Genomic DNA, 144,179 nt, shown 5'->3' with positions numbered 1-144,179 from the left:
TTAAAATTGATGCATAATAGATGTACTTTTTTTGGGCAACATGTGGCAATTTAATACATTCATATAATTTGTAAAGATCAAATCAATATACTTGGGATATCCATCACCTTAAATATTTGTCTTTTCTTTATGCTAGAACAATTCCAATCCTTCTCTTCTAGCTGTTTTGAAATATACAATGGATTACTATAAACTATAGTCACTCCGCTGATCTAACACTAGGTCTTACTTCTTCTATCAAGCTGTATATTTGTACCCATTAACTAACTTCTGTTCATCCTCCTTCCCCCTTACCCCTGTCAGCCTCTGGTAACCACCAATCTATTCTCCATTTTCATGAGATCCACTTTTTAAGCTATTACATATGGATGAGATATTTGTCTTTCTGTGCTTGGGTTATTTCACTGAACATAATGGCCTTCAATTCCATCCATGTTGCTGCAAATGACATCATTTCATTCTTTTTTTATAGCTGAATAGTAGTCCATTATGTATATGTACCACATTTTCTTTATCCATTCATCCATTGATGGGCCCTTAGGTTCATTCCATATTTTGGCTACTGTGAATAGTGCTGCAAACATGGGAGTGCAGATGTCTTTTGGACACACTGATTTCTTATTTATTTATTTATTTTTGGCTATATAGCAAGTAGTGGTATTGCTGGATCATATGGTAGTTGTATTTTCAGTTTTTTGAGGCACCTCTATAGTGTTCTCCATAGCTGTGGTACTGATTTACATTCCCACCAACAGTGTATGAGGGTTCCCCTTTCTCCAGATCCTTGCTTTTTAGATATTGCCTGTCTTTTAGATAAAAGCCATTTTAACTGGGGTGAGCTATCTCCTTATAGTTTTAATTTGCATTTCTCTAAGATTAGTGATGTTGAGCATGTTTTCATATACCTGTTAGCCATTTATAGGTCTTCTTTTGAGTAGTCTACTCAGATCTTTTGCCTTTGTTTTTTTTTTTTTTTTGCTGAGTTGTTTGAGCTCCTTATATAATCTGATTACTAATCCCTTGTCAGATGGGTAGTTTGCAAAAATTTTTTCCTATTCTGTGGATTGTCTCTTCACTTTGTTAATTGTTTTTTTGTTTTTGTTTTTGTTTTGCTCTGTGGAAGCTTTTCAGCTTGATGTAATCCCATTAATCTATTTTTGCTTTGGCTGTCTGTGATTTTGAGGTCTTACCCCAAAAATCTTTGCCAAGACCAATTTTCTGGAGCATTTCTCCAATGTTTTCTTCTAGTATTTTCATAGTTTGAGGTCTTAAGTTTATGTCTTTAATCCATTTTTATATTTTTGTGGTATGGTGAGAAATTAGGTGTCTAATTTCTTTCTTCTGCATCTGTTATCCAGTTTTCCCAGCACCATATATTGATGAGACTGCCCTTTTCCAATTGTATGTTCTTGGTGTCTTTGTTGAAAATGAGCTACTGTAAATGCATAGATTTATATCTGGATTCTCTATTCTGTTCTATTGGTCTACATGTCTGTTTTTACGTCAGTACTGATGACAGTGGTGGCCTGTCTAGAGTGACCACTGCCATGACACTGGCTGCAGTGAGGGAGGCACGGCTGGGGCTGCATGCTCCATGGAGCTGCAGGAGCTGGGAATAGGCAGAAGCCCCACCCACTCCTGAGTTGACAGGGCAGGAGCTTCATGCTCCCAGGGTGCAGCTGCAGCTGCCCAGCTGTAGCTATGGACCCAGGCATCCCTGTGCTTTTGGGGGCTAGAAGCAGGCAGGAACCCTGCCCTCCCAGGTGCAGCTGCAGCCACCCAAACTGCAGCTGTGCACCTGGGCATCCCTGTGCTCTTGGGGGCCCAGGAAAGTCCCCCTGTCCCTGAAAGCTCAGAAATCCTGCTTCTGCTGCCTGGCCTCTCCCTGCTCCTGGTGCCTGCTCAAATTTTGGAGCAAAGTTAAAGCTAAGCCCAGGGGCTGTCATAACCCAGCTGGGTATTTGCATACTTGGGGCAGTGCCGACCTGCTAGCTCCCTGCCACCTTGGCCCCCTCTGGACTTTGGGCACCAATGAGCATGGGAGGGAGGCTGAGGGGGAGCTGAGGGCAGCTCAGCACTGATTTGCAGGTGCCCCCTGGCCTGAACAGCCTGGGTGCCATGAACAGTGGCAGGAGGCAGACAGGGCCTGGGGCAGAAAGGGATGGGTCCCCAGTGAAGCCTCACTTTCGAGCTGGGGAAGGCCTGAAGCCTGGGGGTCAGGCTGCCAGTCCCACAGACCAAAGTGGGAACTTACGGTGCTTTTTCCAGACCTTCCCATGGCCGCCTATGGACTATTCAGCATGCACTTTCTCCTCTCTGAAGTCCATAAAATCCCTGTAGTCAGCAGCCTCAGGGAGATGACAGGATGACTAGTCACAGAGAGGAGCTACCCACCCCGGGGGCTCCTCTCTGCTGACAGCTGAAGACACGTCAGGACAACCAGCTGTAGAGAGGAGCTATGATAAGGTTTGGTTGTGTCCCCACCCAAATCTCATCTTGAATTGTAGCTCTCATACTGTGGGAAGGACCCAGTGGGAGATTAGTGAATCATACTGTTTTTGTGGCAACATACTGTTTTTGTGGCAGTGAATACGTCTCATGAGATCTGATGGTTTTATAAGGGGAAACCCCTTTCACTTGGCTCTCATTCTGTCTTGCCACCACCATCTTCCCACCATGATTGTGAGGCCTCCCCAGCCACGTGGAACTGTGAGTCCATTAAACCTATTTTTTCTTTATAAATTACTTTATAAATTACTCAGTCTGGGGTATGTCTTTATCAGTAATGTGAGAACAGATGAATACAGTAAGTTGGTACTGGGAGTGGGGTGCTGCTGTAAAGATATCCCAAAATGTGGAAGCGACTTTGGAACTGGGTAACAGGCAGAGGTTGGAACAGTTTGGAGGGCTCAGAAGAAGACAGGAAAATGTGGGAAAGTTTGGAACCTCCTAGAGACTTGTTGAATGGCTTTGTCCAAAATGCTGATAATGATATAGACAATGAAATCCAGGCTGGGGTGGTCTCAGACAGAGATGAGGAACTTTTTGGGAACTGGAGTAGAGGTGACTCTTGCTATGTTTTAGCAAAGAGACTGGCAGCATTTTGCCCCTGCCCTAGAGATTTGTGGAACTTTGAACTTGAGAGAGATGATTTAGGGTATCTGGAAGAATAAATTTCTAAGCAGCAAAGCACTCAAGTGGTGATTTGGGTGTTGTTAAAAGCATTCAGTTTTAAAAGAGAAACAAAGCATAAAAGTTCAGAAAATTTGCAGCCTGACAATGCGATAGAAAAGAAAAACCCATTTTCTGAGGATAAAGTCAAGCTGGCTCCAGAAATTTGCAAAATTAACAAGGAGCCAAATGTTAATCCCCAAGACAACGGGAAAAATATCTCTAAGGCATGTCCGAGGTCTTCACGGCAGCCCCTCCCATCACAGAATCGGAGGCCTAGGAGGGAAAAAATAGTTTTGTGGACAGTGCCCTGTGTTACAGCTACTCTAGCCATGGCTAAAAGTGATGAAGGTACAGCTTGGGCCATGGCTTCAGACAGTGCAAACCCCAAGCCTTGGCAGCTTCCATGTGGTGTTGAGCCTGTGGGTGCACAGAAGTCATAATCGTGGTTTGAGAACTTCCACTTAAATTTCAGAGGATGTATGGAAACGCTTGGATGTCCAGGCCAGAGGTGTGCTGCAGGGTGGAGCCCTCATGGGGAACCTCTGCTACGGCAGTGCAGAAGGGAAATGTGGGGTTGAAGTCCCCACACAGAGTCCTCACTGGGGCACTTCCTAGTGGAGCTGTGAGAAGAGGGCTACCATCCTCCAGACCCCAGAATTTTGGATCCACCAATAGCTTGCACTGTGTGCCTGGAAGGGTCACAGACACTCAGCACAAGCCTGTGAAAGCAGCCAGGAGGCCTGCTGTACCCTGAAAAGCCACAGGGGTGGAGCTGCTCAACACCATGGAACCCATCTCTTGCATTAGCATGACCTGAATGTGAGACATGGAGTCAAAGGCGATCATTTCAGAGCTTTAAGATTTGACTGCCCCATTGAATTTTGAACTTGCATGGGGCCTGTAGCCCTTTGTTTTTGCCAATTTCTCCCATTTGGAATGGCTGTATTTACCCAATGCCTGTACTCTCATTGTATCTAGGAAGTAACATGCTTTGGGATTTTATAGGCTCATAGGTGGAAGGAACTTGCCTTGTCTCAGATCAAACTTTGGACTATGGACTTTTAGATTAATGCTGAAATGAGTTAAGACTTTGGGGTACTGTTGGGAAGGTATGATTGGTTTCGAAATGTGATAACATGAGATTTGGAAAGGGCCAGGTACGGAATGATATGGTTTGGGTGTGTCCCCACCCAAATGTCATCTTTAATTGTATCTCCCAGAATTCCCACATATTGTGGGAGGGACTTGGTGGGAGATAATTGAATAACGGGGGCAGTTTCCCCCATACTGTTCTCTCATGGTTTTATAAGGGAAAACCCCTTTCATCTGACTCTCATTCTGTCTTGCTGCTGCCATGTAAGACATGTCTTTAGCCTTCCACCATGATTGTGAGGCCTCCCCAGCCATGTGGAACTGTGATTCCATTAAATCTCTTTTTCTGTATAAATTACACAGTCTTGGGTATGCCTTTATCAGCAGTGTGAGAACAGACTAATATAGCTACCCACTCCAGGATCTCCTCTCTGCTGAGAGCTGAGCAGACGTTGGGGCAACCAACTGCAGAGGGGAACTACCCATTCCAGGGTCTCCTCTCTGCTGAGAGCCGAACACTCATCAGGACACCATGGCTGTGGAGAGAAGCTATCTACTGTGAGTCTCTTCTGGGCTGTTCTATCACTCAGTAAAGCTCCTATTCACCTTGCCCACCCTCCACTTGTCTGTGTACCTTGTTATTCCTGGGCGCAGGACAAGATCTCAGGACCCACCAAATGGCGGGGATGAAAGAGCTCTAACACAAACAGGGCTGATACATGCCCTTTGCTCAGCATATTGCAGGCATCAAAAAGGAAAGAAAAGCTGCAGCCCTTTGGGGATCCTAGACTTAGTAGCTCCTTCAGCCAGGGCTGTGACATCCTCTTTGGGGCTCTGCGGTTCCTGGCATCTCCAAGCTTCTGGGCCCCACCACATTCCCCAATGTCAGCTGTGGAAGTAGCTTGTGGGATGCCTGGTCCAGCCACAGCCTTGCAGGGAGATGGTGCTTTTGCTGGTTCCTGGAGCTGCCCATCCTGCTGCAGTTAGCATGCCTGGCTGTGCGCAGTGGCTGGACCTCATGCTCACTCGCTCACTCACACAGCCCCTGCTGCTCCTTTCACCCTTGACAGGCATGGGATCCAGGCTGGGTAGCGTGAACCAAGTGCAGTCTGCCAAGCTGAGTGGGCCCAGTGGGCCTGAGAAAAACTCTGGTAAAGGCACCATTGGCCACAGAGGTTTCTGGTTGGTGAAGCAACACCCCAAGGACCCCATAAGAGTACCATGCTGATTTGGTTACTATAGCTTTGCAGTAAATTTTGAAGTCAGGAAGTGTGATAAGCTGAAAAGTTTTTTTTTTTTTTTTTGGTTCAGTATTGCTTTGGCTATTTGGGGTCTTCCACGGTTCCATATAAATTTTAGGATTTTTTTTCTATTTCTTTGAAGAATGTCGTTGGTATTTTGATAGGGATTGCATTGAATCTGTAAATTGCATTGGGCAGTATTGTCAGTTTAACAACATTAATTCTTCCAACCCATGAGCATGGAATATCTTTCCTTTTTTTTGTGGTCTCTTCAATTTTTTTCATCAATGTTTTATAGTTTTCCTTGTATGGATTGTTAGCTTCTTTGTTTAAATTGATTCCTAGGTATTTTCTATTCCTTGTAGCTACTGTAAAAGGGATTGCTTTCTTGATTTCTATTTCAGATTGTTTGCTCTTGACATACATAAATCCTATTGATTTTTGTATATTGATTTTGTATCCTGCAACTTTACTGAATGTTTATCAGCTTGAATAGTTGTTGTTTTTTTTTTTTTTTTTTTTTTTTAAGTTTTTTGGTTTTTTTTTTTTTTTTTTTTTTTTTTTTTTGGTAAGTCTTTAGGTTTTATTTCTTTCTCTTGCCTTAGTGTTGTGGTCAGGACTTCCAGTACTATGTTGAGTGAAAATGGTGAAAATTGGCATCCTCTTCTTGTTATAGACTTTAGAGGAAAGGCCTTTATTTTTCCCCCTTTTAGTACAATGTTAGCTGTGGGTTTGTCATATGTGGCCTTTATTTTGAGGTATGTTCCTTCTATACTCAGTTTGATGAGGATTTTTTTTTATCATAAAGGACATGAATTTTATCAAATGCTTTTTGACATCTATTGAAATAATCATGGTTTTTGTTCTTGGTTCTATTAATGTGATGTGTTATGTTTATTGATTTGTGTATATTGAGCCATACATAAATCCCTGTGATAAATTCTACTTGAATGGTGAATGATCTTTCAAATGTGGTGAATGATCTTTCAAATGTATTCTTAAATTAGGTTTGCTAGTATTTTGTTGAGGAGTTTTGCATCTATGTTCATCAGTGATATTGGCCTGGAGTTTTATCTTTGTGTCCTTATCTGGTTTGGTATTGGGGTAACACTGGCCTTGTAGAATGACTTTGGAAGTATTTCCTTTTCTTCAATCTTTATTTTTTTTGAAGAGTTTGAGTAGAATTTGTATTTGTTCTTTTTAAAATGCTTGGTAGAATTCAGCAATGAAGCTCTTGGTTCTGGGCTTTTCTTTGATGGTAGACTTTTTATTACAGCTTTGATCTCATTACTTTTTATTGGTTTGTTGAGGTTTTCTATTTTTTCATGACTCAGTCTTGGTAGGTTATATATGTCCAGGAATTTACCCATTTCTTCTTGGTTTTTCAGTTTGTTAGTGTGTAGTTGTTCATAATAGTCTGATCCTCTGTATTTCTGTGGTCTCCGTTGTCTTCTGTTTCTAATATTATTTGTCTGGTTCTTCTTTCTCTCTCTTTTTTGTTGTTAGTGATATGATATGGATCCATGTCCCACCAAATCTCATGTTGAATTGTAATCTCCAGTATTGGAGATAGGGACTGCTGGAAGGTGATTGGATCATGGGGGTGGATCCTTCATGAGTGGTTTACCACCATCCGCTTGGTGCTGTTCTCATGCTAGTGAGTTACCATGAGATCTGGTTGTTTAAAAATGTGTAGCACTCCTGCCCCCTACTCTTGCTCCTGCTTCCACCATGTCTGCCTTCTGCCATAAGCAAAAGCTCCCTGAGGCCTCCCTAGAAGCAGATGCTGCCATGCTTCCTGTAAAGTCTGAGAACCATGAGCCAATTAAGCCTCTTTTCTTACAAATTACCCAGGCTCAGGTATTTCTTTACAGCAGTGTAAGAACGGACTAATACAATTAGTCTAGCTAAAGGTTTGTCAGTTTTGTTTCTTTTCAACAAACCAATTTTTTTTCATTGATCTTTTGGGCTTTCTTTAAGTCTCAATTTCATTTATTTCTGCTCTGATCTTTATTATTTCTTTCTTCTACTAATTTCGGGTTTGTTCTTGCTTTCCTAGTTCCTTGAGGTACATCATTAGGTCATTTATTTGAAGTCTTTTGACTTTTTTTTTATACAGGTGTTTATTGCTATAAACTTTTTAGTACTGCTTTTGCTATGTCCCATAGATTTTCATATATTGTATACCCACTTCCATTTGTTTAAAAAAATTTTTAAGTTTCTTTCGGCCGGGCGCGGTGGCTCACGCCTGTAATCCCAGCACTTTGGGAGGCCGAGGCGGGCGGATCACGAGGTCAGGAGATCGAGACCATCCTGGCTAACACGGTGAAACCCCGTCTCTACTAAAAATGCAAAAAATTAGCCGGGCGAGGCGGCGGGCGCCTGTAGTCCCAGCTACTCGGGAGGCTGAGGCAGGAGAATGGCGTGAACCCGGGAGGCGGAGCTTGCAGTGAGCCGAGATCGCGCCACTGCACTCCAGCCTGGGCGACTAAGCGAGACTCTGCCTCAAAAAAAAAAAAAAAAAAAAAAAAAAGGTTTTTTTTTCTTTTTTTTTTTTTTTTTGAGACAGAGTCTTACTCTATTGCCCAGGATGGAGTGCAATGGCATGATCTTGGCTCGCTGCAACCTCTGCCTCCCGGGTCCAAGCAATTCTCCTGCCTCAGCCTCCTGAGTAGCTGGGATTACAGGCATGTGCCACCACACCTGGCTAATTTTTGTATTTTTAGTAGAGACAACGTTTCACCGTGTTGGCCAGGCTGGTCTTGAACTCCTGACCTCGTGATCTGCCCACCTTGGTCTCCCAAAGTGCTGGGAAATTACAGGCATGAGCCACCATGCCTGGCCTAAAGCTTCTTTCTTAATTTCTTTATTGACCTGTTGGCTGTTCAGGAGAATGTTTAATTTCCATGGAAATTAATTTTGTAAAGTTTCTGAGGTTCCTCTGATACTGGTTTCTTGTTTTATTCCATAGTGGTGAGAAAAGATACTTAATATGGTTTTTACCTTCTTTTGAATTTGTTCAGACTTGTTTTGTGGCTTAAGATATGGTCTGTTCTTGAAAATGTTTTATGTGATGTTGAAAAGTATGTGTATTCTGCAGCACCTGGGTGAAATGTTCAGTATGTGTCAGATAGGCCTTATTAGGTGTTTTCTGTCTAGATGATCTGTTCATTCCTGAGAATGGGGCATTAAAGTCCTCTACTATTATTATTTTTAGAGACAGGGTTTCACTCTGTTGCCCAGGCTGGAGTGCAGCGGTGTGGTAGCTCACAGTAACCGTGAACTCCAGTGGTAGCTCATTGTAACCATGAACTCCTGGGCTCAAGTGATCCTCCCACCTTATCCTACAGGTGCACACCACCATGCCCAGCTAACGTTTACAATTTTTTTGTGGAGATGGGGTCTTCTTATGTTGACCAGGCTGGTCATGAACTCCTGGCTTCAGGTGATCCTCTACTTCAGCCTCCCAAAGCACTGAGATTGTAGGCATAAGCCACTGTGCCCAGCCCCCTACTATTATTGCATTACAGTTTATCTTTCCTTTAGCTGTATTAGTGTTTGCTTTATATACTTGAAAGTTCTGGTGTTGGGTGCATACATATTTTTAAAGGTTATATCCTCTGGCTGAATTGACCTATTCAGTGTTATATAGTGACTTTTTTGGGTCTCTTTTCACATTCCTTGATTTGTATTCTATTTTATCTGATGTAAATACAGCTACTCTTGTTCTTTTTTTGGCTTTCAGTTGCATGGAATATCTTTTTCCACCCATTCACTTTTAATCTACATATGTCTTTATAGGTGAAGTGGGTTTCCTGTAGTTAGCCCTTGTTTCTCTATCCATTCACTCTATAAGAGGCACCATCATTGGACTGGGCATGGCAGCTCGGCCCTCTAATCCTGGCATGTTGGGAGGTTGCGGTGGGAGGCTTACTTGAGCCCAGGAGTTCGAGAGCAGCCTAGACAACATAGGGAGACCCTGGCTCCAACAAAATATTTTTAAAATTGGCCAGGAACGGTGGCTCATGCCTGTAATCTCAGCACTTTGGGTGGCCGAGGCGGGGAGATCACTTGAGCTCAGGAGTTTGAGACCAGCCTGGGCAATACAGTGAGACTCTGTCTCTACAAATAATAAAAAAAAATTAGTTGGGTATGGTGGTGCACGCTTGTAGTCCCAGCTACTCAAGAGGCTGAGGTGGGAGGATTGCTTGAGCCGGGGAGGTGGAGGTTGCAGTAAGCCAGGACCGCACCACTGCACTCCAGCCTGGGTAACAGAGTGAGATCCTGCCTAAAAAAAAAGAGGCACTATTTTTTTAAAACAGGCAAATAAGGAGGCACAAAAGGACAATAAGGAGGGATGATAAGAAAGTACCTCTGAGGCCTGGGTGAGTGGGGATCCTGTCATAGCCCCTACGCTTCAGGGAGACTAAGGCTTTGGAATGCCTCCCTCAAGGTTCCTTCTAAATGCTTTAGCGCCTGGTAGAGGTGCACCCTGAGCCTGGACCTGGTCCCATGTGGGAGCTAGTTGCCAGAAGTGCCTCCCTTGAAATTTTCTAAGTCTCACTTTTGTGCTTGTGACAGTGCCATTTAACCAACCCTCTACATCGTGTTTGGTGTGTACCAAATGTCCTGAGGAGCTTGGGACTTGCACCTATGAAATCAAACCTGGGTCTTAAGAGAATGGGTCATTCCCATTGGCTGAGGCAATAGTGCTTTCATAAGATAGTACAAGATTGGGTTGCCAGAATGGTGCTGACATATTTTTAGGTGACTCTCATATTCATTTAGGTGACTCTCACAAGTTCAGGGTTGTGGCTACCAAAGGTCACCACTGGTCCTCGGGACTGAGTTGTGTGTGTAGGCCTATGAAGTGGGTCTCCCTGGTCTGCGAGGGTAGTGGCAGCTGTTATTTACCCTGCCTGCCTCCAGCCACTGACACCAGGAAGGTTACCTTTCCCACTTCTGCAGGCCATGCCTATCTCCTCTGAGGCCTTTAAGACTGTTGGTCCCCAATGCCAGTGGGCAATTCCAATCAATGTCCTCTCATTTCCAATTGATAGTTACACTGTGCTTTCCAGATTAGGCATTAAACCATACTGATGGAGGAATAGACATTCTTTGCACAAATGGAACCGCTCTTCTTGCTCCAACCACGGAGCAAGGATAGGCTCTTGCCTATCCTTCCAGGGTGCAGCCAACATTGAAAGAGATCACAGTATAGGAATGCAGTAACTGCAGCCTAAAATGTTCAAAAGACTGCATGGTTGTAAAGCAATATTTAGTCCAAATGGTAAATAGGACCAAAAAATGGATTGTTATTTATTTTCCTGTACACTCTGGGTAGGATTTGCTTGCTTTTCGGTAATCGCCAGTGAAGTACGGTAACAACCTTTGAGAGATCATTGGAAACCAGTATTCACAGTAGTACAACGAATGCTGCATCATAAAGGAGGAAGTAGCATTAAACAAATGACATTAGGGAACTGCTGAGGCAAGATCTATACAGCTCAACACAAAACAGTTTCTGAAGTCATGACATTGTAAATCCTAACAGCATCATTACTCTTTTATCACAGAGGGAGATAAGAAATTAGCCAGGAATAGCACATCTGACAAAAAGAACACAGACTATTTCCTAGTCCCAAAGACTAGGGAAGAGTCTAGAAAGAATTAAGAATCTTTGTATGAACTGATTGGACAATAAATATGCACCAGTTTTTTTGAGACAGGGTCACCCAGGCTGGAATGCAGTGGCACAATCTCAGTTCACTGCAAGCTGCACCTCCTGGGTGCACCTTAGCCTCCCAAGTAGCTGGGACTACAGGCTGTGCCACTACACTTGGCTACTTTTTTGTAGAGGTGAGATTTTGCCATGTTGCCCAGGCTGGTCTTGAATTCCTAGACTCAAGCAAGCCTTCTGCCTTGGCCTCCCAAAGTGCTGGGATTACAGGCACAAGCTACTGGGTTTGGCTGATTGTTCTTTTCATAGGAAAAATAAACATTCTTGAGTCTGTAGTGATAGAAGGAAAAGCAAACTCATTTACCATCACTGACTCTTTATTCTTAAAAATGAAAAATAGGCCGGGCGCGGTGGCTCAAGCTTGTAATTCCAGCACTTTGGGAGGCTGAGACGGGAGGATCACGAGGTCAGGAGATCGAGACCATCCTGGCTAACACGGTGAAACCCCGTCTCTACTAAAAAAAATACAAGGAACTAGCTGGGCGAGGTGGCGGGCGCCTGTAGTCCCAGCTACTCGGGAAGCTGAGGCAGGAGAATGGCGTAAACCCGGGAGGCGGAGCTTGCAGTGAGCTGAGATCCTGCCACTGCACTCCAGCCTGGGCGACAGAGCGAGACTCCGTCTCCAAAAAAAAAAAAAAAAAAAGAAAAAAAAGAAAAATAAAGTATATTTAACATCGAGATCTGGTGGGCAACATTTTAACCAAGCAATCTAACTTAGCATTACTAGTAGTGGAATAACTTGATATTGTGTCTCCTTGTGTTACAACATAAAGTACACAACATGAGCCATGAAATATCCCTGCCAAAACCTGAATCGCATCTAGTCTTTAGGCCTAATTTTCAGGAAATGTGGGGACTGGGGTGGGGTAGAGGAACAAGGTACTGATAGTATAAGGAAGCAAACATACCAGTCAAGAATGTGGGACATTCTACGGAACACTGGTTTGATTTTTTTTCTCATAAAGTTACTATTATGTGAAATAAGAGGTGAGGTTCTAGAAAAAGAGACAAGCAAACACTGTGGATGAACCATGATGAAATTCTGGTTAAATAACAATTATAATTTGGGGACAAGTAGAAAAATTTGATTATGGGCTGAATATTAGATGATATTGGGGAATTACTGTTATTTTTCCTTGGTGTGATGACACTGTGGCTATGTAGAAAGAAGCTTTTAAGAAAATTTACACTGAAGAGTTTAGGGGTGAAATGTCCTGTCTGCAGCTTTTAAAATGGTTTAGCAAAGCAAAGCAAAACTGTATCTATATAGACACACAGAAACCAAACACACACACACAAGGCAAAATCTTTAAAATGACTGAATCTAAATGGTATGTACAGATACCGTATCATTGTGCTATTCTTTCAACTTTTTTTTTTTTTGAGACAGAGCCTTGATCTGTCGCCCAGGCTGGAGTGGAGTGGCGCAATCTTGACTCACTGCAACTTCCGCCTCCAGGGTTCAAGTGATTCTCGTGTCTCAGCTTCCTGGGTAGCTGGGATTACAGGCATGCACCACCATGCCTGGCTAATTTTTGTATTTTTAGTAGAGACAGAATTTCACCATGTTGGCCAGGTTGGTCTTGAACTACTGACCTTAGGTAATTTGCCCACCTCGGCCTCCCAAAGTGTTGGGATTACAGGCGTGAGACACCACGTCTGGCTGCTTTCAACTTTTCTGTTTGCAAATTTTCAAAATAAAAAATTGGAGAGAGGGGAAGACAGGTAAAAATATAGGGGGAATATTTGGTATAAGACTTCAAAGATGGGTGTAATAGATCAATAGTCTAAATGGAAAGATTAGCACTTAGATGGTGTGTATCATTTTCTGAGACTAGAGGAGTACAGGTAGTCATGTGGGTAGGTATGGGTGTGGGAATTTGAGAAAATATCAAGTGATCTCAATATTCTTCAAGAGACAGGAGGCAAGGAGAGTAGCAGTTGCTTTGTGGCATGAAGAAAGTATTGTTTTGGAATGGTTGCTGTGGGGAATGGCAAAGGAAGCTGACCAGGGATATGCGAAAGATTTCACAGGGTGCAGCAGAGCTGCTGCTAAGACTTGAGTGTCTGAAAATTGCTTCTCATTTTTGTTCCTATTAGCATCCCAAGCTTAGCGCCTATCATAGAACCCACCAGATTCTAATTGCCTGATTACTCCAATAGATCATGAGTTTGAGGGAAGGAGCTTGATTTTTATCTTCAGTTTCCAGCACTAAGCACAGCCCTTGGCATGTAGAGTAGGCATTCAGTGTATACGTATTAAATAAAATAGCAACAGTTTCACACATAACTTGTAAATCTTTTTTTTTTTTTTTTTGTTTCTTCTTACCCTCAGCTCACTGATGGGTTAGCTGCTTTTCTTCCATGCTCCCACAGCAACATAAATGTTTGTCATGCCCATTACAAACCCATATCATTGCATTTTCTGCACTGTATGAAATTACCTGTTTATCTGTCTGTCTTTTCCAGCAGACTAAAATATTTTGAGATCAGTGATCTTGTAGCTTTCTATCCCAAACTCAGCACACTTATTGGCCTATAATATAACAGGCATTTTCTGGTCTGAGCTGAACAATTAAAAAAGATTAAGTTTTGGTTTGCAAAGGCTTTATTTCTGGATGTATAGGTGATTTTAACAAATATTAATACTTTCAAAAACAATCTTAACAATATTATTAAAGTAAAATAAACAGTATAAGATAAAGTGCTCAATTACCTAATCATAGTATTCTAGATAAAACCTGGGGAAAACAATGGCTTTATATTTTAAAAGGCACAGTAGCACCCAGCACAGTCCTCTTTTTCAATTTGCTTCTCTCCAAGTGTTCAAAATGTAAGGAATGCTTTCCATACCCCTGAAGGCAAACATTTCCAAACAGATTTAAAAGTTCAGGAATTGGGTTCAGGTGACTTTTTGTTAAAACAATTCAGGTGACCAAGCACTTTGAGTATCACACACTGAAGGTGGGCCTTTTTCTGAAAATGGAAGGCAACATTCTAAACAAGAATCAGGTCCAAGAATAGGGTGCAGCTGAGGTGCTGCTAAGACTTGAATGTCTGGACATTTGGAAATCCAGCCTGAACTTTTACAGTTATATTTAGGAGTTTTCTCTTTCATAACAACTGCTGTAAGCACATTCTTTAATTTCTTCTTAATTAAACCTTTATTGGTTCCTTGTCTAATATGTTTCAGTTTCTTTCTTGGTAACTCTTGATCAGGGAAATGATGGGCAGCAAGGCATTTCCCTAGACCTATGACTTGGAATCCAAGCATATCTGAAGGAAATATTTTTTGTGTGGTAGGAGGGACCCATTCATCACTATCAGTTTCATGGCACTCAGCAAAAGGAGAGGGATTGAAAACTTCTGGTTGTGAAATACCAGATACAATAGGGCTTCTGATTTTCTGGCTAGGTGTTTTTATATTTTTTGGACAGCTTGGGCTGGCTTGCTGTTTGTCATTTTCCGGGAAAATCCTTATTTTTTCATAGTTAGCATCAAGATCTGAATAAAATACAGGTTTTTTAAAAGCTCTGTTTATCCCATGAATTCTTGTTTGGTGGAATCCTGAAATTGGAGTTGACTGTGAACATGGAACAAAGTCTTGACTATTTTCAACATTATATTCTGAATCTGATTGAAATTGAGGTGTTGGAGAGCAGGTTCTTGAACGCCTAGAGCCAGAAATGCTTTGCAAGGATAATTTTTGTGAAGGCTGGATGAAGTCTTCAGAAAGTGATCTCAGTGAAAAATCAGACTCTGAAGGATGACTTTCTGCCAAAGACGTTCCCTGTTGTAACAAAATTTCCTGTGATTTTTTGGTAATCTCTGTTGCAATGTCCATTTCTTTAGCAATATCATCAAAGAGATCAGCAGAGGCATCATAGCTACCTTCATAACCAATAGAATAGCTCTGCGTTAAGTTGTTATTGATATGTCCCCAAGGCATTTCTTTCAATGTATTTGTACTTCTATTTGGACTACTGCAAAGAGTTTCTAAAGGATATGTAAGTTTCCTGCAAATTGTAAAACTGTCATCTTGGTTCTTGGACCACCTATAATATTGTTTATTTTCTAATTTGCAAAGATCAGAGACATCATTGTACTTCCTAGAACATAGAGTTGTCAACTTTTCATTCATTACTGAAAGTGATTTTTCTCCACATCCATTCAAATATTTGTTATTTAGACTAAAATGGTCACTCTCTGAAGTACTGGGCCTAAACAGAATTTCATCCCTGGGTGGTGAGATTCTGATAGTCTTCTTAAGAGTAACTATTGTTTCTGAATCTTTTGAAGATGAAAACAGAGCTGACAGGTAAGGATTTGGTAGAAAATACTCTGACATACCTCTTCCACTATGATTTACAGAGACAGCCTCTACTTTGTTATCTGGTTGTGACTCCTTTTCAACACTAGGACTTAGATTTACTTTACAGTTGAAAAGGAAGTCATCTTTGCTACAGTTTGCTTTGACTATTGCTTGTGATGATCTTAAAGCTATAGGTGGTGTATGCAGGGCTCCAGTAGTTCTCTGGGGAGTCACAGATAACCTGCTGTGGTCTGCATGAAATGTATCAATGTCGTTATCTACATGATGCTTCCTACTACTGACATCTGCCTGGGTTATAGCAATCTCACTTTCAAGAACTGCCAGAAACTTGTTCAAGCTTTCAGAGAATGGCAGATCATCCCAAATTTGAGGGTCACCATCTTGGGAATTGCTGGCTGTCACTTCAAGTCTGACTAACGAAGGTGGACAACATGTAGACCTCTTTTGAAGGCTAGTGGGGGTATCTATACCATGATGCTGGAAACATGGTGGCTCATGCTGGGACCTATTTTTAATTTCCACTGCACTGTGGAAGGATTTTGTATTACTTGACTCAAGGGGCTCTCGCATTTCCAAAGAGAATAAATTAGAGTCATTAACTCCAATTTCATGATGACTGCTGTGAACTGCACTCAGCTCCTTAGCTTGTAAGCCAAGTTCTTTACCCAACTTTTCTGCTGTACTCTTTTTATCCATATATGAAACAAGGCTCCATGAATGCTGAATGGGATCATGGCAGCTACTGGAACCAGTGGCCTCTACAATGGAGATGGAATTTCTGTTCTGCTGAAGAGTACCAAAGGCCTTACTTTGTTCTGAAGCTGAAAAATCATCATTATCTGTTAGCTTTGAAACAATGGAAGTGAACTCAAGTGATGGCTGCCAGAATTTTGAAAAAGTATCCTTGCTGCAGGACTTGAAAAAATAAGAAGTGCTGTCAGAAGTATATATGCTGCTGAGATCACTATTTGAGTGATCTAAAGAAAGTAAGTGATTGTTAGGTGCGTGAGAGTCACACTGAAGTTTCCTGAAATTAAAAGTCTGCAGAAGTTGACAGAAGTAGTCAATGACAGTAAAGCCTGCAACACCTGGGTCCGGTAGAACAATCTGGCAAGCCACTAGTGATCTGGCTTTTCTTTTGTGGTCAGAGCATTGCTGTAAGAAGTTACTGGCATCTGCACCTTGTTCAGGGTGGCTTTCAAAATTCTGTGAAAGAAGTAAAGAAATTTAAGTAAGAATAAAATTGTCTTCCTTTTACTTAAAACATGAAACAGAGATTTAGCCAGGCACAGTGGCTCATGCCTGTAATCCCAGCACTTTGAGAGGCTGAGGCAGGCAGATCACTTGAGCCTTAGGAATTTGAGACCAGACTGGGCAACATGGTAAAACCCAGTCTCCACAAAAAAATACCCCCACAAAAATTAGCTGGGCATGGTGGTGTATGCCATGCTACTCAGGAGGCGGAGGTGGCAGGATCTCCAGAGCCTAAGGAGGTCAAGGCTGCAGTGAGCCATGATCTTGCTACTGCACTCCACCCTGGGTGACAGAGTGCAACCCTGTCTCAAAAATAAAATAAACAAACAGATTTAAAAGGTTAAAACAGACACAACTATTACCCCCACCCCCCAATTCCAATTCTGATTCTGTTAGAGTTATAGGCAAAGTAGCGTATGTAAAAGAATATAAACCTTAGAGTAAAGAGCTTGTTTAAACTGATTTGAAGAAATCCTAGTTCCAGCATTTACTAATAGTGTTGAGACTGGACAATTTATTTAACCTCTCGGGGTCTTAGTTTTCTCATTTATAAAATAAAAATAAAGATTACTGTTTAGTAATAAAATGGAAAACTGCACAGTGCCTAGAAAATAGTAGTGGCTCAATAAATGGCAACGATCATAGTTCTCATTAAATAAGGAAAGAGAGGAAGGGAGAGGAGGGGAAAAAAGGGGAGGGGGAAGAAGAGAGGAGAGAAAAGGATTGTCTATGATTTTCACAAAGTAAAGCTCTGTAGCCGCTGATTCTACTTTCCTTTTGGATTTTTCTCACTCTTCTGTTGTGGAGTGCTCTATTTCCTCTTTTAAAACCCTGATTTCAGTGTGGAAAAAAATGTCTCTTTGTTCCCTTTAGCATAGATGAGACAGAAAACTATTACTCCTTCAAAGTCAATACATTTTTTAACTTCTTCTACAGTCACTTTTATAATTATTTAAGACCATATTTCTTAATCTAGTTTTAGTATTCCTATCAATACTCAGATAGTTTGCCTTCAGTGTTCCATTATTCTCTTTTTATAGATGACAGAATTAAAAAGCTAGAGAATCGATGGAAGTTTTACTATATAATTTGAACAAAATCTGGAGGGCAAAATAAATACTAACAACCAAAAACAAATATCTAACATTTCTTTTTTTTTTTTTTTTGAGACGGAGTCTTGCTCTGCCGCCCAGGCTGGAGCGCAGTGGCCGGATCTCAGCTCACTGCAAGCTCCGCCTCCCGGGTTTACGCCATTCTCCTGCCTCAGCCTCCCGAGTAGCTGGGACTACAGGCGCCCGCCACCTCGCCCAGCTAGTTTTTTTTTGTACTATTTAGTAGAGACGGGGTTTCACCGTGTTAGCCAGGATGGTCTTGATCTCCTGACCTCGTGATCCGCCCGTCTCGGCCTCCCAAAGTGCTGGGATTACAGGCTTGAGCCACCGCGCCCGGCCATATCTAACATTTCTAAATATATAATAAATGTATATTTTTAAGCTCTGAAAGCATTTGAAGTAGGCTCCCCTGACTTTTGAAAGAGGAAGTTGTTACACATGGTGTTTTAACAGACCACCTATAGGCTATTTTTAAGTAGTTTAAAGTGTTTCCACAGGCCTTCACATTTATAGAACTCCTAACAACTATTTAGAAAATTCACAGCCGGGCGCGGTGGCTCAAGCCTGTAATCCCAGCACTTTGGGAGGCTGAGACGGGCGGATCACAAGGTCAGGAGATCCAGACCATCCTGGCTAACATGGTGAAACCCCGTCTCTACTAAAAATACAAAAAAATAGCCGGGCGAGGTGGCGGGCGCCTGTAGTCCCAGCTACTCGGGAGGCTGAGGCAGGAGAATGGCATAAACCCGGGAGGCAGAGCTTGCAGTGAGCTGAGATCCGGCCACTGCACTCCAGCCTGGGCGACAGAGCAAGACTCCGTCTCAAAAAAAAAAAAAAAAAAAAAAAGAAAATTCACATAATTCATTATAATGGAAATGTTAACAGATTATTAAAAAGAAAGTTAGTCTCAATTACCGTCACTCCAAAAATAAAGCTTTGTCCAACAAAGCAAGTTTCAACTGCTTTAGTTAATAGATTCTGAGTTGTATCATTGTCGAGTGTTTCTGGAATTTTATTAGGATCCTGAATGTACCTTGATTGGGAAAAAAAAAAAAAAAGTGAAGAAATAAACTTTGAAATTTTAACTTGCCATAAAGTCAGAGACACGATTAATTTGAAAATGCAGCATGAATCTTTTATAGAGGAAAAAAAAGTGACTTTAAGAGCCAGGCAGTTTGTTCTCTCTAGTTTCTCACAGCACAGAAAAACCAAGAAAACCAATTGATCAAGTGTGAGTAAAGTAGTTACCTGACTAACCATCAGGCCCAGCAATAATTATAGGGAAAAATAAAAGTGGCAGTGCAAATAGTGGTGGGATCTCTAGTCCTTCACTTCAAAGCAGGAAAAAGTCTTCCCTTTTCTCTGATAATCCTGGTTGTGGTCCCTTTATTGTCTCAAGCACAAAAACGTGGACATAGATTTCTTGTAAGTGATTAGGGGAGGAGGGCAGAAGATTGAAGGGGAAGAAAAGCTTTAATTGTTTATCTTTATATTCTCAGGACAATGTCATAAAGGGTCAAACTATGCAAATAAAGTTGCAATACAGATAAAAAAATAACAAAACTTCAATTTCTGATATGCAAATATTCCCTCAAATAGATTCTCCTGCCTTAGGGGGAACTTAACTGTTTGAATGCTAACCTCAATTTGGATAATCCTTCAATCTGAAATTATGTTACTTTCTTAGCCTCTATTTCTGTAACTTGGATTAGAGATTTATAATTTAATATTCTAATTACAGATTAATTACCCTAAATAAAAGGAGACTGTTTTAACATCATCATAATATGTATTCAGGGAATAAACATCTTTCTTAGTTGCTTGTCCTTTAAAGGAATTGACGATCTGGGGTTGAATGATCATCTTTTTACAAAAATGCATATTGCCGTATAAACTTGTATCTTCAAATTCTAAGGGCAGTCAGGAAAAAAGGATGTTTTAAGTATTCTTACCTGTGCAAACCAGAGGCAGTAATACCAAAAAATGTATCTAAGCAACTTCCAAATACAGTAATAACAAACAATTTGTTTGATTCTGCAACTTTTAAGGAAAGTTTGTATCTGTAATTGGCATTTCCAGATTCACCAGTACAGCCACATTTCGGACACTTAGACCTAGAAAAGTGGTGGAAAAAAGTGTGGGGATGTTCATTAAATGTTTTTCATATGATGAAAACTCCAGAAGAGTAAAAATTTAAAATAACATTTTGTGTATAAACGCTCCTACACAACTCAAATTCTTCTTAAACTCTTTCAGATCAACTTCTTTTAAATTTCTCTATTCAGAATAGTCAGCTTTACTGATTTAAATAGCCCCAAGTTGATAGAAATACATACCAAATTGATAGAAAACTAAAGGAGAACTGTGCATGAAAGAGAGGACAAAAAGGCCGGGCGCGGTGGCTCATGCCTGTAATTCCAGCACTTTGGGAGGCCGAGGTGGGTGGATCATGAGGTCAGGAGATTTAGACTATCCTGGCTAACACGGTAAAACCCTGTCTCTACTAAAAATACAAAAAAATTAGCCAGGCGTGGTGGTGGGCGCCTGTAATCCCAGCTACTCAGAAGGCTGAGGCAGAAGAATGATGTGAACCTGGGAGGCGGATCTTGCAGTGAGCCAAGATCGCACCACTGCACTCCAGCCTGGGGAACAGTTACACTCCATCTCAAAAAAAAAAAAAAAAAAAAAAAGAGAGGACAAACAATAAATAATCTCAAAATACTTAATACCTATTTATACACAAAGCACTTAATTGCATTTTTCTCACCATAATGAAAATTACTTTCTTTAATTCATTAGAATATGTTGATAACTTACCAGATTATAAAACTGTATATGAAAACCACGCAATTTAACTTGTTTTTTTTAAGACAATATGTAATGGTGGCTAAAGGCTTTCTAGTAGAAAAAGTACACATCTACATGGCAGTGTAACTCTATTGCCATGTACTCATTGTCTGACAGTTACTAAATTCTTGAGTTCCTCATCTATAAAGTCCAGGGCTGAAGAAGGATTAAAATAGACAAATAAAGGGTCTAGTGCAAATACTGTGAAATTAGTGTTAGTCTGCTTCGCCCTCATAATTATATTAAGTATTGTGATAATTACTGTCACTTGTACTGTTTCCTTCTTTTCTAGTTTGCAATGTATTATAACTCTGCTTTCTATCTTTCATGTTAATTTCCACCCCCTCAGTTATGTTAACTTTATTTAATAGACAGAATAGTCTAAAAATTTTTTTGAAATACAACAAGCACCTAAAAACATTTTACGGTAATGGCTAATACTAGAATTTTGTTTTTTCTTCAGGTTGCTAAAGATCTTAAAGAGTGGCAAAAGGCAAACAGAAAGCAAGGTGAAAGATAGTTGTATAAATTTGATTGTTGCCAGATAGCCACTAGGGGGAGTCTAAAATCTGTAGCTCTCAAAGTGACTCACCTTTATTAGATCTGTGCTATGATTCTTCTGCCATACTGAGGATGGATCTATACCAACCCATTCATATAATCCTACACAAATCTGCTGGAGTTTGTGCTGTAGGTTAGCCATAGAATGAATTAAAGGTAATTGACTCACTAGGGGAAAAAACTCCATTAGTACCAAACTCTAGTGAAATGAACTGTTTAAAATATTTATTGGAATTTCTTTAAAGGCTATGCAATAATAACGCATACATGTCTAATGTAAAATTCCTAGCAAAACTTAGACTAATTAATATGCATTAGCATTAAGTTTACAAATGTTTTCAACATACATTATTTCATTTTTATACGTAAAATTTACAAATAGAGAAATTAGTTTGAATTTTTATCTGAGATGACAAAGTTGGTAAATATATGACCCAAACCCAAGGCTGCGAACTCATATCATGAAGTTCTGATATTATGATATGATAACAGTGGGACCAAATGGTTAAAATAAAGAATTGCTTGCAATGACAATATCAATAATAGCCTCAAAAGACTATGTCTATTAGTGTTAATGCATTTACATATTAAACTATATATGTTTTTATAAAGTACATATGTATAATGAAGATATTTATTTATATAGTTTCCTTTCATCCTTTTAGGAACGATGCTGGATTGAAATAAATGTTAGTGGGATGTAATATAGATTAGAGCTTCTCAAACATTAATATGTATACAAATCATCCAGAGATCTTGTTAAAATGAAGATTCTGATTCAGGAAGTCTGGGATGAGGCCCAAGATCCTGCATTTTTAATAAGCTCCCAGGTTATGCTGATGCAGATGTACCTTAGGCCATACTTCGAGAAACAAGGACATAGACAACATATTCACATCACTGTCCCCTAACTTCTAGAGGCACCCCTATTTCTAAAATGTCATTTGATACAGAATAGCAGTTTTCAAACTTTCTGATTTCGCACTCCTTTATACTCTTAAAAAATTATAGAGAATATCAAAGAGCTTTTGTTTATGTGAATAATAGCTATCTTTTTTTATTCAAAAATATTTACTTGGGCCAGGTGTGATGGCTCACACCTGTAATCCCAGCACTTTGGGAGGCTGTGGCGGGCAGACTGCTCAAGCTCAGGAGCTCGAGTCCAGTCTGGGAAACATGGCAAAACTGCGTCTCTACCAAAAATACAAAAATTAACGAGCGTGGTGGCATGCGCCTGTAGCCCCAGCTACTTGGGATTGCTTGAGCTAAGGAGGCAGAGGTTGTGGTGAGCTGAGATTGTGCCACTGAACTCCAGTCTGGAGGTGAGAGTGTCAGACCTTGTCTCAAAAAAATAAAATAAAATAAAATAAAATAAAATAAAATAAAATAATTTACTTGCCAAAGATTGAATATATTCAAGGTATACAACATGATGATTTGAAATATGTATACACTGTATAATGATTACCATAGTCAATTTTTTTTTTTTTTTTTTTTCTGAGACAGAGTCTTGCTATTGGGCAGGCTGGAGTGCAGTGGTGCGATCTCGGCTCACTGCAGCCTCCACCTCTTGGGTTCAAGTGATTCTCCTGCCTCAGCCTCCCGAGTAGCTGAGACTACAGGCGCCCGCCACCACACCCAGCTAATTTTTTGTATTTTTAGTAGAGACAGGGTTTCACCGTGTTAGCCAGGATGGTCTCACTCTCCTGACCTCATGATCCGCCTGCCTCAGCCTCCCAAAGTGCTGGGATTTTGGGAGTGAGCCACTGCACCCGGCTACTATAGTCAAATTATTTAACACATCATACATTACCACTCATGCTGTACATTAGATCCACAGAACTTGTTCATCTTGTATCTGTCTATATTTCTTTTTTGGTTTGTTTTGAGACAGGGTCTCACTCTGCTGCCCAGGCTGGAGTGCAGTGGTACTATCATGGCTTACTGTAACCTCAAACTCCTGGGCTCAAGAGACCCTCCTGCCTCAGTCTTCTGAGTAGCTGGGACCACAGGCACATGCCACCATGTGTGGCTAATTTAAAATTTTTTTTAGAGATGGGGGGGTCTCACTGTGTTGCCCAGACTACTCTTGAACTCCTAGGCTTAAGTGATTCTCTTGTCTCAGCCTCCCAGAGTGTTGGGATTACAGGCGTGAGCCATCACACCTGGCCTCTATTTATATTTCTCATGAAATGAGAAATTAAATGAAAGTGAGAAATTAAAACTGAGAAATCAAAAAAATATTAATTCATTAAAAACAGACCCATTACATGGTTAACACAGAAAACATACTTTTATGAAAAAGTTACATTTTTCAAATTTTAAAAATTAGTAAGAAGAGACCAGCATTTTTTCACATTTTGCAAATCTCTTTAATGTCTGGTTTCATAAAAAGACAGCTGGATTCTCATATCTGCTTCTCTGCTCAATCTGTTGTGATAGTACATGTTATGTAGCCTCTGGGAAACTCCATTATGCACTCATGAGAGACTGAGAGTGAAAAGGCAAATAATGCCTTAGAATTACGAAAACAGATTTGAGTTCAAGGAGCCTCTGAAAGGATCTATCTGAAATAATGGCTGTAATTTGCTATCTTTTTTGTTTGATCCCAGTTAAAACACTGAGTTTCATTTGTTTATTTTTTATTTTTATTCATTTTTGAGACAGGGTCTTGCTTTGTTGCCCAGGCTGGAGTGCAATGGTATGATCTCAGCTCACTGCAGCCTTGACCCCTTAGGCTCAAGTGATCCTCCCACCTCAGAATCCTGAGCAGCTGGGACTACAGGCACATGCCATGATGTCTGGCTAATTTTGTTTATTTTTGGTAGAGGATAGGTCTCACTATGTTGACTAGGCTGGTCTCAAAATCCTGGACTCAAGCCTATCTTGGCCTCCCAAAGTGCTGGGATTACAGTTGTGAGACACTGAGCCCAGCCTAATTTTAATTTTTTTTTTTTTTTTTGTAGAGATGGGGTCTCACTACATTGCCCAGACTGGTCTCAAACTCCTGGACTCAAGCAATCCTCCCATCTTGGCCTCCCAAATGCTGGGATTACAGGCATGAGCTACTACGCCCAGCCTGATTTATTTTTCTAGTGTCCTGATATTTAGCCCAGATGTAGAAGAACTGGATTAATGTTTTCTTAGTCTTGAAAACCTTAAAAAATCAGATGAAAGCAATGGACTCACTCTCTCCCCCCAAAAAACATATATGAACACAATATTCTACATATTTTAGGGACTGGAGGAGTCATACACACCTATAATGTATCCACAGATTCCAGTTTAAGAATATCCTGACTATATGATTATATAATATCCTTTTCCAAGTTTATAGACCCAGATTAAATATACACAAAGTAATGAGACATATTTTAAAAAACATATCTCTTAATGCTTCCACATATCACTTCCCCCACAAAATAAGAAAACTATGATCTATATGTGTGAAATTAAATTTGACTTGCTTAAGTAAATGATATAAGCTCTTTGGGTACTTGGGAATGGGGGAGAGGATAGTAGTCTCTGAGCGATGAGTCCTATTTTAAGACAGGAAAAAAAAGTTATTAGTGTTAGAGACGGATTTCTAGGCTAAAAGGGATTATGAGTCCCATTAGTCACCCAGAAGGGCAATTTCTCTCTGTTTGGGCTGGATGGATAGCTTGTCTGGATAAACAAATCCCTTCTCCAGCTTATAATTTTGGGGAGAGTACAGACATACACTATTGTGTGTGTATGTGTAGTTACTGCTTCTCATGACGGACCGAACTAACTTTGTACACTTTTTTTTATAGATGTATGTCTATGTTTGTATATTTATATAATGACATCCCCTTTTGAATGAAATTTAACTTGGAACACTAATATAAGGATGAGAATACAGATCTTGTTGAAACTAACCTGGGGGCCTGGAGTCCTTCCTACTACTCAGCACTACGCACTATTACTACTCTAATCCCATCTCCCTCCAGAAGCACTTCCATGGAGCGCCAAGGCTCTGCAGAATACCTATAGATTGAAAACTACTTTCAATCTACTGATCTTATCTTGGAGGTTAAGAAAAGAAAAAAGTTAATTCCATAAAGCACAAAATACTTATTATGATTACAGTCACTAAAAATTTCAGGTTCAAAGAAAATATTTAGGGAGGCCTCTCTGTTCTTCAGCATCTCTAAGATCTTCTGCAAAGGCAAGAGCATGGAAATCCTCTGTCATAAACTTGCTGTGCTATAGCAATGGGGAAATGAACATGAAGAATTTCTATTTCCTATGTTGGCGTACAACTGATTTCAAGTAAGAAAAGGGGAAAGCAAAAACAACAGTAGAAAAGATAAGTACCAGGATTTAGATCATCATGGCGAATGGGAGGCAGGATTAGATTGCAGCCCAACTCGGACGGACAGAGCAGCATGTAGGGGCTCGCGTCATGAATTTTAGCTCCAGAACAACTGCAAGAACAAACAGGAATCCCAAGAGGACCCACAGACCCTCTGAAGGAAGTGGACTGCTCCTGCAGGACCTGGGAGACACCCCAAATACTGTGTGGTATTCGTGGCTGAGAGACCCATAGACAATTCACATCACAGGACTCTGTGCAGACAAATCCTGAGTCCCACCCTGGAGCCAGATAGACTTGCTGGATGGCTAGACCCAGAAAAGAGACAATCACTGCAGCTCGGCTCACAGGAAGCCACATCCATAGGAAAAGGCGGAGAGTATTACATCAAGGAAACATCCTGTGGGACAAAAGAATCTGAACAACAGCCTTCAGCCCTAGACCTTGCCTCTGACAGAGCCTACCCAAATGAGAAGGAACCAGAAAATCAACTCTGGTAATATGACAAAACAAGGCTCTTTAACACCTCCAAAAAAAAAAAATCACACTAGCTCACCGGCAATGGATCCAAACCAATAAGAAATCCATGATTTACCTGAAAAAGAATTCAGCGAGGCACCAGAGAAAAGCGAAGCCCAATGGAAGGAAATCCAAAAAACAATACAAGAATCGAAGGGAGAAACATTCAAGGAAATAGAGAGCATAAAGAAAAACAATAAAAACTTGAGGAAACATTGGACACACTTACAGAAATGCAAAATGCTCTGGAAAGTCTCAGCAATAGAATTGAACAAGCAGAAGAAAGAAATTCAGAGCTTGGGGCTGGTCGTGGTGGCTCAAGCCTGTAATCCCAGCACTTTGAGAGGCCGAGACGGGCGGATCACAAGGTCATGAGATCGAGACCATCCTGGCTAACACGGTGAAACCCCGTCTCTACTAAAAAGTACAAAAAACTAGCCGGGCGAGGTGGTGGGTGCCTGTAGTCCCAGCTACTCGGGAGGCTGAGGCAGGAGAATGGCATAAACCCGGGAGGCGGAGCTTGCAGTGAGCTGAGATCCGGCCACTGCACTCCAGCCTGGGCGACAGAGCGAGACTCCGTCTCAAAAAAAAAAAAAAAAAAAAAGAAATTCAGAGCTTGAAGACAAAGTCTTCGAATTAACCCAATCCAACAAACACAAAGACAAAGGAATAAGAAATTACGAACTAAGCCTCCAAGAAGTCTGGGATTATGTTAAACAGCCAAACGTAAGAATAATCAGTGTTCCTGAGGAAGGAGAGAAATCTAAAAGTTTAGAAAACATATTTGGGTGAATAATTGAGGAAAACTTCCCTGGCTTTGCTAGAGACCTAGGCATCTAAATATAAGAAGCACAAGAGCATCTGGGAAATTCATCACAAAAAGATCATCACCTAGGCACACTGTCATCAGGTTATCTAAAGTAAAGACAAAGGAAAGAATCTTTAAGAGTTGTGAGACAGAAGCACCAGGTAATCTGTAAAGGAAAACCTATCAGATTAATAGCAGATTTCTCAGCAGAAACCCTGCAAGCTAGAAGGGATAAGGGTCCTATCTTAAGCCTCCTCAAACAAAGCAATTATCAGCCAAGAATTTTGTACCCAGTGAAACTAAACATCATATGCGAAGGAAACATAACAATCTTTCTCAGACAAACAAATGCTGAGAGAATTTGCTACTACCAAGCCACCATCACAAGAACTACTAGGCCGGGCACAGTGGCTCACGCCTGTAATCCTAGCCCTTTCGAAAGCCGAGGTGGGTGGATCATCTGAGGTCAGGAGTTTGAGACCAGCCTGGCCAACATGGCAAAACCTCATCTCTACTAAAAATATAAAAATTAGCCAGATGTTGTGGCGGGTGCCTGTAATCCCAGCTACTCGGGAGGTTGAGATAGGAGAATTGCCTGAACCCGGGGGACGGAGGGTGCAATGAGCCGAGATTGCGTCACTTCACTCCAGCCCAGGCAAAGAGCGAAACTCTGTCTCAAAAAAAAAAAAAAAGAAAAAGAAAAACTGTGAAAAGGAGCTCTAAATCTTGAAACAAATCCTGAAAACACATCAAAAACAGAATCTCTTTAAAGCATAAATCATGAAGGGCCTATAAAACAAAAATACAATTTAAAAAGCAAAAACAAAAAAAACCCAAGATACACAGGCAACAAATACCACGATGAATGCAATGCTACCTCAAATCTTAATACTAACATGGAATGTAAATGGCATAAATGTTCCACTTAAAAGATAAAGAATAGCAGAATGGATAAGAACTCACCAACCAACTATCTGCTGCCTTCAGAAGACTCACCTAACACATAAGGACTCACATAAACTTCAAGTAAAGGAGTGGAAAAAGGCAGTTCATGCAAATGGACACCAAAAGCAAGCAGGGATAGCTATTTTTATATCAGACAAAAACAAACTTTAAAGCAACAGCAGTTAAAAGAGACAAAGGACATTATATAATGATAAAAGGCATTGTCAAACAGAAAAATATCACAATCCTAAACATTTATGCACCTAACACTGGAGCTCCCAAATTTATAAAACAATTACTAATAGACTTAAGAAATGAGATAGACAGCAACACAATAATAGTGGAGGACTTAAATACTACACTGATAGCACTAGACAGGTCATCAAGATAGAAAGTCAACAAAGAAAAAATGGATTTAAACTATGCCTTGGAACAAATGAACTTAACAGATATATGCAGAACATTTCATCCAACAACTGCAGATTACACATTCTATTCAACAGCACATGGAACTTTCTCCAAGATAGACCATATGATAGGCCACAAAATGAGCCTCAATAAATTTAAGAAAATTGAAATCATATCAAGTACTCTCTCAGGCCACAGTGGAATAAACTGGAAATCAACTCCAAAAGGAACCTTTCAAAACCATGCCAATACACAGAAATTAAATAACCTGCTCCTGAATGATCATTGGATCAAAAATGAAATCAAGATGGAAATTAAAAAATTCTTCGAACTGAATGGCAATAATGACACAACCTATCAAAACCTCTGGGATACAGCAAAGGCAATGCTAAAAGGAAGTTTATAGTCCCAAATGCCTACATCAAATAGACTGAAAGAACACAAACTGACATTCTAAGGTCACACCTCAAGGAACTAGAGAAACAAGAACAAACCAAACTGAAACCCAGCAGAAGAAAGGAAATAACCAAGATTAAAGCAGAACTAAATGAAATTGAAACAAAAACAAATACAAAAGATATATGAAACCAAAAGCTGGCTCTTTGAAAAGATAAATAAAGTTGATAGACAATTAGCAAGATTAACCAAGAAGAGAGAAAATCCAAATAACCTCATTAAGAAACAAAACGGGAGATATTACAACTGACACCACTGAGATACAAAAGATCATTCAAGACTACTGTAAACACCTTTACACAAGCTAGAAAACCTAGAAGAGATGGATAAATTCCTGGAAAAATACAACCCTTCTAGCTTAAATCAGGAAGAATCAGATACCCTGAACAGACCAATAATAAGCAGCAAGACTGAAATGGCAATTAAAAAATTACCAACAAAAGGCTGGGCGTGGTGCCTCATGCCTGTAATCCCAGCACTTTGGGAGGCTGAGGTGGGTGGATCACGAGGTCAGGAGATCGAGACCATCCTGGCTGACACCGTGAAATCCTGTCTCTACTAAAAATACAAAAACAAAATTAGCCGGGCGTGGTGGCGGGCACCTGTAGTACCAGCTACTCAGGAGGCTGAGGCGGGAGAATGGCAAGGGAGGTGGAGCTTGCAGTGAGCCGAGATCATGCCACTGCACTCCAGCCTGGGCGACAGAGTGAGACTCCGTCTCAAAAAAAAAAAAAAAAAAAAATTACCATCAAAAAAAAGTCCAGGACCAGATGGATTCACAGCAGAATTCTACCAGACATTCAAAGAATTGGTACCAATCCTTTTGACGCTATTCCACGAGATAAAGAGGGAATCCTCCCTAATTCATTCTATGAAGGCAGCATCACCCTAATACCCAAATCAGGAAAGGACATAAGCAAAAAAGAAAACTACTGCCCGATATCCTTGATGAACACAGACGCTAAAATCCTTAACAAAATACTAGTTAACTGAATCAAACAACATATCAAAAAGATAATCCACCATGATTAAGTGGGTTTCATACCAGGGATGCAGGGACAGTTTAGCATACATAAGTCAATAAATTTGATATACCACATAAACAGAATTTTAAAAACGAAAATCACATGATCATCTAAATAGATGCAGAAAAAGCATTCAACAAAAGCCAGCATCCCTTTATGATTAAACCTCTTAGCAAAAGTGGCATACAAGGGACATACCTCAATGTAATAAAAGCCATCTATAACAAACCCACAGCCAACATAACAATGAACGGGGAAAAATGGAAAGCATTCCCTCTGAGAACTGGAACGAGACAAGGATGCTCACTCTCACCATTCTTCTTCAACATACTACTGGAAGTCCTAGCCAATGCAATCAGACAAGAGAAAGAAAGAAAGGGCATCTAAATCAGTAAAGAGGAAGTCAAACTGTCACTGTTTGCTGACGATATGATTGTTTACCTTGAAAACCCTGAAGACTCCTCCAGAAAGCTGCTAGAACTGATAAAAGAATTCAGCAAAGTTTCTGGATACAAGATTAATGTACACAAATCAGCAGCTCTTCTATACACCAACAGCGACCAAGCAGAGAGTCAAATCAAGAATTTAACTCCTTTTACAATAGCTGCAAAAAAACAAAAACAAAGACAAAAAACCAGACAAATAAACAAATTTAGGAATATACCTAACCAAGGAGGCAAAAGACCTCTACAAGAAAAACTGCAAAACACTGCTGAAAGAAATCATGGACAGCACAAACGAATGGAAACACATCCCAGCTTGTGGATAGGTAGAATCAATATTGTGAAAATGACCATGCTGCCAAAAGCAATCTACAAATTCAATGCAATTCCTACCACCACTATTCTTCAAAGAATTAGAAAAAAACAATTTTAAAATGCATATGGAACCAAGACATAGCCGGCATAGCCAAAGAAAGACTAAGCAAAAAGAACAAACCTGGAGGCATCACATTACCTGATTTCAAACTATACTATAAGGCCATAGTCACCAAAACACCATGGTACTGGTATAAAAATAGGCACACAGGCCAATGGAACAGAATAGAGAACCCAGAAATAAACTCAAATACTTACAGCCAACTGATCTTTGACAAAGCAAACAATAGTGGGGAAAGGACACCCTTTTCAACAAATGGTGCTGGGATCATTGGTTAGCCACATGTAGGAGAATGAACCTTATACAAAAGCAACTCAAGATGGATTAAGGACTTAAATCTAAGACCTGAAACTATAAAAATTCCAGAAGATAACATTGTAAAAACCCTTCTAGACACTGGCATATCCAAAAGCAAACGCAATAAAAACAAAGATAAATAGCTGGGACTTAATTAAACTAAAGAGCTTTTGCATGGCCAAAGAACAGTCAGCAGAGTAAACAGACAACCCACAGAGTGGGAGAAAATCTTCACAATCTATACGTCTGACAAAGGATTAATATCCAGAATCTACAATGAACTCAAACAAATCAGTAAGAAAAAAACAAACAATCCCATCAAACAGTGGGCTAAGGACATAAATAGACAATTCTCAAATGGCCAACAAAACATGAAAAAAAGCTCAACATCACTAATGACCAGGGAAATGCAAATCAAAATCACAGTGCAATACCGCCTATTCCTGCAAGAATGGCCATAATCAAAAAATCAAAAAACAGTAGATGCTGGTGTGGATGCAGCAATCAGGGAACACTTCTACATTGCTGGCAGAAATGTAAACTAGTACAGCCACTATGGAAAACACTGTGGAGATTCCTTAAAGAACTAAAAGTAGAACTATCATTTGATCCAGCAATCCCATTACTGGGTATCTACCCAGAGGAAAATAAGTCATTATGTGAAGAAGATACTTGCACATGCATGTTTATAGCAGCACAGTTCAGAATTGCAAAATCGTGGAACCAACCCAAATGTCCATCAATCAATGAGTGGATAAAGAAATTGTGGGTGTGTGTGTGTGTGTGTGTGTGTGTGTGTGTGTATGATGAACTACTACTCAGTCATAAAAAGGAATGAATTAATGGCATTTGCAGTGACCTGGATGAGACTAGAGACTATTATTCTAAATGAAGTAACTCAGGAATGGAAAACCAAACACCATATGTTCTCACTGATATGTGGGAGCTACGCTATGAGGACACAAAAGCATAAGAATGATACAATGGACTTTGGGGACTTGGGGGAAAGGGTGGGAGGGGGTGAGGGATAAAAGACTACAAATAGGGTGCAGTGTATACTGCTCGGGTGATGGGTGCACCAAAATCTCACAAAGCACCACTGAAGAACTTACTCATGTAGCCAAATACCACCTGTACCCCAATAACCTATGGGGAAAAAAAGATAAGCACCAGAAATTATGGATATAGTTTAAAAAATTTTTGTGTCAATGTAGTATATGCAGAAAACAGGTTATATTTCCATGGACTATGTTTCCACAGGCAAGGACTATGTGCCATGGGTTTTATATTCCAAAAGAGTCCCGTCACAAGTCCTTTCCCAGGGCATTTTAAGCTCTAAGAAAGAGAGAGGAAGATGTCATTCTGAATACAAATTTCGCTGCCAATTTGGAAGTAATATGGTGATTATGAAGGTAGACAGAATTCAGATTGTGTAGGCTTGAATATGTTTCTGCCCCTAACTAGATGGCTGTGTGATGATTTGCGGTAGGTTACTTATCTTTTCCAAGCTTCAGTTGTCTCCTTTAAAGGCTGGCATTAACAACAGCATTCACTTCATAGGGCTGTTGTATTAAAAGATATAATGCCCACAAAGCTCCTAGCACAGTGCCTACTGTACAGTAAACACTCACTAATGTTATCTATTGGTATTACCAGTCTAAATAAGTAACAATGGCATTATTGTTCAACCTAAATTTTTGTTGCAGATTATCTTTAAAATAAATGACTGGAAAGAGTTTTAAAAATATTTTATATCTATATATTACTGATAATGTATCAGACAATGTTCTAGGCATGTTATGTATATTAACCTATTTGATCCTTACAAGAACCTTATGAGGCAGATATCACTTTCCCCATTTTGAGGCTCAGATAATTACAGTGACTTGCCCAAGGCCACACAGCTGTAACGGCAGGGTTGTGATTTGAATCCAGGCAGTCAGCTCCAGAGAATTATGCTTTTAATCATGATAACATACTGCAATAAGGTAAAGTATACTTATAATAGATTATAATAATAATAGCTACCACTTTGGAAATTCTAATATGTTATGTATTCTACTAGAACATTTCTGTGCATTATCTCTAATTTACAATGATCCCATATTGTGGGTACCATGATCCCACCTTACAAATGAGTAATTAGACTCACAGAAGTTAAATATCTTGCCCTAGGTCACATAGTTAATGAGAGCCAGAGCCTACATGCAACTCTGTTGTGTTCTCTGAAGCTTGAAATTGTTCCATTACAGTAAGTCCTCATTTAACGTTAGTGATAGGTTCTTGGATACTGTGACTTTAAGCAAAACTACTTATAGCAGGTTCTCAAATAACATCATTATAATGTTGATGAGAAAAAAATGTGTTTCACTATACATCATTTTGCTTACAGTTGCGGTGTCTTAGAATCCGACAACATTAAGTAAGGACTGTATACCACACTGCTTCTAAGTATAGATTCTGATGAAAGGCAAATAGCCCATGGGTTTTAGTTGTTTCAAATGACAGGCAGGAACCTGAAAATGGGTGAACCTAAGACAATCTAAACACTATCATGCTATCACTTATTCATTCATCTAACGAACACTTGTTGAACATTTTCTATGAACTAAGCCTGAAGATGGATGCCAAGGATTTAATGATGAATAACACAAACAGGGTCTTTCTCTCAGAGCTTACAAACGAGTACTTGAGAGACTGGCTTAATAAAGGAACAGTGTGATAACTACTTCAAGGATTACTTAGAGTCTAGATATGAGTTAGAACTGCCCATCTCCCTTTGTGCCTCCCCATTCAATGCTAACTAGACAAAAAGACTAGTTAAGAATATTGCTGGCACACTACTCTTTCTTACATAGTTCTAGCTACTTACTAGTTATTCTTATCCTCTCTTCCATGCAGAGAGACAGTGTTCTGGAGAAACTTCAAACCTAACCTCTCATTTCTACTCTATAAAGATCAGAGGAAGACCTTAGGCTCTCAGGTATAGTTGGCTTGCATCTGAGCACATAATAAAGAATTATATGCCAAACACCTTTCTAGTTGCTAAAAGATAGAAATTACTATAACATAGTCCCTGGTCTCAAGGAGTTTATTTATTTACATTATAAACTATTCTAAGGATCATGCAAAAATAAACAAACAATAAACAAAAGCGTCCTGTATTATTCCCAGGGATATCCCAGAAATGGGTTAAGTGTTGTACCCAGTATTGGGACTTACTGAGAAGTTATTTTTCTTCAATGAGGCAAGCATTTAGCAAAGGACTTGACAGTAACTTAAAACTTTTCTCTAGTAATAGATGATTAGCAGTGAAATCTGTTCTGGGATTTACAGAAGAACCAACTCCTGAGAGTTGTCCTGGTTTAGTAAATCTGGTCCTTGCCCTTGAGCCATAGGAAATCTACAGTGTGCACTTGTATTTCCTCTCTCACCCGTACAGACTTTACTTTTACCTTTTGGAGACCAGGATTATCCTAGAGAAGCACTTCTGACATGATGGATATATAAAACTCGAATTCTGGAGAGCAAGTACTGAGGCTAGAAGAAATTTTCTTCTTCTATTCATGTGTTCACACCGTGGCCTGCAAAACAAAATAGCCATTGGGATGACTGGCAAATCTTTCATTACAGTGCAAATTCATTTCTTAGGAAAATCACAACCTCTATTGCAAAGCTAATAGATGTCATGTGTTTCACTTTCAAAGTGAAGGTAGTGTCAATGTATTGGAAAATTAATTCTTTTTCTACTTAAAATATTAACAGGAAGAAAATCAGATTTAAAACAGTGTGGTTTAAGCAAATTCTTGTATCCTGTTTCTTAATAAATGCTCTATCCCAGTAATTCAGGAAAGATATCATTTAGCTTCTTCACACCTTTACAAGAAGATACAAAACTTGTGTCTGCCATCAATACAAAGGAAACTACAGGTTGAGCATCTTGAATCTGAAAGTCCAAAACCCAAAATCTGAAATGTTTTGAGTGCCACCATGATGGCACAAATCAAAATTCCACACGTAAGTACTTAACACAAACTTTGTTTCTTGCACTAAATTATTAAAATAATTGTGGCTGCGCGGTGGCTCATGCCTATAATCCCAGCACTTTGGGAGGCCGAGGCGGGTGGATCACCGGAGGTCAGGAGTTCGAGACCAGCCTGGCCAACATGTTTTCTCTACGAAAAATACAAAAATTAGCCGGGCATGGTGGTGAGTGCCTGTAATCCCAGCTACTCAGGAGGTTGCAGCAGGAGAATTGCTTGAACCTAGGAGGCGGAGGTTGCAGTGAGCCGAGATTGCATCATGGCACTCCAGCTTGTGCGACAAGAGCAAAACTCCATCTTTAAAAAAAAAAAAAAAAAAGTATTGTATAAAATTACCTTCAGGCTATGTGTAAAAGATGTATATAAAACATAAACAAATTTTATGTTTAGACTTGGGTCTCATTCCTGTATCTCATTAATTGTATGCAAATATTAAAAAATGCAAAATTCACAAGACTTCTGGACCCAAACATTTCAGATAAGGTATATTCAATCTGTACACGAACTTACATGAATCTTTTAAAGAACCTAAATTGGTGGAAATGGTTCTTTTTTAGCTGAAATATCGTTTTATTAGATTCCAGTGTGCTCATTTTATACATCTTGAAGAGAAAAGAAGACTTCAGATTTTGTAAACAGAAAAAGTAAAATGTTACATGTGAAACGATAGCTCAAAGTGTTTTAATATCCTTGTATAAAACACACCAGGAAGGCCAAGGGTGGTGTCTCATGTCTGCAATCTCAGCACTTTGGGAGATTGAGGTGGGGGGATCACTTGAGCCCAGGAGTTTGAGACCAGCCTGGGAAACATAGGGAGACACTGTCTCTACAAAAAATACATGAGAATTAGCTGAGTGTGGTGGCACATACCTGTAGTACCAGCTGCTTGGGAGGCTAAGGCAGGAGGATCAAGGCCATAGTGAGCTATGATGATGCCATGGCACTCCAGCCTGGGTGACAGAGCAAGACCCTATCTCCAAATAAACAAACAAAAAAATCAGAGGAGTAAAATAATAAAATACAGACATACCTCATTTTATTATGCTTCACTTTATTAAGCTTCACAGATATTGCATTTTTTTTTTTTTTTTTTTTTAAACAAATTGAAGGTTTATGGTAACTCTATCTCAAGCAAGTCAATTTTTCCAGTGGCATGTGCTCACTTTCCACCTGTCACATTTTGGTAATTCTCACAATATTTCAAAAGTTTTCATTTTTATTGTATCTGATGGTGACTTGTGATCAGTGATCTTTGATGCTACTACTGTAATTGTTTTGGGGCACCACAAACTGCACCTGTATAAGACGAATTTAATCTATAAATGTGTATCCGACTGCCCCACCGTCTCTCTCCCTCTTGTTGGGTCTCCCTATTCTGAGATACAATAATATTGAAATTAGGCCAATTATTAACCCTACAATGACCTCTAAGTGTTCAGGTGAAAGGAAGAGTCACATGTCTCTCACTTTAAAACAAAAGACAGAAATAAAAATTAAGGTTAGTGAGGAAAGCATGTTGATAGCCGAGATAGACCAAAAGTTAGGTTTCTTGTGCCAAACAGCCAAGTTGGGAATGCAAAGGAAATGTTACTGAAGGAAATTAAAAGTGCTACTCCAGTGAACACATAAGTAAGAATGTAAAACAGCCTTTTTGTTGATATGGAGAAAATTTTAGTGGTCTGGATAGAAGATCAAACGAGCCACAACATTCCCTTAAATGAAAGCCTAATCCAGAGTAATACTCTAATGCTCTTCAATTCTATGAAGGCTGAGAGAGGTGAGGAAGCTGCAGAAAAAAATGCTTGAAGCTAGCAGAGGCTGGCTCTTGAAGTTTAGGAAAAGAAGCCATCTCCAAAACATAAAACATAACTTGCTGCAAGGTAAAGCAGCAAGCGCTGATGTAGAAGCTGCAGAAAGTTATCCAAAAGATCTAGCTAAGATAACTAGATCTTAACTAGTTGATGATGGCGGCTACACTAAACAACAGATTTTAAATGTAGACACAACAGCCTTATATGGGAGGAAAATGACATCTAGGACTTTCATAGCTAGAGAAGTCAGCGCCTGGCTTCAAGGCTTGTCAGCACCTGGCTGCAAGGCTTCAAAGAACAGGCTAACTCTCTTGTTAGGGGCAAATGCAGCTGGTGACCTGATATTGATGCCAGTGCTCATTTGCCATTCCAAAAATCCTGCAGCCCTTAAGGATTATGCTGAATCTACTCTGCTTGTGCTCTAGAAATGGAAGAATAAAGCCTGGATGACAGCACATCTGTTTATAGCATGATTTACTGAATATTTTAAGCCCACTGTTGAGACCTATTGCTCAGAAAAAAAGATTTCTTTCAAAATATTAATGCTCATTGACAACGCACCTGGTCACCCAAGAGCTCTGATGGAGATGCACAAGGAGACTGATATTATTTTCATGCCTATTAACACATCCATTCTTTACCCATGGATCAAGGAGTCATTTTGACTTTCAAGTCTTATTATTTCAGAAACACATTTCCTAAGGCCATAGCTGCCATAGATAATGCTTCTTCTGATGGATCTGGGCAAAGTAAGTTGAAAATCTTCTGGAAAGGTTTCACTACGCTAGACGCTAATAAGAACATTCATGATTTATGGGAGGAAGTCAAAATATCAACACTAATTGGAGTTTGGAAGAAGCCGATTCCAGTCCTCATGGATGACTTTGAGGGGTTCAAGCTTTCAATGGAGGAAGTGACTACAGATGTGGTGGAACAGCAAGAAATCTAGAATTAAAAAGTGGAGCCTGAAGAGGTGACTTAATTGCTGCAATCTCATGATAAGGCATGAACTTATGAGGAGTTGCTTTTTATGGATAAACAAGAGAGTAGTTTCTTGATATGGAACCTACTCCTGGTGAGGGTGCTGTGAACATTGTTGAAATGACAACAAAGGATTTAGAATATTCCATAAGCTTAGTTGATAAGCAGTGGCAGGGTTTGAGAAGACTGACTCTAATTCTGAAAGAAGTTCTACTGTGGGTAAAACGCTATCAAACAGCACTACATGGTATAGAAAAATCTTTTGTGAAAGGAAGAGTCAATGCAGCAAACTTCAATGTTGTCTTATTTTAAGAAATTGCCTCTGCAACCCCAACCTTCAGCAACCACCACCCCAAGCAGTCAGCAACCATCAACACTGAGGCACGACCCTCCACCACAAAAAATTATGACTCATTGAAGGCTCAGATGATCATTAACATTTTTCAATAATAAAGTGTTTTTAAATTAAGATATGTATTTTTTAGACATAATGCTATCGCATACTTAGACTATAGTATAGTGTAAACATAACTTTTATTAATATATGCACTGGGAAACCAAAAAATTTGTGACTCACTTTACTGCAATATTTGCTTTATTGCAGGGGTCGGAAACCCAACCCACAATATCTCCGAGGTATGCCTGTAGCGATGTTCTCTTTATACTTTCTTTTTAAAAATTCAGCCTGGGCAACATGGTGAGACCTCATCTCTCCAAAAAACAAAAAAAAAGGTTAGTCGGGCATGGTGGTATGAGCTTGTGGTCCCTGCTACTTGGGAGGCTGAGCTGGGAGGATCGCTTGAGCCCAGGAGGTGAAGACTGCAGTGAGCTGTATTCATGGCATTGCACTCCAGTCTGGGTGACATAGTGAGACTTTTCCTCAAAAAAAAGAAAAAGAAAAAAAGAAAAAAAAATTAAAGGTTGATATGTGGCAGAGTGTGGTGGCTCACGCTTATAATCCCAGCACTTTGGGAGGCCAAGGTGGGCACATCAACTGAGGTCAAGAGTTTGAGCCAGCCTCGCCAAAATGGTGAAACCCCGTTTCTACCAAAAATATAAAAAATTAGCCCGGTGTGGTGGTGTGCACCTGTAATCCCAGCTACTCAGGAGGCTGAGGCAGAATTGCTTGAACCTGGGAGGCAGAGGTTGTAGTGAGCCAAGATCATGCCACTGCACTCCAGCCTGGGCGATAGATCTCTTTGAGGCTCTGTCTCAAAAAAAAAAAAAAAAAAGGTTGCTTGGTTTACTAATTTTTTAAATGGATTAGCTTATTTATAACATAAAATACATGCCTTACAACAAAGGTCTTTGTAACTGTTTGAGATAAAGCTGTATTAAGAAACTTTCATTTTTAAGCACATGGCAAAAACTTTCAATTCTGAAATGGGTGATACTGTTTTTGACACTGGCATCAGCAAACTGACAAAGTGGAGGTCACTCGTTTTAAAAGAGTAGAATCTTTTTGGTATAGTACTCCATAAAGATGATCACAAACATAGAAATGTGGTGACTATGTAAGGGAGATGTTAAAGTGATACTAATCCTGTTAGTCAATCAAAATAACATGTCTATAAAAATAAAATCTTGCCACCTAAGATAATAAGATGGAAATTTGCAAAGATGAAAGATAAATAATTTACATAAGTCACTGATCTGTATAAATTAAAGCGAGCATAGAAAAGAGAAGGCTAATCCTAATTTTTTGCTATCCTTGTTGGGATTCTTAGGTATACATTAATAAGGTTCTGCCAAAAGCCGATTATGTATTCCTAGATTTGGTTATCACCTTAGGCTACATGGCAATCTCAAAGGACACGGTAGGGTAGGGAATATAGGATACAAATGAAAGGCAGAAAGAAAGGTCAAAGAAAAGTGCCATTATGAATGCTAAAATCTCAAATTCCTTGCCATTGCAACTGTCAAAAGACAAAATTACAACAATTTTGCGAAAGATCTTAATTGGCTTTATTTATGATTCTGTCAGAGGTGTTTGAACAAAAGCAACTCCATCTTGTCTAGAGGGCAGGTAAAATGAAGCTGAGACATACTGGGCTGAATTCCCAGACGCTTAAGGCATTCTAAGTCATAGGATGAGATATGAGGTCAACACAAAATACAGGTTATAAGGACCTTGCCGATAAAACAGGTTGCAGTAAAGAAGCCAGCTAAAACCCACCAAAACCAAGATGGTGACGAGGGTGACCTCTGGTTGTCCTCATTGCTACACAGCCACCAGCGCCATGACAGTTCACAAACACCATGGCAACATCAGGAAGTTACCATATATGGTCTAAAAGGAGGAGGCACAAATAATCCCATCTTGTTTAGCATACCATCAAGAAATAACCATAAAAATGGGCAGCCAGCAGCCCTCGGGACTGTTCTATGTCTTTTATTCCTTTACTTTCCTAGTAAACTTGCTCTCACTTTATGGACTCGCCCTGAATTCTTTCTGGCGCGAGATTGAAGAACCCTCTCTGGGGGTCTGGATTGGGACCTCTTTCTGTAACAGTTCTAGAATCGGGAAATACTTTATTCCATAAAATACAGTAAGTGTCCCAAGGGGCAGAACAGAGAAGTTTGGTTTTATAGACAGAGAAGGGCTGAAGAAAGTAGAAACAAAGAACAAAAAGCAGCTTAGTCATTTCAGAGGTACTTTCCTCCTAAAGTGGGAACAGAGGGACAGAAAAATACAGGAATAATTGGTTGACATAAGCCTACTTTTTGTTGTAAGCATCAAAGGCAGAGAGAACTTCATTGTCATGACAACTGAAACTGGCATGTGTGGGAAATTTGGTTATTTCTCTCTACTGAGTTCTAGGAAGATCAGATAACAATGTAGTTTTGATTTGGTGAGGTGGAATTTTAAGTATAAATGTCTCTATTTTGATTTTTAGTCAGGTCTACTGGGGCCTAGTGCACGAGCTTAGTCCAAAACAAAGGCCTCCTATAACTTTTAGTTAACACAACAATGGTGTAATGTCAACAAGGGCATCATCCCTCCACATTCTAAAATCCAATTTAGCATAGGGTTTGGTATAGAGGTATACCTACCTGTGAGTTAGAGGAGCTAAAATAGCATAAAGCTCACTCCTGAACATGCTGTCTCTTACCTGCTTAAAATCCTGTTATTTAGAATGAAGCCTCAATATCTCACAATGGTCTGTGCAGCCCTGGGTTAGCTAGATCTTGCCAATCCCTGACCTCACTTAATACCACTCTCCTTCTTAATCACTGTATTTCAAGCCATGCTGGCCTTCTTTCTGCTCTTCAAGCATACCAAACAATTCCCTTCTCAGGCTTTTGTGCTTACTGTTCTCTTTGGCTAGGATATTCTTCCCTTAGGTCTTGGAATAGTCGGTTCTTTATCATCCTTCAATCTGTAACTCTGTTATCCCCTCAGAGAGCCCCACTTTAGCTCAAGTAGAATCCTCCTTCCTCTTAGTTTCTATGGCATCACCTGTTTTATCCTTCATGGTACTGATCGTGCTGGATAGTCATCCTGTATATGTCTTTGCTTACTTATTTTTGTTCATTCTACCCATCACTAGCCTAAGTTTCATAAAGATGGGGACCTAGTCTACCCTGTTCTCTACTGTAACCCCAGTGCTTAGAACAGTGCTCAGCACACAGTAAGTTCACAATAAATATTTATTGAATAGGGCCAGGTGTGGTGGATCAGGCCTATAATCCCAGCACTTTGGGAGGCCAAGCTGGGAGGATTGCTTGAGCCCACCAGTTTGAGACCAGCCTGGGCAACACGGTAAGAACTCTGCAAGTAATAAAAAATATTAGCTGGGCATGGTGGTGCACTCTTGTATTCCAGCTACTCAGGAGGCGGAGGTGGGAGGGTCACTTGAGCCTGGGAGATTGAGGCTGCAGTGCACAGTGATTGTGCCACTGCACTCCAGCCTGAGCAACAGAGACTAGTCTTAAAACAAAATTTATTGCATGAATGAAGAACTATAAGCAGAATTTTGCAATTCAAGAAAATTTTTATAACAGAGTAGGCATATGCCATATGATACCATAATTTTCTTCCTATTTCATTTGAAGTTCCCCTAAAAAATCTTTATTAACAAAGAGAATGGCTTTTCTTTTTTTCTACACCATATACTATTGTACCTCTGTAGTCCTACCATTTGTTTTGTCTATTGTAGTGTATTGTCTATTTGGTTTTATTCTCCCTAATGCCTATTCTCTTAACTTTCTTTTTGCTCTTTATGTGCTAGTAATTTATGCCAAGGGAAACAATCTGAGTTGTGTTCCTTGCTTCCCCACTCCCACAGTATGTTTCACATTTCTATGCCTTTGTTTTTTTCCATTCTTCTCTTTAAAATGCTCTTTCATTCTCCTGGTAATGCTTATTCTTCTTTAAGATCCTTCTTAGAAGTCTTCTTTTCTAGAACATTTTCCCAGAAGTTAAATTACTCTTTAATTCATCACATGCCACATTATATTAAATTTATCTGTTCAATATGGTTTGTTTTTCCTGGACCCAGAGTAAGATCTTAGAAGGACTATCTGTTTATATCTTCAGTGCCAAGCTCAGAAATTGTTAATGTGAACTTCAGATATTAATCTTCTTCATGAGTTGCAGTTCCTCTTCCTAAGCCACAATTTTGTCACTTAGCGTTAAAAACACAATTTTACCAAATCATAAAATTATCTTATATTTGTATACGAAGTACACAGACTAGTTTCATATATAGTACCTTATTTAATACTTATTTTAATCATTACTTATGTCTTCTCCTCACTTCTAATATTTTTACTTGTGTTCATATTGTGAGCAAAGACTATTTTCTTTAGGGCTCTAAAACAGAATTTTATATTGTACCACAACAATATGGGCATTCATCAAATCATATTCTTTACACAATTGCTATTCAAACTTTAGGAAATGGAATAAACTTGTAATATGACTCGTACACTGGGCTAAGTGAAAATAACATACTGTCTGTCCTAAAAAAATTGTTAATTGGGCAGACAACTCATCAATAAGTGAAAAACTTAAATAAGCAGGAAATTTTGGATTCATTTCTAAATTAATTGTGCCAGCACTTATTACTATACTTTTAAAGGAAGGTTGGTTACATTGTTTTTACTTAAGGGTTTATTGCCCTCTAGTGGATCAAATGAGTAAGTCTAAAAATCTATAAAAACAGCAAATTTGAGAACTGTAATGAAAGGGGTCATTAGTATTTTTACTATTTGTATTTCACCTGGTGAACCCCAGAAATTGGCGAAAAGGCTTCCCATTTATTGTCTGTTGGACAATAACAGAATAAGATGCTTTCAGACAGTTAATATTAATTAATTTCCTTTGGTGTTTTCATAGTATTTCCTTCATACTTGCCACCTAGTTTATTATTGTATTTATTTATTTATTTATTTGCCTAGGCTCTGGGGTGTTTTTAGAGTTTATTTTTCTGTCTCTCTCTACTGCATGACTTGCAGTATAGTGGATGCATGTCTGACGAATAATTGAATGAAACACCAGGAATAAGTAAACACTAAAATTAGGAAGACAGGATGACACACTTGGGAACAATTTCATATGTGGTATCTTTTGGAGTTTATCTTTCTTCTAACATTTATTGGGAAGGATGGTGATATCGTATTACATTTCAGCTCCATCACAGCAAACCATATCCCAATTTAATATGCTAACATATTTATTTATTCATCAGTTATTAATTGTGCAGCTGCTAAATGCTGGGGGGAAGAGCGTGATTGATGGACAAACAGACAAGGTCCCTACCTAGTCAGTAGACTAACTGTCTAGTGTAAGAGACAGACATTAAATAATCACACAAAAAATTTACCTGCAATTCTGGCAAATTCTATTTTGGAAATGCATAGTGCCATGAGAAGATATAACAGGGGGACTAATTTAGTTTTTGATGGGAGGAATGGGGAAAGAGAAGAGGATACTTAGGAAAATACATAATCTTATTTTTAAAAAGTATTTTCTCAGGGTAGTAGTGTTAAGAGCGATTTTTATTTCCTTTATATATTTAAGATATTTTCTAAGTGTATGGCTTTCATAATTAGAAAAAATCAATAAATACAATAAAAATACTGGAGAGGGACATTAGCAATAATATACAAAGAAAAGCTTGCTTTCTTTAAATCTCTCACACATAAAAGTAGAAATAAGGAGGGTAGAAAGGGATAAAAGTATAAGTGTTGGGGCAGAACTAATTAAGGCCTCAGTTGGCCTTTGTTTTGACAGCCCAGGGATAACCCAGGTCAATGTCCAGGAATGAAGGCTCTGATAGACTTATGCTTATTAAAATATGTGGGGTCCATGCGGACACACTATAGTACATATCTAATTTACCATGGAATATTCTGGAATACTTTCTCTCCTTTTAGACAAGCCATTATGGGGAGCTGAACCGTAATCCAAAGATGTTTTACTAATTTACCATGAAAAATTACCATCACAGGGAAGGGACATATCAGAAGCCTGTATTTAAATATTTGGTATAACTACATATTATACTCAAATTACAAACAGAAACTTGCTTGAAGAAGAGCTGTGTGGTGAATCGACTATTTAATGGAATCAAGCTAATGCCTGATGCATCTTTCATTCTAGAGATGATTTTTTCAGTGGTACCAGATATATAAACTCACTGATTACAACCTCTGCATCCCATTTTCATACTAGACAAGTATTTCTCAACCTTTATCATACATCAAAATCACCCAGAAGGCTTGATAAAACAGATTGCTGGACTCCAACTCCAGAGTTTGATTCAGTAAGTCTGGGATAAGTGTCTGAGAATCTGCATTTTCATAAGTTCCCAGTAATGGCCAAATTGTCCACACTGGAAAATCAGTAGCTTAGTCATTGAGACTATCTCATGGTGAATAACACTTGTGATAAATATGGTTATAGTTAAATTCCCAAGGCCTGACAGCATCTCAGTCTCATTTAAATTATTTTGCAATTCTTTGCTCTAATCCAGTATTTGGTGACCTTTCAGCTTAGCTACTTCATAATCAAGTTCTCAGAAGGCATCTTAATCATTTATGGAAAACTGTGCCCATACATGCACATACCAACACAACTTTTTTTCTTCTTTGGGCTAGACTAGAAGATCTAGAATAACTGGGTTAGATTAGAAAATCTAAACTAATTCTTATTCTATGTTAGATCCTAGAGAAAAAGTTCAGTGAAGTATTTAGTGTAAATTGGCATCTGGGGATGGGGCTGAAGAGAACATAAAAGTATAAGATATGAATCGTATCTTAAAGTTCATAATCCAGTTTGAGTTCATTTGACTGCTTTACAGTTTGCAAAGTGCTTTTGCATCATTATCTGATCCACTTAGATAAGTTAAATAACTAATTAAAGAATAGGAATTAGGAGAAATCAGGTCTGGAACTCATGCCTTCTGATGAGTAGCTTACTAGTCTTTCTAGTACATCACTCTCTTTGTTCAAGCTTCACACTTGAAAGAAACTATGTGTATTTGCTTCAAGACTGTGCCCAAAGGATGAAATTACTCCTTTAAAAAACTAGTCTTAGTTCTAATGGCATAAAGAAAAGAAAGTATGACTAACTTTTCTCCCTTTCTTCATTCCTCTCCAAACTGTTCTTGCCTTGCATGAAAATCTTTGTCACCTTGTAATTATCCAATTTTCTATTTCATAATTTACAGGCCAAGAGGCCTCAGTTATGGGAAGGGTGGCTATTTTGAACTGTTTTCTTAACACTATCTAATGGTTTCCTCCAAGGGCACATACTTGTTTAATTTTTCTAAAGGCAGTCATAATTAGTCTCTAAAACATAATTTAGTGACATTAACACGAAAACTCTAGAAAAGTAAGAGAGGCAGGCAGGACAGTGAAAATTAAGTAAGCAAAAAAACAAAGAGACAAAACCCAGTGAAAGGAGAAATACTGATGAAAAATACTTTAAAAACATGAACCAGGAAAATTTTAGTACAATACGGTTTTTCCGTTGACTGTCATTTATGGGATATTTATTACAGGGATGGAGAAGGTAATAGGGTTAAAGAGAGAAAAAACAGGCTCTTGTGTTCAAGGAATTTATAATCTATTGGCTAAGACAGACAATATATAACTATCAACAAAATAATATATGCAAGCTCCAGACTTCTGTACCTTAACTGCTTACCTGAGAGCCAACTGTATTTGATGTCTCATAGGGATCTCACGGTTTAATAGTTAAAAAACCTGAATTCTTAGTTTCCTCTCAAACCTCTTTTTTTGCAATTTTGCTCCATCTCAGTAAATGGTACCACTCACTAACCAGTAACTCAGGCCAGTACCTGGGAGTCATTTGTCATTCCTCCCTTTCTTTCACATCCCACATCACACTCATCAGAAGGTACTTGAATTTACTTCCATACTTAGAAACCATCATTCACCTTTCCCTTATATATTCTGCCATCATCTTAATCCAAACCACCATTACCTCCTGTTTATGGTGCTGGATTAACCTCCTTATCATGATTCAGTCTCTGCCCATCTTTCCAGATTCATCTCATACAACTGTCCTTTCTGAATATATTCCAGCAATACTGGTCTTTCCTTAGATTCTTGAACATTAACATGTCAAGCTCTTTCCTGCCTCAGGACCTTTGCACAACCTGTTCACTCTGTTTAGAATGTTGTTCTTTTCCTCTCTTGCACAGTTGGATCATGCTCATCTTTTAGGCATCAATATCAACTCCTCGGAAAGTTCCTCTTAGGCCAGTCTAATTCACATAGTTTCCTTGTAAATTCTCCTTAATTCTATCCATACAAGGTAAGTTCCATTAGAACAGGAATCTACCTTGTTCATCATCGGATCTCAGTACCTAGCAGTTCTTGGCACAGACCAAAGCAGCACTTAACTATCTGCAGAATAAACAAATAATTACTTGTTGCTCTGTGATCCAGTCTTGTGGGGTCAGGAAAGGGTTTCTGATTTAAAAGGCTTTGCAAACTGGGTAAGAATTAGCCAGGTCACGGACAGGGTCAGAAGACGGTTTGGGGTGAGAAAGAGGATAGTACACTTCAGGAACACAGAAGACATTCTATATGGCTGGAGCGGTGGAAAACCACTGGGGCTGAAGAGGCAGGCAAAAGTCAGACAGGAAAGAGCCTGTAAGTCATGTTAAAGAGTTTGGGCTTAAACCTGAGGGCAAATAGGAGCGACTGAAAGGTTTTCAGAAAGGTTTTCAATGGGGAGTGCCTCGGGCAATTATCTTTATCAGCCCAGCAATGTGGAGACTGGACTGGAATGTGGCAAGATTGAAAGCAGGAGAACCAGCTGGGGCAGGTGGGGGTACTGCCACAGCTATGTAGCAGTCATAGGGTCGAACCAAAATAATGTCAGTAAAAAACGGAGAGACGTGAACAGATCTGAGATATTCAAGAGGCTGTTAGGGACTGGCTGGATGCGAAAAGGAAGAAAACTTTCAAGTTCTGGTTTAAGCACCTGGCTCAGTTAAAGTATGTTCCCTCTAAGCCATGATACCAGTTTGGCAGATCCCCTTTCAGCACGTACTACTCTGCACAGTGGCCCGCTGAATACGTATTTGCACATCACAGAAGCAAGAGTCGCGCCTTTTCCACTCTATCTCTGATTCTAAAAGCTCACTCGGAGTCTAGCTCGATGCCACTGTAAGCGTTCAATAAACGTTCGTTAGGTGATTGCAACTGCACTGAGTCTAAAATAAAATAACTGACGTTTATATCTTTTACCCTCATGTCCGCCCGTTTACAGAGAATAACTCGTGAAAAAACAAGTGCCGGGCTCTGGGTGGGTCTCATTCATAATGAAGTTAAGAGCCTCCTTGGGAGTCTCCGGCCCTTAGGCTTCCCGAGAACCCCTTTACCCAGCTCACCTGAGGGAGAAGACCAGTAGCGGGCCCAGGCGACACACAGTAACTCAGACCGGCCGGATCAGTAGTTCGCCGGGAGCCTTCCAATCGAATCTCCCGCGTCCTTTTCCGCCGGAAGTAGCGCTTTGGCTGGGTTCACTCAGAGCCAGTCAGAAGAAAGCGCCGCAGAGGGTGGCGCTTAGCCAAGAAATCCTACAAGCTTGTGGGAACGACCATTTTCGTCAAACTGCGGGTAGAGTCGGTGGATCAGTAGTACAGTCCGTAAAGTTGGTTTTGGCTGCGCTGAGCCTCCTGGGCGTAGGGATCCCCGGAAAGTGTGGAGCAGGCCTGGGCGACCTGGGGTCTGGCGGGGTGACTGAAAGAGGGAATGGAAGCCGGATGAAGAGGGTTGAGGGAGCTTTGGAAGCCAGACCCGGCGCTGTCCTAGGGGCTAGCACTACCCAGGGGCGGAGAGGGGAAGGGGGCTTTGGCAGGATGCAGGAGGGAGGTGGAGCGCGGAGTGGGTTTTCGGGTGCCGAAGAAGAAAGGGGGCGTTACTTGAAAGAAGGGACCGGGACCTGGCGGGATTTAGGGACGATGTGGACCCGGGGCGACCTCTGTAATGGATGGGTTGTGCAAGCAACACAGTTTTGGGCTTACCAAAGAACGGAGTATCATAGGGAGTGGTTAGGCTCCATGATGGAGGTGGGTGCAAGGAGCACAGTCTTTGGAGCTGGACCCAGCGGTCTGCGACGACGTGCTCCGCTTACTGCTGAGTGATCTAGTGCAAGTTCCCGCACCTCTCTGAGCCTCCGTTTCCACATCTGTAGATGGGAATAACAATCGAATACGACGCACAAGATTGCTGTGACGATTGAGTTAGAGGAGATGATGCCTGTGCCTCCCTGCCTCCTGATATACTGGCCTGTAGTGAACCTTCAATAAATTGTCATGGAAGCTGTTATTGCCTTTATGTGGGATTTGCGGAGGGCAGGAGGTGTAGCAATGGAATTGAGGCAGCCAGGGCAGAGTTTGGCGGTGATTATAATGGTGGGGATATAGGGTGACCTGAAGGACAGGTGGGCTTCGGGGGTGCTATAGATAAAGCATGGGCTACAGCGATGAGGTAGGAAGAGGCCCTAGCATGATAAAGGCAGACTTGGGATGTGACCGCAATGAAGGTGAGTGCTAAGAAGCAGATGGCACGAGAGTAAAGTGGAGTGGAGGCGGTGCCCTCGGGGATGGGGGCGGAGTGGCTGTGGTGACCTGGTTTGGGCGGTGTCTGAGGAGCTGACTGGCTTTGGGTTTCCCCCGGGAGGAGCCGTTTTGCGGCGGGCGGAGCTGCAGACTGGGCAGGGCTTAGCCCGTGCACTGCTGCTGGCCTCCTTTTCGCCCTCCCACCCGCACTGCAGCCGCCAGCCTGAGCCATGGGTCGCCGAGCCCTCCTGCTCCTGCTTCTGTCTTTTCTGGCGCCCTGGGCCACCAAGGCCCTCCGGCCGGCCTTAAGGGCCCTCGGCAGCCTACACTTGCCAACAAACCCCACATCCCTCCCGGCTGTAGCCAAGAACTATTCGGTTCTCTACTTCCAACAGAAGGTAAGGGGGAGTGGGGGCTTCGCCGTCCCCGGCCCAACCGCCGGGAACCCTCAGAGCCCGGGCAACGGAGCCCACCTCGAAATTCACACCCCTTGATGCCTGGGATCTCTTCGGTCTTGGGCTCATGTCTTCCAGAAGGTGGTCTCAAATCCCAGTTTTGTTTAATTTTTCTCCTCCCATTACCAATAATTTGGTAGTAGTTCTGGCTCCGTACTCTTGATTCAGGCTGTTCTGCAATTGGACACGGCAGTCACTTCAACTCCGCCTGCTCCCATAGGGTGCCCCAATCCGAACTCCCTTGACCTTCCCTCAAATTCAAATTATTAAATACCAGCTCTGCTACCTAGTCTGCGGTGATAGTCATCCTTTGCCCCAAGGCAGCCCTAAATACAAATTCTAGTATCTTTACCTGTTAGATAAAATTGGATAGTTATCCATCCTAAAAACCAGCCTCTCATAAGGGGTCAGCTCAGAGCTGATTTTGTAGCCCTATTATTAAGAATTATTGAAATCCCTATTCCCCATAAGACTGAACGTGTGTAGCCTATGGTTGTAAAAGGAGTTGTAGGAGCTTGTGGTGGGGTTGGGGATTGGCCTTTCTATGGTTTGTAACATGATTTTAGAGCTTTTTAGGCTTGATGCCTTTGTGCTTGGCTGCAGCATGAGGCATTCCCCCACAGGTCTTGATGGAAAAGTACATCCTCTGTGAAACGACGAGGAATCCTTACAGTTCAGCATTTCTGAAAGCCTGTGTAAAAATAGGAAAAGATTTGGAAAGGGTTGGGATTAGAAAGAGTGCAAGGGTCTGAAGCTTGGCTTTAGGAGTCAGGTAGAACCAGATTCTACCCTGCTAGCTCTATGACCTTGGGCAGGTTACAGTACTTCTCTGAGCCTAGTTCCTTGATCTCTTGGGGTTTGTGGTGATGGTTAAGTGAGAGCAGATAACGTGTTCCTAGCAGAGTATCTGGCCTCAAGTAGGCACTCATATAATATGTGGTTATAGACCTACGTGAAATTTTGTTGTTGTTGATTGTATAGAGACAAGGCTCACTATGTTGCCCAGGCTAGTCTTAAACTTGTGGACTCAATAATCCTTCTGCATTAGCCTCCCAAAGTGTTGGGATTACAGGCTTGAGCCACTGAGCCCAGCCCTTATATGAATTTTGAATGGGAATTTGTGGTAGAGGGATGTCATAGACTTCCAGAATAACTTAGAAATAATTTAAAAATTTTTTTTTTATTTTTAAAAATAGAGATGGGGTTTTGCCATGTTGCCTAGGCTGGTCTTGAACTCCTGGGCTCAAGCGATGTCCCAAAGGGCTGGGATTGCAGGCGTGTGCCACTGTGTGCAGCCAAGAAACAATTTTTAACTCAGACATTTGAGTTCAAGTTTATGAGGAAGATAAAACATTTTAATTTTACCAGGGATACCAGGAAATAGTCTTTTTTCTCAGGCAACTCCCTTAAATTAAGTCTCTAGGCATAATTCCCTCATTTGTAAATTGGGAGGGTTGGGACAAAGACCAATGTGTTTCACACTTTACTGAGGAAAATTAAGGGCTCTTTGGGGAGCTGTTTCAGAGGGAAAGTGGGTGAAGGCTGAAGTGGAGGCCAAATTAGGTGCTCCAATACCCCCCTCTTGGATCTCTTTCAGCTTTTATCTGTTTTATATGCTGGGATTTTATATACAACTATTTGCAGAGCTCAACTGCTAAAGTAAAATGGGGAGAGGACTATTGGAATGGAAGATCTCTAAAATCCCATTGGGATCGATGAAAAAGAGAACTATCAGCAGAAAAGGAGAGAGTGAAAGAGTGAAAGGGTGGAAGGGAACAAATTATTTGTTAGTACCTTAGTTCCTACTTTATGTTCCTTTATTGTAGATTCCTTTCTTGGCCACTACACTCCTTAGAAATACAATTCAAACACCTTGGCATGGGAATCCATTGTTCCTTACTATGAAACCCTAGCTGGTCGTTCCAACTTTACATTCTGCCATAATCCCCCATCCCAGCTCCCACTTTTAGCAACCTAACAGACTCAGATGACTTTTACTGTGTCAGAAATTCTGTCTGGAATAACATCCCTCTTCTCCACTATTTAAACTCATACTTCTATTCCTGCAGAAATGTCACCTCTTCTGTGAATCTGACTTTTTTAAGGCAATTTAGTTGGTCTTTTTTCATCCTGCTCATTTCTATATTGTACGTGTCCCTCTAGCTAGTTAGTACTCTACAATACCTAGAAGAGCCTATAAAAAAGTATAAAACACAAAATAGCTGTTGAGAGAGTGAATGCATGATTATCCAAAAAGAACCTAAACAAAGGCTACCATCATTTAATTGTCACAAATCATTTTTTATTTTTCTTTTTATCTTTTACTTTAGTTCTTTATTAATTATTTTTTCCTCCTTTTTCAAAGCCTTCAAATATTGATTTAGGTAGGAATATTTGATTTCTTTTACCTGAAATAACTGAATTAGGAGACCAGAGAAAGGATAGTACATCACTTGGGCACATCAAGGCTCTGGGTACATGTGTAGTATGTGTGGTATCAGTGTCATAAAGGGCTCTCTGGAATGTGTGGCTTGGTGGTTACAGTGTTGCATGCTTATTACCGTGTACCTCCCACCTGAGTCCCTCAGGCTAGAATGTGAGTCCCGAATCACACATTTTAGTGTGTGATATAGTCAAGAGGGAGAATGGGTCCTTGTCAGGCCATCATTTTTCACAGTGGTAAAATTGGGAGCAATATCTATTATATTGTCAGGGTGTGTGTCTGTGTGTTTCTCGCTCTACAAGAGAGATTTTTATTAAGGAATTGGCTCATGCAGTTGTGGAGGCTTAGTGAGTCCAAAATCTTCAGGGAAGGTTGGTAGGCTGGAAACCCAGGGGAGAGTTTGCAGTTTGGATGCACAGGCATTCTGCTGGCAGAATTTCTTGTTGCTTAGGAGAAGTCAGTCTTTTTTTTTTTTGAGTTGGAGTTTTGCTCTGTTGCCCAGGCTGGGGTGCAGTGGCGAGATCTCGGCTCACTGCAGCCTCTGCCTCCCGGGTTCAAGCAATTCTCCTGCCTTAGCCTCCCGAGTAGCTAGGATTACAGGTGCTTGCCACCACGGCTGGCTAATTTTTGCAGTTTTAAAAATACAGACAGGGTTTTACCATGTTGGCCAGGCTGGTCTTGACCCCCTGACCTCAAGTGATCCACCTGCCTCAGCCTCCCAAAGTCAGGGGAAGTCAAACTTTGTTCTATTAAAGCCTTAAACTGATTAGATAAGGCCCACTCAAATTATGGAGGGTAAAGTCCATTGATTTAAAGTCCGCTGATTTAAATGTTAATCTCATCCTCATACCTTCACTAAAACATCTAGAATGATGGTTGACCAAATAGCCGGGCACCATGGCCTATAAAGTTGGCATGTAAAATTAATCATCACATCCACCAAGGCTGTTGTCAGAGTTCAGTGTGATAACACATGAAAGCCACATGGATGGTGCATAGAACATGATAGAAATTTAAACAACTTAATGGAACAAATGCTAGTTCCTTTACAACTCTGTCCTGAAAATTCACTCTCATCCAAATGCATGGCGATAGTGGTAAAGGCTCTTCTGAAAACTTAGTACCCCACCATTCCTATTTAACTGCTGATCATTGTTTCTGTTAGAAGTCTGTGTTTTGGCCCAGCATTGAGCTCATGGTCACTGGCTCCTGCAGCTCCTTCCTCATCTGCTATGAGGGAATCACATCAGTGGGCTAAGCTATTTAAATTTACATACGTCCTTTATAGTTCTGCTTTCAATTCCTGTTCTAGGTTCCCCTTTCCCACTTTTGTCACAGTGGTCCTGATGTCTAGTAAAATGTTATGTCTAGCTATGTTAGGCACCTTGGAAGGCCATGTTGATAAAGATCTTGTTCCTCCTTCTTTAAATTTTTCTTCCCGTTTCTCCTCTTCGTATCTGTTCATCTACTGATGGCCTTCCCCTTAGGCCTGGAGTATCCTGTCAGAAATATTATGTGAATTCAGAACCGATTTATGTGTTTGGTGATACAGAATCATTTTTAGAAGGGGCCTTGGTGATCATGTAGCCTCCCCCTTAGATATGATGGATTGACCTTGATCTAAATTATAGAGCATCAGAAACTTGATAGAGCTTGAATAGGAGGGTGGTTCAAAGCACAGCTTTTAGTGTTGGGTGTGGTGGCTCACCCCTGAAATCCTAGCATTTTGAGAGGCTGGGAGGATCACATGAGGCCAGGAGCTAGCGACCAGGTTGGGCAACATAGTGAGACCCTATCTCTACAAAAAAATAAACAACAACAACAAAATCCAAAGCATATCACTTAGAGGCAAACAGGTTTGAGAACAAGTTCTGTTTCTGCTACTACCTGAGTAAGTTACTCAGAGGCAGCTCCTATTTTCATAATCAGCAAAATGGAGATAATTATATTACCTATCCCATAAGTTTGTTGTAAAAAGAGGTGGTATGTGTAAAGTGCTTATTTAGCACAGTGCATAACACTTAGTAAACTATAAATGATAAACATTTTTATCTTGCTGTTTCCTAATGTACATGGTTTTAATTAACCCCTTCACTTTTTTTAAATCAATAGGATTAAAATAATCAATACTTTAACAGACTTGTGGCCTAGGAATTAACCTTTTTTCTTGCTTGAAATCATTCTTTTCACACAAAATTCTGTACATAAAAAGAAGCACATGAAACTATTTCAATCTTTCTTTCTATGCTATTTTAAGTGTTGATAAAGTGTTGGGGGGAAATGTGGTAATGAATTTACCCTTTCAGGTTTTTGGAAGTAGCTTCTTCTCTTGATAATAATAGTAAATCTAACACTGTCTTTCCGATAGCTGAGTTTTAAATTTCTTACTAACTAATGCTAAAATCTAAGTTCAGTAAAAATTAACTTTAAGTTTTTCACTGTCTTGTTTATATTCCTCTGTCAGCACATGGCAAGGACTTTGTGCTTTAGAGAATTTAGACTTTTAAAACATTTTCAAAGTTTGGGTTCTAGGATCAGCCCTGCCAGTAATTCACATCATACTCTTGGGCAAGTTGCTTAACCCTCTAGATCTCATTGTACTAATTTGTAAGATAAATGGATTGGATCTGCTAATCTCTGATATACCTAGTATTCTGTTCACTGAGTGCCTCCTGTTTATTGGGCACTGCATTAGGAGCAGTGGCAATGCGGGTACAAGTTTTGTTTTTTGCCAGAACATTAATTGTCTTTGGTGAATTGGACCTAAACAACTTTACTATCTTGACTTTGAATAGGACACAGACCCATAACATATAAAGTATTTTTAAATTAAAAAGTAGTCACCTCTTAAATTGCTGCAATATTTATAACACTGCATAGTTGATCTATTTTATAATATAATAGAACATTGTGTTTATGATTTTGAAGTTTGCTTGGTTGTGGGTCTATTGGAGAAGAAAGGAGCATCACAGGTAAGGAGAATACCTTGATGGTAGATATTGTTTGTCTTCGTTCCTAGTGCCTTGGATGGTACTTCTTTTTACTTTTTTTTATGTGGTTCTGACAGAATATGGTACTTCTTAATAAAGATATTATGAATTGAAAAAATTGACTGTAAATTAAAATGAATAAGGAGTAAGAGATGAAAGTAAAATGACATATGTAGTGTAAATGTGTCTAATGCATTATTAATGATAATAATTTACTACAATTTATTGAAAGCTTCAAATACCCTAAATATTATCCTAAGTACCTAATAGACATTCACTTATTTAATCCCTATTACTGTTCTGTGAGGTAGATGCTATTATTCCATTTTATAGGCAAGAGAACTATCCTTTTTGTTTATTTGTTTTTAGACAGGATCTTGCTCTGTCACTCAGGATGGAGTGCAGCCATGCGATCATAGCTCACTACAGCCTTGAACCTCTGGGCTCAAGTGATCCTTCCACTTCAGCATCCTGGGTAGCTGGGACTACAGGTGTACACCACAATGCCTGGCTAATTTTTGAATCTTTTTGTAGAGATGGGATCTCGTTATGTTGCCCAGGCTGGTCTTGAACTCTTGTTCTCAAGCTGTCCTCCTAGCTTGGTGTCCCAAAGTGCTAGGATTACAGGCATGTGCCATCAAATTCAGTGAGCAAGAGAACTATCATATAGAGAGGTTAAATTATTTTACTGAGCTATACTGCTTATCTGTACCATTTTGTTTTTCTGAAATTAAACTCTGATGAATTTCTAGTTCTGAAATGAATGTCATTACCTTGCTTGCATTATCCAGGATAGGTTAGGTTTTGCTGCTATAGTAAAATGTATGAATTTTGGTCACTTAACCTAACAAAGTATATGACCCTTACTGTCATAAACTTCCAATTGAATGAGCAGGGGCTGTGCTCCTGCTTTCACTCAGGGACTAAGTGGTTGTTCAGGGTTTCCTTTTTAGCAGATGCTTTCATGAACATTTAACAGTGGAAAAAGAACATGGAAGATCTCATATAAATGCTCCAAAATGGAAATTAAATTACTTATGTCACTTCTCACAATTCCTTGGCTAGAACTGGTTAAATGACTGTACCCAATCACAGGATAAGGAGACAAAAAGTCTTGGCTTTGTAGTGCCTAGACAGACAGGACTAATGACTACCATACTCAATCAGTCACTTACCCACCCACCTACCTACTCAGTGCTGATCCGGTATCTTTTATATGTCAGGCACTGGGCTAGGTCCTGGCCAGGCAGAGATGACTATATCCTGAAGGAGCTCAAATTGTACCTGTTGACCATTCCAATTGCATATACTCCAACTTATATCTAGCACTGAAGATTTTGTAATGTCTTAGCATTCATCTGACTCCAACACACAGATTGCTTCAAGAAATAGCCCTGAAGTGAGGTGAATTTTTAAAATGTTTTCTTGCTTAACTTATCATCATTATAATAGTTTACTGACCTGTTGTGTATATACATTAAAGCACATGATAAAAAGGAACTTATTTATTAATACCATCATTCAGTAATTAAAAATAATTATTTTGCCTATCTTTATTATAATAAAAGAAACAAAATTGATTTAGAGATTTTTGTAATCTTAAGTGTGCTTTGGTAAGTGTGCCAATCCAGCATCTTTTATATGTCAGGCACTGGGCTAGGTCCTGGCCAGGCAGAGATGACTATATCCTGAAGGAGCTCAAATTGTACTTGTTGACCATTCCAGTTGCATATACTCAAACTTATATCTAGCACTGAAAATTTTGGTAAGGGTTGAGTAATTGTTAATTGAAAAGAATAATTCTATGTTGAAAATTTTTATTATGTATTTAAAATCTGTTTAAAAATATGTATGTAATTGGATAATTTATAATTATAATTTTGTAAAAATATTTTTTCTTTCTGGTTCATAATTTAAAAAATCCTAGGTATTGTTTATGAGAAGTGAATGAATGAGCATTTATTGATTATCTACTCTGAGCTCAATATTATGCTAAACTCTTTTACATCTTTTTAAAATTATGATTAATATAATTGCTTTTTGAAATAGATGGTTTAATTGAAGCTCATAGAGGTTAAGTGTCTTAATTAAGCTATTAAACAACCAATATTGTGAGTCACGTTTTTGTCTGTTTCTTTCAAGATCTATGATCTTCATTGACATCATGATGCCTCTGTAATCTAAGCAGTAGTAACAAAACTGATGTCTCTGTGTCCACTTATTAGTTCATATTCAGCCTTTACAGCAATCCTGTGAGGTGTCTATCCTTACAGAAATATCAAAGGAAGAAACATCCAAAAATACCCATTTGTAAATATCCTGGTTTTTCAGTCCCAAACTGTAAATAACTTGTGGTATGTCTGTAAAATGGAATATTGTTAGTCCAAAAAATTATGGTCTTAAAGTATTTTGACAATGTGATAAAATGTTTATGCATTAATAATAAATGAAAAAAGCAAAATAGAAAAATGAATGTTCAATGTGTGTCTAAATTCATTTACCAAATTTTTTATTAGGTGCCTACTATATTCGAGGCATTGGGGAAAGAGCATTCTAGGCATGGGGAAAAACATTCTAGGCACAGGAAATGTCTAGGCAGGGAAGATCAAGTGCAAAAACCCTGAGGTAGGTGTGCGCCCAGTGGGAGGAACTGTAGGGAGGACGGTATGTCTGGAGGGACATGCCCAAGGGAGAAAGTAATAGAGGAGCACAGAAAGGAGGTTCAGGGAGCCAGATAATGCGAGGACATCTGGGCCATTGTAAGGAATTTGGCCACAAATCAGAATGAGATGAGAAGCCTTTGGAGCTTTAGGGGCAGAAGAATGACATACTCTGATTAATAAGTCTTAAGAAACTTATGAAACTTTGGCTATTGTGTTGAGACTAGACTATGGAGGAGAAAGGGGGAAAACAGAAAGACCAGGTTGTTGGAAAAGTTCAGATTAGAGACGATGGTGGTTTGGATTAGTGTGGTAGCGGTGGAGGTTGAGAAGTGCTCAGATTCTGGATATTTTTGAAGGTGTAGCTGAGGTGTAGTTGATGAAGTAGATGTAGGGTGTGAGATAAAGAGTCGAAGATGACTCCAAGGTTTTTGTCCTGAGCAGTTAGAAGGTTGGAGTTGTCATTTACTAAGATGGGGAAGGCTGCAGAAGGAGTAGGTTTGGGGAAGCAAGGAGAAGAGGAACTTGGTTTCAGAAATGATATTGAATGAAGAATTTAAAAAAAAGGTGGGGCAAGTAATATAAATTTGAAGCTGTCAGTATACAGATGATATGTAAAACCATGAGATTGAAGAGAGCAACAAAGGAGTTAATGAAGATGGTCTTTTCTTTTAAAGGTGATCTTCTCAACACTGCATATTTAGAAGTCAGGGAAATGGGGAACCAGTTAAGGAGACTGAGAAGGAACAGTTGGAGGAGGAAAACCAGGAGGCTATGATACCCTGATTACTTAATGAAGAAAGCATTTCAATAAGAAGGTAACCAATAGTGCCTAAATAAATGACTGGGAATTGGCCACTTGATTTAGCAATGTGGAGGTTATGGTGACCTTGACAGCAATTTCCTTGGAGGGTGGGTGGAGGCGAAAGCCTCATTGGAGTGCATGCAAGAGAGAGTGGGAGAAGCTGTATTGAGACCACGGGTGTGGTAATCTTTTGAGGAATTTTGCTGCGAAGGGGAGCAGAAATATGGTGTGGTAGATGGAGGGGAAGAGGGTTCCCATTTTTAAGATGGGAGAAATAATGGAATGTATGCTAAGGGAAATGAGCCGAGAGAGTGAGAAAGTGATGGAACAAGAAAGAAATAGAATTGCTAGTGGGAGATCTTAGGCAAGAGGAAATGGGATCTAGTTGAAAAAACAAGAGCATGAACAGTTTGACCATAGTCAAACTGGGTTAGGCACATCATATATATGCACAGATGAAGGTAAGAAAGTGGTATGGTAGTGAGAGCTTGTGTGCTGTTTTTCAGAATGCTTCTGTTTTCCCAGTGAAATAAGATGGAAGGTCATCAGCCGAGAATGAGAAAGGGAGAGAACAAAAATGCTCCTCTAGCAGAGAAGGAAAGTAAATGCACTAGGGACATACGGTTTGATTGCAGGGCAACTTTTGTAACTTTGTAAGGCCATTTGATGTAACTGTCATGTAAGTTAGTAAGGCCATTTGATGTGGCTGTATGTTTCTCTAGCTACATTCAGTTTCTTGGGTATGGTTGTGGAGTTGGTGAATTTCACTTTTGCCAAGTGGAGAACAAGGTGAGAGAGGCCTGGATAGTGAGAATTGCATGCAAGGGAGTGATTAAAGCCCCTTGTTGTAGCCCCTGTTACTGCCTTCCCTGACAGCTAGAAGAGTAAACCAGTTGGTCCTCCTAGCTTCCTGCAGTTCCCCCTCCAGTACAGCTCCCATGGGTTGTCACATAAATCACCTCTCCTCCAGTTGAATCACTGTTCTGTTCAGAAACTGCAACAACTTTTTATTGTTTGCTTTATTAAGAACAAAATCCTGTAGCATTTAAGGCCTTTCAATCTATGGCCCTAACTGCCTTTCCATTTTGCTAATCTATTCACCACATATGCCCATTTCTTTCCTGTCTATGAGTTAATCCACATTGTTCCCTTTGCCTGGAATCTCTCTCTCTCCCATGGGTCTTACCTCTTTTATCAACCCCATTCCATTTTTTAACCCCTGCCTCTAACACTGCCTCCTTCAGGAGCTGTTTTTTTTTTTTTTTTCTTCTGCTTCTGCTGCTCCTGCTGCTGCGTTGTCTTTGGCTGCTTCTGCAGCTTCCTCTGCTGCTTCTGCCTCTGCTTATGCCTCTGCCTCCTCCAGGAGCTGGCGTCATTCTCCTTCTCCTTCTCCTCCTCCTCCTCCTCCTTCTTCTCACTTCCTCTTCTTTCTTTCTCTTCCTCTCCGTCCTTCCTCCTTCCCTCCTCCTCCCTCTCCTTCTTCCTCTTTTTTTTTTTTTTTTTGAGACAGAGTCTTGCTCTGTCACCCAGGCTGCAGTGCAGTGGTGTGATCATAGCTCATTGCAGACTTGGCCTGAAACTCCTGGGCTCAGGTGAACCTTCTGCCTCGGGCTCTTGAGTAGCTGAGACTAAAGGCATGTGCCACCATGCCTGGCAATTTTTTTTTTTTTTTTTTAAGAAATGGGGTCTTGCTATGTTGCCCAGGCTGGTCTTGAACTTCCAGCCTCAAGTGATCTTTCCACCTCTACCTCACAAAGTGTTGGGATTACAGGTGGGAGCCACTGCATCCAGCCCGTTTTTAAATCTCCTGGACAGTGTATGATAGGTCAAATCTTTTTTTTATACTTTTATGGCACAGGTCTTATTCTAGCCTTGTGTTATATATCATCTTTTATACTCCTCTCTTATTCTACATTTAAAGCAGGAATCCTGTCTTGTAAACATCCATACTTCTCCATAGCACATGTGACATTGTTTTTCCTAGAGTATTGTTTTCACAAATCTGATTAATCTCTATCTTTCCCCCTCCTTCTCTCCCACTTTTCTACGCACTGAGGTAAGGAAGGTATGTGTATATGGAGGAGGGGAAGGGTAAGGAAACTTGAATCCTAGCTGTCTCACATCCTTTGGAGAACACGATAGAATGTCAGATAAAGACAGACCTACCTGTTTTAATTTTCTTATTTTGGTGGTCTGGAAGCTGTGGCTAGAAGTTTGTGCTTTTCCTTCTTCCAACATATATACAGAGACAGGATTAAGGGAGGGAATGCTGCCTATCTTGCTTTTTCTTTGTTTTGTGTATGGGTGAGGGCTGGGATGAAGAATGAACACAATGAGAAAAATGTTCCTTACAGGCCACTTTTGTGGTAATTGTGTACCACCTGTATTTATTATTAGAGTATTACAGTAAGCTTTTTATGATTTCGGTTTTTCATTTGCAAATGGAAGCCACTTAACTGTGTATATTTGTAAATCCTTACTTTTATGGCATACATGTTAGTTCAAGTTGCCCTGTGGTGCTGCGGCTGGAGAGAAGCAGCAGCTGTGTCTCTGTCAAGCCCACGATGCTATCTTCCCTGCTGCTCATGTTGTGCAGATTGCCCATATGGGTTAGGAGAAAACAGATTTGTTAAAGGCAGATTTCCTTGGAAGCTTTCTCTGAGCAGCCCTGCAATTTGGTTGTATGATATGTATGGGCAGAAAGGTGCAATACTTTTTCTCACCCATCATAAGGGTCATAGTCAACATTCCTATAATAAAATACAGGTTAACAAGAGAAAAGCATAACAAGTTTATTTAAGCACAATTTTATGTGACATGGGAGTCTTCAGAAATGAAGACCCAAAAAACTCAGAGAAAAATCTTCATTTTTAGGCTTACGTTTGATGAAGAATGGACAGTCCTGTAGAAATGTGATGGAACAAAAAGGGAATGATCCTAGTGGTAATAGTCTGAATGGGGAAACTCAGCAAGGTCTATCTGTTCTGATTCTTCTTGGTCTGTCTGTGTGGCATTCTTTCTCCCTGGATGTAGTGTCAGACCCCTTTTGGAATGAAGGTCTTAAGATCAACTATGAGACAAGGTAGGTCAGATAATTTCTTTTTAGCCAGCTCCTACACAGAAAGGAAGGGGAAGGTTAAATTTAATATTTCTAGGCTTCATGACTGGCTTTCGGGAAGAAGGGTCCTAGTTTCTATTACCTGCCTTGGTGGAGAAAGAGGAGCAGGAGAGAGAAAGACAGAAGAGGGCCAGAAGAAGACTGCTTCTGAGACTCTTCCAGTGTTCTTCAGTTCAAAGTACTCCCAAGGAACAATACTTTGATAACAATGAAGTATCACCCTATGATAGGTGACATAATATCAATACTTTGGGGTATTGTTTTCTGAGCCCCAACACATAACAATGAAGTATTACTCTATGATAGTTGATATAACAGTTGCACAGTGAAACAGCACAGTCATACATTCATTTAAAAATATTTGTTGAACTCTTCCTTTGTGCCATACTCCGAGTTAATAGCTAGGGATAAATGGAAAGCAAACATAGGCCTCATGCAGCTTACAGTTTATTGAGAAAGAAGATAGTCATAAGTAATTATAAGTGTGATGTATGCTTTAAGTAATTATAAGTGAGATGTCTATAATGAGGTCCTGAGTCTGGAGTATTAGGGAATCCTGTAGATGGCAATGATGTTAAAAGAGACCAGAAAGATGATTAGGAGTGAACTAGAAGAAGGGAGATGATAAAGATTTCTGTCAAGGTAGAAGGTATATCATGTACAAGATCCTAAGGTAGGAAAGACCAGGCTGTGTTGGAGGAACTGAAAAGAGATCGGTAAGACCGAGATGGGGGCGTCAAAGATGATGACCTTGGAGGTGGGCTTCCAACACTGTGAGGTCAGTATTGTCATTATGTCCATTTACATACACGCGGTGTGGATATTCCTTCTCTGCAGCTTTCATTGACTTTAAGAGCATAGCTTGGGAGATGGTGTGGGATAGAACACAGTTGATCAGAGTATGGTTGTTTTGATCATCTTGTGATGGCACTGAATAAATGCACGTTTATCTTTTACCCTGTAGGGAGTTACTACAATTTTATAGAGGAAAAAGGGCTCAGAGGCTGAAGTGATTTATGCATGATTGCATAGCTGATAAGTGATAGAGCCAGGATTTAAACCTGTCTCTGTCAACATCACAGCCCTTGTACCATGTTGCCTCTATATTTCAGAAATAGAAGGTTTTACAGTTCATGGCTTATATTTAATTCATGTAGTTCAACCAAGCGTGATGGTTCACACCTATAATTACAGCACTTTGAGAGGCTGAACTAGGAGGATAACTTGAGACCAGGAGTTTGAGACTAGCATGAGGAAGAAAGCAAGACCCTGTCTTTAAAAAAAATACAAAAATTAGCCAGGCATGGTGGTGTGCACCTGTGGTCTCAGCTACTTGGGAGGCTGGGGCAGGAGGATCACTTGAGCTTTGGAGGTCAAGGCTGCAGTGAGCTGATTGCACCACTATACTCCAGCATGGGCGACAGAAGGAGACCCTGTCAAAAAATTTAAGAATTAAAAAAATTCAGGTAGTTCATGGCTGATTTAGAGATATTAACCCATATTAGACAGTAATAAAGTTGAAGAATAAGCAGAATTTTAATTCTCCTAATACCGGGTTGGGTAATTTTGGACAGCAAAAATATAATGGAGATTTCAATTATACAGAACTTTCTTCTGACTTTGACTTTGTGTTACAGAAAGAAGAGGTTTAAATTAATGGGAACTATGTTAGCATCAGAAGGGGACTATGAAAACTTCTAAAATAACACTATGAGTTATTTTGGGTAGCTCTATAAATTCATTGAGTAAAGGATGTTAAGAGACCTCCATTGACTATCACAAAAAGGTCCTATTCAAGGGAATAAAGGAGGATGCATCATTGGTGAGGCAGGAGTGAGGTCACTACTATCGAACTTTGTCTCCTGAAGCTTGGTGCTCAGTCCATGAGCAAATTATCCATTTTAAGCTTTCCCAACAGTTTGTGTATAAAATTTGGTTTGGAATAAGTTGTAGAGTTTGTGTAAAAGTCTCTAATTCAAGCTGCTGGACTGGTCACTGACATGTATTCATCTTTCACTCTTGGAAGAGTGGAAGGTCCTTGCATGTCCCTCTCTTGCATTCTGCTTTTGAAAGTCTACCAGCTCTTAGATTAGGGAGTCAAATCTAGTAAACTGTACCTAAGCATTTTATTTTCTTTAAAAGCCTGGAGACTGGTCTTATTTTTAGCATGTTGTTTAGAATAAAAATACATTATTCTATTTAATAAAGTATATAATTTAAAGGGATATTAGACTGAAAATTTAAGCTAGTCTCCTTAACCACATTTATGAGAAGACTGGCTGTTTGGACCATGATTGTAGTTGTATTATTCTGCCATCTAAGGGGAAATAAATAGTCCCTTGAGAAGTGGATTTATAATCTTCAGTAATATGGAACAATGAAAGTGATGTCACACATTATTTAAAAAATAAAATATCCAAAGCACTCATGTTATATTTCTGCAATATGTACCATTCCTCATAGCTCAGTTATTTATACAATGATAAATGTATATATGAAGGGGTGGCCTGCCCCTCCACACCTGTGGGCGTTTCTCATCAGGTGTGAAATGAGAAACTTGAGAAAAGAAAGAGACACAGAGACAAAGTATAGAGAAAGAAAAGTGGGCCCCGGGGACTGGCGCTCAGCGTACGGAGGACCTGCGTCAGCACCGGTCACTGAGTTCCCTCAGTATTTATTGATCATTGTGTTTACCATCTCAGAGACGGGGAAGTGGCAGGACAATAGGGTCATAGTAGGGAGAAGGTCAGCAAGAAGACATATGAATAAAGATCTCTGTGTCATGAATAAGTTTAAGGAAAAGTGCTGTGCTTTGATGTACATATATGCAAACATCTCCATAAACATTTTCAGTGCATAAAGAGCTGAATTGCCGCTAGCATGTCCCACCTCCCTTTCCTATCTCAGTAAATAGAACATACAATCGGGTTTTACACCAAGACATTCCATTGCCCAGGGATGGGCAGGAGACAGATGCCTTCCCCTATCTCAACTGCAAAGAAGCCTTCCTTCCTCTTTTACTAATCCTCCTCAGCACAGACCCTTTACGGGTGTCGGGCTAGGGGATGATCAGGTCTTTCCCTTCCCACGAGGCCATATTTCAGACTATCACATGGGGAGAAACCTTGGACAATACCTAGCTTTCCTAGGCAGAGGTCTCTGCGGCCTTCCGCAGTGTTTGTGTCCCTGGATACTTGAGATTAGAGAATGGTGATGACTTTTAACAAGCATACTGCCTTCAGGCACTTGTTTAACAAAGCACATGCTGCACAGCCCTGAATCCATTAAACCTTGAGTAGACACAGCACATGTCTCTTCAAGGACAGGGTTGGGGGTAGGGTTACAGATTAACAGCATGTCAAGGCAGAGGAATTCTTAGTACAGAATGAAATGGAGTCTCTTATGTCTACTTCTTTCAACATAGACAAAGTAACAGTCTGATCTCTCTTTTCCCCACAGTATTAAATATATATTACACATGTCACAGCATTGGTGACTGTAACTGAACAGAAAGGAAAAAGAAAAGCATGTCATTTACCAGGCTACATCATATTTGGTGTATAAGAGGTTCTTACTGTCACCAAGACACTACCCTGTTTCTGTTATCTGTTCTAAGATAGCTGCCATTAAAAAAGTAACTTTACTTTGCAAGTCATAGTTTCTTAAGTGACCACTCAGAACAAATTGCTGAAGTTTTATATCATATTTTTTCTTTCACATGACAATATTGGGCACTGATGACATACATTGTTTGAACTGGGAGGTGTGTGCTAGTAATACCTTGCAAAATATATTAGTAATAAATCAAGCCCTTACTTCTTGCAGGCCCTTGCTGGGCACTTGCACATATGTATTTTCCAACTAAATCATTACAAGACTCCTCTGGTAGGTGTTATTTTTTTCATTCTGCATTTGAGAAAGGAAGCCCAAAGCCATGAGCTTGGTTAAGTAGCTAATAAATGGCCAAGATGGCACCGAAAGTTAGATCTGTCTGCAAATTCCCTTCTCTTCCCACTACATCAGAACATTTGTGATCTTCAGAAGGAGGAAAAACAGGGTTTTAAAAGGTGTCCTTGGTACAGATTAAATTTTATTAGTGCAAAAGTTTGTGTGTTTATGTGCTTAAGACTTGATACAACTGGATTTTTTGTAGTTGGTGTTGAGAGAGGGTCTCACTGTGTCTCCCAGGTGGGAGTGCAGTGGTGTGATCATGGCCCACTGCAGCCTCGATGTCCCGGGCTCAATCGATTCTCCCATCTCAGCTTCCTGAGTAGTTTCACTCCAGGTATGCCCATCATGCCTGGCTAATTTTTGTATTTTTTTTCTAGAGATGGGGTTTCTACAGGTTGCCCAGTTGGTCTCAAATTTCTGGGCTCAAGTGATCCTCCTATCTCAGCTTTCCAAAGTTCTGGGATTACAGGCCTGAGCCACCGTTCCCAGCACGAATGACATTTTTGATAAGTTTTCCTGATGGCATATGAGCAGCATGTTTGGCCAGCATCATTGTGATTGAATAACCTAATTTAAACCAGGAACTACAACCCAAACAATGGCTGTGATTCAGCAGATAGGAAAGTAAGGAAGTACTTGTTATCATTTGTCAGTGAATTTATATTTTTATGCAGTTTGAACTGTGGGTCACGCTGCAGACACTGTCCTTTAAAACTGTCGGAAATCTCTGCCTCTTCCTGAGCACTGATGGCCTCTTCCTTTGAGGGAGCAGCTCATACAACAATTTTGGAAAGCAGCGGTGATGACTCCCTTCTCCTTGGCGTTGAGTGGTTCCTTCCTCTTGAACAATTGGCTCTAGATGACAGTGACCAGTGCAGACTAAAACAGGCTGTTGGTTTGCCTTTTTATGTAGTCTAATTTCTAAAAAACAACAATCCTTTAAAAGAGGTGGGAATTTATACTTACCAACCGCCTTTCTGTGATTTCATTAAGCAACCTTGGGTCACACTTATCTGTGCATCTGAGAGGCCTGCAGCAGCACCAAGTCTCATCTTTGCTTACGCACATCTAACAAGTGCAGTCAACACTGATGTTGTGAATTTATTTTTACGTGCTTTAGTTTTAAATTCCAAACTGACTGACCCCTGCCTCCCAGGATATCTTGAATACCCATCCCTTGCTTAGCTAGTGTAGGCTTAGACAATGCAAATATATTTTAGGATCAACCTTTAAAAACATCATCAGATAAATAAATCTGCCAGAAAAACTCTAATATTTATTATTTATTGTGATTTATTATTGACACTGTGTGTCAGACATTATACATTCGTCATCTCATTATTTTGTACACAGTATATTGAGTTGTGGCTTACATAGTGCTGCTATCTGTCAACTTGGAATGGTTTGTCTTCCTCCTTTCTCTCCCTAGCAAACTCCTGTTCATCTTTCACTGCTCAGGTCTTGTATCACCTTTTCTTCTTAGGAACTGCTTTGCCTCCCTTCCATGGGCTAGGTAACTGACTACTTTCCTCTTTGTGCCTCTTACTGCACTTTATAGCTACTTCGATGCTGCTACTCTGGATTGCATTGCTTTATTTATATGTTGGTATCCTGTTGGGACTGTGAGCAGCCTGAGTGCTGGGACTACACCCATCAGTGTATCTCAGTGTGTGCTTTCGTCAGCTCTTCAGACAAATAACTGGCTCAAGCTCAAGTTATTCTTCTATCATTAGTACTTGGTTTTGTCAATAGTCTGCCAGTATTGTACTACCAATATGGCATAGACACTGGCTAGTCAGAACAGAAGCTAGTCATGGAGTTGAGGCCTTTTGAAGTACCATGGTTCTTTAGGTCTGGAGATCTAAAAAAGGGTCTGGGGCAGTAGGGCAGAGTGTGTGTGTGTGTGTGTGTGTGTGTGTGTGTTTGTATGTATGGGGGTGTTGCACAGGTAGTTTTTCTCCAACTCGTATGAAATATTTCAGTATTTTAATAACTGGCTCAATATCAGCTTTGGTCCTCCCAGGTAGTGAGTGCCTAAAGAATGGAATTCGGCCTGTACTGCTTAGTGTCCCTAATATGGATATCTCAATGCAACTCAGGTGTCCAAAACAGGTTAAACTTCTACAGCAAATGTTAATGTTATTACATAACACTTCTTTTTAAAATTTCTCCAAATTTTTCCCATTACTGTTAATGGTACAACAGTTGACCCTGGAACAATGTGGGTTTGAACTGCACGTGTCCACTTATACACATTTTTATTTTTAATACATCTCTTCTGTCTCCCCTTTAATCTCCTTCACTTCATCTGCCTCTGCCACCCCTGAGACAGCAAGACCAACCCCTCCTCTTTCTCCTCCTCCTGTTCAGCCTTCTCAAAGTGAAGATGAGGATAAAGACCTTTATGATGATCCACTTCCACTTTAATGAATAATAAATATATTTTCTCTGCCTTAAGATTTTCTTAATAACATTTTTACCTAGCTTATTTTATTGTAAGAGTACAGAATATAATACATATACAAAATATGTGTTAATTGACTTTATGTTATCTGTAAGGCTTCTGGTCAATAGTATGCTCTACTAAGTTTTTGGAAGTCAAAGGATATAGGCAGGTTTTTGACTGTTTGTAGGTTGTGGAGGGTGGGTCAGTGCCCCTAATCACCCCGTTGTTCAAGGGTCAGTTGTACTCTCCTGTTCACATGGGATAGAAAACTTTGGAATTTTCTGGTTCTCTCACCTTCACATTCAAACCAAAATCCAGTCAGTAGCCAAGACCTTTCCAAGATTCCTTCCTAGTTTCTGCCCCCTCTTTGCTTTCCCAGGGTTACCAGTTTGTACCATATAATTCCAGGCTAACTTATTATAATACCCCCTTCAGTCCCTCTGTTCTTTTAGCTTCAGTCCAGGCCAGCTGGCACCATGGTTTTTTTCTCCTCTCCTTTTGTCCAATCCAGGCTTTACAGGGCCCTGCGTAAACCCCACATCTTCAGAGAAACCTTCCTCTGCTGACTCAGCCCAGCAGGGGCTGTCCTACCCCCAGGTGCCCTAGTACTTACTGTCTGTAGCACACATTTCGATGTTAACTGTGCTCTACTTTGTGAGACTGCCTGAACTGTAATTACATCTTCAAATGACATTGAATAGGTGGTTGTCCCTCAAGTAGAGAACACACACTGCCGTTAAGTGAGAATTAAGACACTCACCGGGGCATAATGGTTCAGGCCACTTAGATTTTTAAGATTTCTTAATAGAAATAATTTCAAATTCTGTAGCTTGGTTGCTGAATAGCATGAAATTTTGTTAAAAGAAAAATACTATGACCCACTAAATGAATTCGTAACCTACAAATGGATCACAACCTCCATTTTATAAAACCCTGATCTAGACCACAAAGGCCTTAAAAAGAAGAATGTTTCTCTCATAATGGAAAGGTAAGACCTGGAAGCAAAAGCCTTTACTATGAGTATAAAGTATTGCAAGAGAGGCATAAAGTATGCAGGTTTAGAGGAGGCAAAATTGCATGGTGAAAATGACTTCCTATTGTAGGAAGATGATTCTGTTTGTGGGAGAAGGGACTTGGCAGTGACTTAGCAGTTTATAGATTTTCCCTTGAAAATTAAGTCATTCATTGCAGAGGGTTTTTTTTTTGTTGGTTTTTTTTTTTTTTTTGCTTCCATAAGGGCAGATGGGAAAAACACGCATTTCCTCCTCTCTAGTTTTCCTTAGGCTTTTATTTATTCACCATTTTGTTTTCCTTCTCAATATTTTTGCTCTTGCCTAATAGCAGGGCTTGGTAAGATTTTCTGATTTGGACTGTGTTTCTAAACACTAAAATGAGCAAAGTGAGGAGGTTCCAAGATGGCCAAATAGGAACAACTCCAGTCTACAGCTCCCAGCGTAAGTGATGCAGAAGATGGGTGATTTCTGCATTTCCAACTGAGGTACCAGGTTCATCTCACTGGGGCTTGTCAGACAGTGGGTGCAGCCCATGGAGCAGGCCTTACCCGGGAAGTGCAAAGGGTTGGGGAATTCCCTTTCCTAGCCAAGGGAAGCCATGACAGATGGTACCTGGAAAATTGGGACACTCCCACCCTAATACTGGGCTTTTCCAACAGTCTTAGCAAACGGTACACCAGGAGATTATATCCCGTGCCTGGCTCGGAGGGTCCCACGCCCACAGAGCCTTGCTCACTGCTAGCACAGCAGTCTGAGATCGAACTGCAAGGTGGCAGCGAGGTGGGGGGAGGGGTGTCCACCATTGCTGAGGCTTGAGTAGGTAAACAAAGTGACCAGGAAACTTGAACTGGGTGGAGCCCACCGCAGCTCAAGGAGGCCTGCCTGCCTCTGTAGACTCCACCTCTTGGGGCAGGGCATAGCTGAACAAAAGGCAGCAGAAACTTCTGCAGACTTAAACATCCCTGTCTGACAGCTTTGAAGAGAGTAGTGGTTCTCCCAGCATGGAGTTTGAGATCTGAGAATAGACAGAATGCCTCCTCAAGTGGGTCCCTGACCCGAGTAGCCTAACTGGGAGACACCTCCCAGTAGGGACCAACTGACATCTCATACAACTGGGTGCCCCTTTGAGATGAAGCTTCCAGAGGAAGGATCAGGCAGCAACATTTTCTGTTCTGCAATATTTGCTGTACTACAGCCTCTGCTGGTGATACCCAGGCAAACAGGGTCTGGAGTGGACCTCCAGCAAACTGCAACAGATCTGCAGCTGAGGGTCCTGACTGTTAGAAGGAAAACTAACAAACAGAAAGGACATCCACACCAAAACCCCATCTGTACGTCACCATCATCAAAGACCAAAGGTAGATAAAACCACAAAGATGGGGAGAAACCAGAGCAGAAAAGCTGAAAATTCTAAAAATCAGAGTGCCTCTTCTCATCCAAAGGAATGCAGCTCCTTGCCAGCAATGGAACAAAACTGGATGGAGAATGACTTTGACAAGTTGAGAGAAGAAGGCTTCAGATGATTGGTAATAACAAAATTCTCTGAGCTAAAGGAGGATGTTCAAACCCATTGCAAAGAAGCTGAAAACCTTGAAAAAAGATTAGATGAATGGCTAACTAGGATAAACAGCATAGAGAAGACCTGAAATGACCTGATGGAGCTGAAAACGATGGCACAAGAACTATGTGACACATGCACAAGCTTCAGCAGCCGAGTCGATCAGGTGGAAGAAAGGGCATCAGTGATCGAAGATCAAATGAATGGAATGAAGTGAGAAGTTTAGAGAAAAAAGAGTAGAAAGAAGTGAACAAAGCCTCCAAGAAATAGGGGACTACGTGAAAAGACCAAATCTATGTCTGATTGGTGTACCTGAAAGTGATGGGGAGAATGGGACCAAGTTGGAAAACACTCTTCAGGATATTATCCGGGAGAACTTCTCCAACCTAGCAAGGCAGACCAACATTCAAATTCAGGAAATACAGAGAACACCACAAAGATACTCTTCGAGAAGAGCAACTCCAAGACACATACTTGTCAGATTCACCAAAGTTGAAATGAAGGAAAAAGTATTAAGGGCAGCAAGAGAGAAAGGTTGGGTAACCCACAAAGGGAAGCCCATCAGACTAACAGCGGATCTCTCAGCAGAAACCCTGCAAGAGTGGGGGCCAATATTCAACATTCTTAAAGAAAAGAATTTTCAACCCAGAATTTCATATCCAGTGAAACTAAGCTTCATAAGTGAAGGAGAAATAAAATCCTTTACAGACAGGCAAATGCTGAGAGATTTTGTCACCACCAGGCCTGCCTTACAGGAGCTCCTGAAGGAAGCACTAAACATGGAAAGGAACAACTGGACCCGCAACTGCAGAAACATGCCAAATTGTAAAGACCATCGATGCTAGGAAGAAACTACCTCAACTAATGAGCAAAATAACCAGCTAATATCATAAAGACAGGATCAAATTCAAACTTAACAATATTAACCTTAAATGTAAATGGGCTAAATGCTCCAATTAAAATACACAGACTGGCAAATTGGATAAAGAGTCAAGACCCATCAGTCTGCTGTATTCAGGACACCCATGTCACGTGCAGAGGCACACATAGGTTCAAAATAAAGGAATGGAGGAAGATCTACCAAGCAAATGGAAAACAAAACAAAAAAAAGCTGGGGTTGCAATCCTAGTCTCTGATAAAACAGACTTTAAAACAACAAAGATCAAAAGAGACAAGGCCATTACATAATGGTAAAGGGATCAATTCAACAAGAAGAGCTAACTGTCCTAAATATATATGCACCCAATACCAGAGAACCCAGATTCATAAAGTAAGTCCTTAGGGACCTACAAGGAGACTTAGACTCCCACACAATAATAACGGGAGACTTTAACACCCCACTGTCAACATTAGACAGATCAACGAGACAGGAAGTTAACAAGGATATCCAGAAATTGAACTCAGCTCTGCACCAAGCGCACCTAAGACATCTACAGAACTCTCCACCACAAATCAACAGAATATACATTCTTTTCAGCACCACATCACACTTATTCCAAAACTGACTACATAACTGGAAGTAAAGCACTCCTCAGCAAATGTAAAAGAACAGAAATTATAGCAAACTGTCTCTCAGACCACAGTGCAATCAAACTAGAGCTCAGGATTAAGAAACTAACTCAGAACTGCTCAACTACATGGAAACTGAAAAACCTGCTCCTGAATGACTCCTGGGTACATAACAAAGTGAAGGCAGAAATAAAGATGTTCTTTGAAACCAATGAGAACAAAGACACAACATACCAGAATCTCTGGGACACATTTAAAGCAGAGTGTAGAGGGAAATTTATAGCACTAAATGTCCACAAGAGAAAGCAGGAAAGATCCAAAAATGACACGCTAACATCACAATTAAAAGAACGAGAGAAGCAAAAGCAAACACCTTCAAAAGCTAGCAGAAGGCAAGAAATAAGTAAGATCAGAGCAGAACTGAGGAGATAGGGACACAAAAAACCCTTCAAAAAATCAGTGAATCCAGGAGCTGGTTTTTTGAAAAGATCAACAAAATTGATAGACCGCTAGCAAGATTAATAAAGAAGAAAAGAGAGAAGAATCAAATAGATGCCATAAAAAATGATAAAGTGGATATCACCACCGATCCCACAGAAATACAAACTACCATCAGAGAATACTATAAACACCTCTACGCAAATAAACTAGAAAATGTGGAAGAAATGGATAAATTCCTGGACACATACACCCTCCCAAGAGTAAACCAGGAAGAAGTTGAATCCCTGAATTGACCAATAACAGCTCTGAAATTCAGGCAATAGTTAATAGCCTACCAGCCAAAAAAGTCAAGGACCAGACGGATTCACAGCCGAATTCTACCAGAGGTACAAAGAGGAGCCGGTACCATTACTTCTGAAACTATTCCAATCAATAAAAGAAGAGGGAATCCTCCCTAACTCATTTTATGAGGCCAGCATCATCCTGATATCAAAGCCTGGCAGAGACACACACAAAAAAGAGAATTTAAGACCAATATCCCTGATGAACCTCGATGCAAAAATCCTGAATGAAATACTGGCAAACCAAATCCAGCAGCACATCAAAAAGCTTATCCACCACGATCAAGTTGGCTTCGTCCCTGGGATGCAAGGCTGGTTCAACATATGCAAATCAATAAACGTAATCCAACATATAAACAGAACCAAAGACAAAAACCACATGATTATCTCAATAGATGGAGAAAAGGCCTTCAACAAAATTCAACAGCCCTTCATGATAAAAATTCTCAATAAACTAGGTATTGATGGGACATGTCTCAAGATAATAAGAGCTATTTATGACAAACCCACAGCCAATATCGTACTGAATGGGCAAAAACTGGAGGCATTCCCTTTGAAAACTGGCACAAGACAGGGGTGCAGTCTCTCACCACTCCCATTCAACATAGTGTTGGAATTTCTGGCCAGGGCAATCAGGCAGGAGAAAGAAATAAAAGATATTCAGTTAGGAAAAGAGGAAGTCAAATTGTCCCTGTTTGCAGATTGTATATTTAGAAAACCCAATTGTCTCAGCCCAAAATCTCCTTAAGCTGATAAACAACTTCAGCAAAGTCTCAGGATACAAAATCAGTGTGCAAAAATCACAAACATTCATATACACCAATAACAGACAAACAGAGAGCCAAATCATGAATGAACTTCCATTCACAATTGCTTCAAAGAGAATAAAATACCTAGGAATCCAACTTACAAGGGATGTAAAGGACCTCTTCAAGGAGAACTACAAACCACTGGTCAGTGAAATAAAAGAGGACACAAACAAATGGAAGAACATACCATGCTCATGGATAGGAAGAATCAATATCGTGAAAATGGCCACACTGCCCAAGGTAATTTATAGATTCAATGCCATCCCCATCAAGCTACCAATGACTTTCTTCACAGAATTGGAAAATACTACTTTAAAGTTCATATGGAACCAAAAAAGAGCCTGCATTGCCAAGACAATCCTAAGCCAAAAGAACAAAGCTGGAGGCATCATGCTACCTGACTTCCAACTATACTACAAGGCTACAGTAATCAAAACAGCATGGTACTTGTACCAAAACAGAGATATAGACCAATGGAATAGAACAGAACCCTCAGAAATAATACCACACATCTACAACCATCTGATCTTTGATAAACCTGACAAAAACAAACAATGGGGAAAGGATTCCCTATTTAATAAATGGTGCTGGGAAAATTGGGTAGCCATATGTAGAAAGGTGAAACTAGATCCCTTCCTTACACCTTATACAAAAATTAATTCAAGATGGATGAAAGATTTAAATGTTAGCCATAAAACCATAAAAACCCTAGAAGAAAACCTAGGCAATACTATTCAGGATATAGGCATGGCCAAGGACTTCATGACTAAAACACTAAAAGCAATGGCAACAAAAGCCAAAATAGACAAATGGGATCTAATTAAACTAAAGAGCTTCTGCACGGCAAAAGAAACTGCCATCAGAGTGAACAGGCACCGTATAGAACGGGAGAAAATTTTTGCAATCTAACTGTCTGACAAAGGGCTAATATTCAGAATCTACAAAGAACTTAAACAAATTTACAAGAAAAAAATCAAAAAACCCCATCAAAAAGTGGGCAAGGGATATGAACAGACATTTCTTAAAAGAAGATTTTTTTTTTTTTTTTTTTTTTTTGAGGCAGAGTCTTGCTCTTTCGCCCAGGCTGGAGTGCAGTGACATGATCTCGCTCACTGCAAGCTCTGCCTCCTGGGTGCACACCATTCTCCTGCCTCAGCCTCCCTAGTAGCTGGGACTACAGGCACCTGCCACCACGCCTGGCTGATTTTTTGTATTTTTTTAGTAGAGACGTGGTTTCACTGTGTTAGCCAGGATGGTCTCGATCTCCTGACCTTGTGATCCACCTGCCTCGGCCTCCCAAAGTGCTGGGATTACAGGCGTGAGCCACCACGCCTGGCCAAGAAGACATTTATGCAGCCAACAGACACATTAAAAAATGCTCGTCATCACTGGCTATCAGAGAAATGCAAATCAAAACCACAATGAGATACCATCTTACATGAGTTAGAATCACAATCATTAAAAAGTCAGGAAACAACAGGTGCTGGAGAGGATGTGGAGAAATAGGAACACTTTTACACTGTTGGTGGGACTGTAAACTAGTTCAACCATTGTGGAAGACAGTGTGGTGATTCCTCAAGGATCTAGAACTAGAAATACCATTTGACCCAGCCATCCCATTACTGGGTATATACCCAAAGGATTATAAATCATGCTGCTATAAAGACACAGGCACACGTATGTTTATTGTGGCACTATTCACAATAGCAAAGACTTGGAACCAAACCAAATGTCCATCAATGATAGACTGGATTAAGAAAATGTGGCACATATACACCATGGAATTCTACGCAGCCATAAAAAAGGATGAGTTCATGTCCTTTGTAGGGACATGGATGAAGCTGGAAACCATAATTCTGAGCAAACCATCATCACAAGGACAGAAAACCAAACACCACATATTCTCACTCATAGGTGGGAACTGAACAATGAGAACACTTGGACATGGGGTGGGGAACATCACATACCCAGGCCTGTCGTGGGGTGGGGGGAGGGGGAGGGATAGCATTAGGAGATATAACTAATGTAAATGACGAGATAACAGGTGCAGCACACCAACATGGCTCATGTATACATGTGTAACCTGCATGTTGTGCACATGTGCCCTAGAAGTTAAAGTATAATAATAATAAAAAAAAGAGCAAAGTGAGATAACATAAAGGAGATTTATCTTTTCTTTAATATTCATCCATTTTGGGATGATCAAAAAAGAACAATTTAAAAATAGGGAGTTCTAGAAGGTACTAGGCTATGGGATGAAAACACCATCACTTGCAAATGGTTATAATTATCTTTTAATTGTAGGCTGCTAACATTATGGTTTTAAAGGGAAGGAATGTCCTGTAGTAAATAGTAGTGGCAGATTATAATTATTACCCCTGAGTCAGTTTCTCTCCAAATGTGCTGCTTGGTTTTCCACTGATTATTTTTTTTCTTAGTGAAATGAGCCTTTGTGGTAAATCTTTTCTCAGTTATATTCTTTGTGGCAATTTTCCCTTGTAGAAGATCCTTTATTTAAAGGCTGTATGAAATTGTTTTTATTGCTTAAATCAGGACAGAATTGTACCTGGGGAAAATGGATCGTCAAACAGCTTTTTACATTCTTCAGGGTCACATGCTGTATTAGTCTGTTTTCATGCAGCTGATAAAGAACATACCTGAGACTAGGAAGAAAAGGAGGTTTAATTGGACTTACAGTTCCACATGGCTGGGGAGGCCACAGAATCGTGGTGGGACGTGAAAGGCACTTCTTACATGGGGGCAGCAAGAGAAAATGGGGAAGAAGCAAAAGTGGAAATCCCTGATAAACCCATCAGATCTCTTGAGACTTATTCACTATCATGAGAATAGCATGGTAAACGACCCCCATGATTCAATTACCTCCCCATGGGTCCCTCCCACAACATGTAGGAATTCTGGGAGATACAATTCAAGTTGAGATTTGAGTGGGGACACAGCCAAACCATATCATACCACCCCGGCCCCACCAAATTTCATGTCCTCACATTTCAAAAACAATCATGCCTTCCTAGCAATCCCCCAAAGTTTTAACTCATTTCAGCATTAACCCAAAAGTCCACAGTCCAAAGTCTCATCTGAGACAAGGCAAGTCCTTTCTGCTTATGAGCCTATAAAATCAAAAGCAAGTTAGTTACTTCCTAGATACAATGTATGTTCAGGTATTGGGTAAATACAGCCATTCCAAATGGGAGAAATTGGCCAAAACAAAGGGGTTACAGGCCCCATGCAAGTCGGCAGTCAAATTTTAAAGGTCCAAATTATCTCCTTTGACTCCAGGTCTCACATCCAGGTCACACTGATGCAAGAGGTGGGTTCCCACGGTCTTAGGCAGCTCCACCCCTGTGGCTTTGCAGGTTACAGCCTCCCTCCCAGCTGCTTTCAGTGGCTGGCATTGAATGTCTGTGGCTTTTCCAGGCTCACAGTACAAGCTGTCGATGGGTCTACTATTATGGGGTCTGGAGGATGGTGGCCCTCATCTCACAGCTCTACTAGGCATTGCCCCAGTAGAGACTCTTGTGTTGGAGCTCTGACCCCACATTCCCTTCTAGACTGTCCTAGCAGAGGTTCTCCATGAGGGCTCAATCCCTGCAGCAAACTTTTGCCTGGGCATCCAGGCATTTCCATACATCTTCTGAAATCTAGACAGAGGTTCCCAAACCTCAATTCTTGACTTCTATGTACCTGCAGGCTCAACACCATGTGGAAGCTGCTAAGGCTTGGGGCTCCCACCCTCTGAAGTCACAGCCTGAACTCTATGTTGGCCCCTTTAAACCATGGCTAGAGTGGCTGGGACATGGGGCACCCAGTCCCTAGGCTGCACACAGCATGGGGACCCTGGGCTCAGCCCATGAAACCACTTTTTCCTCCTGGGGCTCCAGGCCTGTGATGGGAGGGGCTGCCCTGCGGTCTCTGACATGGCCTGGAGACATTTTCCCCATGGCCTTGGGGATTAACATCAGGCTCCTTGCTACTTATGCAAATTTCTGCAGTCAGCTTGAATTTCTCCTTAGAAAGTAGGTTTTTCTTTTCTACTGCATCATCAGGCTACACATTTTCTGAACTTTTATGCTGTTTCCCTTTTAAAATGGAATGTTTTAACAGCACCCAAGTCACATTTTGAATACTTTGCTGCTTAGAAATTTCTTCCGCCAGATACCCTAAATCATCTCTCTCAAGTTCAAAGCTCCACAAATCTCTAGGGTGGAGCAAAATGCCACCAGTCTCTTGCTAAAACATAACAAGAGTCACCCTTGCTTCAGTTCCCAACAAGTTCCTCATCTCCATCTGAGAGTACCTCAGCCTGGACCTTGTTGTTCATATCACTATCAACATTTTTGTCAAAGCCACTGAACAAGTCTCTAGGAGGTTCCAAACTTTTCCACATTTTCCTGTCTTATCCTCAGCCCTCCAAACTGTTCCAACCTCTGTCTGTTACCCAGTTCCAAAGTTGCTTTCACATTTTCAGGTATCCTTTCAGCAATGCCCCACTCTACTCGTACCAATTTACTGTATTAGTTTGTTTTCATGCAACTGATTGAGACATACCCAAGACTGGGAAGAAGAGGTTTAATTGGACTTACAGATCTACAGGGCTGGGGGCCCTCAGAATCATGGCAGGAGGTGAAAGGCACTTCTTACAAGGTGGTGGCAAGAGAAAATGAGGAAGAAGCAAAAGTGGAAACCCTTGATAAACCTATCAGATCTTGTGAGACTTATTCACTATCATGAGACTAGCACAAGAAAGACTGGCCCCCATGATTCAATAACCTCCCCCTGGGTGTCTCCCACAACACGTGGGAATTCTAGGAGATACAATTGAAGTTGAGATTTGGGTAGGGACATAGCAAAACCATATCACGTGCCAAATGTAAAAATACACATATGGTTGTAATATGCTTTTATGTGTTTTTTGTTTAATACCACAATATAAAATTGTTGTTGGTTATCAGTCATTGGGATTATTTTTTCAGTCTTTGCTGTGGTCAGGGGCTTGTACACACACCACCTTGAATCCTTGCAACCTTGTAAGTAAGTTATTAGTTTTCCCTTTTATAGATGAAGCAACTGAGGTACTGAGATATGAAAGAATTTTCTGGAAATCACCTAGCTGGAAAGTGGCACAGTCAGCATTTCAACATGGAACTTTCAGGTTATAGAGCTGGGCTGTTTTCACTGTGCTGAGCCAACCTTCAAAACAGTGATAGCACAGTGTGGTGGTGACTGTTCTGGAAGCTGTCATAGAATCAGAGAAAGAGCATTCTCCTTTGGGCTTGGGGTTGTCCTAGAAAACTCTGCAGAGGGGGCAGCACTTGAATGAACATTTTGAGGATGAAGTAGTAGTTTTTTTTTGTAATGATGCGAGACAGGAAGGCATTCTGGGCAGGAGGAAATCCATGTAGAGAAGCCTGGAGACTTGAGAAAGCGTATGTCCAGAGCATTTCTGGAATATGAAGTGGGAGAGGGCCATGTGGTAGAAGATGAAGCTGGAAAAGAGGGGAGCAGGGTGCCATGATGGACATTATCAGCTTCTCTGAGCTTGCCTTCACTATGGCCTTGTGTACCACTGGTTAGTTGGGTGGTGTCTCCTCTTTGCTGCCATAACAATCACCTTGTTCTCACCCACATTCATAATGTGCATTCCTTGTGTGGAAATAATTTCTTTGCTTGCTTGTCTCCTCTGGTAGACTGTGGCCTCCTTGAGAGCAAAAAATAAGGCTTTTATCCTTGTATCCAGTGTAGCCAGGCACACAGAGTAAGCACTCAGGAAATGGTGGGACAGTGAAAGAGCCTTGTCTTTGCTGAGGAGTCTCAGTATTAATTATAGTCGCCTATGTGTTTACAACTTTTCTACTTTTCAAGGTTGAGTTGGATTTGAACTGGATAATTGTAGTATCTGTTCACATTTCCTGAGGCTAACACACCTCTGATAGAAAGAAAACAGTCTTGCTGGTAGCCCCACAGGCCTAGAGCAGAGTTAACTGGTGTAGTCTAAGTTCGGGTGAGGTCACTCAGTCTTCAGGTGTCACATCACACATCTCACTTCTCCCAGTTCAACTCAGGAGTCATTGATGTAGCAAGGCCTGTGCACATTGTGCTTTGTGGGTACAGAGATTAGCCAGAAAGGGAGAGGCAGTAGAGCATGGGGGGGAAAACACAGCCTCTCTACTCCATAGGGTTCCTCTGAAGAACAGTTGAGATTATTTACCTATAGCCCTAGTTCAGCCCTTACACTATTCACAGGGGCAGGAGGAAATAACATACGTGGTGTGTTCAATAGATTCTAACTTTTTTTATCTGGGTTTTTTACAGTTTTACAGTTTATAGTAGTATGAAGGTTATAAGACATGCATGTATAAATAACTACAGTGCAAGGCTACATTTGAAAAGATTATAATATAGCTAAAATACCCTGAAAGCATGAAGAAGGCAGGAATGCTTCATGAAGGGAGTGGCGTTGAATAGAACCCGCAGGACCTTTCACAGGGTAGACAGCTGTGTGGATTAAAGGCTTAACTATTGCCTGCTCCAAGACTTCTTTTTTGACCACTCTATTAAAAGTCGATCTGCCTCTGTTATTCTCTATCAAAATAAAACCTGTACAACTAGTTTCCTTTTTTTCTTTTTTTTTTTTTTTGAAACAGGATCTCACTCTGTTGCCCAGGCTGGAGCCCAGTGGCGTGATCACAGCTCATTGCAGCCGCGACCTCCTGGGCTCAGGTGATCTTCCCACTTCATCCTCCTGAGTGCCTAGTAACACAGGTGCATGCCATTATGCCATGCTAATTTTTATATTTTTTGAAGAGACGGGGTTTTGCCACGTTTCCCAGGCTGGTCTCGAACTCCTTGGCTCAAGTGATCTGCCAGCCTTGGCCTCCCAAAGTCCTGGGATCACAGGTGTGAGCCACCACACCCAGGTAAAACCTATACAATTAGTTTCTAAGTTCTTATTTATGTGTTTGCTTGTTTGTTTTCTGTTTCTTGTTGTCTGTCACCAGACTATAAGCCCTGTGAGGGCAGTGACCATATCTAGCTTGTTCACTGTTGTAACTCTAGTACTTATCCCATGGTAGGCACTCAAGAAATACTTACACATCCTACCAGCTCTGGGAAGTTGTTGATTATCTGGTGATGTGGTGGCAAAACCACCTGAAAGTAATCAAAGGAAGCCACTTGGTTACATTTGAACTTGCTGTTATTGTTCTGAGCTTTTTGGTTTCTGCTGAGGATATCCTTTTCCCTTCCTTTATCTTTTTTACAGCGCCATTATCATTTAGACCGGATGAATGTGCAAAACAATGAGTAGTCTGTAGAGTGTGTCTTTAAGATAATGATAAAAAGTCCCTGGAGGACATTTTGTAGTGAAATCAGGACTGCAAATTTGATGTTGGAGTTTCCAGGAGGAAAAAACTTAGACATTACTTTCCTCAGCTGCTTCCTTTTGTGGATGCTATTCATGTGGGGATTTTGTAAAGTTTAATTTTCCAGAGTGCTTTAATATCATGTATTTTTCAATGTGATAAAAAAATTATTTTAAAGCAGTCTCTGAAAAGAGGTTGTAAGTTTTCTGTTTCAGTGGTTCTCACGGTATCATTCACAGAAGATTCTCCATGGAGGAGGAAGAGTTGTATTTTAGCATTATGTTGTAATACTATGTTTGTATGTGCTTTTTATTTTTTAAAAATGTAGTTTATTAATTCATCAGAGGTAACCAGTGAAGATTGTGGCTGGTTGATGTCTTTTATCTCATCAGGGTGGAACAGGACCGAAACGTTTGAGAACAATTAGTTTATTACCTTCTATCAATTTCTTTAATAGGTTTTGGAGAAAAGGGTAGCAATAGAATATGCTTTATTGACTTCTATTAAATGCTGGGGGGAGCCTGATGGCCTTGGAACTCTTTTGCTAATTTAGTGGGGTGTTTAGTGTTTACAATGCCCATAGTCAGGACCAGTGCAGAATCTGTTATACATGGGCTATGGTGGTGACTACAACTGTTCAAAAGACTTCCTTTTGTTGATTGTTGTTAAACGAATACTGCTGATGTCATATATTGAGTCCTTCTTCATTGAGATCTTTCTTGGGTGTATTACGACTTTGGAGAGTAAACATTATTATATATGTTGAATATGTAGCAATTTAAGAGCGACCTACCTTGGCTTGAAGCCTGACTTGTTCTCATAATCATGTGCCATGTGAACCTTTCAATAGCCTTCTGCTTTCTTCTCACTTTCTTTCTTTTTTCTTTTTAAAAAATTTCCTCTAGGCCATCTTCCACAGAACAGGTAAACTGATCTTTTTTTTTTTTTTTAAATCAGAATAAGTTTTTTTTTGTTTTGTTTTGCTTTGTTTTGTTTTGAGACGAGGTCTGGCTCCTTCACCCAGGCTGGAGAGCAGTGGCCCGATCTCGGCTCACTGCAAGCTCCGCCTCCCGGGTTCCCGCCATTCTCCTGCCTCAGCCTCCCGAGTAGCTGGGACTACAGGCGCCGCCACCACGCCCGGCTAGTTTTTTGTATTTTTAGTAGAGACGGGGTTTCACCGTGTTAGCCAGGATGGTCTCGATCTCCTGACCTCGTGATCCGCCCGTCTCGGCCTCCCAAAGTGCTGGGATTACAGGCGTGAGCCACTGCGCCCGGCCCAGAATAAGTTTTAAAACTCTTGAAGGCTTCGTATTGCCCTTAAGTTCAGACTTTCAGACTCCCTATCATAGCCCGCTTAGCTCTAAGCCTCATCCACTACCATTCTCTGTCTTGTTCACCACTGGTCTTATTGTTTCCACATTAAGCTCTTTCTGGCCTCTAGCTCTTTGTATTTTCTGTTTCTTCTTTCTAGAGTTCTTTCCTTGTCTGCCTCCTTCAGGCTTCAGTTCCATTGCCACCTCCATAGAGAGACCTTCTGTATTAGTTGCTTTGGGCTGCAGAGTATCACAAACTATGAGGCTTAAAACAACAGAAATTTATCCTCTCACTTCCAGAGACCCGAAGTCCAAAGTCAGGGTGTCAGCAGGATTAGTTACTTCTTGGGGACTCCGAGGGAGAGCCTGGTCCGGGCTCCGAGGAAGAGTCTGGTCTGTGTCCTTTGCTAAGCTTCTGCTGGCTGTTGGCAGTCCTTGGCATTCTTTTGCTGGAAGCTGCTTGATTCCAATCTCTGCTTCCATTGTCACGTGGGCCATCTTGCTTTTGTGCATCTGTGTCTTAATATGGCATTCTTCTCTCTGTGCCTCTTTGTCTCTTCTTTTCTTACAAGAACACCAGTCATATTGGATTAAGGGCCCACCCCTCTCCAGCATGACCTCATCTTAACTAATGACATCTGCAATGATCCTATTTCTAAATAAAGTCACATTCTGAGGTTCTAGGAAGGACATAAATTTTGGGGGGATGCTATTCAACCCAGTATACCTACATGACTTTCAATTAAAAGTAGGCTGTGTTATTGGAGCTATACAGTAGTCCTCCCTTCTTCATGGGGGATAAGTTCCAAGACCCCCAGTGGATGCCAGAGACGTTGGTTAGTACTGAACACTATATATACTATGTTTTTTTCCTATACATACATACCTATGATAAAGTTTTATTTATAAATTAGGCACAATAAGAGATTAATAAGAGATTCATTTTAATGAATAATAAACAATTATGACACATTATGGGAACACGCAGTCTCTTTCTCTCTCTCAAAATATCTTGTTGTACTGTACTCACCTATTTTCTGACGATGGTTGACCATGGGTAACTGAAACTGCAGAAAGCAAAACCATGGATAAGGTCTATAAACACACTCACTGCTTATTTATTCCTGGCCAGTGATGAGCAAGGCACTTTATTAGACCACATGTTACATATTGTACTCAGCTCTGGGCACACCATCTGTAAGAGGGAATGTTAATTAATCCAGAGTGTGAGCAGGGTTAGGAGGACTTTAGAATATAGTGTTATATGGGAAATAGTAAGAACTGGGGTTGCTCAGTTGGAGAACAGAAGATTTGTGAGGTCATCACAGCTCTTTGCAGGAGAGGTAGTATGCAAGATTGGATTGTGAGTTACATAGATCACAGGTCTGAACTCCTGTTCATGAGAAATGTGATTTTTGCCCTTTTTTGGAGGTTGAAAGGTCTTTGTCCTTTTACATTATACTATCAGATACCAGCCTCTATCTCTCAGAAGATGTGATGTAGTTATATCAGTGGTATCAGGAGAACATTTTGCATGTAGAGAAGAAACATTCAGAACAGGCCAGGTGCAATGGCTTATGCCTATAATCCCAGCACTTTGGGAGGCCCAGGCGGGTGGATCACTTGAGGTCAGGAGTTCAAGACCAGCCTGGGCAACATGGCAAAACCCCGTGTCTACTAAAAATACAAAAAGTAGCTGGGCATGGCAGGGCACACCCATAGTCCCAGCTACTCGGGAGGCTGAGGCAGGAGAATCGCTTGAACCCAGGAGGTGAAGGTTGCAGGAGCCAAATCATGCCACGGCACTCCAGCCTGGGTGACAGAGTCAGATTCTGTCTCAAAAAGAAAAAAAAGAAAAAGATTTAGAACAGTAGATTATAAAGGAAGAAAAACAGTAACACATCATCTTATGTTTAGCAAAACAGAAGAATATAAACTTGTAAGGCCTTGATGATATGCAGCCTTACATTATTTTTATAAGATTATTATTGAAATGCTTATATATCATATATATGAGTTCTGGCAAGATTATTTACTCCTTAAAATAGAATAAATACAGCATAGTTTAGATTACCTTGCAAATCAGCTAACAGATTATGGCAGCATTTGTCTGTGGTGGACAGGACCTCATAGCTCTGGGTATATTCAGGCTGCATGAAGACAGGAATGACCTTAATTCTCTTGCCCCCTGTCCTCTCTCACAACCCCTTTATGACATTCTCATCCTGGTTTTATCCAACCATCAAACTTCTCTGCTCCTGCTCCTGGGTTGTGAATATCTGCTAAGCAAGCCCATACATAGGCAGATTATTGTGCCTACCAATTCAGTCTCTAACCTCAGGAACTTTATGGAGTCTTAGGCATCAGTTTTTTCTTCCATGCTGCACTTTTACCTGTCTTTAAATCATTGCCATCCTGGGCTCTCTTTTACTATCTCTTTTAATAGATTACCTTGTCTCTTTACTTCATTGACTAAAAACTAAGGTGTTATATGACAGGCATTTTAACTAGAACCCTTTTAGTTTCCTCACTCGATAATTAGAAAGATAACTCCTGCATCCATCTGTTTCCCAGTGGAGAAGCGGTTCCTTGTTCGGCCCAAGTCAGATTCTTCTGTTGGTGCTATTGACCCCATTCCTTGGGATCTGGCTGCATCACATATCCCTCACTTACTTATAGTCTCAACTATTCCCTCCAGTTACTTTTTGTCCTAGGGCATTACACCTCTCCCCTGTTTCTTCCTTAGAACTCTGTTGTTGGAAACACATATTTTACACATTGATCAAATCAACATTTTGCAGCACATGTGGGTTCACCAAACACTAGTATGCTGCTGAACGAGCTACTATGTTGTACATTTTACAGAAAGCTGTTTCTCAGGTAAAGTTATTGTGTCCTGGCTGACAGCCATGACTTTAAAGTCCTTTCCAGTCTTAAAAACTTTAACTTATAACCCTGTCACCAAGATTAATTATGTTTTAGGTAATATACTTTGGTAAAATGCTGATTAGCCCTTCTCTTGCACCCCCTGCAAAGATGGCCTTCTGTCTGTATTATTTGTAGTTATTTATAACTGTTTCTCCACCCAGCAGTAGGCATGCATTTCCTACTTCCTCAGCAGACCAAACTGTTGTGCGTTGCCCTTAGATTTAAGGCTTGGGTTCTCCCTTAGGCATGTGATTTGCCACGGGGCAAAAGGCACATCCAATTACAGTGTTGTGCAACTCTTCCAAAGCTGGGAACAGACCCACCCAATAAATGAACCTGCACAAACTTGACCTTCTTGGGAACTTTGCTTTCCATTCTCAGTTTTGTTTGTATACCAACTGCACAGCCACGATACATGCATGCATTCATTTACTCTCTATATATTCACTGGCCTTCTACTACATGCCAGGCTTTATTCCAGTCACTGGACAAAACAGAAAAAAGTCCCTGCCTAGTTGAGTCTATTTCCAATGGATGTTTTTCATTCACTGTTGGTTTAGAGAAACAATCTTGGATTTCAGCTAGGTTTCTTTCCTCCCTTTCTCCCTCCCTTCCTCTCTTTCTTCCTTCTTTCCTTCCTCCTTTCCCTTCCCTTCTCTTTCTTCTGTCTCTCTATACTGCTTTTTTTCTTTCCTTCCTTCCTTTCTTCCTTCTTTCTCTTCTTCTTCTTCCTTCTTCTCTTCTTCTTTTTCTTTCTTCTTCTTCTTTTTTTGAGATGGGGTCTCGCTCTGTCACCCAGGCTGGAGTGCAGTGGCATGATCATAGTTCACTGTAACCTCAAACTTCTGGGCTCAAGGGATCCTCTGATCTCAGCATCCTGAGTAGCTAGGACTACAGGCATGTACCACCACACCCAGCTAATATTTTTATTTTTTGTAGAGACAGGGTCTTGCTATGTTGCCCAGGCTGGTCTTGAACTCCTGGGCTCAAGTGATCCTACTGCCTTGGCCTCCTGAAGTATTGGAATTACAGGTGTGAGCCAGTGAGCCTGGCCTAGGTTTTTCTTTTTCCTTTTTTTTTTTTTTTTTTTTTTTTGAGACAGAGTCTTGCTCTGTCACCCAAGTGGGAATGCAGTGGTGTGATCTTGGCTTACTGCAACCTCTGCCTCCCAGGTTCAAGTGATTCTCAGGCCTCAGACTCCCAAGTAGCTGGGATTATAGGCATGCATCACCACACCTGGCTAATTTTTTTGTGTTTTTATAGAGAAGAGGTTTTGCATGTTGGCCAGGCTGGTCTCAAACTCCTGGCCTCAATTTGATCCTCCCACCTCAGCCTCCCAAAGTGCTGGGATTACAGGTGTGAGCCACCGTGGCATCCAGTGAGTCTAATCTCATCTCCCATGTCTTCCCCTCATAAACGTCTTGCCATAAAACAGCAGCTCCTAATTTATGCTCATTCTGTATAGCTCATCATAGCACATGTTTTTCTTCCTTTGCTTGAAATGCTCTTTTGTACCTGAAAAAAAAAATTCTTCTCTGTGTCAAAGTTCAGCTCAGATATTACTTCCTTGGTGCAGCCCTCTGTAATTTCCACAGGCAGAGTGGTGGCTTTGGCTTCTGAGCTCCCACAGCGCTTTGTATACAGAACTTAACCACACCACTGCTTGGTTGTTTACTAGCACATGAATCATTTCTCTTAGATTCCCCAGAACTTGAGAAATGGAATTGTATCTTAGTTTTTTTTCTTAAAACCTGCCTTTTAGTGAGTACTCAATAAGTATTTTTAAATGAAAGAAAAATTTAATATTAATGTGATTTAGTGCAATATAATTTACATATGACTATATAGTGAAATAGAAATATAAACATGTACCTTGTAAAATAATATATATCTTCAATGAGATTTTAAATGTTTATCAATGTGCTTTTGAATTATCTTATTATACATACAGAACAATGCATTATCCTAACTCCAGAATCCTCTTATTTTCTTTTACAGTCACTTTTCCCCTGCAATGGTAACCAATATCCTGGTTTCTGACAGCACAGATTTTGAATCCTGACTTTAAAAAGAAGGGAGATGATTGCTATGTTTCAATTATGTGAACATATATTTATTTAGAAAAGAAAGATTCAAAATAACTGGCATCTCCTTGTCTGTTTTTTATCCAAGAGTTTGGACTTGAGATCTAAGTTCCCTTTCTGTCCTAAGATTTTACGAAACTTAATTTAAAACATAACGAACCAGGTGTGGTGGTGTGCGCCTTTAGTTCCAGCCACTCTTGAGCCTAGGAAGGAGGATCGCCTGAGCCCAGGAGTTCGAGGCTGCAGTGAGCTGTGATCGGACCACTCCACTTTGCCTGGGCCACAGAGGGAGACCCGGTCTCTTAAAGAACAAACAAAAAAACCCTAATGGTCTTTCCGACTTTACTACTTATATAAGGGCGCCCTCTAGTGGTGTAACATTTCCTACAATTTATATGCAGTACTTGATTACAGCAGCACTTTTTCTCTAATTTGGGAGCTTGAGCTGTGGCCAGCTAATTCTCTTAGTACAAAGCTTCCTGAGCCATGGGAAGGCATTGATTATGTGGTGCTTTCACAGAGCTGTTTGGCCAACAGATAGAATCTCCCTCTAATGAAACACTTAACTGTTATTTGATACAACATGTTATTTCTTGATTTACTGGAGCATTTTAGGTATTCTCAAGGGCAGGATATTTTCACCTCTGTTTTAGCAGTAAAGCAAAGAGTGTTTTGGTTTCACAGCATTTTGATGACTTAGCGATTCCGCCTCTGGGGCACAGAGTTCTTGGTTTGAGGAAGGAAAGGTTATTAAGCACTGCAAAATTTTTCGAGAGGGTGTTTTCCCTCCCCATTTGGTTACCGAGCACATTTTTTTTTTCACGTAGATAGATGCTGTTGTGATATTTATTTATACCATTATTGAATTTATAATAGTTTCTCATATTTTCTCAAGCACTGGTTACTAATATATAACACATCTATGATAATTTTAACATTAACAAGGGAACCTCATAATCAGAAACACAAGAACCACTTACTTAGAAGGTTTGAACTGCATCAATTGAACAATTATCTATGGCTGGGCACAGTGGTTCATGCCTGTAATCCCAGCACTTTGGGAGGCTGAGGCAGGCGGATCACTTGAGGTCAGGGGTTCGAGACCAGCCTGGCCAACATAGTGAAACCCTGTCTCTGCTAAACATACAAAAATTAGCCGGGTGTGGTGGTGGACACCTGTAATCCCAGCCACTAGTGAGGCTGAGGCAGGAGAATTACTTGAACCCAGGAGGCGGGGGTTGCAGAGAGCTGAGATCACGCCGCTGCACTCCAGCCTGGACGACAGAGCAAGACTCTGGCTCAAAAAATAAAATAAAATAAAAACAATTATCTATAAAGTATCTGCCATGTACAAGGGCACTGTGGTAGCTATTGTGTTTTTGCCTTTCAAACTATCTGAGTATAGGAGGCTGGGGCACCAAATTTTCCCCATGATGGATTCTCCCATTATCATTTATTTTCTTCCCTTTCTCATTTACCATTTTCTCTTTAAATAAATTTATTTCTAAGAGTCTCATTTTTAAGATTAGAGGCATGTTAGGAAAAAAAAAGCATAAGAGTCAGGGAATGCAGTTCTCTCTCCTGGTTAACACTTATAGAAGGGCGTGTAAAGAGGAGCAGTGTCTTATTACGTACAAAGATGATTGCCTTTGAAAGATATCTCGGCAAGGACTTCCACCCTTTTTGTTAAGATGGAAGCTCGACCCGTTAAGGTTGGCAATGACGAGAGCATCTTTGTGGGAAGGGAGGACAGTTCCTTCTTGGACTCATCTTCCTCTTGGAGGGACTTGTTAGCATTTCCTTTGCCACCACCACACTTTCTGGGGGATACTGTTTCCCCTTTAATTCTTTAAGTCAAATTTAATCTCCAGTACTTTCTGGTATCCTCATTGTATGGATGAGTAAAGCTAGAATATTTAAGCAGGGTTTTTGAAAGGCCTTGACATAGTAAAGAAGAAATAAACCAGGAGTCATCCAAGAGCCAGAGATCTGAATCATAGGATGTGGCTTGCTCTCTGATCTTGTCCTAGCTCTAGGGTGCCCATGTGTGAGGGACAACTTAGTAGGAACCCACTCCTAGACATCCATCCTTCTCCAACTGTAGATCTAGGGCTTGTCTAAACTCCACCTTCCTGCCACCTTTTAGTCCTTCTTTGGGAACCTGTGTTCTTCTAACATAAAGGTGTCTATCCTTTCAGGGGATATCAAGCATGCCCAGAAAGTTGTCAGTCTCCATTTAAGAACTCTAATGGAATGTAACCCCACAATCCCCAAATTAACATAGGACACACACGTCAAATGGGAGAAAGAAGGTCTTATTTTATTTTAGCATCTCTGCATCAGAGTTGAAAACCAGAGCACGTGAAAAACTCCTTTAAGGTGCTTTGATTTATTGGAGGCATTAGTTAATTTTTTTGGTCGTGTATATCTCTGGGTATACTTTTTGTATGTTGAGTAAAATTTTAGTTAACTGTTATTAGACATCTGGGTGCCTGAATGAATCCAACTGCATACTGAATTTTCTAAAACCGAAGGCTGCCGAGAAGGAGCCAATATGATTTTGGTTTTATCAGTGCCTAATGGAGTTAGCAATAGTAGTGTAGTAACAATTATTGTCAGGTCAGTGAAAAGACCAACATTCCACATATTCTGCAATGTAACTGTTAGTAAATGGCTGGGAGATTTGTCCTTCTTTTTGCAAATTTAGGAGAAAGATACTCACTGCGAGTGTCCCCTACTGAGGGTTGAAGTTTAAAGTCAGCTTTATCTGTATTAGCATGTTATAATGCAATGAGTATAAAGATCTGGGTTTTCTTGGAGGTGGGATTGGGTAGGGGTTAAAAGCACCTGAAAAGAATTACATTTGATTCCTAATTATTAGTTACATTCCCTTGGGCAAGCTATCTGACCTCTCTGAGCATCATCAGCCTTCTTATTTTAAAACTGGGTGATGAAAGTGCCCCAGACGGTAACTGCCGAGATGGTGAAGGGGTATGTGTAAAGCAACAGCGCTGTGGCAGACACGTGGTAGGTGCTCTGTGTTATTCCCTCCCATCCCCACCTCTTCCACACATGCTGTCCCCAAGTTGCCAGCAAAACTAACAGATGTAATGTTGCTACTGATTTTTCTGTATGCGAACTTTATTCTTGAATGGTTTTAAAGTCCAAATAATTACTTTTGTATAATAAACATCATTTGAAGAATAGTCTCTTTTCTTCTTGCCTACCCATTCTCACAGATCTATTTCTCCTCCACATGGTAAAGTGGGGAAGCATGTTTTGAAATTTCTTGGACCATAAAAAAAAAATTTTTAAAAAGAAGAAAATGAAATTTCTTGAGCCATATACTAGAAAGAACTGCTGTGCATGACTAGAGAGGTTTGTTTCCTTTCTGAAGCCATACTGTGTTGTCTTTACAGTGCTATTATTTATTTTAATTGGCTCAGTAAACCAAATTGCAAAAATAAAGTTCTAGCTCTGCCTCTGCCTTGTGACCATGGCCAAGTCACGTGACCTCTTTGAGCCTAATTTCTTCAGCTGAGAAACACAGATGGAATAGTTTCTAAGGCCCTTGTCACCTTTTCGTGTTGTGATTCATAAAATCTTTATTCAGGAGCCCAGAACAGGAAGTGGCATCTGGGTCCCACTTCTCAACAGCAGAGGGCATACTGCCCCTAGTGTGCCTGGCCATTAGGTATTGAAAACTATCTGGTTATCTAGCCAGAAGTTGATATCCTTGATGATAGGAAGGAGCCAAGGAAAATCTGTAAATTCATGTTGTGCAAAGGACATTTCACTACATATTTCCAGTTGTTTAGTACCTAGGTGAAGCACTCAAAAAATGGGAGATTTTGACATTCTAAGGTCCTGTAATTCTGTGAAGAACTTAATCTGTCTCCCATCTAAGTACTCTGTGCTTAGGATTGGTGTGCAGATGGGATGGAGAGAACTAACATCTTTTAAGCATGTATATATCAGGAACTACGCCTAGTACTTTAGGTACATTTTCCCTATCCTCACAGCAATCCTTTGAATTATACGTGGTTATCCTTATTTTATACAGGAAGACACTAAGGTTCAGAGAGGTTAAGTGATTTGCCCGAGGCTTCACAGTTAGAAGAGATTCAAGTTCAGGTCTGTTAACTCCCAAGTCTGCTTTCTTGCCAGGGTTCCTCTCTCTTTTCCCCAGTCTTAACAATCAAGGCTATTGCTAGGAGTAGGAGTACCTTGGGCACGGCCACACAAGGGAATTTGGCCTTCTCTGGTTCTGAAGTTCTTGTGGCCCTTGTGATTCTAGATGGAAGTGTTTCTCTGGCAAGAACTTTTTATCAGTTATATTTAGCATGACATACACAAACACCCATGTTTTCAAATTTGAAAATTTTAGACTGGATTATTAATGTTTTTCTTTGTGGGATGCTTTTAAAGGCTACAGCAATATCTCAGTTTACATGAAGACTCAGTTCTGTAGTCAGTGGGTGAGGTGAAAATCATTAAGGCAAAATTATCTTCAAGAATCTCACGGGAAGGCGTCTTGTTAGAGAGCCATGAGCTTCCTTTCTTTAAGTCCAACACAGTCAGTTTTTCCTCCCCTGTTGAAACCTGCTGAGCTTCAAAAGGTGATCCTGTGGTGGTTTCTCATATTGAGTTTCAAATGATACAGTTAGCTTATATTTGGGGGTATGTTCAGTGGTAATTCAAATCTTTAGACACCAGAGTCTCATTCAGCATGATGAGATGCTTACAGTATTTTAGCTATTCTACCTAGAACGAGAGAAGGAATAACAAATTAATGTCTTATTTTGGTGCTTATGCTAACTCAGTCGTTTTCAAAACTTTACAGAATCACCTGTAGGGCTTGTTAAAGCACAGTTTACTGGGTTTTACCCCCACGGTTTCTGTGATTGCATTTCCAACAAGTTCCCAGGTGCAGCTGATACTGCTGGTCCGGGGACCTCACATGGAGAACTACTGTACTAACTGAATGGAAGCAGGAGGAATCACTTGTCCGTCTTCCTTTCACTGTCTGTCTACCTTTCTTGCCCTTTCATTTTTAGGCTGAGTGGATATAGTTGAGTTAGTTTAAGTTAAATTCAGGGACAGTAGCTCAGCCAACTCTTTATCCCACTGCTTAGCTTAGTACTTGGCCCAGAATAGGAGTTCAATAGATTCTTGTTGAGTGAAAGATTGAGTAAATTAACATGTATAATGGAAGGGTTTATAGCACATGGACATCATTATTACATACCTAGTCCATAAAAACTGCTTATTTTCCTGAAAAGTAGACAGTCTTTAGATCAGAATATTATGTTTTAGGACTACATATGGTGATGATCATAGATACCAGGAAGTATGCAGTTAGGTAAAGTTTTGAGACACTTGCGTTTTGGAACCTGTGGTGTGAATGGTAACTGTGTATGTAGATAGAGCTGGGTGCAGGATGTCTCATCTGTTTTAGAATGACCTAGGCAAGTCTTACAGGGTTTACAGTCTGGTTTAGGTCAGAACTAAGCACTGTTCCTGGGAGACTGGAGCAGCACTGGAACAGCATATGTCTGATCCAGACTTGGTGCTGCATTCTCATTTCTGTCCTTCCAAAGCACTGAGGAATTCAGCCCCCATGATGCTAAAGGCTCAGTGAGACTGTACTGCAGGGTAACTCTGTAAATTCAGATAGTTGTACATGAATCTTACCATGTTGTAGTATTTGATAATTACATTTTAAATATTAAGTTAAAAAATCTCAAAGGGTAAAAAAAATCTCAAAAATATATTTAAAGTTCAGTTTAAGAAATCATTTTCTTATGTAGCCAAAACAATATGATCATTTTTGACAAAATCAACGAGTCTTTAGTACAAATTGAGTATTTGTTCTCTGAAATGCTTAGGACAAGAAGCATTTCAGATTTTGGATTTTTTTTTTTTGATTATGTAATAGTCATATTATAGTTACTGACTGAATATAACTAATCTGAAAATCCAAAATTTGAAATGCTCTAATGAGCCTTTCCCTTGAGTATCATGTTGGTGCTCAAAAGTTTCAGATTTGGAGCATTTGGATTTTGGAGTTTTGGATTAGGGATGCTCAACCTGTATCATTTAATAACTAGTCCGTATTAAAATTACACATTTGTCCCTGCATCTTTATTTAATATTGTTTGTTCAAACTAGGATCCAATCCAGGGTCATGTATTTTGTCTGGTTATTATGTTCCTTAAAATTCATTTAATCTAAAATAGTGCTTTCTCATGATATTGCCTTGTCAGTTGTCTTGTAAAATGTCCTGCCTTCAGTATGTGTTGTCCGTTTAAAGTATCTTCAACTTGCTCTTTTACCTTTATATTTCCTGGAACCTGGAAATTAGATCTAAAGGCTGGATTAAGATAAAATGAAACATTTTTGGCAGGAACACATCATAGGTGATATGGGCTTCAAGTTGTGCCACATGAGGAGATACATAATCCTTGCCTGCTCTACCATTGATGATGCTAACAAAATTGATTACTAGATTAAAGTGATGACAGCCTGATCCTTCCATTGTAGTTATGTTTTCCCCTTGTGACAAGAGAGTATTCTCTATGGTATTACTTTGATACTATATGAATGTTCATTTTCATATTATCCGTTTTCCTAATGCTTTTAACACCAATTGGTAATTCTTGCCTGAATCCGTAAATTTACAGAACTGTCATTATTCTAACTCTGTCATTCCTTCTACATTAGCTGACATTTGACTAAACACAGCTCTTCTTTATTAACTGGGACTATTCGCTGCCATCAAATACAGTTCTGTTGGACAGGCAGGTTAAATGTTGAATTTTTTACTTTTTAATTCCCAATTTCAAAGTAAGGAGTTGATTTAATAGATAACTTCAATGGTGGCAAATGAACTTTTTCCTTTCTTTCCTTTTTAAAAATACTTTTGTGGATGAATGGAGTTTCATGAATTGAATGTTTCAATTAACTACAGTGATTATTCTCTTTATGTTTAATTTGTTTTTGTTTTACATTCAATTTATTAAAACGATTGCCAGTGATAGTCCCTTGTAGTTGGTTCCTACGTTCTTTAAATGTAACTCTCCATTAATTCTGAGCACTTTCTTGCTTCCTTGCACAGCAAAATGCATAGGCTTATCTTGCAGCTTTCTTGTCCCAAATGTCACTCAGCCACTTCACTAATAAGCCCTAGTTTCTTTTGGTGGGAATGGTATAGACATGAAAATCTTATAACTTAGAATGTCTGTGGTGTGCTGGGATGACAAGGTTTATGGACCTTTTCAGTAGTCTACTTAGTTCATGAATTTTTAATATTGAAACTGTGTATAATGAAAATTCAGATAGTAGGGGAAAACTGTATTTTGAAAAATAATAGGATGTATTATATACTTAAAAATTGTTAAGGGAGTAGATTTTAAGTGTTCTTACCACAGAAAATGATAAATATGTGAGGTAATGCTTATGTTAATTAGCTCAATTTGGCCATTCTACAGTGTATACATATTTCAGAACGTCATGTTATATACACCATATGTAAAATTTTATTTGCCAATTAAAAAATGCATTAAAAAATTAAAAAAGGGTTCACATTGTATTAACGATTTAATTTTAACATTATGTTTTTAAGTAGCTACTTGACTTTATAATTGTATTTTTTCTTTCACATTGAAAATCTTGACTACCAATAGCAAACATTGCTTTATTTTATAATACAAAGAAAATGATTTCAAAGTAATATTATCAATATTACTATTAATAATAAAACAATGAAGTTTAAAATTTCTTCTGATTATTTTTGTAGTATAGATTGATTTTAATGGAAGAATTAATTACCTTTGTGTTGATCTCATTTGATTACTTTCCTTAGAAATATCTTTTGTTTGTTTTGTTTTTATCACAGGTTGATCATTTTGGATTTAATACTGTGAAAACTTTTAATCAGCGGTATCTAGTAGCTGATAAATACTGGAAGAAAAATGGTGGATCGATACTTTTCTACACTGGTAATGAAGGGGACATCATCTGGTTTTGTAATAACACGGTATGTGCAGATTCATGAAATTCCAGTGCTCAATTTGACTTTTATTATGATAACTTGGAAGAAATGTTTTGCAGTATATATGACCAAGCATTACTGTTCTTAATTGTAAAGTTCTATAAAAAATAACAAAAAAATTAACTCACTAATAATAGAAAAATAGCAAAAGTACATGAATAGAAAGTTCATAAAATAATTAAATACAGATATCCAATAAGTCTGCATATTCAGCCTTCAAGAATTACAAATGAAAAGGATAACGTACAATTTTTGGATAATTGAATTATTTTATTTTATTTTATTTTATTTTATTTTTCATGGACTGCCTGAACATCCCAGAGAATTGAATTTTGCAAGTTTTTGTTTTTGTTTTGCTTTGTTTTGTTTTTAAAATCCCAGCTTATTTCTAGAGTGAATAAGGATAAAAGGGAAACAGGGATAAGAATGTTACTGTGTACAGTTTATTTTGATTATGGTCTCTAGAACATACAAACAAGGGCAGGAATTTTTCTATGTTTAGTGTTACATTCAGTGTCCAGGACATGTAGAAGGTGATAAACATCTGTTAAATGAATGAATGAATAAAACCTAAACAAAGCCAATGCAAATGAGAAAAAAATATACAAATAAGGATGGGAAAAGGTAAAGTTGTAGCTACATTTTAGTTTAGCGTTCCTGTTCTACCATTTTCTTTTATTTGTGAGGGTTAAAAATAGTATATAGCCTGTTAGCTTGCTTCCCTGACTGTATTTTCTATCGCCTTTTATAATGCTGAAATCCATGAACAAAACTTAATTTCAAAAGATATGTGAAAGGAAGAAATGCCCCTTTTCAACGTGTCAGTGCTGTGATGAGAAAATGTCAACTTTTTACCAAAAAACTAGTTGTGAACTACCTTAAAGTGGGGAATGAATTATGTCTTATCCCCAATGCCAACGTCTGGCATGATGCTTGGTATCAGGAGGTCTCAGTAAATGTTTGTTGAACTGGTATATGAATTTAAAGTAAAGATATGAACCCAATTACGTTGTTATTGCATTTCTCATTTCTGATTATTTCCTTAGGAATGTTAAGAATCTAAGTAAGTTAGTTGAAATAAAATAATTCCCAGAGACATGAGATCCTAGGATGCCTATTTCTTTTAGATCAGTGGCAAGTGAAATCAGGACCTCCTTTCCATCAGATTCCCGTTCTGTTATTCTGTGAAATAACAGAGGCTGCCTTGTCTCTTTTCTCCTTTTGGTGTGACTTTCGTTTTATGTGAAGGCCATAGGGTAACTTCTCCTCTCCAGTGATTTTTCCAGTTTCCATTCTCTTTTATTATAGGTAGGTAGCTGTTCCTGCCTTCACTAGGCACTACTCTGACAAACACTGTGGCAGAACTTAAGGTTTGCTGGGGTATCTCTGTTCTCAGAAGTGGTGGAAAGGAAGAGATATTCAGTGTAGGAACAGTTCCAAAGAACTGACTGGAGGCAGATCATAGAGGAGCAGATCCTGGCCCATCCCCAGGCCCAGAGACCTTCCTTTACATACCAAAACGTTCCAGTGCACATTCACTTCTGGACATTAATTTGTTCAGAGGCAGCAATCACACAGTGGTCAAGAGTGAAGGCTTCAGCCAGACTGACAAGGTTTGAATGCTGATTTTGCCACTTTGCTGTGTGACTTTGGGTAAGTTTCTTGTTCTGTGCCTCAGTTGTCTCATCTGTTAAATGGATACAGTAATAATAGTTCATGGAGTTGTGTAAAGACTTAAAGAAGATTAAGGGACTTGCAAGCACATAATGTTAAAAGATGTTGATATATTACATGAACCTCTTTTGAAAAATAAGAATACTCCTGAAATGGATCACTTATTACTTTTTGAACTAGTTCAATGAAGTTGCCTCCTCTCAAAGCCTGAAGTCAACTGCACAGAGGTCTGGACATTTTAATGGATGATCTTTACTCTTAAGATACTCATGGTCTGGTGTGTGTGTGACCTACATGTAAGCAAAATTTGCGGCACAGTACCAGGGACATATACCTAGCACAGTGGTGTTGAGAAGGGGGAGTGATCAGCACTGCCAAGGTGGGGCCGGCAGAGGTGGGCATGCTTGAGCTGGGTGTTTGCAGGATTTGTAGTTAAATGGCAGGGGATGAGTAGATTCTTAAGAGAGAAAGTGGAGATTATTGAAACCATCACAAATATCTGGTTAAATTCTCTATTCTTATATGTGTATAACTCTTCTAATTGTTCATTTATTGATCAAAACAAACAAAAACACTTGAGGTTCTTAGTCTTTGTTAGGCAGCAGGAACTCACTAAATAGCAACAGTGTGCACTAGGATTGACAAATAGTTTTAATCTGTGCTAAATCTAAATCTAATCCTTTGATGTTGATTACCTAGAATGCTTTGTTGAGAAAAGATTCTGAGGCCACAACTGAGTAAGTGAAAAAATGAAATGATTGGCTAATGACCAGATATAGATGATTCTAGCAAGGAGATCTAACAGTTCTTGATGATGGTGCTCTGGAGGCAGACACCTATGTTTGAATCATGGCTCTGCTGCTTACTAGCTGTGTGAATGTTGAAGGTTATTTAAACTCTTGTGCCTCAATGCTCTTGTCTATAAAATGGGGTTAATCAAAGTGCCTATTTCGGAGATTGCTGTAATATTTAAGTGAATTAATACAAATAAAATGCTTAGAACAGTGCCTGACACATTATAAACACTGAGTTATTTTAGCCATTGTGAGCTACTATTTATTTTCTAATAAATAAGATTAATTGAAAACCCTTAGGGAGTTTAGTATGCTTGTTTGTTTTGTTTTCTCTTTTATGTTGTCAATGCCTGTGAGTAGACAGCTGCTTTCGATATCTTTAGCTCTTTCCTAGAAGATTTGGCAAACAGTGCAATTTGAAGATCATTTTTTTTTTTTTTAAAGTTGAAGTTACTTTTTATTTTTATTTAATTTGTTTTCTCTCCATTGTAGTTTTTTTTTTCTTGACTTTTATTTTAGGTTTAGGGGGTACATGTGCAGGTTTGTTAACTTGGGTAAATTGTGTGTGCTGAGATTTGGTGTATGAATGATCCCATCACCTAGGTAGTAAGCATAGTACCTGATATGTAGTTGTTGAATTCATGCTCCACACCCACACCCCCTGCGCTGTTAGCCCCCAGCCCCTCTAGTAGTCATGCAGTGTCTATTGTTCCCATCTTTGTGGCCATGTTTATTCAGTGTTTAGCTCCTGCTTGTAAGTGAGAACATGCAGTGTTTGGTTTTCTGTTGCTCTATTAGGTCACTTAGGATAATGACTTCCAGCTACATCCATGTTACTGCAAAGGATATGATTTTGTTCTTTTTAATGGCTATGTAGTATTCTGTGGTGTATATAGACCACATTGTCTTTATCCAGTCCACTGTTGAAGGGTATCTAGGTTGATTCTGTGTCTTTGATATTGCAAACAGTGCTAAGATGAACATGCAAGTGCATGTGTCTTTTTGGTAGAATGGTTTATTTTAAATTTTTATTTATTTTTTAATTTTATTTTTTGTAGAGAAAAGGATTTCACTATGTTGCCCAGGCTGGTCTCGAACTCCTGGACTCAAGTGATCCACCTGCCTTGGCCTCCCAAAGTGCTGGGATTACATGCATGAGCCACCACACCTGGCCTATTTTTCTTCAGGTAGTGAGGATTGGTGGGCTGAGTGATAGTTGTATTTACCCAGTAGTGAGGATTGGTGGGCTGAGTGATAGTTCTATTTCAAGTTCTTTGGGAAATCTCCAAACTGCTTTCCATAGTGGCTGAACTAATTTATATCCTACTAACAGTTTGTAAGCGTTCCCTTTTCTCCACAACCTCACCAATATCTTGTTATTTTTTGACTCTTTTTAAATAATAGCCATTCTAACTGGTATGAGATGGTATCTCATTGTGGTTTTGATTTGCATTTCTCTGATGGTTAATGATGTTGAGCATTTGTTCATGTTTGTTGGCCTTGTGTATGTCTTCTTTTGAAAAGTGTATGTTCATGTCTTTTGCCCACTTTTTAATGGGGTTGTTTGTTTTTTCTTGTAAATTTATTTATTTTATTATTCTTTTTTTTGAGACGGAGTCTCGCTCTGTCTGTCGCCCAGGCTGGAGTGCAGTGGCCGGATCTCGGCTCACTGCAAGCTCTGCTTCCCGGGTTCACGCCATTCTCCTGCCTCAGCCTCCGAGTAGCTGGGACTACAGGCGCCGGCCACCACACCTGGCTAATTTTTTTGCATTTTTAGTAGAGACAGGGTTTCACCGTGTTAGCCAGAATGGTCTCAATCTCCTGACCTCGTGATCCGCCTGCCTCAGCCTCCCAAAGTGCTGGGATTACAGGCATGAGACACCACGCCCGGCCCTTTGATTGTAAATTTAAGTTCCTTATAGATTCTAGACATTAGGCCTTTGTCAGATGCATAGTTTGCAAATATTTTCTCTTATTCTGTAGGTTTTCTGTTTACCCTGTTGATAGTGTCTTTTGCCGTGCAGGAGCTCTTTCGTTTAATTAGGTCCCACTTGTCAGTTTTTGTTTTTGTTGCAGTTGCTTTTTGGGACTTAGTCATAAATTCTTTGCCAAGGCTGATGTCCAGAATGGTATTTCCTAGGTTTTCTTCTAGGGCTTTTGGGCTTTTTATAGTTTCCAGTTTTATATTTAAGTCTTTTATCCATCTTGAGTTGATTTTTGTATATGGTGAAAGGAAGGGGTCCAGTTTCAATCTTCTGCATATGGCTTGCCAGTTATCCAAGCACCATTTTATTGACTAGGGAGTCCTTTTCCCATTGCTTGTTATTGTTGACTTTATTTAAGATCAGGTGGTTGCAAGTGTGTGGCTTTATTTCTGGATTCTCTATCCTGTTACATTGGTCTGCATGCCTATTTTTGTACTAGTGCCTGATGTTTTGGTTATTGTAGCCTTGCAGTATAGTTTGAAGTCAGGTAGTGTGATGCCTCTGGCTTCGTTTTTCTTGCTTAGGATTGCTGTGGCGATTCACGTTTTTGTTGTTGTTGTTGTATATGGATTTCAAGAGTTTATTTATTTTTTTTCCTAACTCCGTGAAAAATGTTGGTAGTTTGATAGCAATAGTATTGAATCTGTAAATTACTTTGGGGAGTATAGCCATTTTAACAATTTTGATTCTTCCTATGTATGAACATGGAATGTCTTTCCATTTGTTTGTGTTGTCTCTGATGCCTTTCAGCAGTGGTTTGTAATTCTCATTGTAGAGATGTTTCACTTCCTTGGTTAGCTGTATTCCTGGATATTTCATTCTTTTTATGGCTATTGTAAATGGGATTGTGTTTTTGATTTGGCTGTTAGCTTGATTGTTATTGGTGTATAGACATGCTACTGATTTTTATACACTGAATTTGATACTGAAACTTTACTGAAGTTGTTTTGTCACTTCTAGAAGCCTTTTGGCGGAGTCTGTGGGGGTTTTTAGGTGCAGCATTATCTCATCTGTGAAAAAAGATAGTTTGATGTCCTCTTTTCCTCTTTGGGTGCCTTTTATTTCTTTCTCTTGCCTGATTGTACTGGCTAGAACTTCCAGTCCTATGTTGAATAGGAGTGCTAAGACAGAGCATCCTTGCCTTGTCTTAGTTCTCAAGGGGAATGCTTCCAGCTTTCGCCCATTCAGTATGGGTTTGTTGTAAATGGCTCTTCTTATGTTGCGGTATGTTCCTTCAATACCTAGTTTATTGAGAATTTTTACCATGAAGGAATGTTGAATTTTATCGAAGGCCTTTTCTGCATCTATTGAGATGATCACATGGTTTTTATTTTTTAATTCTGTTTATGTGGTGAATTCCATTTATTGATTTGTGTATGTTGAACCAACCTTGCATCCAGGAATAAAGCCTATATGATTCTGGTAAATTAACTTCTTGATGCTGCTGGATTTTTGTTTGCTAGTTTTTGGTTGAGGGTTTTTACATCTATTTTCATCAGGGATATTGGCCTGAAGTTTTCTTGTTTCATTGTGTCCCTGCCAGGTTTTGTATCATAATGATGCTAGCTTCATAGAATGAGTTAGGTAAGAGTCCCTCCTCCTTATTTAAAAATAATTTCAGTAGGATTTGTACTGGCTCTTTGTACATGAAGACCATTTTAGACATAATGTTGATTCTAGGGCTAGAGTGTCAGGATAAAAAGACATGGATGACTAGTGGATGAGCAACTTGGGATTATTTTTAATTGTTTCACTCATAAAGTGTGAGATTGATATGCAGCAATAAGACAGCAATTATGTCATTTATTTGTAGCACAAACATAAATTGTGCAACTTTTTAGAGTGCTCTTTTTAGTCTGGCTTAACATGTATTTCATATGGTTTGCCAAACGGTTCAGTGACTTTCACATCCTGATTTTATCCTGTGATTTTGTAAACTCTTCTTAGGGGTTCATGTGGGATGTGGCTGAGGAACTAAAAGCTATGTTGGTGTTTGCTGAACATCGATACTATGGAGAGTCTCTCCCCTTTGGTGACAACTCATTCAAGGTAAAGATACTTTTTACTTTTAAGTTACAAGTTTTTTCTTTTCAGTTTAGAATAGTTTCTAAATTACATGCCCCACTGTGAGATAACTTTAATTTGAAATGCCTGAAAGCTCAATAGTTTATATTTAGTAGTTTCTTTTTAGATACAATTTGAACAGATTGAGGTTTTTTTTAAAGACATTTTATTATAATTCTTAATGTTAATCAGTTTTTAACTTGGTGTGCCTCAGGAAGTTAAATTTTACTCTGTGGCTGCAGAGACAGTACAAGGAACTTTTTACTATTTCAAAAATATCAGTAAACAATTCCGCTTTATAAATTGTACACTTAAATTATTGAGCCTGCCACTGGAAAAAATACAATGAGCATAACAAATTTATCTGATGTTTTTAATAAAATAAAATCAATAAAATAAGGACAAATAAGCTGTATGATGCATTAAGGTCAACTGGCCCCTTGGATTCCCTTTGAACATTTCCTGTTCTCACAGGAGCTTTGGCCTTTGTCACAGACTCTCTACCTAATAAACCAGGACACTTTTTCTTCAACGGAGTCATTCATGTACTTCTACCCTTGTGACTTTGGCTACATTAATTTGCCACATGTACTATTATTTACTTAATGTTTTTCTTTAACCAACTCACTTTTTAAACTTAGCATTATCTTAACCAAGGGCTCTATGTACTGGTTATTCTTTCCAAATTACACTAAAATAAAGCAATAAATGTTCCATTAAAAGTGTTTGTATGCTTCCTAAGACCACCAGTATATACAAATGCTTTTGGGAACTCTCAGCTGTAAGGACTTGGGGCCAGTCCTTTACTAGGCTGCCTGTTTTGAAAGGAGTTTTTTATTTTTAAAAGGGAGGTTTTACTATCTCATATTATAAATAAATGCATGAGTAAAAACAAGTAAAAGTGTTGTGCTATAAATAGAAAGTGGGATAATTTGCTGGTATTTGTTGGGCTGTATGGGAAATTCATTCTTTAGCTTGATATTTTGCATAAAAATCTGATTAGGGGACTTGACAGGTCCTGAAACCTTGGGAAGCAGTTAGCTTGTTGTAGACAGAAACATAACTTCTTCTCCTAGGTTTCTGTGATTGATACTGTGTTAGCAAAATGGAGCCAGGGGCTCTTTTTGATATACGTCTTTCCCTTTGTGTGCTCACAGAATATGTCAGTAGCATGAGGGATATTACAGATATTATGCAGGATTAGAAAAAAAATGCACTCAACTGTACAGAGTGCCATAAAAACTAGAAGTAAAGGATAGTGACAGACAGGGAGAGAGGAGGTAAGAAGGCATATATCTTGGAAGAGGGGGGAAAGCTAAAGGAGTAGGAGGCATATGTAGGAGATAGGAATGATGGGATCTGTGTAATTCAGTAATATGCCAGATCACGGAAGGAATCAGAATGGTGAGACCAAAGCATGAAAGTCAAACAGGGTAGCCTAATAGAGGTATGTAGCTGTATTAGTTATCTATTGCTATGTAAAGATGTACCTCAAACCTCATGGCTTAAAACAGCAATAAATATCTATTACTTTATAGTTCCCATGGGTGAAGAATTAGGAGTGGTTTAGCTAGGTGGTTCTGCTTCAGGGGGTCTCATGAGGTTAGGATGTCAGCTGATGCTGCAGTCATCTGAAGGCTTGACTGGGGCTGGAGAGCCTTTCTACTCATATGGAGGATCACTCACATAAGAGATAAAACTGGTACTGGATGTTGACAAGAGGCTGCAGTTAAGGGCCTACGTGAGTTCATTACAAGGCAACTAATTTCCCTCAAAGTTGGCAGTGCAGGAGAGCAAGGTGGAAGCTGCAGTGTTTTTTTAATGACCTAACCTTCATAGTCACGTATCATTATTTCTGCCCCATTCTATTAATTAGAAGGAAGTCATTAAATCCCATCCAAATTCAAAGAGAGTGGAATTAAGCTTCACCTTTTAAAGGAAGGAGTGTCAAAAAATTTGCAGACATATTTTAAAAGACCTTCTTAGCCTTCTCAGCTCAGCAGGACACTAAGCTTCACCTTCTGCAATAGGGAAATTGTCTTCATGTAGAGAGCAGGACGATTATGAAACTTAACATTATGAGTTTTCCTTTTCTCAAAGATCAATGTCTTGTGTTGCCTGTTTTCCAATACCTGAAAATAGTTTTTTTCTTTCCAATTTTATAGTTGTTTAAAATAGGTAGGCTACTTTGTTTCAGTTGTTGATATGGCCGAGGTCATACATAATCTTTCCGATAAAGAAGGGTGAGTTTTATTTTTACTGGTGATTCTTCCCTCAATTGTCCACTAGATTTAGTTTATATTTGCCTATATGGTAGACATTTTAAATGTGCCAAGATTTAAAACAAAAGTTATAACAGTTATCTATTAAACTTAGTTTATATTCTATCATATTTGCTATTAAATTTTACCTACAATTTGTTCTATTGTTTCTACAACCTTAAACAAAGTCTTTGGTAAATAGCATTTAATAGAAATTACACTTGCATGTGAAGTACATTATGTTCTTCCACAAACTTAAAATAATTTTCCTGAGTTTAAATCCACACAGCTATTGCTTTGACTAGGCGTTTTAGTACAATTGCCTAGAAATTCTATTTGGAGAAAAGCTTATCTGACACTGGCTCTCTTCTGGATCCATGCTATTCCTAAGCTGCTATTATGTGCACATTTATACCCATGTTCTTTGTTATTTTTCTTTAGGATTCCAGACACTTGAATTTTCTGACATCAGAACAAGCTCTGGCTGATTTTGCAGAGTTAATCAAACACTTGAAAAGAACAATCCCAGGAGCTGAAAATCAACCTGTCATTGCTATAGGAGGCTCCTATGGTGGCATGCTTGCAGCCTGGTTTAGGATGAAATATCCTCATATGGCAGTTGGGTAAGTACATTTATACCGGACATGAGTGTTTCTTAATGATTATCAAGGCAAACGTAGAGATTCATGTTAGGTAAAACATGTTCCATTCTATTATACTGAGATTTCTGGCTTCTGTCTCATTAACAGCTGTGTTATTTTTCTCACTATTTTTATTATAAGTTTCAACTTTAAAACTTGATTTAGATGACATATATATATATATTTTTTTTCTTTCTTCCTTCTTTGATTTTCTTGTCATTTAGAGCTCTTGCAGCTTCTGCCCCTATCTGGCAGTTTGAGGATTTAGTACCTTGTGGTGTATTTATGAAGATTGTAACTACAGATTTTAGGAAAAGTGGTCCATATTGTTCAGAGAGCATCCGCAGGTCCTGGGATGCCATTAATCGACTCTCAAATACTGGTAAGCTTTAATTAAGAGAATGGAATTGTGTGTTTATTTAGCCTTTCATTTGTTAAATTCAGTAGTTGTCACTTTTTAAGTAAACATTTTATTAAAGTATAATGTACATACAGAAAATTATACAAATCAAAATGCATAGCTTGATGAATTTTCACAAAACAAGGACACAGTGTAATTAGCATTTAAATCAATAAAGGGCATTGCCAGCATCTCAGAAATCTCCTTGTGCCTTTTCAGTCACGACCTCCATACCTACCCAGCAAAAACATCCTCACTTCTAGAACCATAGGTTAATTTTTACTTGTTCTTAAATGTTTTAGTAATTGGAATTACATAGCATGTCTTTTTTTGTGTCTACTGTCTTTTGCTCAGCGCTGTTTGATAGATACATCCATTTGTCTTACTTAGTTGTAGTTTATATATTCTTGTTCTATGGTGTTCCTATTTATTCATTTTAGTAGTATCTTAAAAAGGGAGAATAATTCTGCATACTAATTCTGGTAAACTCTATGAGGATAGGCAACTTGTCTGTCATGGGATTCTCCAGTTGCTCTAAAAATATCCTGGGAGAAGGGGTATAAAAGATTGAGTTTTCTAAAATACTGTGTGAAGAATACATTATCTGTAAAGCCATCTGTTGACCAGTACTTTTTAGATTCCAACAATGTGATTCTATTCCCAGGCAGTGGTTTGCAGTGGCTTACTGGAGCCCTTCACTTATGCAGCCCATTAACTTCTCAGGACATCCAACATTTGAAAGACTGGATCTCTGAAACCTGGGTGAATCTGGCAATGGTGGACTATCCTTATGCATCTAACTTTTTACAGCCTTTGCCTGCTTGGCCTATTAAGGTAATAGGAAAATGTCCTCTCATAATTTTTAATAACATACTTCTCTTTTTTTTTTTTAATGTGCATACTCTGACTTTCTGCATCAGAGAAAGTCCCAGTGACAAAGGGGCTCTGGAGTTGGTCAAACTTGAGCTGGAATCCTGGGTTCTGCTACTTTCTGATTATGTGGGCTTGGACATGTTACCTAGCTTTTTTGAGCCTCAATTTCCTCATTTGAAAAATGGAGATAAAATTCATTGATTATAGAGTTGTATGAATTAGAAATAATACCAAAAGTTGCTGTTAATGGAATAATTACTATGTGCCAAATCCTGGGCTGTATACTTTGCCTGTGCAATTTATTTAATCTCTGTGATATGTGTGTAACTTCCATCTATGTAATACCTGGTTGATGCTTAATAAATGGCAGTCATTATGATAGTACTATGATCTAGTCAGCTGTGAAAGCATTGTAAGTGCTGCCCACAGTGTGAAGAGTGACCCCCGTGCATCACAGTAGAGTGGAAAGAACATCAAATTAGACTCTGAAAGTGAGGTTTTGGTCCAGAACTGCCGCTTCACTTACCACCTGTGTGATCCTGAGCAAGGTGCTTTTCTCTCCTCATCCTCTGTCTTCCTCTGTGGAATGGAATAACAGCACTTACATACCAAATAGGGTTGTGCTGAGAATCAAATAAAATGTTGGATGTGAAACACTTTGGAAATATAAGGACACATTACAGTATAAATTTTAAGGTTCTTTTCATGGCAAAATTCTTTATTGTGTATGTTCATTTTAAGCATTTCTTTGTAAAGAACATTCCTTTTAGTTTTAAAAACAAAGGCTGGCCAACTTGATGGTTAAATTTAGAGAATATAACTGACTCTTCAGCTAGAATGAGTGTTGGAAGTGAAAATAGAATTGGTGATATAGATTCGGGTTTCAAATTCCCTTTTAATTTAACCACCCCTTTGAATTATTACATGTATACCTTGCTTAAAATTTTGTAACTAAAACAAGTTCACTTGCTATTATTTTTCTTAATTTAAAAAGTAGAATGACCAGTGAGTGTCTTGCATATAGTAGGCTGGAGGTAAATATATATTGAATTAGATTGAATTTTGATAATACAAAGTTGTTGAAAAGAGCAGATCATGTTTTATGTTAGAAAACCTAAATCAAATCCAGCACTTTGGGAGGTGGAAGTGGGAGGATTGCTTGAGGCTAGAAGTTTGAGACCCACCTGGGCAACATAGTGAGACCTCATCTCTACTAAAAATCAGAAAAATTAGCAGGGCATAGTGGTGCCTGCCTGTAGTTCCAGCTACTTGGAAGGCTCAGGCAGGATGATTGCTTGGGGCTGCAGTGAGCTGTGATCATGCCACTGTACTCCAGCCTGGGTGACAGAACTGGATCCTGCCTCAAAAAAAGAAAAGTGAAAAAAAGAAAACCTGGATCAAAATGACAAGGAAAAACGAAATCTAAACTAGTTCATCTTCATAAACATCTATGTGCTAATAATGCCTTATCTGTCCATATTATTTACTATCTACAAAGCACTTTCATGTATGCTGTCTCAATTCTTATAAAAGTACTGTATAGAAAAAGAGGTATAATCCAAGATTTTTGGAGAGGAAATTAAAGCTCAACTAAGAGGTGGTAGAAGTAGGATTTGAACTTGGGTCTTCACTGTTCCGAGCCTGTGCTCATCTACTGCATTGCACTGGATTAGGAGGAAACTTGACTGAGGGTTGAGGGGGCCATTGCTCACAGTGAGACATCTATCAGATTTAACTCGATATCTATCTGTGTACAAGGTGAGAATTACATTTGCATCTTTATTCTCACTTGAAGAATGAATGAGTTGTCAGATGATAAAAACATATGGGGAATTCTCTCATTATTTAGAACAGAGGTTGACAAACTTTCTCCATTTAAAGGGCTATATTTTTAGGCTTTGCAAGCCGTATGGTTTCTGTCACAATTACTCAACTCTGCCGCTGTAGCATGAAAGTAGCCATAGATAATAAATAAGCAAATGAGGATGGCTGTCTCCAATAATAACTTATTTATAAAAATAGGCAGTGGGCTGGATTTGGCCTGGGAGTTGTACTTTCCCAACCGCTTATCTAGAAAAAGGCTGGAGAAATATAGCTGTTTAATGTTAGTTGGTGTAGCACAATTTGGAATAGTGAGCAGTCTAACTGGTTTTCTCCCTACCTCTTTAATGTTCATTCTGGGATATTTTGCTGTTCAGTCTTACATGTGAATAAATATTTTATCCTTTGTTCTTCTAAATAATTACTCAAAACCAGCAGAGTATACCTCAAATATTTTGTCATCTATTTTTGATTTACTGCAATCCTTTTATCCTTTATATATATGCAATATAAAAGTTTATTTTTTAAGGTAAGATATCTTTAGGTCTTTCCCTCACAATCACGCTTTACTTCTTTTATCCAGGATTAATTCTTGTCATTCTCTTCAGTTATTTCTTACTGACATTATCCTTTCTTTTGACAGATCAAGGAATTCTTTATTGCTTGTATTTATGATTCTGTTTCCAGCCTGCACCCCCACCAGAAGTAATCTTATCTCTTGCCCCTTGCTTGAGAAATTCCATTGCCTCTGTTTCCAATTTCATCCTATAGTTAGTTACCCATCTGATTTTCAGAATTTTTCCACTACGTCTCCCTCCCAAACTTGTAGCTTCAGATCACTTTCTTTCACTGTTCATTCTATTTCTCCTTTTTTGACCCCCTCTGTGTTCTCCCAACCCACTAATCCCTGGAACACTACCCAGTTGGGGACCGCTCTTTCACTTGGATAGTTCCATTTAACCAGAACTCCTCCTCCCTCTGATACACTTCCTCCTTTTTAAAGGGCTGACAAACAGGCGTCCTTTTCTGAGTCTGTAACTCAGGCTTAGGATGGTGAGATAATATGTAACAGTTGGGTTATGAAAAAAAGCAGGTGATTTCCAATTCTGTCTGGGACCTTGTACAGTTCTGAAGGATCCATGGGCAGCGACTAAATGCCATTTTCCGTGTCAATTCAAGTATCGTTCCTTTTAATTTGTCTTTGGGCTTTGCACACTCAGACTCCATTTGCTTTTGTTTACTGTTAACAGAAGCTGCAACATTCATGCAGAAATAATCATGGACTTGGCTGGTAGAACACAAGGAAGAAGAGAAAAGAGAAACAGAAAACCCCTCTGTCATTTGACTGTTCTGTCAGCATGAAAACTACTAGGTCTCTTCTTAGCTTAAAGAGCAATTTTAAAGGATGCTGTCATTTGTTAATTTTGGAATCACATTTCAGCTGATAGCTTCTCAAATATTTCAGCGTAGGCTTCTGTGAATGTAGATAGATATAGTGAAATAATGACATAAGATGGAAAAATCTCTTCCGTTTGTCTTGGTGTTTGGTAATGTATGCGACCTCTCTGGGTGGTTTAAGCGGTTTAGGTGCATTCTATGAAAAGGGAGCTTTTAATGACAAAACTAATGTGATTATCTGAGTGAGTGTGAGAGGGGTATTGAAGCCTTAGAGAAAGAAAATCTGTTAGAAAAGCTGAATGTATCTGCTTAATCCTTTCTCTAATGTGGATGGACCATGCTCTGAGAGGAGATTGGTCTTTTTTTTTTTTTCCCCCCAACTTGTCTTCTTTCCTTCCTCTGTTAAAAAATTTTCTTTGACCCTCTTTTCCTTCTCTTATTTAAATGTGTACTGTCATAGGTAGGAACACTTAAAACTTTTAAACAAATCATTATCTTTACTTTGTCTGGTGTATGTGGGATTAAAGGGCAGAATGGAAATATTTGGTTGCAGATATGATTAGTTTGGTACTAAGGTTGCATGAATGTTCTATTTTCTGAACTATTTCTATACACTTTAAAACTGGAATGAGTAAAATGGACTTTCTAATGTTCTTTCTGTTTCCTGAATGTTCATCTTTATTCCAGGAAATGCCTCATATCACTCTACTATTTTACAGTTTTTTGTTTTTTTTTTTTCCTATTACATACTTTTAAGGTTTTATGATTTCATATTGCCACAAAATTCATTCTAAGTTTTTGCCAAAACAAATAAACCTAGAAAAATATGAAGATGATCTAAGAATTAGAAACATTGTTTTAAAAAGTTAAGCATGAGACAGGTATATTTAAGCATTGTATGTGTTGTTATTTTTCTTTCAGCTTTTAGTTGAATATGTGTAATATAGTTACAGTGGTTGGAAGCTCCAGAGAGTCTGCATTTGTGTTTTTTTCTTTTCTTTCTTTCTTTCTTTTATTTTATTTTATTCCATTTTATTCTATTTTATTATTTTATTTTTTGAGAAGGAGTCTCGCTCTGTCTCCCAGGCTGGAGTGCAATGGCACGATCTTGGCTCACTGCAACCTTTGCCTCCCAGGTTCAAGTGATTCTCCTGCCTTAGCCTCCCGAGTAGCTGGGATCACAGGCGCCCACCACTGTGCCCAATTTCTGTATTTTTAGTAGATACGGTTTCACTCTGTTGGCCAGGCTGGTTTCGAACTCCTGATCTCAGGTCATCCACCTGCCTCGGCCTCCCAAAGTGCTGGGATTACAGGCGTGAGCCACTGCACTTGGCCTCTTTCTTTCTTTTATTTATTTATTTTTTTAAGAGAGAAGGTCTCATTCTGTCACCAAGGCTGGAGTGCAATGGCAAGATTATAGCTCACTGCAGCCTCGAACTCCTGGGCTCAAGGGATCCTCCCACTTAAGCCTCCTCAGTAACTGGGATTACTGTATTTGAATCCCAGTTCTGCCACTTCCTTGCTGTGTGGTTTTGGGCAAGTTTCTTAACCTCTCTGTGCTGTAGTTTCCTCATTTACAAAATGTGTATAATAACAATTGTAATGCTAATTAGGGTTGTTATAAGTATTTCATAGCATCTGGTGTAAAGTAAAAGCACTAAATTGATGCTAGTTATAAGTAATAACAATAGCTATTTTTATTATGTAATATTGGGAAACCAGATGATTATACCAGGACTCTGTGGTCAACATCTTGATTGAGACCTATATTCATAGTACTTTTTTTTTTCCCCCACATCAGATAGGTAATGTGCCGACAGCATAACCAGGTTTGAGGGCGGTCCATTTCACACGTGAGCATGAAAACCCAAACATATGCTTTCTACATTCATAGTTTTAAAATTGTATTTCTGTAGCCAGACCTCTGAACTTGTTTTTTCTTCTGTGAAATGGGAATGATCATATGGTGCTCTCTGGGTTACTGTGAGGAAAGAACCTACCCTCAAAGAATATATGAGTTGTATGAGCAACCTCAGTCCCAGCTGTTCACGTTTCAGTGCATTTACAGTGTGTGTAGGAATGACACGCCTTATGTAGAAATTGTTTAGAAGAAGCCGTTTGCTAGGGCTCACAAAATAAATTGAAAGTATAGTTCAGGGGTACCTGGGTGTTGAGTATTTTGGACAGAGATGGTTGGCCAAGACTCTTTCCTTGTTGTCTGATTATATCACAGCCTCTATGTAAACAATCAACAGGCCAAGTGCTTGCTTTTATCACGTGGGTAATATCTGCAAATTATCAGGGTTAAGCTAAAGTATTATATGAGGTTGAGACAAAATTGTTGATATTTGACTGTTTTTGATTTATACATGTGAGAATTTCATATGGTTCAATTTAATATTTATGTATTTCGTGCATCCTACAGTTCTTTGATAAAAGTATGTGAAGATCTCCTTTTAAAGTACTCGTCTTTTTTTTTTTTTTTAAGAGATGGAGTCTTGCTCTGTCACCCAAGCTAGAGTGCAGTGGTGTGATCATAGCACTGGAGCCTAGAACTACTGACTGAAGCAATTCTCTCACCTCAGCTTCCTGAGTAGCTGGGACTACAAGCATGTGCCATCATGCCTGGCTAATTTTTTGATGTTTTGTAAAGATGAGGTCCTGATATATTGCCCAGGCTGGTCTTGCACTCCTGGCCTCAAGTGATCCTACTGCCTGGGCCTCCCAAAGTGGTGGGATTACAGGCATGAACCACTGTGCCTGGCCTTGAGTTACTATAGTCTTTAAATAAGCATGCGAATAGTGCCGAGGTCTTGCTAATGTGACTTCAGTATTTTTTTGAAACTTCATTCACTGTGCTACCAAAATTGTTAAGCAAGTGCAAAGAGATATTAGAGATTCTGTTTTTTAATGCTAGAGGATGATGCTTGGACTCACAAAATCTTTGAGTTAGAAAGGAACTTCAGAGTTACCTAAAATAAAATTTCCATAGTAAATTCGCAAATATTTTGCAAAAAAATTTTAAGTGACGTTTTTCAGGCTTTCTGTCTAGCATACTAGTAGAATTAAAAATCAGCACTTCCTTTCTATAAGGCAGTTTGACATGATGTACCAAGGGCCTTAAAAATATTGATCTCTTTTGAGCCAGTAATTTAAGAATTTATCTCAAGAAAACAATTAAGAATATATGTAAAGATTTAGCCCCAAGGATATTTATTGTAGCCTTATTTGTAATGATGAAAGGTTGGGAATGACCCAGTTTTAGGGTTGCTTCAGCTGTTTTTCAGCTCCCCATCCCGATTGCTGTCTTCTAGATGTTCTAATGTTGATCGGTGCCCTTCATAACTTGTATACAAAGCTGGATCCAGTACTCCAAGGGTGATCTGACCTCACAGAACACAGTGCCTGGGGAGTGCCCTTAATCTGGACTTGGAATCCCATCATACAGAGGCCAAGTCTCTGACCATGGTGTTCTCTCTGTGTAACTGGGGCTGCTGAAACCCAAGTATTGTCAGCCAGTGCCGGTCTCCAGCCATGCTTGTGTCTTTTAAGAAGTGACAGTAACTGCTATTTGTGGAGATGGCTATTCATAGGGACTCCTTTTCTTTGCCTGACAGAGGCCCAGTGTTCTAAGCTCTAAGAGGGGCTCTGATGCCAGCATGTGAGTCACACTCACTTGCTACTGTTCTTTTCCAGAGTTTTGGGCCACTTGTTGCTCCACATCACTACCTCCTCTCCCCCTGCCCAGCTTGCATTGTCGCCCTGCCCTATCTACCATGCTGTGCTTGTACATAAGGTGCTTCTCTGCATTCCGTGTGTCTACTTTGTACTTTTGTGCTGCATTTTGAAAGAGCTGAATCGGCTGTTGGTGTCCAGGTTCAGGAAAGAATGCTAATCAACTTTTGGCAGTAGATGGTTTAATATATCTTATGATTGTTTCTTGATTTCCATGTTGTCTTGAGTTATATCTTATTGGCATATTTCCTAGGAATGTTTTCTGAGAAAAGTGCCATGCAAATGTTAGGTATTTTTTGACTTACCATGAAAAATCAAGAGTTGTCAAAATAATAAAACACTGTTTTGACTTTTAATTTTTTGTCAGTTTGCATTTCCTTATTGCTTTAGTCTTCATAGGTTTGTGAAGCTCTCAGTTTAGCTCAATTCTGTCTCTTCATGTACATCCTAAACCCTGGTATTCCTTATTCTTATGACCTCACAGTTACTTTGTAAGGGTACATGCAATTATTTGAACATCTTAATTTCTGACTTTTCTCACATTCAGCAGTTCTAAAAACTTTTGGCAATGATGCACACTCCGTCTTCCTTTGGAAAGTCATATTACATTTGAGCATGTTAAAGTTTCTGAGAAATCCTCTGAAATTATATAATAATAACAACCAGTCAGGAAAACTGTTCACATTTGCTAATATACAGTTTCTCAAAACTATTTGACTAGGAAACATTTTTCCACAAAGTACCAATTAACATTCCATGGAAATATTGTTGTGCAGAATATACCTGGGAGAGGCATTGAATTTTCCTGAAAATTCATTTTCTCATTTACAATTTTCCCTTTTTTCTTTTTTTCATTGGCAGCTGGTGCCAGGCAGAACTGTGATGAAGGGCTGGGTTTGGTTGCATCCTTTCTCAATACCCTCCTTTCCTGACTGGGAGCATGCCCCCAGCCCAGGCCTTGTTACGCCTGCTGCCCAGAATCTCTCTCCCTGAGGTGGGGTAACTGGGCTCCTTTCCTGGCTTCTTCTCTGGACTAGTCTCTTTTTTGTCAGGACTAGTCTATTATATATATAATCTTTTCCATATGAAATGGGAAAGGACCAGGTTACTGAATTCATGTCAGAGTCAATAGAGATTCAAGCTTACCGGGTTTTCGTTGCCACTGGGGCTATTTGTGGTTTTTCAGGTGGACACTTCCTAAGCTATGTGACATAATGGATAAGATGAATATTTCATAACCAGAGACAGCTGGGGACAAATCTAGGCCCTATTATTTACTAACTGAGTGACCTTGAAGATGACTTAACCTAAGAATCAGGGTTTTTTTTCATGTAAAATAATGGACAATCATCTACCTGATAGGATTACATGGTGTATTGGTTGGAAACCCAGGGCTTAATAATTACTAGCTGTTGTTGTTGTTAGTATTATTCAGCTATGATTCCATTGCCTGTTATTTTTCTCCAACATTTTATTATGAAAAATTTTAAACATATGGAAAGTTAAAATAATTGGATAGTGAACACTCATAAACCTAACATCTAAATTCAATAAATAATATTTTATTATATTTGATTTGTCACATATATATTCACCTATCCATCACTTCATGTATCTTTTATCTTATTTTAAAATGAATTTTAAAGTAAATTGCAGACATCTTCCTCTTAAATACTTCAGCTTTATTATCATTAATGAGAGTTCAATATTTGTGTATGGTTCTTTTGGTGGTGGAGGGGTAAAATCTAGATACCATGAAATGCACAAATTATATCATTTTTCATGTAACCCTATTAAGGTATAAAGTATTTCTGTGCCCGAGAAAGTTTGCACTGGCTCTGTTTAGTCAGTCCTCACCTTTACTCCTAACCCTGAATATTGTCTGATTTTTATAGCTAGGATTCCAGGCATGTTTTGTAGGATAGTGATAGGAATATTTGGGAGCTGGGGAGTTGCAGCATATGCTTTTTATCACGCCATGGATGCTGGACCTTGGTATAGTTTTTCCATATGAGATTTTACAAATTTTGCATTTTTATAAAAGTATAGTAATTCATTCAGCAAACATTTACTTACCAGATACCTTGCTAAGTATCTGGAATCAAGTGAGTGAAGTAGAGCATTACAGAGGCTCTAATAAAAATAGGTACAGGGTATAATGGAGGCACCAAGAAGGGAGAGGTTGAGTTCTTCCCAACTCGGAAACATAGGCAAGGATAGCCTTGAAAAGAGGAGGTGATATTTGAGCTGAGTGTTGTAAAAGATGAGTTGGTGTTTGAAGGCATTAGTGGAGTGGGAGAGGAGTTGGAAAACAGTGTTTTAGGGTGAGCAAGGGCAAAGGGGAAGAAGGAGCCTGTGTGGTGGGGAATGGTTTTCCTAGGCTGGAGCAAAGGCAGCAAAGAGGAAGCTAAGATGGTAGATGCAAATGACTTTGGTTTATTTTTATAGCCTAGGGAGTAATTGAAGATATTTAGTCATTTATGGAGGGGATTAAACTCAAGAGAGAAATTGTTAAACAATGCAGTTAGTAGCTTAAGAATATTTTATGATCAGATCAAAATCATATTTCTTCTTTGTGTTATTAAACTGTAATTTTATATTCATATTCTGACTCTTTCCCCATTTATCTTTCTAAAATGACAGGTAGTGTGCCAGTATTTGAAAAATCCCAATGTATCTGATTCACTACTGCTGCAGAATATTTTCCAAGCTCTGAATGTATATTACAATTATTCGGGCCAGGTGAAATGCCTGAATATTTCAGAGACAGCAACTAGCAGTCTGGGAACACTGGGTTGGAGCTATCAGGTAAATATGTATAATTTCCCCAAGTGGAACTTACTTTTCACTGATACAGCTGTGCTGTAAAGAAAAAATCAGGGTACACAAGATTTTGTCACCTAACCTGGATCCAGTTTTGGCTTCTGTTACTTTATGCTGTGATACTATGGACAAGTTTGCTTGTTCATTCATTTGTTCATTTAATAATCACCAAATACATATTGAGTTCTTACCATGCATCAGGCACTCCTCTAGGTTTCAAAGATACAAAGATAAATAGTACATGATCAAATATAGTATAGTGAAAAAATAAGTAATTAGTATTTCAATAGATCTTGATAAGTCCTACAAAGGAAGCATTTTATAGACATATAAGAGAAAGAGAGTCTAATTTGTCCTTCATCTGCACAATAAGACAGTAATAATAATAATACTTTCCTTCCAGAGTTGTTTTGAGGGTTAAATATGATAATAAATGTGAAATCAAGCAGTTTGCAGTGAAGGGATATAATCCTGACTTCCGTGGCTTCTTGACCAAGTCTTTTTAAGAATAATGAGAGATTATATGGCACAGAAGTAAAGAACGGGGTTTTGAAGCGGCCTTGCCTGAGTTCAAACCCTGCCTTTACTACTTACCAACATTATGACTTTGTATTATTTATTTAACCTCTTTTTGCCTCATTTTTCTAATTGGATTCTCTCTTGGTTTGCTTTTTAGGCCTGCACAGAAGTAGTCATGCCGTTTTGTACTAATGGTGTCGATGACATGTTTGAACCTCACTCATGGAACTTAAAGGAACTTTCTGATGAGTGTTTTGAACAGTGGGGTGTGAGACCAAGGCCCTCCTGGATCACTACTATGTATGGAGGCAAAAACATCAGTTCACACACAAACATTGTTTTCAGGTGAGTTTTTAATGTCCAAAGATAAACTTCAGTTGGTGGAACATTTGTAGAATATCTGAAAAAATAGAACCAGGAAAATCCTGGACAATAGAACAATATAGAATACAACAGTGGTACCCATCATGTTTTCCTATGCCTTGAAAGATAGGATGCTGAGAAGAGATAGAATTTTTTGCTCTATTACCAATGTGCTTTATTAAAGTCTTAAAAATCAACAGCAACAAAATTTTTAAAATATTAAAAACAAACTCTCCAGCACAAAATAAAGCATCATCCGCTGTTCTCAATTTGTCTTATTATTGTTATGTTGTTGTTGATGATAATAAAAAATTTCAGTATTCAACACTTTTGAAGTGCCCACTTCATTCTGTTCCAAGTACTAAATGAGGCACTTTAAATAAATTACCTGGTTAAATCCTCACAACAGCCCTGTGAAGTAGTTCTTCTAGGCCCTTTTTCACTGTGAAGGACACTGAAAGTTGCTGTGTTCAATCACTTGCCAAAGCTCATCCAGCTTTGTTTTAGTTACTAAGTGATAAAGCCAGCTTTCTATTATGACCTGACTACAAATCCCATGTTTGTTTTTCTACATTACACTGCTCCTTAAGAAGTCACATAGTTGCCACTGGTTCACATCAGAGTTAATTGAGCAGACTCTATGTGTATCTGACTGGGCCTTCAAAATTTCCATGTTTTGAGTTGAACATTAGGTTGTCAGCTATTAAAATAGCAACGAGTTATTCAAGAATTTCCCCAAGTCTATATAGAAATAGGAGATACCACTACATACCTGTTAACCAGAGCTATTTTTTAAATTGTAAATGTCATTCTTTTACAAGTTCTTTTATTTGTTTTAATTTTTACTCTTTGAAAAAAATCTGTTAAAACTTTATCTTGCATTTTACAGAAGTCTATGAATGATTTTTAAAAGGTACCTCCTAACCCATATCACATTTCTCTGACAGTTGTTAAAGTAGGCAATGAGTATATTACCAGCTTGAGCATCGGCATCTTGCAAGGATTTCAGACCAACCAACCACTCACCAAAGAACTTGGCAGCTTTTTAATCTTGTTTTTAATACAATGGTAGGTCCACTCTGATGGCATACTTATCCAGCCAAATCTCTACAACACACTGCAAAATCAGTGATTAGCAAATTGGTTAGCTTTGGCATGCAGCTGTGCTTATTTGCCCGTGACAGCCTGGTGTTGATACTGGCAACAGAACATTGAGAAGGACAACTTTCGCACTATAAGAAACAGAGTCGGGTACCCTTCTGTGGGATTGTGTCTGGTGATCAGCATGTGTGACATCACCTTGACAATTCCTTGATGTATCAAGGGCTAGTTTCCTCCAGCCCTTTTATGAGGCACTACTCTGTTCATAAGGGTGGAGCCTCATAACTGAAATGACATATTCCTTGATGTATCTCCTCAAGACATTTTCTGTTTCTGTTGGAATCTCCCTTTGATTACAAGTTGGTTATTACCATCTATAGAACCACTTGTACCCAATTCAGCCAACAAAAATGCAAGGAGGCTGGGTGCAGTGACTCACTCCTGTAATCCCAGCACTTTGGGAGGCCAAGGCAAATGGCTTACTTGAGCCCAGGAGTTCGAGAACAGTCTGGGCAACATGGTGAACTCCATCTCTAGAAAATATATAAAAATTAGTTGGCATGGTGGCACGAGCCTGCAGTCTCAGCTACTCGGCAGGCTGAGGTGGGAGGATGGCTTGAGCCCAGGAGGTGGAGGTTATAGTGAGCTGAGATTGCACCACTACACTCTAGCCTGGGCAATAGAGCCAGATATTGTCTCAAAAAACAAAAACAAAAACAAAAACAAAAAAAACCAAGAAACATGAAAACAAAACAAAATAATTTAAAAAAATGCAAGGAAATGTTTGGGCTGATTATGTAATAGTTTACAGATATCCATAAAGTTGACGAAAGGAGTTTTCTTCGTTCCTACTTGGATGACCTGTGGAGGTTTCATGGTGAATTTCCTTTTCTTTCAAGCAACTGTATCTGGATTCTTTCCCCTTATGATGTTGAATACATGATCCAGCAGCTCCTCATATGTGCAGTCTCTTTCTGAGCCTACCTTGCAGGGCCTATCTGATTACTGAATGAGACAGCATCGTCTTTTTGCTGTCTTCATCTTCTAGAGCTGTATCTTTTTTTTTTTTTTTTTTTGAGACAGAGTCTTGCTCTGTCACTCAGGCTGGAGTGCAGTGGCACGATCTTGGCTCACTGCAACCTCCGCCTCCTAGGTTCACACCATTCTCCTGCCTCAGCCTCCCAAATTACTCCCAAGTAATTTTTTGTATGTTTAGTAGAGACAGGGTTTCAACCATGTTAGCCAGGATGGTCTCGATCTCCTGACCTCGTGAGCCGCGTGACTCGGCCTCCCAAAGTGCTGGGATTACAGGCATGAGCCACCACTTCCGGCTAGAGCTATGTCTTTAGTATTCCATCCTCATCTGGGGACTTGACATTCTTCTTTTTATTGCCAAGCATAATGTCAAGGTCCTCCTCTGGTTCATCTGGTTCTTGAACATCACTTTCAATCTTAAGATCCTTTACAACTTCATCAGCTTTATCAATATCAAATATCCTTTTTTTTTCCTCCTTTTTCTTCTGAATAAAGAAATTCAGGTCATCTAGAACATCAGAAATGTCTTTTTTCCTACTGTCATCTTCATTGGCTTCTACATCTTTGTCCTCAGCTGGCTCCGGTTCCTCTTCTTGGGCTAGTTTTTCTCTGTTTGTGTATCCCCTTCCTCATCTAACATAAAGGGTTTTTTCTTTTTCTTCTTGCTCATAGTAGGATCAAAAACTGTCTCATCCCCAGACATGGCTGTGGCTCAAGTGGGCTCAGCACATGGGAACTCGGACAGGTCAGCCCCAGGCCCCTGGCAGCATTGCTGCTCCTGCCAGTACCTCTCCGACCACTGTACTCTACAAATTCTTTTAAATAAGAGTCAAATTTGGCCTTTGGCATGTAGTCAAAAGTTTTTAGGGATGAGGAGAGCTGTTTGCCTGTACGTTGACTCTGAGTTTAGGCTGGTAGCACTGCCCACTTTGCAAAAAAAGGTCTCTGACTCATTAGACCCATTCTATTTTCTCTTTTAATTTTTAATTTTTGTTTTTATTTTAAGTTCCGGGGTACATGTGCAGGATGTGCAGGTTTGTTACCTAGGTAAACGTGTGCCATGGTGGTTTGCTGCACCTATCAACCCATCACCTAGATATTAAATCCAGCATGCATTAGCTATTTTTCTTTTTCTTTTGAGATGGAGTTTTGCTCTTTTTCTGCAGGCTGGAGTGCAATGGCACAATTTTGGCTCACTGCAACCTCCGCCTCCTGGGTTCAAGCTATTCTTGCCTCAGCTTCTCAAGTAGCTGGGACTACAGCTCACCTGGCTAATTTTTGTATTTTTAGTAGAGATGGAGTTTCACCATGTTGGCCAGGCTGGTCCCAAACTCCTGACCTCAGGTGATCCGCCCTCCTCGGCCTCCCAAAGTGCTGAGATTACAGGTGTGAGCCACTGCACCCGGCCTTAGCTATTTTTCTTAATGCTCTCTTTCCCCCAACTCCATCCACTGACAGGCCCCAGTGTGTGTTTTTTCCCTCCCTGTATCTGTGTGTTCTTGTTGTTCAGCTCCCACTTAAAAATGAGAGCACGCAGTGTTTGGTTTTCCGTTCCTGCGTTAGCTTGCTGAAGATAATGGCTTCCAGCTCCATCCATGTCCCTGGAAAGGACATGATCTCATTCCTTGTTATGGCTACATAGTATTCCACCCAGCAGTATACCTTCCCCCAAATATAAGGCAAGACACTTTAATGGAAAACTTAAAACTGCTTTTTGTTTAATTTCCTTCCGTTGTGTTCCTTGTTCTCAAAAGGATTCTTCAAAACTATACTCTTCAGCTCAGTCTTACAAAATGATAGTTAAGCAAATAAGTCTGCTTAGGATGTTTAAGGAAACTGTGCCAAATTTAGGTTATTTGAAATCAGGAAAACTTGAAAGAACTGAGAGGGTTGAAAAAGACCTAAACATAAGCCTTTGAGTTTGTCTTAGTCCACTAGTGCTGCTATAGCAAAAAACCTGAGAGAGGGTAATATATAAACAGCACAAATGTATTGCTCACAGTCATGGAGGCTGGGAAGCCCAAGATGAGGATGCTGGCAGGTTTGGTGTCTGGTGAGGGCCCAGTCTTCGCTTTCAAGATGGCACCTTAAGGCAGCATCCTCACATGGCGGGAGGTGGAAGGCCAAAAGGGACCTAAGCTAGTTTCCTCCAGCCCTTTTGTAAGTATTTTAGTTATCCATTGCTTTTTTATGTTATCTTTCTCAGACTGTCAAAATGATAATAATAATAATCATCATCATCACCATCATTATCATCATTGGAGAAGGGGGCATATTTTGTGAGAAAAGTCAGTGGGTAGGAATTAGAGCTCCACGTAAGAAACTTTTAGCTCAGTGTAAGAAAGGACTTTCAGGAAGAGCTGTTCAAAGGTAGAGTGAGCTGTCTTGAGTAAAATTTTGTAAGCTTTTTTGATTCTCAGTTTTATCCTTTGTGAAGTGAGAATAATAATACCACTCACCCCATAACGTTGTTGTGGTGCATCAAAAGAGCTCATCAAAGTACTTGGCCCAGATCTGGCAAATATCTACACTCAAAATATATTTGTTGAATGAATAAATGAAAGTACACTCTTCACCTTGCCCTTTATGTTCTAGCCACAGGGAACTGTATACTTATCTCTGAATGTCCTTTCTCATCCTCTTTTTCCTTTTTCCTTAAGTCTCATACCTTCTCCAAGAAATATTCCGTAAGGGAGGATAGGTTTCTACCTCCCCCTTACTTCTAGTAGCACCTATAAGTACCGCTTATCACTCCATGTGGTGGTTATTTGTTTGTGTTTCTATCTGCCCCATGAGATTGTGAATTTATCACTGGCAGGAACTTCATCTTAACCATCTCTGTATCTTTAGCATTTGCTACAGTGACTGGCACATAATGAATGCCCAGTAAATATGCCTGTTGTTGATAAGGATGATGAATGAAATACACAGCTCAGGAAGGCTTCAGAAGCATGTGAAAGTTTAAAGGCAAGACTGTGTAAAGATGCTGGTTTATCTTTTTGCAGTGGCAAGTCTACTTTTACAAAGAAATCTTTTTCTATAGTTTGCTAGGTATGAGAAATACAATGCAAAAATTTTTAAGTTATTAAAAAATTCAAAATTCTCCTACTTTTCTGAAGAAAGAGCACTCCCAAAGTAAAGGAACAGCCACAGGTGTGTCTGTTCTGTGTACTTCATGGCCACTAGCTATAAAATGTTTCTGGTTGCTGAGTAAGAAGGTGTCCAAGCATAGGCATGGGCAAAGACTTCATGACTAAAACACCAAAAGCAATGGCAGCAAAAGCCAAAATTGACAAATGGGGTCTAATTAAACTAAAGACTTCTGCACAGCAAAATAAATTATCATCAGAGTGAACAGGCAACCTACAGAATAGGAGAAAATTTTTGCAATCTGTCCATCTGACAAAGGGCTAATATCTAGACTCTACAAGGAACTTAAACAAATTTACAAGAAAACAACAACCCCATCAGGAAGTGGGCAAAGACAATTCTCAAAAGAAGACATTTATGTGGCCAAGAAACATGAAAAAAGCTCATAATCACTGATGATTAGAGAAATGCAACTCAAAACCACAGTGAGATACCATCTCATGCCAGTTGGAATGGCAATTATTAAAAAGTCAGGAAACAACTGATACTGGAGAGGGTATGGAGAAATAGGAACGATTTTACACTGTTGGTGGGTATATAAATTAGTTCAACCATTGTGGAAGACAGTGCGGCAATTCCTCAAGGATCTAGAGCCAGAAATACCATTTAACCCAGCAATCCCATTCCTGGGTATATACTCAAAGGATTATAAATCATTCTACTATAAAGACACATGCACACGTATGTTTATTGCAGCACTATTCACAATAGCAAAGACTTGGAACCAACCCAAATGCCCATCAATGATCGACTGGATAAGGAAAATGTGGCATATATACACCATGGAATACTATGCGCCATAAAAAAGGATGAGTTCATGTCCTTTGCAGGGCCATGGATGAAACTGGAAACCATCATTCTCAGCAAACTAACACAGGAACAGAAAATCAAACACTGCATGTTCTCACTCATAAGTGTGAGTTGAACAATGAGAACACATGGACTCAGGGAGGGAAACATCACACACTGGGATCTGTCAGTGGGGCAGGGATTGGGGAGGGAGAGCATTAGGAGAAAATACCTAATGTAGATGATGGGTTGATGGGTGCAGCAAACCACCGTGGCACCTGTATACCTATGTAACAGACTTGCACATTCTGCACATGTATCCCAGAACTTAAAGTATAGTTAAAAAAAAAAAGAAAAAAAAGGAAGTGTCCAAAGAGCCCTGTGGAAAGTATCTTAATCTTCATTTCCAGGTTTCTCTCCTTAGTCTGCCTCACACGAATCCAAGTGTGATTGCTTTTCTGGTTGGGAAGTTTAATCTTTAATTGTTGGATTGGAGATTTTTCAGTTAAGGCTTTGAAGTCAGGTAGACCTTGATGCCATTTTTCTTCTTCCCTGAATTAGCTGCATGACCTTGCGCAAATTGCCAATTCATATTACTTAGGAATAATAATGAGTACCTAACAGGGTTATTTCAAGGAACAAATTATTGTGGAAATAAGCAACAGAGATTTTGTCTGTTTTGTTCACTGTGGAGTCCCGTGCCCGGTCGGTGCCTGATATATAGTAGGCACTCAGTAAACATTTGTTTACCTGTTAATAGTCTCATTACAGCAATTCTTTTTTTATTCCACAATTGTTTTTTGAGGGGAGGTTTATTTTCTTTCCCAACTTGTAGACATAATTTTACCAACAGTCATTCTCAGTTATTTTAGTATAAATCCAAAAGGGAGTCCCTGAGGAGCTGGTTAGTTTAACATCATTTCTCAGGCAAATTAATTGTTGCCAGTGACTAAGTGAAGCTCCCTGTTGGGGAAATTTTACCCAGGCATCTAGATCCTCTCATGAATGCCAGTTTTTTTTTTTTTTTTTTTTTTGTAGATTTCCCAATGACTGGTTTAGCTTTCACACATCTAGGACCAAGAAATTCAAGTCCATGTGCATCTTAGGTCTCTCAGCAACTCCAAACACTGTTGCTAAGCCACTAGGCTATTTCAGATGACCTTTTAAATCAAATGCAGTTTGCTTATTATGTGGCTGTTGGGATAGCTTTTTTGTTTTGCAAATAATGGAGAGTTTCCTATCTGGGTTGGGCTTGTCAATTTGGAATAATGACAAAGGCGATTTATTAATTTAAGAGAACCCAACTCCTTATGTAGTTTACTTTAAAAGTTTACCTGGTAGTTGAAAACTGAGGCTTCTATTTAACATGAGTTTTTCTTTTTGTTTTTAATAAAACCAAAAAAGTACACTTCTGGAGTGTAGGTTTTTTTTTTTTTTTCCAAGGATGATGTTAAGTTGCAATTGAACAGAGGACAATTTTTATTTTATTTTATTTTTTTGAAACAGAGTCTTGCTCTGTTATCCAGGCTGGATTGCAGTGGCATGATCTCGGCTCACTGCAGCCTCTACCTCCCGGGTTCAAGCCATTCTCCTGCCTCAGCCTCCTAAGTAGTTGGGACTGCATGCATGCGCCACCACGCCTGGCTAATTTTTGTATTTTTAGTAGAGGCAGGGTTCCACCATGTTGGGCAGGCTGATCTCAAACTCCTGACCTCAAGTGATCCATCCATCTTGGCCTCCCGAAGTGCTGGGATTACAGGTGTGAGCCACCATGCCTGGCCAGGACAGGCAATTTTAAATTGTATTTCAAACACACATATACTTAATGTACCTAATTTTTTTTCTCATATAATTTGTACATTTACATTTTCATGATTTATTTACTTCTTGGTGGTAGTAATACTTATTATGCTTACAGAATATGGTAATAACTATAATGACATCACACGTTCGTGTAGTAGTTTATTTATTTTCACATATATTATTTGACTTGGGCCTCACAATAGTTCTGTCTGAGAAGGGTATTATCTTTCTTAAAAAACATTTTTTTTTTCTATAATCCACATGAGAATTGAGGTTCACAGGGGTCAGTAACTTACCCAAAGTCATGCAGCTAGTAAAAATGTACAACTTAGATCTACTGAATGAATTCATTGTTCTTTCCACTATTAACACACAGCTGAAGGTCAGTCTCTTTATATTTGTATTAATCATTTATATGAACTTTTCTTTCCCACGTAAAAAGTACCAAAGTGATTTACAGCATGTTTATGAACTTGCATATGTGTATTTATAGATGTCTATGATGGGCATCCAGTATGTGGCCACAGCCAACTAGACACTTTTTAAGTTCATTCAGTAAATTTTTTGGGCCTCCTATTGTGAGCCAGGTCTGCTTCTAGGAACTTGGAGATGTAGAAATAAACAATATGGACAAAAATCTCTGCTCTCATGGAGTTCTAGTTTGAGAGCTAGGAAATGAAACAAGATAGAACTTATAAATATGTTAGAAGGATATAAGCGACAAGGAGAAAAAAGTAAACCAGGAAGGGGACTGTAAAATGTCATAGGGAGGGAAAACAGTTGAAATACTTTATTAGAGTGACCAGGGAAGACTTCATCAAGGAGTGACTTTTAAAAAATGATATAGAGGAAGTAAAGGAGCTAGCCATGAAGTTGGTGGAGTAACAGGATTAACTGAAGGCAAAGGCCTTGAAAGAGAAGTGTCCCCAGCCTATTCTTCAGGTGGAGTAAGGTCAGTGTGGCTGGAGTGGGTTTAATACGTGAGAGAGTAATAGGAGGTGAAATCAGGGAGGGAGCAGAGGGCCCGAATTATGTGGAAACTTGTTGGTTCTAGTAAGGACTTAGGTTTTTACTGTGAATGAGATGGGAAAACTTGGAGCTTTTTGAGAAAAGGAATGACATTATCTGGTTCAGGTTTTAACAGGATCAAGTTGGCAGCTCTATTGATATTAAATTGCAGGGAGACAAGGGTAGAGGCAGGAAGGTCAGTTAAAAGGCTATTGTAGTAACTCAGGCTAGAGATAATGGTGACTTAGATTAGGGTTGTGCAGTGGAGGTAATGCAAAATGGTCAGATTATGGATATATTTGAAGATATAGATGACAGGATTTGTTGACAGATTGTGTGTTAAACAATGAGAAAATTAAAGAGTGAAACCAAAAAGATTAAAGAGTGACATCAAACTTTTTGACCTGAACAATGAAAAGGATAGACTTCCCATTGACAGAGATTGGGGAAGATGGCAGGAGGAGCTGGTTGGCATTTGGGAAGCATCAGGAACTGCCAAGTGTCTAATTTGACTTCCATGTAAAAATGTGAAGTTCACATTTGAACTTTGGTTCTGAAGTTTAGGGGAACAATCCTGGCTAGATGCATTATTTGGTAGTCATCTATATATAGGTTGTACTTATAGTTGAGAAGTTTTTTGATGATTATGCAAATTATGGGAATAATTTCATGTCTTTGATAATGTGAGCTTGAAGACTTTTTATTTCAGGCTTTGTTGTAAACAATACCAGCAAAATGGAGTTTGTATTAAACAAATATCAGGACACACATAAAAATGTCCTATAAGTGATTTCAAGTGGTATGTAGTAAAGATATGCCAAGAGGTACCATTCGAGGGGAAAGTGATCTAATACATGCCATGGGCAGAATACTCAGATCCAGGTAGTTCAGTGACAGTTTTTTCCCTGGGGAATCTGTTTCCATGAGATTAGGTAGATGAAAGGCAGACCTGGGACTAGAAGCAAAGTATGTCTGATCCCAAAGCTCATGCTCTTCTTACTTTGCAGCACACAAGAGAGCGTGAGCTGTCGACTTTCAACAGCAGTCACGGTTCCACTGAATTGCAACGTAGTATAAAATTAAGCATTGGACTAGGGTTTTTAGAGCTGTGTTTGAATCTCAGATTTGCTAAGTCAAATGATTTTGGCAAGCCTTTTAAATTCTCTGGGCATTAGTTTTCTCTTTTATAAAAGAATTGTAATTAAACCTACTTCATAGGGTTGTTACAATGAACACGTGAAAGGCTTTGTAAACACGAATGCAATCTATGCATAATATGTTATACTAGGGAAAAATTTGATTTAAATAGTATCAAGAATAAAATGCTTTGGAATAAATTTAACAAAAGAAGTGCAAGATGTATACATTGGAAACAAATTAAAAATTGCTTCCTTTAAATGGAAAGACCTCTCATGTTTATGTATTAGAAGAATTAATACTATTAAGGTGACTATTACTCCTCAAGTTGATCCACAGATTCAATGTGATCTCTATCGAATTTCCAGCTGGCCTTTTTTTAAAAAAAAAAAAATTAGAAATTGACAAGCTGATCCTGAAATTCATATAGGAATATATGGGACCCAGAATAGCCAAAATAATCTTGAAAAGGAAGAATGAACTTGAAGAACTCACACTTCCTGATTTCCAACTTACTACAAAGCTACAGTCAATACAGTGTGATACTGGCATAAGGATAGACATATAGACAAGTGGAAGAGAATCAAGTGTCCAGAAGTCAAACCTTACATGTATGGCTTATTGATTTTCAACAAAAGTAGCAAGACAATTCATTGAGAAAAGAAGTTTTTTCAACAAATGATGATGGGAAAACTGGAGATTCGCATGCAGAAGAATGAGGTTGGCTCCCTATTTCATACCATAACAAGAAAAATCAACTCAGAATAGATCAAAAGCTTAAATGTAAGGGCTAAAATGATAAATCTTATAAAGGAAAACATAGGAATAAATCTTCATGACTGTGGGTTAGACAGCAGTTTCTTGGTTACCATACCAAAAACACAAACGATGAGAAAAAATAGATAAATCAACTTCATGAAAATGAAAAACTTGTGCTGCAAATGATACTATCAAGAAAGTTAGAAGATAGTCTACAGAATGGGAGAAAATATTTGCAAGTCATATATTTAATAAGGGACTTGTATCCAGAATAGGTAAGGCTTTATAAACAATACCAGCAAAACGGAGTTTGCATTAAACAAATATCAGAACACACATAAAAATGTTCTGTAAGTTATTTCAAGTCGTATGTGGATAAAGATATGCCAAGAGGTGCCATACAAGGGAAAAGTGATCTAATGTTTGCAATGGGCTGAGTACTTAGATCCAGGTATTTCAGTGCCAGTTTTTTCCCTTAGGACTCTGTTTCCATGAGATTAGGTAGATGAGAGGCAGACCTGAGACTGGAACCAAAGTGTGTCTGATCCCAAAGCTTATGCTTTTCTTACTCTGCAACACACAAGTTAAGAGAGTGTGAGCTCTCAGTCAAAAATAAAAAGATACATAACTGTAGTTAAAAAATGAGCAAAGATATGACTGGACATTTTCCCAAAGAAGATATAAAAATGGCCAATCAGCACATAAGATGTTTAAACACCATCAGTCTCTTGGGAAATGCAAATTAAAACCATAGTGAAATATCGTTTAATACTTACTAGCCTAGGATGTCTAAAATAGACAGATAATAATAAGTGTTGAAGATGTAGAGAAAGTGGAACCCTCAAATGTTGCTACTGGGAATATAAAATGGTGTAGCCCCTTTGGAAAGTAGTCTGGCAGCTAATCAATAGGCTGTTACCATATGTCCTAGAAATTCCTAAGTATATGCCTAAGAGAAGTGAAATCATACATCCACACAAAAACTTGTATGTGAATGTTCAAAGGAGCAATACTCATTAGCCAAAAAGTGCAAAAAATACAAATGTGCATCAAATGATGAAGAGATAAATAAAATATGATGTATTCATACAATGAAATATTATTTGGCAATGAAAAGGAACATGTACTGATTCATGCCGCAACATGGGTGAAACTTGAAAACATTACACTGGGTGAAAGAGACCTGTTCCAAAAGACCACCTACTATTTAATTCCATTTGTATGAAATGTCCAGAATAGGCAAATCTATAGATTCAGAAAATAGACTCATGGTTTCCTGGGGCTGAGAGCAAGGCAGGAAGGTGGGGAATGACTGCTAATGAGTATCGGTTTCTATTTGGGGTGATGAAAATGTTCTAAAATGGATTGTGGTGCTGGTTGCACAACTCTGAGTATACTAAAAACCATTGAATTGTGTATTTTAAATAGACAAATTCTGTGGTAGATGAATTATATCTCAACAAAACTATTCAGAAATATTATTAGGGATGCTGTCTGTGGTTGTATTGGATTTTTTACTCAGTTAAACTAAATACTCAGTTTTAGTGACTGATTATCTTTACATTATTCTGAATTGTGTTGTGTGAACCAGTCGACACTAATAACCTAGTAGCATTTCCTTAACTTTAAAGCTAATGTAAAATGAAGATTTTTGTGTAATGCCCAAATTTTTGCATTCCAGATCCCGGTGACATTTTTCAGATCTACTATCCTGTTTCCCAAAGTACTGTACTGGATTGGATAAAAAATGCAGCCTCCTCCTTTCCTCCCTCCCTCCCTCCCTCCCTTTCTTCCTTCCTCCCTCCCTCCCTTTCTTCTTTCCTCCCTTTCTCCCTTCCTCCCTTCCTTAAGAAAATGGGGTTTCACCATGTTTCCCAGGCTAGCTGGGCTCAAGTGATTCACCATCTTGGCCTCCAAAGAGCAAAGATTACAGGCATGAGCCACTGTGCCCGGCCTGTTATCTCCATTTTACAGATGAGGAAACTGAGTCAGGTAACTTGCATTATATAACTTTTGAATGATGAAATCAGGATTGAAATTCAGGTTTCTAAATTTCATATCCCAGTACAATCTAGGTTGATTTATGGGAGCACCTCCTTCAATCATCTCTGGTTCCTTTTTTTTTTTGCACCTGGTTGCAGGAATATTGCAAAACTCCAGTATGAATCATCTCTCCATATGATAAATTAGGTCCTCAGATCAAATCCCCCAGGTTACAAGTTTATAATTTTAGGTGTTAAACATATAATAGGTTTCTCCTAGCTTATCTGAGTGTCAGTATGAAAAACTAACACCTTTATTTTTTCTTCTGTTTTTTACTTGCAGCAATGGTGAACTAGACCCCTGGTCAGGAGGTGGAGTAACTAAGGATATCACAGACACTCTGGTTGCAGTCACCATCTCAGAGGGGGCCCACCACTTAGATCTGCGCGCCAAGAATGCCTTAGATCCCACATCTGTGCTGTTAGCCCGTGCCTTGGAAGTCAGACATATGAAGAATTGGATCAGAGATTTCTATGACCGTGCAGGAAAGCAGCACTGAGAAACTTTTGATTGTTTTCAGTTTCTTCTTTTATGTTCTCACCACCACATTCCCATTCACTTTGGTTTTCTACATGTAATTACCTTCTCTTGTGTATCATTAGATTTGATGGGCCAAGGTTGAGACAGAATAGAGGGTAATGACGGTAAGAGCAACTGTCCCATGAATGTGATTTCCTGGGTTCTCACTGTCTTTGCACCATGTCTAGGAAGAATCTTCTTGATAACTCTCCCACACCATCAGTGGCCTTCAAAACTGGAGCAGAGCTCCTGATTGCTTTTCATAAGAGGGAGAGTTACTTTCTTTGTATCTCTGCAAGCAGAGATTTCTTTTTGGCTTTGAGGTTGAAGTCTCTTTAGCCCATTTGTAAGTCCCCATCCCTACCCTACACAAAGTAAAAGCAGAAGATAGATTAAAAAATGATGTAATTGCAGCTGGTAGGATGTCTGGTGCCAATCCAGGAAGTGAGAGCCATTTCTTTTGTACTGGATTTAATGACTTTGAACTGTGCTGTAAATAAAGAATACAGCTGGACCTTATACCTGTGTGTTGCTTCTGAAGCTCACTCCGGCTCCGGCTGTTGGGAATGCTGTGTGCACGGGGCTTAGCTGGTTTTGGAAAGTCCTTTAATTTTTTCTCTTCCACTTGGCAGCTTTTCTTAGTTCTGGGATGTTGGCCACTGTGGTACTGCCAGTAAGAAATCTGGCCTTTTTCTGCTCCATTTCTCTTTGTTTCTAAGGTCAGTTTTGTGGTAATTTGGTTGAATTCTGCCAGTTTAGGAAAATGACTCTGTTTTGTCTTTTTAAATCTGAGCAAGCTTTATGCTGTAGTTTATATTTCAGTAAGAAGCCTTTAAAAATTGATGAATCAGCTGTTCCCAAAGTAGAATATAGTAATATTTAGCTTTTAAATTTTTTAAATTTTATTTTCTGATAGTTGTTACTGCTGTCATTAAAACCAGAAGTGTTAGACACTAACAGGCAGGTGCACGAGAACTTTTCTGTATGACTTCCAAAAGACAAGCTGACTAATTCATGCAGGCAGCATATTTGACATTAATAAATGGCCAAGCCATTCCTATTTCCAAGGGGTTGGCTTCTTTCAAGCAGTTCTTACACTGAGACCTTTCTTCAGAAGGGCTTTTCTAGGATAACAAATAGGGTTGGATCAAAACCTTTCAGGGACACAGAGAGACAGAGAGACTAACAGTTTCTACTCTGTTGAAAGATTTCTTCCTCCTTGTTTCTTTTCATTTTCTCTCAATAATTTTTTTTTCTTCACACTGCCTTGGGAACATTTTCTGCTTTTAAAAAACTGTACCTTGAGCTTGATCATTTTTAAGGCATTTTTTTTTTTAAAGTACAGATATAGAGTTCGTTCTTGGGATGGAAGGCTGAAATATTTCCTTTACTTTCCCTGGCATCTGGGAGATACAGGAAAATCTTTGTCTTATTTTGGAAGGCTTTAGTTCTCATTGTAATGAGTTGTCTATCAAAGCATTTGGTTACCATTTTTGTTTCAGCATCAGAGAACAATCTCTTTGGGTGGGAATTTAAGGGCCAAAACAATACTGGGTTTTTTTCTTTGTCAACTAAGAAATTATATAATGCAGGGTTTATGGGCTTAATAGAGGATATTCTTACAATTTATTTTACAATTTTAGGGTTTTTTCCTTGTGTCAAATCTTTAAAATACTTTGCCATTTTATTTAATATTGATTGTTTAGATGAGTTACATTATTCTGAAGAAACAATCTGCAAAAAATAGAATTTTTTGGCAAGCATAATTGTATCCTATTACTGTACGCATTTTAGGGATATAGATAGCAGCCTTAATTGAAGTGAGTACAGTTATAATATGCTAAAGTTTAATTTTAAAATGAAAAAGAATTGGAGTGTCAGATAAGCCTCATTATTTAAAGCATCCCTCTAATAAAACTGCACTTTTTACCGACAGGGAAAGAGAGACATGGAGACTTGAGTGCTTTCTATTTTTATTTTTTTCAGCTCCCAAGAGCTTAGAAAGAATTTCTCCTAAAGAAATTTAGGAAAACCTTCTTAGGGAATCTGTAGCCCCAAGAGGTTATCCAGAGGAGCCAGTGTCTAAGCCAGCATCGTAGAGGGCGAAGGCCCCTGAGATATCCAGTTCAACTGCATCATTTTGTAAGGGATAGAATTGTAGCCTAGAGAGAAGGAACTTGTCTAAGGCCTCACAACTCCTTTTTGGCAAAATTGCGACAGAACTGGGGCTCCTTTTTGGCAGATTTTGTTTGTTTGCTTCATTTTACTCGTACAGTTTTATTTTTGTTTGGATTCAAGCAACAAAAGCCCACAAAACCAGCTTAAGGAAAAGAAATTTTTTGAAACTGCAAGATCAGCTCCAGGACTTGGGTTACTAGGAATCATGGGGAACTAGAACTGGGGTCTGGAAGGTCGTTAAAAATCAGTACTGCTGTGTTCTGTTTCACTTTCAACAGAGGTGACCTGTTGTCAGACTGGTTTGGATTTGTTCGTCAGATGTCTACAGTTTGGTAGGCAGTCTAAAGCGTGCATCAGAATTACCCAAAAGGGCTTGTAAAAATGCTGATTCCTGAGCCCCGTCCCAGAGTTTCTAACATGTCTTGGGATGGATCTTGGGAAGTTGCATTTCTAACAAGTTCCCAGGTGATGCTGGAGCATCCCACTTTGAGAGCCCCTAGTTGAAAGAATCCGGAATTTGAATTTGAATTCAGTTCATCTCACTTCTGTCATCCTGCCTGACTCATTTGAGTGTGGGAGCCCTGCCTAGTGCATCTCTTCCCATGACTGCTTTATTCTCCCCCTACAGACCAGCTTCCTTTTCTGTACTCACAAGGCCCATAAGGACTTCTTAGAATGGTGTCTTCAACCCCCTGAGGGAGCAATGCTTCACAAATGCACAACTCTCAGGTGGTTAGGGAAGGACAGGGCCATGAAAACATGGTTACAAAAGTGTACTTCTTAGGACTGGGGAAGCAGTTCAGGCAACTCAATCACACGACATCTATCACACAGTGTTTCTTGGAGCACAGGTATCCAACAAAATGCCAATAACTTGTGTAGTAGAAAGACCTATACCCATAGTTGAACAAGTGTGGAAAATAATGGGACAAATGAAGTTGAATAGTTGCTTTGTTTATCTGTAAATAGTATGTGACTCTCTGAAATGGTGATGAGAATACAACTCTTTCTTTTCTTTTTTTTTGGAGACGGAGTCTCGCTCTGTTGCCCAGGCTGGAGTGCAGTGGTGTGATCTCTGCTCACTGCAAGCCCCACCTCCCGGGTTCACGCCATTCTCCTGCCTCAGCCCCCAGAGTAGCTGGGACTGCAGGCACCCGCCACCACGCCCGGCTAATTTATTATTTTTTTTTTTAGTACAGACGTGGTTTCACCATGTTAGCAAGGATGGTCTCGATCTCCTGACCTCGTGATCCACCCGCCTCTGCCTCCCAAAGTGTTGGGATTATGGGCGTGAGCCACTGTGCCTGGCCAACTTTTTCTATTCTTAACAGAGCATCTCCTAGGCATAAGGCATTGGTCTAAAACCTGAAAAATGCAATGGTGAAAAAGCAAACACTGCACCTAATTTAATAAGGTTTATGTTCTGGTGGGAGAAAGACACGAAATGTCAATTATACAGTGAATTGGTACAACTATAAATGTTATGAAGAGTTGAGGCTATTAGGACATTAATTGCAATTTAATAGGAAAATAGAGATTAATTGCTAAATGTTCTAATCTAATGGCCTCGACTCGTCATAACACTAAATGTTAAATGTTTAGCATTTAGACAATGTGAGGTAGTCTGGGGGAATAGCAGTGTCTTTTTGATATGCTACATTTTAGCTGTGATCTAAATGATGAATGGGAGCTATACTAGGAAGAGGAGTGCAGAAAATGACATGTGCAAAAGCCCTGAGTGTAGCATATTCAAGGGACTTGAAGAAGGCCACTGCAATGGGAAGGCAAACAACCACAGAGAATGTGACGTAAGATGAATATGAAGACATGGACAGGGGGAATGCTCATTCAAGTAGAATTATACAGATGAAAAACCTTTGATGGGCTTTAATCGGGGGAGTGATACGAACAGATTTTCATTTAAAAGGACTACTCTGGCTATAGAGTAGAGTATACATTGTAGGGTACAAGCAAGTAAGGTAGGAGACCCCAGTCACAGTTGTCAAGTTAAGAGAAGAAGGTAGGTTTGACTAGAGTGGTAGAGATGGAGACAAGGAGAAGTGGAAAAATTGGAGAAAGATTTAGTAAGTCAATGGAATTTGACTCAATCTGTGCTGGAGAGTCATGGTGAGTAGATGGCAATCAAAGCATGGGCTCAAGGAGCTGGTGTTTGGGAAACATACTTCAGGAGCTCATTGTGTAGTGTCCTTACCCTGATACTTTTTAAAGAAATACCCGAACATCCTAATTCTTCTACATATGACTCCACTGATCCAAGACACCACTTGAGCCCCACTACAGCCTTTCCTTAAATTAATTCTCTGGACTCATTTCCCATTTTTACTGCCACCCTTCACTTTCCTAATAACCCTGCACTTTGGCTATATCAAACTTCTCATCATTCTGAAATACTGCTCTTCTGTTTAAAATTCCTTTCTCAAGCACCAACCTCCAATATGTTTTTTACTGGTAAACTACTGTGCATCATTTAAAGCCCAGAACAATTTGATTACCTTCCCTCTGAAGTCTTTCCTAGCTTTCCTAAAGGAAGTAATTCCTTGTCTGTGCTCTCACAGAACCAGGTTTACACTTAGTGTGTGAGCCTGAATGTAAACTCCACCAAGGTGGGGATTGTCTGTCTTCTTTTGCAGCACTGTAAACAGTACCTGACCACCTCTAATTTGGTATACATATCCTAAGTTATAATACTTTGCTTAGTGTTCTCACCCTGTTTTTAGGAAAGCCAACCTCTCTGAAGACAAGGACTATGTCTTATTCCTTCTAATAATCAGCATCTAGCACAGGTCCTAGCAGCCAGGACTCAGTAGGCCCTCCATACATTTATATTTAATGAATACATTTTAGGGCAGAAAGGTCAAGATTTTTTGATCTCTTTGTATAGCCATGTACCTTTCAGAGCTCTGATGTGCCCATGTGACCTCGTGCCCTTGGCTTCCCTGGATTTTGGAAAGGGGATCTCCAGTACTTAGTACCTCCGGAACTTGGACTTTCTGATTTACCCTCAGTTGAACTGCATGTGCCCGGCTCCCTCTTCCACTCTATCAAGCAGGAACTCTCTGTCAAGGTAGTTGCATGTAATTTTGCCTTGATGTTAGATGGGAACAGAACATTGAACACAGCCATTCAAGGAGTCAAAGAACGAGTTGGGGCTCAGCATGGTAGCTTACACCTATAACCCCAGCACTTTGGAAGGCTGAGGCGGGAGGATCATTTGAGCCCAGGAGTTCCAGACCAGCCTGGGCAATATCGTGTATTGCCTTGCAAAAAATTTCTTTAAAAAAATTAGTTGAGCATGGTGGTGCATGCCTGTAGTCCCAGCTACCCAAGAGGCTGAAGTGGGAGGATCACTTGAGTCTGGGAGGTCAAGGCTGCTGTGGGCCATGATCATGCCACTGCACTCCAGCCTGGGTGACAGAGAGAGACCCTGTCTCAAAAAAAAAAAAAAAAAAAAGGATGCGGGGGGATTGGTGCCAATAAACTTTGCTACCTTTAATAATGGGAATGGAAAGATAGAATCTTCCAACAGCAGACCTGGAAAGCAATCTTGGGATCATTTAGCTCTATGTGTTTGTTTAATGTGGCTAACATCTTTAACAAGAAACTCAAATGTGAAAGTTACTTGACCAAGGTTGAGGTATTGCTTCTCACAAGAGGGCATTAGCTGCAGGGGTCTGCCCACAGACCCTGGCCTAAACAACGGATGAATAAAAAGTACATTGACACACAGATATTCTTTTTTGCCAGTCCTGCTGAGTGTCCGACTGCCTGCACACCAAGAGAGGTTTGTCACTGTGGCCGGCCTGAGCAGTTTGCACTCCAGGCATTTATTTAGTTTACAATTAACAACAGAAGCTTTGAGACCACACACTTGTGGATAATTAACATGGTTAAGAGAGTAGTTCTACGAATGATTAAAGCTCAGGTACCACAGTTTAAAGTAAATACCATTAGGGGGCAATATTCCTGGTAGACCTCCCCCTGGAGAGGGCCATCTGGCTGAAAGGTTAGTTAATGGAGGTAGGGTAAACAGACTTAACTGGGGAAGCCTCTATTGTCCGTAGTATTTACCCTATGACCTAATGCTCTAAGGTAAGAACCGGCTGCCTTCAGCCTGTTCAACTACTAGAAGCTATGTAACCTTTCGGCCTTCCAAAAAGGTTTGTGACTATTCCCTATAACTTTCCCTAATATTTCCCTTTAATATTTCTGCCACCATCCTGAGTGAATCCCAACACAAGGTCATACAGCTCAACATGTTTATTATTCATTTATTTTTGTCACACCTTGTTCTGAAAGGATTTCAGGTGATCTAAAGATATACATTGAGGCTGGGCATGGTGGCTCACACCTGTAATCCCAGCACTTTGGGAGGCTGAGGTGGGAGGATCATGAGGTCAGGAGATCAAGACCATTCTGGCTCACATGGTGAAGCCCCATCTCTACTAAAAATACAAAAAATTAAGCAGGCATAGTGGCATGTGCCTGTAGTCCCAGCTACTCGGGAGGCTGAGGCAGGAGAATTGCTTGAACCTTGGAGGTGGAGGTCGCAGTGAGCCGAGATCGCGCCACTGCACTCCAGCCTGGGTGACAGAACAAGACTCCATCTAATATATATATATATATATATATATATATATATATATAAAAAATATATAATATATATATATTTTATATATATAATATATATTTTTATATATTTTATATATATTATATATATTTTTATATATTATATATATATACACACATTGAACACAGCACAAGTGGGACATAAGAGATTTAAAAGGGTTAGAGATGTAAAATGGATCTAGGAATGGAAACCATAAAGCGGGATTTAGCAATTGGATTCCACAGAATGCTATTAAGGCCAGATGTTAGCAGGTGTTACATAAAAAAGGGATACCATGAGCAAAAGTATTTGAACGTGGAACATGGTTGAAACAAGTTTAAACAGATTATCTTTATTACCAAATCTCTCAAACCTTTAATACGCTGTAAACATTGTGAATCAATAAAAAACTTTCCAAAACTAAGGTTTTTTTTCCAAAACTTATTTGATCCCTTTTTCATGTAACATTTCACGCATTGTGAATCAACAAGAATGTGACATTTCTCAAATTTATTTGATCTGAAACTCCTTTTTAAATGCAACATTTGAGAAACTAGTGCTCTGTTGAACACGTGTTGGGAAATACTGCCATAGAAGTCTATATATTTTCTGAAGATGAGGGCTAAGAAAATCTGGCTCTAAGCTTTCTAGCAGAAAACAAAAATGAAAGCAGTTTACTCTATGCAGCAGATAAAAACAGACCAAGTAATCTGCAGAAGCCCATGCAGGAACTTACTGGAAGGACCTCAGAAATGGGAAAAGTATGAGTGAGTGATCTAATCTCTCTTCATATATTTATAGATTTCATTGTCTTCATACTTGTACAACCTTTCATTATAGATGAAAGTCATAACACCAGAGTATAACAATTATTTTACAGTGAACAAAGGAACTATATTACAGGTATACACATTTTTGCTAATCTGATTTAATTTAGAAATAGATTATAGTATTTGGAGAAACATTTGCAGCCAAAATTTTGCTAAATAAATGTCTCTTAGCGAGTTTAAATGTCTTAGTAGATAGTTGAACAGGGGAAGGAATAATGTGTGGTAACACAAATGAAGTAGATTTGAAAATGAGCTCAGACACCAAATATACTCTCATCCTACTTGGCTTAGAGGTGAACTAGGCTCCTCAGCCTTGGGAGGCAGAGTCAAGACAAGCAACCAGGAGCTTCTTCCAATACAGAGAGGTTGGCATCTGTTATTAAATTACCTCTGTTCATTTGGGGGAGTGGTGTTAACTGTTATCTGTGTTTTGTAACTCCTAAAATGTAGAGGTACAAAGGAAGGTTAAAAAAAACCATCCATCAATAACTCCAAGATACTAAACTCTGAATGAAGCTGTGTGCTAAGGAGATATAGGATAATAGAAGCAAGATGGCCGAATAGGAACAGCTCCAGTCTCCAGCTCCCAGCACCAGTGACACAGAATACGGGTGATTTCTGCATTTTCAACTGAGGTACCGGGTTCATCTCACTACAGAGTGCCGGACAATCAGTGCTGGTCAGCTGCTGCAGCCCGATGAGCGAGAGCTGAAGCAGGGCGAGGCATCGCCTCACCTGGGAAGCGCAAGGGGGAAGGGAATCCCTTTTCCTAGCCAGTGGAAATGAGACACACAACACCTGGAAAATTGGGTAACTCCCACCCCAATACTGCACTTTACCAATGGTCTTAGCAAATGGCACACCAGGAGATTATATCCCACACCTGGCTGGGAGGGTCCCACGCCGGTGGAGCCTCCCTCATTGCTAGCACAGCAGTCTGCGATCTAACGGCAAGGCAGCAGCGAGGCTGGGAGAGGGGCACCCACCATTGCTGAGGCTTAAGTAGGTAAACAAAGCCACTGGGAAGCTCGAACTGGGTGGAGCCCACAGCAGCTCAAGGAGGCCTGCCTGTCTCTGTAGACTCCACCTCTGGGGACAGGGCACAGCTAAACAAACAAAAAAAAGCAGCAGAAACCTCTGCAGATGCAAACGACCCTGTCTGACAGCTTTGAAGAGAGCAGTGGATCTCCCAACATGGAGGGTGAGATCTGAGAACGGACAGACTGCCTGCTCAAGTGGGTCCCTGACCCCTGAGTAGCCTAACTGGGAGACATCCCCCACTAGGGGCGGACCGACACCCCACACCTCACATGGCAGGGTACACCCTTGAGACGAAGCTTCCAAAGCAAGAATCAGACAGGTACACTCGCTGTTCAGCAATATTCTATCTTCGGCAGCCTCTGCTGCTGATACCCAGGCAAACAGGGTCTGGAGTGGACCTCAAGCAATCTCCAACAGACCTACAGCTGAGGGTCCTGACTGTTAGAAGGAAAACTAACAAACAGGAAGGACACCCACACCAAAACCCCATCAGTACGTCACCATCATCAAAGACCAAAGGCAGATAAAACCACAAAGATGGGGAAAAAGCAGGGCAGAAAAGCTGGAAATTCAAAAAATAAGAGCGCATCTCCCCCTCCAAAGGAACGCAACTCATCGCCAGCAATGGATCAAAGCTGGACGGAGAATGACTTTGATGAGTTGAGAGAAGAAGGCTTCAGTCCATCAAACTTCTCAGAGCTAAAGGAGGAATTACATACCCAGCGCAAAGAAACTAAAAATCTTGAAAAAAGAATGGAAGAATGGATAACTAGAATAATCAATGCAGAGAAGGCCATAAACGAACTGACAGAGATTAAAACCATGACACGAGAAATACGTGACAAATGCGCAAGCTTCAGTAACTGACTCGATCAACTGGAAGAAAGAATATCAGCGACTGAGGATCAAATGAATGAAATGAAGCGAGAAGAGAAGTCTAAAGAAAAAAGAGGAAAAAGAAATGAACAAAGCTTTCAAGAAGTATGGGATTATGTGAAAAGACCAAATCTACGTCTGATTGGGGTGCCTGAAAGTGACGGGGAAAATGGAACCAAGTTGGAAAACACTTTTCAGGATATCATCCAGGAGGACTTCCCCAACTTAGTAAGGCAGGCCAACATTCAAATTCAGGAAATACAGAGAACGCTACAAAGATACTCCTCGAGAAGAGCAACTCCAAGACACATAATTGTCAGACATATAATTGTCATATTCACCAAAGTTGAAATGAAGGAAAAACTGTTAAGGGCAGCCTGAGAGAAAGGTTGGGTTACCCACAAAGGGAAGCCTATCAGACTAACAGCAGATCTCTCGGCAGAAACTCTACAAGCCAGAAGACAGTGGGGGCCAATATTCAATATTCTTAAAGAAAAGACTTTTCAACCCAGAATTTCATATCCAGCCAAACTAAGTTTCATAAGTGAAGGAGAAATAAAATCCTTTACAGATAAGCAAATGCTTAGAGATTTTGTCACCACCAGGCCTGCCTTACAAGAGACCCTGAAGGAAGCACTAAACATGGAAAGGAACAACCGGTACCAGCCATTGCAAAAACATGCCAAAATGTAAAGACCATCGATGCTAGGAAGAAACTGCATCAACTAACGAGCAAAATAACCAGTTAATATCATAATGACAGGATCAAGTTCACACATAACAATATTAATCTTAAATGTAAATGGACTAAATGGTCCAATTAAAAGACACAGACTGGCAAACTGGATAAAGAGTCAAGACCCATCAGTTTGCTGTATTCAGGAGACGCATCTCACATGCAGAGACACACATAGGCTCAAAATAAAGGGATGGAGGAAGATCTACCAAGCAAATGGAAAACAAAAAAAAGCAGGGGTTGCAATCCTAGTCTCTGCATGATCTTTGATCTTTGATCTTTGATGAACCATCAAAGATCAAAAGAGACAAAGAAGGCCATTACATAATGGTAAAGGGATCAATTCATCAGGAAGAGCTAACTATCCTAAATATATATGCACCCAATACAGGAGCACCCAGATTCATAAAGCAAGTCCTTAGAGACTTACAAAGAGACTTAGACTCCCATACAATAATAGTGGGAGACTTCAACACCCCACTGTCAACATTAGACAGATCAACGAGACAGAAAGTTAACAAGGATATCCAGGAATTGAACTCATCTCTGCAGCAAGCAGACCTAACAGACATCTACAGAGCTCTCCACCCCAAATCAACAGAATATACATTCTTCTCAGCACCACATCACACTTATTCCAAAATTGACCACATAATTGGAAGCAAAGCACTCCTTAGCAAATGTACAAGAACAGAAATTATAACAAACTGTCTCTCAGACCACAGTGCAATCAAACTAGAACTCAGGACTAAGAAACTCAATCAAAACTGCTCAACTACATGGAAACTGAACAACCTGCTCCTGAATGACTACTGGGTACATAACGAAATGAAGGCAGAAATAAAGATGTTCTTTGAAACCAATGAGAACAAAGATACAACATACTAGAATTTCTGGGACACATTTAAAGCAGTGTGTAGAGGGAAATTTATAGCACTAAATGACCACAAGAGAAAGCTGGAAATATCTAAAATTGACACTCTAGCATCACAATTAAAAGAACTAGAGAAGCAAGAGCAAACACATTCAAAAACTAGCAGAAGGCAAGAAATAAGTAAGATCAGAGCCGAACTGAAGGAGATAGAGACACAAAAAGCCCTCCAAAAAATCAATGAATCCAGGAGTTGGTTTTTTGAAAAGATCAACAAAATTGATAGACCGATAGCAAGACTAATAAAGAAGAAAAGAGAGAAGAATCAAATAGATGCAATAAAAATGATAAAGGGGATATCATCACTGACCCCACAGAAATACAAACTACCATCAGAGAATACTATAAACACCTCTATGCAAATAAACTAGAAAATCTAGAAGAAATGGATAATTTCCTGGACACTTACACTCTTCCAAGACTAAACCAGGAAGAAGTTGAATCCCTGAATAGACCAATAGCAGGCTCTGAAATTGAGGCAATAATTAATAGCCTACCAACCAAAAAAAGTCCAGGACCAGATGGATTCACAGCTGAATTCTACCAGAGGTACAAGGAGGAGCTGGTACCATTCCTTCTGAAACTATTCCAATCAATAGAAAAAGAGGGAATCCTCCCTAACTCATTTTATGAGGCCAACATCATCCTGATACCAAAGCCTGGCTGAGACACAACAAAAAAAGAGAATTTTAGACCAATATCCCTGATGAACATTGATGCAAAAATCCTCAATAAAATACTGGCAAACCGAATCCAGTAGCACATCAAAAACTTTATCCACCATGATTAAGTGGGCTTCATCCCTGGGATGCAAATCAGTAAACGTAATCCAGCATATAAACAGAACCAAAGACAAAAACCACATGATTATCTCAATAGATGCAGAAAAGGCCTTTGACAAAATTCAACAGTCCTTCATGCTAAAAACTCTCAATAAATACGGTATTGATGGAATGTATCTCAAAATAATAAGAGCTATTTATGACAAACCCACAGCCAATATCATACTGAATGGGCAAAAACTGGAAGCATTCCCTTTGAAAACTGGCACAAGACAGGGATGCCCTCTCTCGCCACTCCTATTCAACGTAGTGTTGGAAGTTCTGGCTAGGGCAATCAGGCAAGAGAAAGAAATCAAGGGTATTCAGTTAGGAAAAGAAGAAGTCAAATTGTCCCTGTTTGCAGATGACATGATTGTATATTTAGAAAACCCCATCATCTCAGCCCAAAATCTCCTTAAGCTGATAAGCAACTTCAGCAAAGTCTCAGGATACAAAATTAATGTGCAAAAATCACAAGCATTCTTATACACCAGTAACAGACAAACAGAGAGCCAAATCATGAATGAACTTCCATTCACAATTGCTTCAAAGAGAATAAAATACCTAGGAATCCAACTTACAAGGGATGTGAAGGACCTCTTCAAGGAGAACTACAAACCACTGGTCAGTGAAATAAAAGAGGACACAAACAAATGGAAGAACATACCATGCTCATGGATAGGAAGAATCAATATCGTGAAAATGGCCATACTGCCCAAGGTAATTGATAGATTCAATGCCATCCCCACCAAGCTACTAATGACTTTCTTCACAGAATTGGAAAAAACTGCTTTAAAGTTCTTATGGAACCAAAGAAGAACCCACATTGCGAAGACAATCCTAAGTTAAAAGAACAAAGCTAGAGGCATCACGCTACCTGACTTCAAACTATACTACAAGGCTACAGTAACCAAAACAGCATGGTACTGGTACCAAAACAGAGATATAGACCAATGGAACAGAACAGAGTCCTCAGAAATAATACCACACATCTACAGCCATCTGATCTTTGACAAACCTGAGAAAACAAGAAATGGGGAAAGGATTCCCTATTTAATAAATGGTGCTGGCAAAAATTGGCTAGCCATAAGTAGAAAGCTGAAACTGGATCCTTTCCTTACTCCTTATATGAAAATTAATTCAAGATGGATTAGAGACTTAAATGTTAGACCTAATACCGTAAAAACCCTAGAAGAAAACCTAGATAATACCATTCAGGACATAGGCATGGGCAAGGACTTCATGTCTAAAACACCAAAAGCAACGGCAACAAAGGCCAAAATTGACAAATGGGATCTAATTAAACTAAAGAGCTTCTGCACAGCAAAAGAAACTACCATCAGAGTGAACAGGCAACCTACAGAATGGGAGAAAATTTTTGCCATCTACTCATCTGACAAAGGGCTAATATCCACAACCTACAAAGAACTCAAACAAATTTACAAGAAAAAAGCAAACAACCCCATCAAAAAGTGGGCAAGGGATATGAACAGACATTTCTCAAAAGAAGACATGCATACAGCCAACAGACACATGAAAAAATGCTCGTTGTCACTGGCCATCAGAGAAATGCAAATCAAAACCACAATGAGATACCATTTCACACCAGTTAGAATGGCAATCATCAAAAAGTCAGGAAACAACAGGTGCTGGAGAAGTTGTGGAGAAATAGGAACACTTTTATACTGTTGGTGGGATTGTAAACTAGTTCAACCATTATGGAAAACAGTATGGCGATTCCTCAAGAATCTAGAACTAGAAGTACCATATGACCCAGCCATCCCATTACTGGGTATATACCCAAAGGATTATAAATCATGCTGCTATAAAGACACAGGCACACGTATGTTTATTGCAGCACTATTCACAATAGCAAAGACTTGGAATCAACCCAAATGGCCATCAGTGACAGACTGGATTAAGAAAATGTGGCACATATACACCATGGAATACTATGCAGCCATAAAAAAGGATGAGTTTGTGTCCTTTGCAGGGACATGGATGCAGCTGGAAACCATCATTCTCAGCAAACTATCACAAGAACAGAAAACCAAACACCGCATGTTCTCACTCATAGGTGGGAACTGAACAATGAGATCACTTGGACTCGGGAAGGGGAACATCACACACCAGGGCCTATTATGAGGAGGGGAGATGGGGGAGGGATTGCATTGGGAGTTACACCTGATGTAAAAGATGGGTGCTGACGAGTTGATGGGTGCAGCACACCAACATGGCACA

The 144,179-nt window shown here is 39.6% G+C and overlaps 2 protein-coding genes, 1 non-coding gene and 1 pseudogene across 5 annotated transcripts; 1 reads left to right on the top strand and 3 right to left on the bottom strand.

Annotated features, from left to right (window-relative positions):
* Positions 1 to 13,837: 13,837 nt before the first annotated feature.
* DDIAS (DNA damage induced apoptosis suppressor) lies at positions 13,838 to 26,348 on the bottom strand. The gene is made up of 4 exons (XM_025355963.1): positions 26,286 to 26,348; positions 19,899 to 20,060; positions 18,862 to 18,979; positions 13,838 to 16,786 (listed from the first exon to the last, which is right to left on the bottom strand). The coding sequence occupies exon 4, from the start codon at positions 16,274 to 16,276 to the stop codon at positions 14,165 to 14,167; it is 2,112 nt and encodes a 703-aa protein (XP_025211748.1). The 5' UTR covers positions 16,277 to 16,786; positions 18,862 to 18,979; positions 19,899 to 20,060; positions 26,286 to 26,348; the 3' UTR covers positions 13,838 to 14,164.
* Positions 26,349 to 47,815: 21,467 nt separating this feature from the next.
* PRCP (prolylcarboxypeptidase) lies at positions 47,816 to 130,417 on the top strand. Of its 3 annotated transcripts, XM_025355964.1 has the most exons (10): positions 48,939 to 49,305; positions 65,204 to 65,263; positions 95,048 to 95,188; positions 101,604 to 101,705; positions 104,423 to 104,604; positions 104,847 to 105,004; positions 105,687 to 105,856; positions 115,493 to 115,657; positions 116,349 to 116,536; positions 129,662 to 130,417. In XM_025355964.1, the coding sequence occupies exons 1-10, from the start codon at positions 49,138 to 49,140 to the stop codon at positions 129,876 to 129,878; spliced, it is 1,551 nt and encodes a 516-aa protein (XP_025211749.1). In that variant the 5' UTR covers positions 48,939 to 49,137; the 3' UTR covers positions 129,879 to 130,417. The 3 variants fall into 3 exon arrangements, with proteins under 3 accessions (XP_025211751.1, XP_025211749.1, XP_025211750.1); XM_025355965.1 differs by lacking the exon at positions 65,204 to 65,263; XM_025355966.1 differs by lacking the exons at positions 48,939 to 49,305; positions 65,204 to 65,263; positions 95,048 to 95,188 and adding an exon at positions 47,816 to 47,963.
* LOC112607516 lies at positions 110,910 to 111,010 on the bottom strand. Its single transcript, XR_003115853.1, has one exon. It is a non-coding gene; the product is annotated as a small nucleolar RNA U13 (small nucleolar RNA).
* Positions 117,680 to 119,393, bottom strand: LOC112607253 (annotated as a pseudogene).
* Positions 130,418 to 144,179: the final 13,762 nt, after the last annotated feature.

Source organism: Theropithecus gelada, chromosome 14 (genome assembly GCF_003255815.1).
Source record: "Theropithecus gelada isolate Dixy chromosome 14, Tgel_1.0, whole genome shotgun sequence".
Lineage (NCBI taxonomy): Eukaryota > Metazoa > Chordata > Mammalia > Primates > Cercopithecidae > Theropithecus > Theropithecus gelada.
Note: the sequence above shows the minus strand (reverse complement) of the source record. Positions and strands in the feature narration are given on the sequence as shown.

Excerpts from the sequence above, each read along its gene's own strand:
- DDIAS (XM_025355963.1), bottom strand. The coding sequence starts at position 16,276 with ATGGATAAAAAGAGTACAGCAGAAAAGTTGGGTAAAGAACTTGGCTTA.
- PRCP (XM_025355964.1), top strand. The coding sequence starts at position 49,138 with ATGGGTCGCCGAGCCCTCCTGCTCCTGCTTCTGTCTTTTCTGGCGCCC. Across the intron at positions 105,005-105,686 it reads TAATCGACTCTCAAATACTG|GCAGTGGTTTGCAGTGGCTT; the intron begins GTAAGCTTTAAT and ends TTCTATTCCCAG. Across the intron at positions 116,537-129,661 it reads CACACAAACATTGTTTTCAG|CAATGGTGAACTAGACCCCT; the intron begins GTGAGTTTTTAA and ends TTTTACTTGCAG.